Source organism: Mobula birostris, chromosome 11, assembly GCF_030028105.1.
Source record: "Mobula birostris isolate sMobBir1 chromosome 11, sMobBir1.hap1, whole genome shotgun sequence".
In the NCBI taxonomy this organism is placed as follows: domain Eukaryota; kingdom Metazoa; phylum Chordata; class Chondrichthyes; order Myliobatiformes; family Myliobatidae; genus Mobula; species Mobula birostris.
Window position 1 is genome coordinate 842,696 of NC_092380.1, and position 107,802 is coordinate 950,497.

Sequence of the window (107,802 nt, forward strand, 5' to 3'; positions counted from 1 at the left end):
TGTCAGCCTTCGCCGAAGAAGGCCGAGGAATGGCTCGACACAGATCGCATACAGTTGACCGGACATGGGGCACCCTTGACGCACTCCTCTTCGGAAGTGGATAGGTCCTGTCAATGATCCATTAATTTTAACTAGGCACTCTGCGGCAGAGTACAGGAGCCGAACTCGGGCCACAAAGTGTGGTCCGAGCCCAAAAGCCTGCAGGGTGCCCACCAGGAAACTGTGGTCCACCCGGTCAAAAGCCTTCTCCTGGTCAAGAGAAAGAAACGCTGCCGGGGTCCCAGTCTCCTGGAGTAGGTGGATCAGGTCCCGTACTAGGTGGACATTGTCCTGGATGGAGCGGCCCGGGACTGTATAAGATTGGTCAGGATGGACCACCTGTCCAATTACCGAACCCAGACGGTTGGCCATTGCCCGGGCGAAGATCTTGTAGTCCACGCACAAGAGGGAGACCGGCCGCCAGTTCTTTAGCAGGCGGAGGTCTCCCTTCTTGGGCAGTAGGACCACAACAGCTCTCCGCCATGAGAGGGGCATTTCTCCAGTGGCTAGGCTCTCCCCTAGGACAAGGCTGTAATCATCCCCCAGGACATCCCAAAAAGCCTGATAAAACTCAACACTCAGTCCATCCAAACCAGGGGACTTGCCCCTCCGGAGTTGCCGAAGGCCAGTGGACAGCTCCTCCCGAGTCAGGGGGGCATCCAGACGCACTGCGTCCTCTGGGCTGACCTTCGGCAAATCCTCCCAGACCTCATTACACGCCTCCGCATTTGACGGATCAGGCGAGAATAAGGACCGATAGAATGAACGGACCTCGTTGTTAATTCCATCAGGGTCCGTGATGGAGGAGCCATCGGCAGCCAGCAGCTCCACTAGCTGCTTTTGAACTCCCCGCCACCTTTCCAACGAGTAGAAGAAGGGTGAGCCACAGTCCAAATCCTGCAGCATTTGGATCCGTGACCTCACGTACGCACCTCGGGACTGCTGGAGCTGCAGGTTCCTTAGTGCGTCCTTCTTCTCCTGGTATTCCTGCCACAGCTGTTGGTCTCCAGCGGTCGGACCGAGGCGGGACTCCAGGTCAAGCAACGCTCTCTCAAGCCGCTCAACCTCAGAGCTCCGCCTCTTTGTCGACCCCCCAGTGTACTCCCGACATAAAAACCGGATGTGGGCTTTGCCCACATCCCACCATAGCCGTAGGGAGCAGAAATCTCTCCGCCTCTCCTTCCAGGAGACCCAGAAAGCTCGGAACGAATCCCGGAATCGGCTGTCCTCCAGCAGCCGGTTGTTAAAATGCCAATACCCGGATCCCACCCGCGGGTGTAGTGGAATAAATTCCATCCACACAAGGTGATGATCCGAGCACGACACCGGCCGCATGGAGGACGCCGACACGCGGGAGACGTAGGCCCGAGAGATGTAAATGCGGTCTATCCTGGAACCTCCTTCTCTAGACCTTCTCGAGAAGGCGCTAGAGTTGGGGTGAAGATTCCGCCAGCTGTCCACCAAGTCAAAGGAGCCGACTAGCTCCTTTAACTTTTTTGCTGATGCTGGGTCGCGTTGGAGGCCCGAACGGTCCTCCGCCTCGAGGGTGCAATTGAAATCTCCCCCGAGGATGACGCAATCCCCAGGATCGATGGAGCTCAGCAGGGTGGACAGCTGGCAGAATAGGCGCGTCTGCATCACACCGCGCCTGGGAGCATACACATTGATAAAATGCAATGGTACGCCATCCAGGCGCACAACCAGGTGGAGCAGACGGCCGGGCACAACGTCCTGGACTCTTTCAATTACTGGCTGGAAGGTCGGGGCCAACAGGATCGCCACCCCGCTAGAAATGGAGCTGAGGTGGCTCATGTAGACCCCGCCCCGCCACTCCAGGAGCCAAGCAGACTCGTCCCCAGGGATGGTATGGGTTTCCTGCAGGAAACTCACCGTATACCGCCCATCCCTGAGGGCTGAGAGATTGTTATGCCTGCGAAGAGGACCCCTGCTGCCGTTTACGTTGAGACTAGCTATGGTAAGCTTCATGGCGGGAGCACACTAGGGCTCAGCAGCTGTGCCCATTTCGGTGAGAGCGGAGGCGCCCTCCACCACACTGTCCGGAAAGAAAGCAAGGTTACTTTTTGCCTTCCAGGCTCGAGCGGTACCAGCGACACCCTGTGACCCATCATCCCCTGTAGGAGCGAGGCTGCTTCTCCCTCTAATGTCCCTTACTAGGTCATCTAGGAAGGATTTTAGTTGCCGTCTGTCGTTCCCCGCCACCGCATTCCTCTTTCCCTTTCCCTTTCGTCCGAGGATGACTCGCAGGGACCTCACCAGCCTCGGCATGCTGGGCCAGCGTAGCGAGGCTAGTTGAGGCCGGTGCTTGGCACCCTCAGAGGTAAGAATAAAATGCTTAATTTCCTCTACAGGTATCAATGGGGACTTCTCAGGAGGGGTGAGGATGTCCATTATTTCACTATCGAAAGAATCCCCCTCCAACCCGTCACTGCAGACAGAATCCCCATCGGCCTCCCCGCATGTTCCAAAAGATGGCTGCGCTTGTGACCCATACCGCGCAGCGGGCACCTCGCTCTTACCTGCCCGCTCCACCGTCGCATCAGCCTCATCCACATTTGCGACAGTGGAGGGACAATCCCCAGGGACTCCCTGCAAGTCATTAATTGCTGGGGTCGACGTGCACAGAAAAACGCCCTCCCCAGGGGGCAGGCATAGAGGGGAACCCGGCACCTTTGGTCCAAGGGATTCACAAGCAGCCTGGTGCTGAGAATGAGAGAGCTTTGTCTCGTCTCCTCTTACATTATTCGGTACACTGGCCTCCAGAGAGGCGCTGACTTGTGGGTCCTGGGTGGAGGCCTCCAGGGCTGCCTCATTTGTGCAAACAGGGCTATCACAAGCTATTTGCACAACCACACCATCTTCCCCAGGACTGGTGGCTACATCTGGGGACTCAGGTTTAGAACCAACCCCTACCCGGATTCCCACCCCTTCCTGGGACTCCTCCGCATCTACATCCCCTGCCCTCTTGCGGGAACGTTCCCTTCTCCTCTTCACACCGGAGGAGCACACAGGTGCAGGCTTCACCGATGGGGCGGCGCTCTCTGTTTCCATCGCCCCGTCTGCTAGCGCACCTCCCCGAGCCCCACGCTCCACGTCAGGCGAAATGGGCGTGAGCTCTGCAGCCTCAAAGGCCCGCTTCTTACTGTGTTTGGATTTCCCCTTTGCCTTCTTACTCCGCACAGACTCCACCCCGTCCCCCACCCGAACCACAGGGAGAGGAGCAGGGACCGACCCAACCGTAGGAGTAGGGGTAGGGGTAGGGGCAGGGGCAGGGTGAGGGACTGGGGCAGGATCACGGGCGGGGGCAGGGTCAGATGCAGGCGCAGACGCACGCGCAGGAGTAGGATCAGGGGCAGAGGTAGCTGGGGCACTGGTGCCCGAAATGGGCTCCCTCGGGTTCCGGCCGGCAGGACAGTCCCTCCGAAAGTGCCCCACCCCCCTGCACGCATGGCACCGCGGGCGCTCGGAGCTCCAGTACACCTGATAATCCACTCCCTCATGCCGGACAGTAAACCGGCCCTCAACATCGTCCTCCCTTTCCAGCTGCATGAATACCTGACGCCGGAAAGAGATTACGGTGCGGAGGGTGCGTCTCTTAAATTTGTGTCGGATGGCAGTGATCTCCGACCTTACTTGCCCTAAACGGGCCAGTGGGGGAAGCAAGTCCTCATTTGGAATGAAAGGCTTAACATGCCCAAGCACGATACGTTGCGTGGGGGCCGTCACCAGCTCCACAGGTAAAAAGATGTTGTCTACCGTGACTCCCCTGCTTAGGGCCCGGTGCACTAGCTCTTCATTCACCAGATAAAACACCGCCTTTCCAAACTCCTTCTCGGTGGCCAGAATACCACCTTTCCCAACAAGGTCCTCCATTGCCTCCGTACACTTTTCTAGTGTCATTCCAGGGCGCAAAATACATTGCACCCCACGTTCCACCTTCACCGACCGAAAAAGGGCGTTGTCCGAGGCCGGGGAGGCAGCCGCCCTTGCGTAACTCCCCGAAGGCCCGCGACTCCCCGGAGACCGGTCCGGCATGCTGGCGCTCTTTCCAGTCCGAGAATCCTACAGCGGTGCCGGTTAGAAGTCCTGGAACGAGTCGGATAACTGGCCGGGAAAGTTTGCAGTCGACAGTTCTTCGCTGGCTCGACGCCAGGAAAGGCTCCGTCGGACTTGCAGAGACCCAGGCCGGGAGAGGCCGAAACGTCCTTCCAGATGCTCCGGCACCGACACCGGACGAAAATCAGGAAAACAATGGAGGAGGAACGTTGCCCCGCTGTCAATGGGGGGGAACGACGGCGTTTGCCTCCGGTTTTGGAGCGAACCGGCTTCCTGGCGAGTTGCCAGCGGCCGCAGCTGGGAGCTACGCAGTTAGCAGCCGCCGACAAACCCAGCCCAAACCGGCAGTAAAACTGCACACCGAGTTTCCACACCAGCGCCGTCACTCACTCAGTTGTCCAAGAGACTTTTAGAGCCACCTCCAAAGTATTCCACGAACTTTATCCAGTAATTTTGCCTCGATTTCTCCCAGCTCAGTCAGCACAGCTCCTCTCTGTGTCTGACCCTTTTTTTTTTTTTTTTTTTTTTTTTTTTTTTAACAAAATTCTTTATTACAAATGTCGGTGCTATACAATATTTACAAACCCAGTGAATAACACATTTACTACACTACAAACAGACAATACATGTTAAACCAATATATTGCCATCCTCGTCAATGATGGCATTTACACCCCGCGGAGCCCAACGGTCCCGGAACATCTCGACGGTCGCCGTGGACTGCGCGTATTCCTTTTCAATGCTCACCCGGGCTCGAACATACCCCCTAAACATAGCCAGGCAGTCCGCCCGGGGAGAACCTCCTGCCACCCTTTTCCAGGAGCCACGGATGGCAATTTTCGCCAGCCCCAGGAGCAAGTTGACAAGGACATCCTCATCCCTCTGTGCCCCCCTCCTTACTGGATGACCATATATGAATAGGGTGGGACTGAAATGCAACCAGAAGGCGAGAAGCAGCCCACGCAAATACGCGAAAAGGGGCTGCAGCCTCACACACTCCACGTACATATGGTACACGGTCTCCTCCAGCCCGCAGAAGTGACACGCGGCTGGGAGATCCGTGTACAAACTAAAGAACTTATTGCAGGGCACCGCTTTATGCAGCACCCTCCAGCCGAGATCCCCAAGGTGCATGGGAAGGACTCCCTTGTAGAGGGACTTCCACTGGGGACCCCCCTCACCTCCAGGTGGAAAGACCGACCGCCATGGCGTGTCGGGACGGTGGACAAATGCTAGGAAGTGGAGGGTGTGGAGCAGCAGCCCATAAAGGTACCTCCTGCCTGCATCCCTAAATGGGATTGTGGGTGTTGATGAAAGACGGCTCAAGTTGTGTGGATTCGTCTCTCGGGTAAGGCTGCGGGGCCTGGGCCCGACGAGCAGCTCAGCCCGAGTCGTTCCACACACCTGAGCCGCACTGACATCCGTTGAGACAGGGCAAGGGTCGGCCAGGACCCCGCCCTCTGCCAGAGGAGGGGATTCCCGGCCTGAGGCAACCATGTTCCAGACTCTCAGTAGGTCCTGATAGAAGCCGGGCAGCCTCTGCAAAGCAGCACGGCTGACGCCCGCCGGTGGTAGCTGCATATCTTCGGCAAGACAGCAGCCCCTCCGGAGGAAGAAAGTCGCCAACACGTGCCACCTGGGAGGGTGCTCGGCGTACAGGAATCTCTGCAGCGTCCTGAGGCGGAGAGCCGCCAGTCGTGTGCGTACACACACCAGCGACTGTCCGCCCTCTCCTTCTGGGAGACTCAGAACCGCTGCAGAGACCCAGTGCTTCCTGTTTCCCCAGAAGAAGTCCACTAGCTTCCTCTGCATTCTTGCGACAAAAGGGGCAGGGGGGGCCAAGGTGACCATCCGGTACCACAACATGGAGGCCACCAGCTGGTTTATGACCACCACCCTGCCTCGATAGGAAAGCACCCTGAGAAGGCCTGACCAGCGCCCTAGCCGGGCCATGACCTTTGTCTCCAGGTCCTGCCAGTTCGCCAGCCAGGTCTCCCCAGAAGGACTCAGGTAGACTCCCAGATAGAGAAGACGTCTGGTGCTCCACTCAAAAGCTCTCATCTCCTCCGGCAGGGAGTCCACCTGCCACTGGCCTACTAAGAGTCCGGAACATTTCGCCCAGTTGATCCTGGCGGAGGATGCCGCCGAGAAAACATCTTGGCACTCGCGCATCCTCCGCAGGTCACAGGGGTCTGTCATCATGAGGAGTACGTCATCGGCGTAGGCCGAGAGGACGACCCCCATGTCCGGTTCGCGCAGAACCAGACCTGTCAGCCTTCGCCGAAGAAGGCCGAGGAATGGCTCGACACAGATCGCATACAGTTGACCGGACATGGGGCACCCTTGACGCACTCCTCTTCGGAAGTGGATAGGTCCTGTCAATGATCCATTAATTTTAACTAGGCACTCTGCGGCAGAGTACAGGAGCCGAACTCGGGCCACAAAGTGTGGTCCGAGCCCAAAAGCCTGCAGGGTGCCCACCAGGAAACTGTGGTCCACCCGGTCAAAAGCCTTCTCCTGGTCAAGAGAAAGAAACGCTGCCGGGGTCCCAGTCTCCTGGAGTAGGTGGATCAGGTCCCGTACTAGGTGGACATTGTCCTGGATGGAGCGGCCCGGGACTGTATAAGATTGGTCAGGATGGACCACCTGTCCAATTACCGAACCCAGACGGTTGGCCATTGCCCGGGCGAAGATCTTGTAGTCCACGCACAAGAGGGAGACCGGCCGCCAGTTCTTTAGCAGGCGGAGGTCTCCCTTCTTGGGCAGTAGGACCACAACAGCTCTCCGCCATGAGAGGGGCATTTCTCCAGTGGCTAGGCTCTCCCCTAGGACAAGGCTGTAATCATCCCCCAGGACATCCCAAAAAGCCTGATAAAACTCAACACTCAGTCCATCCAAACCAGGGGACTTGCCCCTCCGGAGTTGCCGAAGGCCAGTGGACAGCTCCTCCCGAGTCAGGGGGGCATCCAGACGCACTGCGTCCTCTGGGCTGACCTTCGGCAAATCCTCCCAGACCTCATTACACGCCTCCGCATTTGACGGATCAGGCGAGAATAAGGACCGATAGAATGAACGGACCTCGTTGTTAATTCCATCAGGGTCCGTGATGGAGGAGCCATCGGCAGCCAGCAGCTCCACTAGCTGCTTTTGAACTCCCCGCCACCTTTCCAACGAGTAGAAGAAGGGTGAGCCACGGTCCAAATCCTGCAGCATTTGGATCCGTGACCTCACGTACGCACCTCGGGACTGCTGAAGCTGCAGGTTCCTTAGTGCGTCCTTCTTCTCCTGGTATTCCTGCCACAGCTGTTGGTCTCCAGCGGTCGGACCGAGGCGGGACTCCAGGTCAAGCAACGCTCTCTCAAGCCGCTCAACCTCAGAGCTCCGCCTCTTTGTCGACCCCCTAGTGTACTCCCGACATAAAAACCGGATGTGGGCTTTGCCCACATCCCACCATAGCCGTAGGGAGCAGAAATCTCTTCGCCTCTCCTTCCAGGAGACCCAGAAAGCTCGGAACGAATCCCGGAATCGGCTGTCCTCCAGCAGCCGGTTGTTAAAATGCCAGTACCCGGATCCCACCCGAGGGTGTAGTGGAATAAATTCCATCCACACAAGGTGATGATCCGAGCACGACACCGGCCGCATGGAGGACGCCGACACGCGGGAGACGTAGGCCCGAGAGATGTAAATGCGGTCTATCCTGGAACCTCCTTCTCTAGACCTTCTCGAGAAGGCACTAGAGTTGGGGTGAAGATTCCGCCAGCTGTCCACCAAGTCAAAGGAGCCGACTAGCTCCTTTAACTTTTTTGCCGATGCTGGGTCGCGTTGGAGGCCCGAACGGTCCTCCGCCTCGAGGGTACAATTGAAATCTCCCCCGAGGATGACGCAATCCCCAGGATCGATGGAGCTCAGCAGGGTGGACAGCTGGCAGAATAGGCGCGTCTGCATCACACCGCGCCTGGGAGCATACACATTGATAAAATGCAATGGTACGCCATCCAGGCGCACAACCAGGTGGAGCAGACGGCCGGGCACAACGTCCTGGACTCTTTCAATTACTGGCTGGAAGGTCGGGGCCAACAGGATCGCCACCCCGCTAGAAATGGAGCTGAGGTGACTCATGTAGACCCCGCCCCGCCACTCCAGGAGCCAAGCAGACTCGTCCCCAGGGATGGTATGGGTTTCCTGCAGGAAACTCACCGTATACCGCCCATCCCTGAGGGCTGAGAGATTGTTATGCCTGCGAAGAGGACCCCTGCTGCCGTTTACGTTGAGACTAGCTATGGTAAGCTTCATGGCGGGAGCACACTAGGTCTCAGCAGCTGTGCCCATTTCGGTGAGAGCGGAGGCGCCCTCCACCACACTGTCCGGAAAGAAAGCAAGGTTACTTTTTGCCTTCCGGGCTCGAGCGGTACCAGCGACACCCTGTGACCCACCATCCCCCGTAGGAGCGAGGCTGCTTCTCCCTCTAATGTCCCTTACTAGGTCATCTAGGAAGGATTTTAGTTGCCGTCTGTCGTTCCCCGCCACCGCATTCCTCTTTCCCTTTCCCTTTCGTCCGAGGATGACTCGCAGGGACCTCACCAGCCTCGGCATGCTGGGCCAGCGTAGCGAGGCTAGTTGAGGCCGGTGCTTGGCACCCTCAGAGGTAAGAATAAAATGCTTAATTTCCTCTACAGGTATCAATGGGGACTTCTCAGGAGGGGTGAGGATGTCCATTATTTCACTATCGAAAGAGTCCCCCTCCAACCCGTCACTGCAGACAGAATCCCCATCGGCCTCCCCGCAAGTTCCAAAAGATGGCTGCGCTTGTGACCCATACCGCGCAGCGGGCACCTCGCTCTTACCTGCCCGCTCCACCGTCGCATCAGCCTCATCCACATTTGCGACAGTGGAGGGACAATCCCCAGGGACTCCCTGCAAGTCATTAATTGCTGGGGTCGACGTGCACAGAAAAACGCCCTCCCCAGGGGGCAGGCATAGAGGGGAACCCGGCACCTTTGGTCCAAGGGATTCACAAGCAGCCTGGTGCTGAGAATGAGAGCGCTTTGTCTCGTCTCCTCTTACATTATTCGGTACACTGGCCTCCAGAGAGGCGCTGACTTGTAGGTCCTGGGTGGAGGCCTCCAGGGCTGCCTCACTGGTGCAAACAGGGCTATCACAAGCTATTTGCACAACCACACCATCTTCCCCAGGACTGGTGGCTACATCTGGGGACTCAGGTTTAGAACCAACCCCTACCCGGATTCCCACCCCTTCCTGGGACTCCTCCGCATCTACATCCCCTGCCCTCTTGCGGGAACGTTCCCTTCTCCTCTTCACACCGGAGGAGCACACAGGTGCAGGCTTCACCGATGGGGCGGCGCTCTCTGTTTCCATCGCCCCGTCTGCTAGCGCACCTCCCCAAGCCCCACGCTCCACTTCAGGCGAAATGGGCGTGAGCTCTGCAGCCTCAAAGGCCCGCTTCTTACTGTGTTTGGATTTCCCCTTTGCCTTCTTACTCCGCACAGACTCCACCCCGTCCCCCACCCGAACCACAGGGAGAGGAGCAGGGACCGACCCAACCGTAGGAGTAGAGGTAGGGGTAGGGGCAGGGGCAGGGTGAGGGGCTGGGGCAGGATTACGGGCGGGGGCAGGGTCAGATGCAGGCGCAGATGCACGTGCAGGAGTAGGATCAGGGGCAGAGGTAGCTGGGGCACTGGTGCCCGAAATGGGCTCCCTCGGGTTCCGGCCGGCAGGACAGTCCCTCCGAAAGTGCCCCACCCCCCTGCACGCATGGCACCGCGGGCGCTCGGAGCTCCAGTACACCTGATAATCCACTCCCTCATGCCGGACAGTAAACCGGCCCTCAACATCGTCCTCCCTTTCCAGCTGCATGAATACCTGACGCCGGAAAGAGATTACGGTGCGGAGGGTGCGTCTCTTAAATTTGTGTCGGATGGCAGTGATCTCCGACCTTACTTGCCCTAAACGGGCCAGTGGGAGTAGCAAGTCCTCATTTGGAATGAAAGGCTTAACATGCCCAAGCACGATACGTTGCGTGGGGGCCGTCACCAGCTCCATAGGTAAAAAGATGTTGTCTACCGTGACTCCCCTGCTTAGGGCCCGGTGCACTAGCTCTTCATTCACCAGATAAAACACCGCCTTTCCAAACTCCTTCTCGGTGGCCAGAATACCACCTTTCCCAACAAGGTCCTCCATTGCCTCCGTACACTTTTCTAGTGTCATTCCAGGGCGCAAAATACATTGCACCCCACGTTCCACCTTCACCGACCGAAAAAGGGCGTTGTCCGAGGCCGGGGAGGCAGCCGCCCTTGCGTAACTCCCCGAAGGCCCGCGACTCCCTGGAGACCGGTCCGGCATGCTGGCGCTCTTTCCAGTCCGAGAATCCTACAGCGGTGCCGGTTAGAAGTCCTGGAACGAGTCGAATAACTGGCCGGGAAAGTTTGCAGTCGACAGTTCCTCGCTGGCTCGACGCCAGGAAAGGCTCCGTCGGACTTGCAGAGACCCAGGCCGGGAGAGGCCGAAACGTCCTTCCAGATGCTTCGGCACCAACACCGGACGAAAATCAGGAAAAACAATGGAGGAGGAACGTTACCCCGCTGTCAATGGGGGGGAACGACGGCGTTTGCCTCCGGTTTTGGAGCGAACCGGCTTCCTGGCGAGTTGCCAGCGGCCGCAGCTGGGAGCTATGCAGTTAGCAGCCGCCGACAAACCCAGCCCAAACCGGCAGTAAAACTGCACACCGAGTTTCTTCACCAGCGCCGTCACTCACTCGATTGTTCAAGAGACTTTTAGAGCCACCCCCAAAGTATTCCACGAACTTTATCCAGTAGTTTTGCCTCGATTTCTCCCAGCTCAGTCAGCACAGCTCCTCTCTGTGTCTGACCCTGGGAGTGTGTGACGGGACGGTGTGGAGGGAGATTCACTCTGTGTCTGACCCAGGAGTCTGTGATGGGACGGTGTGGAGGGAGTTTCACTCTGTGTCTGACCCAGGAGTGTGTGATGGGACGGTGTGGAGGGAGTTTCACTCTGTGTATGACCCAGGGGTGTGTGATGGGACGGTGTGGAGGGAGATTTCCTATTCCTGACCCCGGGAGTGTGTGATGGGACGGTCTGGAGGGAGTTTCACACTGTGTCTGACCCCGGGAGTGTGCGATGGGCGGTCTGGAGGGACATTCACTTTTTCTGACCCTGGGAGTGTGTGATGGGATGGTCTGGAGTGAGTTTCACTCTGTGTCTGACCCCGGGACTGTGTGATGGGACGGTGTGGAAGCAGTTTCACTCTTGTGTCTGACCCCGGGAGTGTGTGATGGGACGGTGTGGAGGGAGTTTCACTCTGCAACTGAACCAGGAGTCTGTGATGGGACGGTATGGAGGGAGTTTCACTCTATGTATGACCCAGGAGTGTGTGATGGGACGGTGTGGAGGGAGACTCACTCTGTGTCTGACCCCGCGACTGTGTGATGGGACGGTGTGGAGGGAGATTCACTCTGTGTCTGACCCAGGAGTGTGTGATGCGACGGTGTGGCGGGAGTTTCACTCTGTGCCTGACCCCGAGAGTGTGTGATGGGACGGAGTGGAGGGAGTTTCACTCTGTGTCTGACCCCGGCAGTGTGTGATGGGACGGTGTGGAGGGAGTTTCACTCTGTGTCTGACCCCAAAACTCTGTGATGGGACGGTGTGGAGGGAGATTCACTCAGTGTCTGACCCCGGTAGTGTGTGATGGAACGGTGTGGAGGGAGCTTCACTCTGTGTCTGACCCCTGGTGTGTTTGATGGGACGGTGTGGATGGAGATTCACTCCGGGTCTGACCCTGGGAGTGTGCGATTGGATGGTGTGGAGGGAGTTTCACTCTGAGTCTGACCCAGGAGTGTGTGATGGGACGGTGTGGATGGAGATTCACTCTGTGTCTGACCCCGAAAGTCTGTGATGGAACGGTGTGGAGGGAGCTTCACTCTGTGTCTGACCCCTGGTGTGTTTGATGGGACGGTGTGGATGGAGATTCACTCTGTGTCTGACCCCGGGTGTGTGTGATGGGACGGTGTGGAGGGAGTTTCACTCTGTGTCTGACCCCGGGAGTGTGTGATGGGGCGGTGTGGAGGGAGCTTCACTCTGTGTCTGACCCCGGGAGTGTGTGATGGGACGGTGTGGAGGGAGTTTCACTCTGAGTCTGACCCAGGAGTGTGTGATGGGACAGTGTGGATGGAGATTCACTCTGTGTCTGACCAAGAAATGTGTGATGGGACGGTGTGGATGGAGATTCACTCTGTGTCTGACCCAGGAGTGTGTGATGGGACGGTGTGGAGGGAGATTCACTCTGTGTCTGACCCCGGGAGTGTGTGATGGGACGGTGTGGAGGGAGCTTCACTCTGTGTCTGCCCCCGGGAGTGCGTCATGGGACGGTGCGGAGGGAGCTTCACTCTGTGTCTGGCCCCGGGAGTGCGTGATGGGACGGTGCGGAGGGAGCTTCACTCTCTGTCTGACTCCGGGAGTGTGTGATGGGATGGTGCGGAGGGAGTTTCACTCAATGTCTGTCCCCAGCAGTGTGTGATGGGACGGTGTGGAGGGAGTTTCACCCTGTGTCTGACCCCGGGAGTGTGTGATGGGACGGTCTGGAGGGAAATTCACTTTTTCTGACCCCGGGAGTGTGTGATAGGATGGTGTGGAGGGAGATTCACTTTTTCTGACCCCGGGAGTGTGTGATCGGACGGTCTGGAGGGAGTTTTACTCTGTGTCTGACCCAGGAGAGTGTGAAGCGACGGTGTGGAGGGAGTTTCACTCTGTGTCTGACCCCGGGAGTGTGTGATGGGACGGTCTGGAGGGAGTTTCACACTGTGTCTGACCCCGGGAGTGTGCGATGGGCGGTCTGGAGGGACATTCACTTTTTCTGACCCTGGGAGTGTGTGATGGGATGGTCTGGAGGGAGTTTCTCTCTGTGTCTGACCCCGGGAGTGTGTGATGGGACGGTGTGGAAGCAGTTTCACTCTTGTGTCTGACCCCGGGAGTGTGTGATGGGACGGTGTGGAGGGAGTTTCACTCTGCAACTGAACCAGGAGTCTGTGATGGGACGGTATGGAGGGAGTTTCACTCTGTGTATGACCCAGGAGTGTGTGATGGGACGGTGTGGAGGGAGACTCACTCTGTGTCTGACCCCGCGACTGTGTGATGGGACGGTGTGGAGGGAGATTCACTCTGTGTCTGACCCAGGAGTGTGTGATGCGACGGTGTGGCGGGAGTTTCACTCTGTGCCTGACCCCGAGAGTGTGTGATGGGACGGAGTGGAGGGAGTTTCACTCTGTGTCTGACCCCGGGAGTGTGTGATGGGACGGTCTGGAGGGAGATTCACTCTGTGTCTGACCCCGCGAGAGTGTGATGGGACGGTGTGGAAAGAGTTTCACTCTGTGTTTGACCCCCGGGGTATGTAATGGGACGGTGTGCAGGGAGCTTCACTCTGTGTCTGACCCAGGAGTGTGTGATGCGACGGTGTGGAGGGAGTTTCACTCTGTGTCTCACCTCAGGAGTGAGTGATGGGACAATGTGGAAGGAGTTTCACTCTGCGTCTGACCCAGGAGTGTGTGATGGGATGGTGTGAATTGAGTTTCACTCTGTGTATGACCCAGGAGTGTGTGATGGGACAGTGCGGAGGAAGATTCACTTCTTCTGACCTCGGGAGTGTGCGATGGGACGGTCTGGAGGGAGTTTCACTCTGCGTCTGACCCAGGAGTCTGTGATGGGACGGTGTGGAGGGAGATTCACTCTGTGTCTGACTATGGGAGTGTGTGATGGGACGGTGTGGAGTGAGATTCACTTTTTCTGACCCCGGGAGTGTGTGATAGGACGGTGTGGAGGGAGGTTCACTCTGTGTCTGACTATGGGAGTGTGTGATGGGATGGTGTGGAGGGAGATTCACTTTTTCTGACCCCGGGAGTGTGTGATGGGATGGTGTGGAGGGAGATTCACTCTGTGTCTGACCCCGGGAGTGTGTGAAGGGACGGTGTAGAGGGCGTTTCACTCTGTGTCTGACCCCGGCAGTGTGTGATGGGACGGTGTGGAGGCAGATTCACGCTGTGTCTGACTCCGGGAGTGTGTAATGGGACGGTGTGGAGGGAGCTTCACTCTGTGCCTGCCCCCGGAAGTATGTGATGGGACAGTATGGAGGGAGATTCACGCTGTGCCTGACCCCGAGAGTGTGTGATGGGACGGAGTGGAGGGAGTTTCACTCTGTGTCTGACCCCGGGAGTGTGTGATGGGACGGTGTGGAAAGAGTTTCACTGTGTGTTTGACCCCCGGATTCTGTAATGGGACGGTGTGGAGGGAGCTTCACTTTGTGTCTGCCCCCGGGAGTGTGTGATGGGACGGTGTGGAGGGAGATTCACTCTGTGTCTGACCCCGAGAGTGTGTGATGGGACGGCGTGGAAAGAGTTTCACTGTGTGTTTGACTCCCGGATTCTGTAATGGGACGGTGTGGAGGGAGCTTCACTCAGTGTCTGCCCCCGGGAGTGTGTGAAGGGACGGTGTGGAGGGAGATTCACTCTGTGTCTGACCCCGGGAGTGTGTGATGGGACGCTGTGGAGGAAGATTCAGTTTTTCTGACCCCGGGAGTGTGTGATGGGACGGTGTGGAGGGAGCTTCACTCTGTGTCTGACCCCGGGAGTGTGTGATGGGACGGTGTGGAGGGAGTTTCACTCTGTGTCTGATCCCGGGAGTGTGTGATGGGACGGTGTGGAGGGAGATTCACTCTGTGTCTGACTCCGAGAGTGTGTGATGGGACGGTGTGGAGGGAGATTCACTCCGTGTCTGACCCCTTTATTTTTTAACAAAATTCTTTATTACAAATATCGGTGCTATACAATATTTACAAAACCAGTGACTAACACATTTACTACACTACAAACAGACAATACATGTTAAACCAATATATTACCATCCTCATCAATGATGGCATTTACACCCCGCGGAGCCCAACGGTCCCGGAACACCTCTACGGTCGCCGTGGACTGTACGTATTCCTTTTCAATATTAACCCGGGCACGAACATACCCCCTAAACATAGCCAGGCAGTGCACCCGGGGAGAACCTCTTGCCACCCTTTTCCAGGAGCCACGGATGGCAATTTTCGCCAGCCCCAGGAGCAAGTTGAGAAGGACATCCTCATCCCTCTGTGCCCCCCTCCTTACTGGATGACCATATATGAATAGGGTGGGACTGAAATGCAACCAGAAGGCAAGAAGCAGCCCACGCAAATACGCGAAAAGGGGCTGCAGTCTCGCGCACTCCATGTACATATGGTACACGGTCTCCTCCAGCCCGCAGAAGTGACACGCAGTTGGGAGATCTGTGTACAGACTAAAGAACTTATTGCAGGGCACCGCTTTATGCAGCACCCTCCAGCCGAGATCCCCAAGGTGCATGGGGAGGACTCCCTTGTAAAGGGACTTCCATTGGGGACCCCCCTCACCTCCAGGTGGGAAGACCGACCGCCATGGCGTGTCGGGACGGTGGACAAGGGCTAGGAAGTGGAGGGTGTGGAGCAGCAGCCCATAAAGGTACCTCCTGCCTGCATCCCTGAATGGGATTGTGGGTGTCGATGAGAGACGGCTCAAGTTGTGTGGATTCGTCTCTCGGGTAAGGCTGCGGGGCCTGGGCCCGACGAGCAGCTCAGCTTGAGTCGATCCACACACCTGAGCCGCACTGACATCCGTTGAGGCAGGGCAATGGTCGGCCCGGACCCCTCCCTCTGCCAGAAGAGGGGATTCCCGGCCTGAGGCAACCATGTTCCAGACTCTCAGTAGGTCCTGATAGAAGCCGGCCAGCCTCTGCAAAGCAGCATGGCTGACGCCCGCCGGTGGTAGCTGCATATCTTCGTGAAGGCAGCAGCCCCTCCGGAGGAAGAAAGTCGCCAACACGTGCCACCTGGGAGGGTGCTCGGCATACAGGAATCTCTGCAGAGTCCTGAGGCAGAGAGCCGCCAGTCGTGTGCGTACACACACCAGCGACTGACCGCCTTCTCCTACTGGGAGACTCAGAACCGCTGCAGAGACCCAGTGTTTCCTGTTTCCCCAGAAGAAGTCCACTAGCTTCCTCTGCATTCTCGCGACAAAAGGGGCAGCGGGGGCCAAGGTGACCATCCGGTACCACAACATGGAGGCCACCAGCTGGTTTATGACCACCACCCTGCCTCGATAGGAAAGCACCCTGAGAAGACCTGACCAGCACCCTAGTCGGGCCATGACCTTTGTCTCCAGGTCCTGCCAGTTCGCCAGCCAGGCCTCCCCAGAAGGACTCAGGTAGACTCCCAGATAGAGAAGGCATCTGGTGCTCCACTCAAAAGCTCTCATCTCCTCCCACAGGGAGTCCACCTGCCACTGGCCTACTAAGAGTCCGGAACATTTCGCCCAGTTGGTCCTCGCGGAGGATGCCGCCGAGAAAACATCTTGGCACTCGCGCATCCTCCGCAGGTCACAGGGGTCTGTCATCATGAGGAGTACGTCATTGGCGTAGGCCGAGAGGACGACCCCCATGTCCGGTTCGCGCAGAACCAGACCTGTCAGCCTCGCCGAAGAAGGCTGAGGAATGGCTCGACACGGATCCCATACAGTTAACCAGACATGGGGCACCCTTGACGCACTCCTCTTCGGAAGGGAATAGGTCCTGTCAATGATCCGTTAATCTTAACTAGGCACTCTGCGGCAGAGTACAAGAGCCGAAATCGGGCCACAAAGTGTGGTCCGAGCCCAAAAGCCTGCAGGGTGCCCACCAGGAAACTGTGGTCCACCTGGTCAAATGCCTTCTCCTGGTCAAGAGAAAGAAATGCTGCCGGGGTCCCAGTCTCCTGGAGTAGGTAGATCAGGTCCCGTACTGAGTGGACATTGTCCTGGATGGAGCACCCTGGGACTGTGTGAGATTGGTCAGGATGGACCACCTGTCCAATTACCGAACCCAGACAGTTGGCCATTGCCCGGGCGAAGACCTTGTAGTCCGCGCACAAGAGGGAGACCGGCCGCCAGTTCTTTAGCAGGCGGAGGTCTCCCTTCTTGGGCAGTAGGACCACAACAGCTCTTCACCATGAGAGGGGCATTTCTCCGGTGGCTAGGCTCTCCCCTAGGACAAGGCTGTAATCATCCCCCAGGACATCCCAAAAAGCCTGATAAAACTCAACACTCAGTCCATCCAAACCAGGGGACTTGCCCCTCCGGAGTTGCCGAAGGGCAGTGGACAGCTCCTCCCGAGTCAGGGGGGTGTCCAGACGCACTGCGTCCTCTGGGCTGACCTTAGGCAAATCCTTCCAGACCTCACTATATGCCTCCGCATTTGACGGATCAGACGAGAATAAGGACCGATAGAATGAAGGGACTTCGTTGTTAATTCCATCAGGGTCCGTGATGGAGGAGACATCGGCAGCCAGCAGCTCCACTAGCTGCTTTTGAACTCCCCGCCACCTCTCCAACGAGTAGAAGGGTGAGCCACGGTCCAAATCCTGCAGCATTTGGATCCGTGACCTCACATACGCACCTCGGGACTGCTGAAGCTGCAGGTTCCTTAGTGCGTCCTTCTTCTCCTGGTATTCCTGCCACAGCTGCTGGTCTCCGGCGGTCGGACCAAGGCGGGACTCCAGGTCAAGCAACGCTCTCTCAAGCCGCTCAACCTCAGAGCTCCGCCTCTTTGTCGACCCCCTAGTGTACTCCCGACATAAAAACCGGATGTGGGCTTTGCCCACATCCCACCATAGCCGTAGGGAGCAGAACTCTCTCCACCTCTCCTTCCAGGAGACCCAGAACGCTCGGAACGAATCCCGGAATCGGCTGTCCTCCAGCAGCCAGTTGTTAAAATGCCAATACCCGGATCCCACCCGAGGGTGTAGTAGAATAAATTCCATCCACAAAAGGTGATGATCCGAGCACGACACTGGCCGCATGGAGGTCACCGACACGCGAGAGACGTAGGCCCGAGAGATGTACATGTGGTCTATCCTGGAACTTCCTTCTCTAGACCTTCTCGAGAAGGCGCTAGAGTTGGGGTGAAGATTCCGCCAGCTGTCCACCAAGTCAAAGGAGCCGACTAGCTCCTTTAACTTTTTTGCTGATGCTGGGTCGCGTTGGAGGCCCGAGCAGTCCTCCGCCTCGAGGGTACAATTGAAATCTCCCCCGAGGATGACACAATCCCCAGGATCGATGGAGCTCAGCAGGGTGGACAGCTGACAGAATAGGCGCGTCTGCATCACACTGCGCCTGGGAGCATACACATTGATAAAATGCAATGGTACGCCATCTTGGCGCACAACCAGGTGGAGCAGACGGCCGGGCACAACGTCTTGGACTCTTTCAATTACTGGCTGGAAGGTCGGGGCCAACAGGATCGCCACCCCGCCAGAATTGGAGCTGAGGTGGCTCATGTAGACCCCGCCCCGCCACTCCAGGAGCCAAGCAGACTCGTCCCCAGGGATGGTATGGGTTTCCTGCAGGAAACTCACCGTATACCGCCCATCCCTGAGGGCTGAGAGATTGTTATGCCTGCGAAGGGGACCCCTGCTGCCGTTTACGTTGAGACTAGCTATGGTAAGCTTCATGGCGGGAGCACACTAGGCTTCAGCAGCTGTGCCCATTCCGGTGAGAGCGGAGGCGCCCTCCATCACACTGTCCGGAAAAAAAGCAAGGATACTTTTTGCCTTCCGGGCTCGAGCGGTACCAGCGACACCCTGTGACCCGCCATCCCCCACTGGAGCGAGGCTGCTTCTCCCTCTGATGTCCCTTACTAGGTCATCTAGGAAAGATTTTAGTTGCCGTCTGTCGTTCGCCGACACCGCATTCCTCTTTCCCTTTCCCTTTCGTCTGAGGATGACTCGCAGGGACTTCACCAGCCTCGGCATGCTGGGCCAGCGAAGCGAGGCTAGTTGAGGCCGGTGCCTGGCACCCTCAGAGGTGAGAATGAAATGCTTAATTTCCTCTACAGGTATCAATGGGGATTTCTCAGGAGGGGTGAGGATGTCCATTATTTCACTATCGAAGGAGCCCCCCTCCAACCCGTCACTGCAGACAGAATCCCCATCGGCCTCCCGCATGTTCCAATAGATGGCTGCGCTTGTGACCCATACCGCGCAGCGGGCACCTCGCTCTTACCTGCCCGCTCCACCGTCGCATCAGCCTCATCCACATTTGCGACAGTGGAGGGACAATCCCCAGGGACTCCCTGCAAGTCATTTATTGCTGGGGTCGACGTGCATAGAATATCGTCCTCCCCAGGGGGCAGGTATAGAGGGGGAACCCGGCACCTTTGGTCCAAGGGATTCACAAGCAGCCTGGTGCTGAGAGTGAGAGAGCTTTGTCTCGTCTCCTCTTACACTATTCGGTTCACTTGCTCCAGAGAGGCGCTGACTTGTAAGTCCTGGGTGGAGGCCTCCAGGGCTGCCTCATTTGTGCAAAGAGGGCTGTCACAAGCTTTTTGCACAACCACACCATCTACCCCAGGACTGGTGGCTACATCTGGGGACTCAGGTTTCGAACTAACATCCGCTCGGACTCCCACCTCTTCCTGAGACTGCCCTGCATCTACATCCCCTGCCCCCTTGCGGGAACATTCCCTTCTCCTCTTCACGCCGGAGGAGCACACAGGTGCAGGCTTCACCGATGGGGCGGCGCTTTCTGTTTCCATCTGCTTGCGCACCTCCCCGAGCCCCACGCTCCACTTCAGGCGAAATGGGCGTGAGCTCTGCAGCCTCAAAGGCCGACTTCTTAGGGTGTTTGGATTTCTTCTTTGCCTTCTTACTCCGCACAGACTCCACCCCATCCCCCACCTGAACCACAGGGAGAGGAGCAGGGACCGACCCAACCGTAGGAGTAGGGACAGGGGTAGGGGCAGGGTGAGGGGCCGGGGCAGGATCAGGGGCAGGGGCAGGGTCAGATGCAGGCGCAGGAGTAGGATCAGGGGCAGAGGTAGCTGGGGCACTGGTGCTCGAAGTGGGCTCCCTCGGGTTCCGGGTGGTAGGACAGTCCCTCCGAAAGTGCCCCACCTCCCTGCACGTGGGCGCTCGGAGCTCCAGTACACCTGATAATCTACTCCCCCGTTCCGGACAGTAAATCGGCCCTCAACATCGTCCTCCCTCTCCAGCTGCATGATACTTGACGCCGGAAAGAGATTACGGTGCAGAGGGTGCGTCTCTTAAATCTGTGTCGGATGGCAGTGATCTCGGACCTTACTTGCCCTAAACGGGCCAGTGGGTGAAGCAGGTCCTCATTCGGAATGAAAGGCTTAACATGCCCAAGCACGATACGTTACGTGGGGGCCGTCACCAGCTCCATCGGTAAAAAGATGTTGTCTACCGTGACTCCCCTGCTTAGGGCCCGGTGCACTAGCTCTTCATTCGCCAAATAGAACACCGCCTTTCCGAACTCCTTTTCGGTGGCCAGAATACCACCTCTCCCCACAAGGTCCTCCACTGCCTCCACACACTTTTCTAGTGTCATTCCCGGGCACAAAATACATTGCACCCCACGTTCCACCTTCACCGACCGAAACAGGGCGTTGTCCGAGGCTGGGGAGGCAGCCGCCCTTGCGTAACTCCCCGAAGGCCCGCGACTCCCTGGAGACCGGTCCGGCATGCTGGCGCTCTTTCCAGTCCGAGAATCTTACAGCGGTGCCGGTTAGAAGTCCTGGAGCGAGTCGAATAACTGGCCAGGAAAGTTTGCAGTCGACAGTTCCTCGCTGGCTCGACGCCAGGAAAGGCTCCGTTGGACTTGCAGAAACCCAGGCCGGGAGAGGTCGAAACGTCCTTCCAGATGCTCCGGCTCCGACACCGGATGAAAATCAGGAAGATAAGGAGGAGGAACGTTGCCCCGATGTCAATGGGGGGGACCAACGGCGTTTGCCTCCGGTTTTGGAGCAAACCGGCTTCCTGACGAGTTGCCAGCGGCCGCAGCTGGGAGCTACGCAGTTAGCAGCCGCCAACAAACCCAGCCCAAACCGGCAGTAAAACTCCACACCGAGTTTCCACACCAGCGCCGTCACTCACTCAGTTGTCTAAGAGACTTTCAGAGCCACCTCCAAAGTATTCCACGAACTTTATCCAGTAGTTTTGCCTCGATTTCTCCCAGCTCAGTCAGCACAGCTCCTCTCTGTGTCTGACCCCAGGAGTGTGTGATGGGACGGTGTGGAGGGAATTTCAGTCTGTGTCTGACACAGGAGTGTGTGATGGGACGGTGTGGAGGGGGTTTCACTCAGTGTCTGACCCCGAGAGTGCGTGATGGGACGGTGCAGAGGGAGCTTCACTCTGTATCTGCCCCCGGGAGTGTGTGATACATAGAAACGTAGAAAATAGGTGCAGGAGTAGGCCATTCGGCCCTTCGAGTCTGCACCGCCATTTATTATGATCATGGCTGATTATCCAACTCAGAACCCCGCCCCAGCCTTCCCTCCATACCCCCTGATCCCCGTAGCCACAAGGGCCATATCTAACTCCCTCTTAAACATAGCCAATGAACTGGCCTCAACTGTTTCCTGTGGCAGAGAATTCCACAGATTCACCACTCTCTGTGTGAAGAAGTTTTTCCTAATCTCGGTCCTAAAAGGCTTCCCCTTTATCCTCAAACTGTGACCCCTCGTTCTGGACTTCCCCAACATCGGGAACAATCTTCCTGCATCTAGCCTGTCCAATCCCTTTAGGATTTTATACGTTTCAATCAGATCCCCCCTCAATCTTCTAAATTCCAACGAGTGCAAGCCCAGTTCATCCAGTCTTTCTTCATATGAAAGTCCTGCCATCCCAGGAATCAATCTGGTGAACCTTCTTTGTACTCCCTCTATGGCAAGGATGTCTTTCCTCAGATTAGGGGACCAAAACTGCACACAATACTCCAGGTGTGGTCTCACCAAGGCCTTGTACAACTGCAGGAGTACCTCCCTGCTCCTGTACTCAAATCCTCTCGCTATAAATGCCAGCATACCATTCGCCTTTTTCACCGCCTGCTGTACCTGCATGCCCACTTTCAATGACTGGTGTATAATGACACCCAGGTCTCGTTGCACCTCCCCTTTTCCTAATCGGCCACCATTCAGATAATAATCTGTTTCCCTATTTTTGCCACCAAAGTGGATAACTTCACATTTATCCACATTAAATTGCATCTGCCATGAATTTGCCCACTCACCCAACCTATCCAAGTCACTCTGCATCCTCTTAGCATCCTCCTCACAGCTAACACTGCCACCCAGCTTCGTGTCATCCGCAAACTTGGAGATGCTGCATTTAATTGCCTCATCCAAGTCATTAATATATATTGTAAACAACTGGGGTCCCAGCACTGAGCCTTGCGGTACCCCACTAGTCACCACCTGCCAATCTGAAAAGGTCCCGTTTATTCCCACTCTTTGCTTCCTGTCTGCTAACCAATTCTCCATCCACATCAATACCTTACCCCCAATACCACCGTGATGGGACGGTGTGGAAGGAGCTTCACTCTGTGTCTGACCCCGGGAGTGTGTGATGGGACGGTGCGGAGGGAGCTTCACTCTGTGTCTGATCCCGGGAGTGTGGGATGGTACGGTGTGGAATGACATTATCCTGCTGGATAATAATCATGACAATAGAGGGAAGGTATCTGATCGTTGGTTTATTGGTAGATCATTCAGCAGTAACAGCAATGGGAGAACAGGGTGATCACTACTCACTGGGACTGTGCCCTCCTGCCTCCCTGGTGGACAGCTCCCCGGCGCATGTCAGAGCGTCTTGGTGCAACCCCTCCTTGTAGCATCCGGTGTCTGCGCCTGGGGCTGGGGGTCAGGGTGACAGTGAGGTGTGGTGTCCAACCCACTCTCTTGCTGCTGGTCGTCCATTTGTGCTCCCGTTCTGCTCCCTTGTTTCCCCTGGATGGGCAGTGTGTCCCTGCCCTCTGTCTGCAACAAGAAGGGGAGACCCATCAGGCAGGTGGCCGCCTCCCTCCCCCCTGGGAACCAAAGAGCACAGGTTTTTTAAGGTGAGAAGGGAGAAAGAAGCTTAATAGGGACCAAATGGGCAACATTTTCAGGCAGAGGGTGGCCCACTGGGAGCACCTGTTATGTGAGAAATGGGAGGGTGGGTCCAGTGAAATATTCGGACACACAGACAGAAACAACCCCTCTGACCCACACTGATCCAGTCAGGATCAGTCCCCTCAGCCTGCAGTTGGACGACGTCCCACTGAACCTTTCCTCTGCATGTATCTGTCCCGGTGTTATACAATCCACCAACCTCCAGCACTTCCACTTCCCCGGCAGCTCATTCCAGTTATGGACCACCCTTACCTCTGCATGAAAAAGCTGCCCTCGGGTCACTCCTTCCTCACTCCCACCGTGAACACCAGTGCCCTTTGGTTCTAGATTCCCCAACCTGTCCAGTCTCTCCATGTAACAAAAGGCATTGGGTTCCGGGCGATCTTCTCTGCACCCTCCCAGCTTAAACACACACTTCCTGTAGCTGGGCGAGCAGAACTGCCCACAGCACTCAGACTCCGCTCCCACCAACACACTGACAGAACTCAGACTCCCGTCTCACCAACAGCCTGACAGCACTCAGACTCTCATCTCACCAACACCGTGACAGCACTCAGACTCTCGTCCCACCAACACCGTGACAGCACTCACACTCTCGTCCCACCAACACCGTGACAGCACTCAGACTCTCATCTCACCAACACCGTGACAGCACTCACACTCTCGTCCCACCAACACCGTGACAGCACTCACACTCTCGTCCCACCAACACCGTGACAGCACTCAGACTCTCGTCTCACCAACACCGTGACAGCACTCGGACTCTCGTCTCACCAACACCCTGACAGCACTCGGACTCCGGTCTCACCAACACTGTAACAGCACTCAGACTCTCGTCTCACCAACACCGTGACAGGACTCGGACTCAGGTCTCACCAACACCGTGACAGCACTCGGACTCCCGTCTCACCAACACCGTGACAGGACTCGGACTCCCGTCTCACCAACACCGTGACAGCACTCGGACTCTGGACTCACCAACACCGAGACAGCACTTGGACTCTCGTCTCACCAACAACGTGACAGCACTCGGACTCCCGTCTCACCAAAACCCTGACAGCACTCGGACTCCCGTCTCACCAACACCCTGACAGCACTCGGACTCTCGTCTCACCAACACCGTGACAGGACTCGGACTCAGGTCTCACCAACACCGTGACAGCACTCGGACTCCCGTCTCACCAACACCATGACAGGACTCGGACACCCGTCTCACCAACACCGTGACAGCACTCGGACTCTGGTCTCACCAACACCGAGACAGCACTTGGACTCTCGTCTCACCAACAACGTGACAGGACTCGGACTCTCGTCTCACCAACACCGTGACAGGACTCGGACTCCAGTCTCACCAACACCGTGACAGCACTCGGACTCTCGACCCACCAGCACCGTGACAGAACTCGGACTCCCGTCTCACCAACACCCTGACAGCACTTGGACTCTCGTCTCACTAACACCGTGACAGCACTCGGACTCTCCTCCCACCAACACCGTGACAGGACTCGGACTCTCATCCCACCAACACCGTGACAGCACTCGGACTCCCGTCTCACCAACACTGTGACAGCACTCGGACCCGGTCTCACCAACACACTGACAGCACTCGGACCCAGTCTCACCAACACCGTGACAGCACTCGGACTCTCGTCTCACCAACACTGTGACAGCACTCGGACCCGGTCTCACCAACACACTGACAGCACTCGGACCCAGTCTCACCAACACCGTGACAGCACTCGGACTCCCGTCTCACCAACACCGTGACAGCACTCGGACTCTCGTCTCACCAACACACTGACAGCACTCGGACTCCGGTCTCACCAACACCGTGACAGCACTCAGACTCTCGTCTCACCAACACCGTGACAGGACTCGGACTCTCCTCCCACCAACACCCTGACAGCACTCGGACTGCGGTTTCACCAACACCCTGACAGCACTTGGACTCTCGTCTCACTAACACCGTGACAGCACTCGGACTCTGCTCTCACCAACACCGTGACAGCACTCGGACCCCATCTCACCAACACCGTGACAGGACCCGGACGCTCGTCTTACTAACACCCTGACAGCACTCGGACTGCGGTTTCACCAACACCGTGACAGCACTCGGACTCTCATCCCACCAACACCGTGACAGCACTCGGACTCCCGTCCCACCAACACCTTGACAGCACTCGGACTCCCGTCTCACCAACACCATGACAGCACTCGGACTCCCGTCTCACCAACACCGCGACAGCACTCGGACTCTCATCTCACCAACACCCTGACAGCACTCGGACTCTGGTCTCACCAACACCGAGACAGCACTTGGACTCTCGTCTCACCAACAACGTGACAGCACTCAGACTCTCGACCCACCAGCACCGTGACAGAACTCGGACTCCCGTCTCAGCAACACCCTGACAGCACTCGGACTCCAGTCTCACCAACACCGTGACAGCACTCGGACTCCCGTCTCACCAACACAGTGACAGCACTCGGACTCTCGCCCCACCAACACCCTGACAGAACTCGGACTCCAGTCTCACCAACACCGTGACAGCACTCGGACTGCGGTTTCACCAACACCGTGACAGTGCTCGGACTCCGGTCTCTCCAACACCGTGACAGCACTCGGACTCCCGTCTCACCAACACCCTGACAGCACTCGGACTCTCGTCTCACCAACACCCTGACAGCACTCGGACTCCCGTCTCACCAACACCGTGACAGCATTCGGACTCCCGTCTCACCAACACCGTGACAGCACTTGGACTCCCGCCCCACCAACACCATGACAGCACTTGGACTCCCGTCCCACCAACACCGTGACACCATTCGGACTCCCGTCTCACCAACACCGTGACAGCACTTGGACTCCGGTCTCACCAACACCGTGACAGAACTCGGACTCCCGTCTCACCAACACCGTGACAGCACTCGGACTCCGGTCTCACCAACACCCTGACAGCACTCGGACTCTCGTCCCACCAACACCGTGACAGCACTCGGACTCCCGTCTCACAACACCCTGACAGCACTCGGACTCCCGTCCCACCAACACCATGACAGCACTCGGACTCTCGTCTCACCAACACCCTGACAGCACTCAGACTCCGGTCTCAGCAACACCCTGACAGCACTCGGACTCTCGTCTCACTAACGCCGTGACAGCACTCGGACTCTGCTCTCACCAACACCGTGACAGCACTCGGACCCCATCTCACCAACACCGTGACAGGACTCGGACTCTTGTCCTACTAACACCCTGACAGCACTCGGACTGCGGTTTCACCAACACCGTGACAGCACTCGGACTCTCCTCCCACCAACACCCTGACAGCACTCGGACTGCGGTTCCACCAACACCCTGACAGCACTTGGACTCTCGTCCCACCAACTCCGTGACAGCACTCGGACTCTCATCCCACCAACACCGTGACAACAATCGGACTCCCGTCTCACCAACACTGTGACAGCACTCGGACCCGGTCTCACTAACACCCTGACAGCACTCGGACCCAGTCTCACCAACACCGTGACAGCACTCGGATTCTCGTCTCACCAACACCGTGACTGCACTCGGACTCCCGTCTCACCAACACCGTGACAGCACTCAGACTCCAGTCTCACCAACAGCGTGACAACACTCGGACTCTCATCTCACCAACACCGTGACATAACTCAGACACTTGCCCCACCAACACCCTGACAGAACTCGGACTGCGGTTTCACCAACACCCTGACAGCACTCGGACTCCAGTCTCACAAACACCGTGACAGCACTCCGACTCTCGTCCCACCAACACCCTGACAGCACTCGGACTGCGGTTTCACCAACACCGTGACAGCACTCGGACTCCCGTCTCACCAACACTGTGACAGCACTCGGACTCTCGTCCCACCAACACCGTGACAGCACTCGGACTCCCGTCTCACCAACACCGTGACAGGACTCGGACTCGGATCTTACCAACACGTGACAGCACTCGGACTCCCGTCTCACCAACACCGTGACAGCACTCGGACTCCCGTCTCACCAACACCGTGACAGCACTCGGACTCCGGTCTCACCAACACCGTGACAGCACTCGGACTCCGGTCTCACCAACACCGTGACAGCACTCGGACTCCCGTCTCACCAAAACCCTGACAGCACTCGGACTCCCGTCTCACCAACACCCTGACAGCACTCGGACTCTCGTCCCACCAACACCGTGACAGCACTCGGACTCCCGTCTCACAACACCCTGACAGCACTCGGACTCCCGTCTCACCAACACCCTGACAGCACTCGGACTCTCGTCCCACCAACACCATGACAGCACTCGGACTCTCGTCTCACCAACACCCTGACAGCACTCAGACTCCGGTCTCAGCAACACCCTGACAGCACTCGGACTCTCGTCTCACTAACGCCGTGACAGCACTCGGACTCTGCTCTCACCAACACCGTGACAGCACTCGGACCCCATCTCACCAACACCGTGACAGGACTCGGACTCTCGTCCTACTAACACCCTGACAGCACTCGGACTGCGGTTTCACCAACACCGTGACAGCACTCGGACTCTCCTCCCACCAACACCCTGACAGCACTCGGACTGCGGTTTCACCAACACCCTGACAGCACTTGGACTCTCGTCCCACCAACACCGTGACAGCACTCGGACTCTCATCCCACCAACACCGTGACAGCACTCGGACTCCCGTCTCACCAACACTGTGACAGCACTCGGACCCGGTCTAACACCCTGACAGCACTCGGACCCAGTCTCACCAACACCGTGACAGCACTCGGACTCCCGTCTCACCAACACTGTGACAGCACTCGGACCCGGTCTCACTAACACCCTGACAGCACTCGGACCCAGTCTCACCAACACCGTGACAGCACTCGAACTCTCGTCTCACCAACACCGTGACTGCACTCGGACTCCCGTCTCACCAACACCGTGACAGCACTCAGACTCCAGTCTCACCAACAGCATGACAGCACTCGGACTCTCATCTCACCAACACCGTGACATAACTCGGACACTTGCCCCACCAACACCCTGACAGAACTCGGACTGCGGTTTCACCAACACCCTGACAGCACTCGGACTCTCGTCTCACCAACACCCTGACAGCACTCGGACTCCAGTCTCACAAACACCGTGACAGCACTCCGACTCTCGTCCCACCAACACCCTGACAGCACTCGGACTGCGGTTTCACCAACACCGTGACAGCACTCGGACTCCCGTCTCACCAACACTGTGACAGCACTCGGACTCTCGTCCCACCAACACCGTGACAGCACTCGGACTCCCGTCTCACCAACACCGTGACAGGACTCGGACTCGGATCTTACCAACACGTGACAGCACTCGGACTCCCGTCTCACCAACACCGTGACAGCACTCGGACTCCCGTCTCACCAACACCGTGACAGCACTCGGACTCCGGTCTCACCAACACCGTGACAGCACTCGGACTCCCATCTCACCAACACCGTGACAGGACTCGGACTCGGGTCTTACCAACACCATGACAGCACTCGGACTCCCGTCTCACCAACACCGTGACAGCACTCAGACTCCGGTCTCACCAACACCGTGACAGCACTCGGACTCCCGTCTCACCAACACCCTGACAGCACTCAGACTCCCGTCTCACCAACACCCTGACAGCACTCGGACTCTCGTCCCACCAACACCGTGACAGCACTCGGACTCTCGTCTCACCAACACCCTGACAGCACTCGGACTCTTGTCTCATCAACACCCTGACAGCACTCGGACTCCCGTCTCATCAACACCGTGACAGAACTCAGACTGCGTTTTCACCAACACTGTGACAGCACTCGGACTCCCGTCTCACCAACAGCGTGACAGCACTCGGACTCTCGTCCCACCAACACCGTGACAGCACTCAGCCTCTGCTCTCACCAAAACCGTGACAGCACTTGGACCCTCATCTCACCAACACCGTGACAGGACTCAGGCTCTCGTCCCACCAACATCCTGACAGCACTCGGACTGCGGTTTCACCAACACCGTGACAGCACTGGGACTCTCCTCCCACCAACACCCTGACAGCACTCGGACTCTCCTCCCACCAACACCCTGACAGCACTCGGACTCTCGTCCCACCAACTCCGTGACAGAACTCGGACTCTCGTCCCACCAACACCCTGACAGCACTCGGACTCTCGTCCCACCAACTCCGTGACAGAACTCGGACTCTCGTCCCACCAACACCGTGACAGGACTCGGACTCTCGTCCCACCAACACCCTGACAGCACTCGGACTCTCGTCCCACCAACTCCGTGACAGAACTCGGACTCTCGTCCCACCAACACCGTGACAGGACTCGGACTCAAGTCTCACCAACACCGTGACAGAACTCGGACTCCTTTCCCACCAACACTGTGACAGCACTCGGGCCCGGTCTCACCAACACCGTGACACCACTCGAACCCGGTCTCACCAACACCGTGACAGCAATCGGACTCTCGCTCCACCAACACCCTGACAGAACTCGGACTGCGGTTTCACCAACACCCTGACAGCACTCGGACTCTCGTCTCACCAACACCCTGACAGCACTCGGACTCCAGTCTCACAAACACCGTGACAGCACTCCGACTCTCGTCCCACCAACACCCTGACAGCACTCGGACTGCGGTTTCACCAACACCGTGACAGCACTCGGACTCCCATCTCACCAACACCGTGACAGGACTCAGACTCGGGTCTTACCAACACCATGACAGCACTCGGACTCCCGTCTCACCAACACCGTGACAGCACTCAGACTCCGGTCTCACCAACACCGTGACAGCACTCGGACTCCCGTCTCACCAACACCCTGACAGCACTCAGACTCCCGTCTCACCAACACCCTGACAGCACTCGGACTCTCGTCCCACCAACACCGTGACAGCACTCGGACTCTCGTCTCACCAACACCCTGACAGCACTCAGACTCTTGTCTCATCAACACCCTGACAGCACTCGGACTCCCGTCTCATCAACACCGTGACAGAACTCAGACTGCGTTTTCACCAACACCGTGACAGCACTCGGACTCCGGTCTCACTAACACCTTGACAGCACTCAGACTCTCGTCTCACCAACACCGTGACAGCACTCGGACTCCCGTCTCACCAACACCGTGACAGCACTCAGACTCCAGTCTCACCAACAGCGTGACAGCACTGGGACTCTCCTCCCACCAACACCCTGACAGCACTCGGACTCTCCTCCCACCAACACCCTGACAGCACTCGGACTGCGGTTTCACCAACACCCTGACAGCACTCGGACTCTCGTCCCACCAACACTGTGACAGAACTCGGACTCTCGTCCCACCAACACTGTGACAGGACTCGGACTCAAGTCTCACCAACACCGTGACAGAACTCGGACTCCTTTCCCACCAACACTGTGACAGCACTCGGGCCCGGTCTCACCAACACCGTGACAGCACTCGAACCCGGTCTCACCAACACCGTGACAGCAATCGGACTCTCGCTCCACCAACACCCTGACAGAACTCGGACTGCGGTTTCACCAACACCCTGACAGCACTCGGACTCTCGTCTCACCAACACCCTGACAGCACTCGGACTCCAGTCTCACAAACACCGTGACAGCACTCCGACTCTCGTCCCACCAACACCCTGACAGCACTCGGACTGCGGTTTCACCAACACCGTGACAGCACTCGGACTCCCATCTCACCAACACCGTGACAGGACTCAGACTCGGGTCTTACCAACACCATGACAGCACTCGGACTCCCGTCTCACCAACACCGTGACAGCACTCAGACTCCGGTCTCACCAACACCGTGACAGCACTCGGACTCCCGTCTCACCAACACCCTGACAGCACTCAGACTCCCGTCTCACCAACACCCTGACAGCACTCGGACTCTCGTCCCACCAACACCGTGACAGCACTCGGACTCTCGTCTCACCAACACCCTGACAGCACTCAGACTCTTGTCTCATCAACACCCTGACAGCACTCGGACTCCCGTCTCATCAACACCGTGACAGAACTCAGACTGCGTTTTCACCAACACCGTGACAGCACTCGGACTCCGGTCTCACTAACACCTTGACAGCACTCAGACTCTCGTCTCACCAACACCGTGACAGCACTCGGACTCCCGTCTCACCAACACCGTGACAGCACTCAGACTCCAGTCTCACCAACAGCGTGACAGCACTGGGACTCTCCTCCCACCAACACCCTGACAGCACTCGGACTCTCCTCCCACCAACACCCTGACAGCACTCGGACTGCGGTTTCACCAACACCCTGACAGCACTCGGACTCTCGTCCCACCAACACTGTGACAGAACTCGGACTCTCGTCCCACCAACACTGTGACAGGACTCGGACTCAAGTCTCACCAACACCGTGACAGAACTCGGACTCCTTTCCCACCAACACTGTGACAGCACTCGGACCCGGTCTCACCAACACCGTGACAGCACTCGAACCCGGTCTCACCAACACCGTGACAGCAATCGGACTCTCGCTCCACCAACACCCTGACAGAACTCGGACTGCGGTTTCACCAACACCCTGACAGCACTCGGACTCTCATCCCACCAACACCGTGACAGCACTCGGACTCCCGTCTCACCAACACCGTGACAGCACTTGGACTCACGTCTCACCAACACCGTGAATGCACTCAGAATCTCGTCCCACCAACACCGTGACAGGACTCGGACTCAAGTCTCACCAACACCATGACAGAACTCGGACTCTCGTCTCACCAACACCGTGACTGCACTCGGACTCCCGTCTCACCAACAGCGTGACAGCACTCGGACTCTCGCCTCACCAACACCCTGACAGAACTCGGACTGCGGTTTCACCAACACCCTGACAGCACTCGGACTCTCGTCTCATCAACACAGTGACAGCACTCAGACTCTCGTCCCACCAACACCGTGACTGCACTTGGACTCCCGTCCCACCAACACCGTGACAGCACTCAGACACTTGTCCCACCAACACCGTGACAGCACTCGGACTCCCGTCTCACCAACACCGTGACAGCACTCAGACTCCAGTCTCATCAACAGCGTGACAGCACTCGGACTCTCGCCTCACCAACACCGTGACATAACTCGGACTCTTGCCCCACCAACACCGTGACAGCACTCAGACACTTGTCCCACCAACACCGTGACAGCACTCGGACTCCCGTCTCACCAACACCTCGACAGCAGTCGGACTCTCGTCTCACCAACACCGTGACAGCACTCGGACTCAGGTCACACCAACACCATGACAGCATTCGGACTCCCGTCTCATCAACACCGTGACAGAACTCAGACTGTGTTTTCACCAACACCGTGACAGAACTCGGACTCTCGTCTCACAAACACCCTGACAGCACTCGGACTCCACACCATTACAGCACTCGGACTCCGGTCTCACTAACACCTTGACAGCACTCGGACTCTCGTCTCACCAACACCGTGACAGCATCAGACTCTGCTCTCACCAAAACCGTGACAGCACTTGGACCCCCATCTCACCAACACCATGACAGGACTCAGACTCTCGTCCCACCAACATCCTGACAGCACTCAGACTGCGGTTTCACCAACAACGTGACAGCACTGGGACTCTCCTCCCACCAACACCCTGACAGCACTCGGACTGCGGTTTCACCAACACCCTGACAGCACTCGGACTCTCGTCCCACCAACTCCGTGACAGCACTCGGACTCTCATCCCACCAACACCATGACAGCACTCGGACTCCCGTCTCACCAACACCGTGACAGCACTCAGAATCTCGTCCCACCAACACCGTGACAGCACTCGGACTCTCGTCCCACCAACACCGTGACAGGACTCGGACTCCTTTCTCACCAACACTGTGACAGCACTCGGACCCGGTCTCACCAACACCGTGACAGCACTCGGACCCGGTCTCACCAACACCGTGACAGCACTCGGACTCTCGCTCCACCAACACCCTGACAGAACTCGGACTGCGGTTTCACCAACACCCTGACAGCACTCGGACTCTCATCCCACCAACACCGTGACAGCACTTGGACTCCCGTCTCACCAACACCGTGACAGCACTCGGAATCTCGTCCCACCAACACCGTGACTGCACTCGGACTCCCGTCTCACCAACACCGTGACAGCACTCAGACTCCAGTCTCACCAACAGCGTGACAGCACTCGGACTCTCGTCTCACCAACACCGTGATATAACTCGGACTCTTGCCCCACCAACACCGTGACAGCACTTGGACTCTCACCCCACCAACACCCTGACAGAACTCGGACTGCGGTTTCACCAACACCTTGACAGCACTCGGACTCTCATCCCACCAACACCGTGACAGCACTCGGACTCTCGTCTCACCAACACCCTGACAGCACTCGGACTCCAGTCTCACCAACACCCTGACAGCACTCGGACTCCCGTATCACCAACACCGTGACAGCACTCGGACTCCCGTCTCACCAACACCGTGACAGGACTCGGACTCGGGTCTTACCAACACCGTGACAGCACTCGGACTCCGGTCTCACCAACACCGTGACAGCACTCGGACTCCCGTCTCACCAACACCGTGACAGGACTCGGACTCCCGTCTCACCAACACCGTGACAGCACTCAGACTCCGGTCTCACCAACACTGTGACAGCATTCGGACTCCCGTCTCACCAACACCGTGACAGCACTCAGAATCTCGTCCCACCAACACCGTGACAGCACTCGGACTCTCGTCCCACCAACACCGTGACAGGACTCGGACTCCTTTCTCACCAACACTGTGACAGCACTCGGACCCGGTCTCACCAACACCGTGACAGCACTCGGACCCGGTCTCACCAACACCGTGACAGCACTCGGACTCTCGCTCCACCAACACCCTGACAGAACTCGGACTGCGGTTTCACCAACACCCTGACAGCACTCGGACTCTCATCCCACCAACACCGTGACAGCACTTGGACTCCCGTCTCACCAACACCGTGACAGCACTCGGAATCTCGTCCCACCAACACCGTGACTGCACTCGGACTCCCGTCTCACCAACACCGTGACAGCACTCAGACTCCAGTCTCACCAACAGCGTGACAGCACTCGGACTCTCGTCTCACCAACACCGTGATATAACTCGGACTCTTGCCCCACCAACACCGTGACAGCACTTGGACTCTCACCCCACCAACACCCTGACAGAACTCGGACTGCGGTTTCACCAACACCTTGACAGCACTCGGACTCTCATCCCACCAACACCGTGACAGCACCCGGACTCTCGTCTCACCAACACCCTGACAGCACTCGGACTCCAGTCTCACCAACACCCTGACAGAACTCGGACTGCGGTTTCACCAACACCTTGACAGCACTCGGACTCTCATCCCACCAACACCGTGACAGCACTCGGACTCTCGTCTCACCAACACCCTGACAGCACTCGGACTCTCATCCCACCAACACCGTGACAGCACTTGGACTCCCGTCTCACCAACACCGTGACAGCACTCGGAATCTCGTCCCACCAACACCGTGACTGCACTCGGACTCCCGTCTCACCAACACCGTGACAGCACTCAGACTCCAGTCTCACCAACAGCGTGACAGCACTCGGACTCTCGTCTCACCAACACCGTGATATAACTCGGACTCTTGCCCCACCAACACCGTGACAGCACTTGGACTCTCACCCCACCAACACCCTGACAGAACTCGGACTGCGGTTTCACCAACACCTTGACAGCACTCGGACTCTCATCCCACCAACACCGTGACAGCACCCGGACTCTCGTCTCACCAACACCCTGACAGCACTCGGACTCCAGTCTCACCAACACCCTGACAGAACTCGGACTGCGGTTTCACCAACACCTTGACAGCACTCGGACTCTCATCCCACCAACACCGTGACAGCACTCGGACTCTCGTCTCACCAACACCCTGACAGCACTCGGACTCCAGTCTCACCAACACCCTGACAGCACTCGGACTCCCGTATCACCAACACCGTGACAGCACTCGGACTCCCGTCTCACCAACACCGTGACAGGACTCGGACTCGGGTCTTACCAACACCGTGACAGCACTCGGACTCCGGTCTCACCAACACCGTGACAGCACTCGGACTCCCGTCTCACCAACACCGTGACAGGACTCGGACTCCCGTCTCACCAACACCGTGACAGCACTCAGACTCCGGTCTCACCAACACCGTGACAGCATTCGGACTCTCGTCTCACCAACACCCTGACAGCACTCGGACTCTCGTCTCATCAACACCGTGACAGCACTCGGACTCTCGTCCCACCAACACCGTGACTGCACTCGGACTCCCGTCCCACCAACACCGTGACAGCACTCGGACTCTCGTCCCACCAACACCGTGACAGCACTCGGACTCTCGTCTCACCAACACCCTGACAGCACTCGGACTCTTGTCTCATCAACACCCTGACAGCACTCGGACACCCGTCTCATCAACACTGTGACAGAACTCAGACTGCGTTTTCACCAATACCGTGACAGCACTCGGACTCTCGTCTCACCAACACCCTGACAGCACTCGGACTCTGCTCTCACCAAAACCGTGACAGCACTTGAACCCCCATCTCACCAACACCGTGACAGGACTCGGACTCTCGTCCCACCAACACCCTGACAGCACTCGGACTGTGGTTTCACCAACACCGTGACAGCACTCGGACTCTCCTCCCACCAACACCCTGACAGCACTCGGACTGCGGTTTCACCAACACCCTGACAGCACTCGGACTCTCGTCCCACCAACTCCGTGACAGCACTCGGACTCCCGTCTCACCAACACCGTGACAGCACTTGGACTCCCGTCTCACCAACACCGTGACAGCACTCGGAATCTCGTCCCACCAACACCGTGACAAAACTCGGACTCCCGTCTCACCAACACCGTGACAGCACTTGGACTCCCGTCTCACCAACACCGTGACATAACTCAGACTCTTGCCCCACCAACACCGTGACAGAACTCGGACTCCCGTCTCACCAACACCATGACAGCACTCAGACTCCCGTCTCACCAACATCCTGACAGCACTCGGACTCCGGTCTCACCAACAGCGTGACAGCACTCGGACTCTCGCCCCACCAACACCGTGACAGAACTCGGACTCTCGCCCCACCAACACCGTGACAGAACTCGGACTGCAGTTTCACCAGCACCGTGTCAGCACTCGGACTCCGGTCTTACCAACACCGTGACAGCATTCGGATTCCCGTCTCACCAACACCCTGACAGCACTCAGACTCCGGTCTCAGCAACACCCTGACAGCACTCGGACTCCAATTTCACCAACACCGTGACAGCACTCGGACTCCCGTCTCACCAACACCGTGACAGAACTCGGACTCCCGTCTCACCAACACCGTGACAGGACTTGGACTCCCATCTCACCAACACCGTGACAGCACTCAGACTCTGCTCTCACCAACACCGTGACAGCACTCGGACCCCCATCTCACCAACACCGTGACAGGACTCGGGCTCTCGTCCCACCAACACCGTGACAGGACTCGGACTCTCGTCCCACCGACACCCTGACAGCACTCGGACTCTCATCCCACCAACACCGTGACAGCACTTGGACTCCCGTCTCACCAACACCGTGACAGCACTCGGAATCTCGTCCCACCAACACCGTGACAGGACTCGGACTCTCGTCCCACCAACACCGTGACAGGTCTCGGACCCAGTCTCACCAACACCGTGACAGCACTTGGACCCAGTCTCACCAACACCGTGACAGAACTCGGACTCCCGTCTCACCAACACCGTGACAGCACTCAGACTGCAGTCTCACCAACACCGTGTCAGCACTCGGACCCCTGTCCCACCAACACCCTGACAGCACTTGGACTCTCGTCTCACCAACACCGTGACAGCACTCGGACTCCAGTCTCACCAACACCGTGACAGCATTCGGACTCCTGTATCACCAACACCCTGACAGCACTCGGACTCCTGTCTCACCAACACCCTGACAGCACTCGGACTCCCGTCTCACCAACACCGTGACAGCACTCGGACTCTCGTCTCACCAACACCGTGACAGCACTCGGACTCTGGTCTCACCAACACCGTGACAGCACTCGGACTCCCGTATCACCAACACCGTGACAGCACTCGGACTCCTGTCCCACCAACACCCTGACAGCACTCGGACTCTCGTCCCACCAACATCATGACAGCACTCGAACTGCGCTCTTAGCAACACCATGCCACCACTTGGACTCTCGTCCCACCAACACCCTGACAGCACTCGAACTGCGCTCTTAGCAACACCATGCCAGCACTCAGACTCCCGTCTCACCAACACCGTGACAGCACTCGGACTCTCGTCCCACCAACACCGTGACTGCACTCGGACTCCCGTCCCACCAACACCGTGACAGCACTCGGACTCTCGTCCCACCAACACCGTGACAGCACTCGGACTCTCGTCTCACCAACACCCTGACAGCACTCGGACTCTTGTCTCATCAACACCCTGACAGCACTCGGACACCCGTCTCATCAACACTGTGACAGAACTCAGACTGCGTTTTCACCAATACCGTGACAGCACTCGGACTCTCGTCTCACCAACACCCTGACAGCACTCGGACTCTGCTCTCACCAAAACCGTGACAGCACTTGAACCCCCATCTCACCAACACCGTGACAGGACTCGGACTCTCGTCCCACCAACACCCTGACAGCACTCGGACTGTGGTTTCACCAACACCGTGACAGCACTCGGACTCTCCTCCCACCAACACCCTGACAGCACTCGGACTGCGGTTTCACCAACACCCTGACAGCACTCGGACTCTCGTCCCACCAACTCCGTGACAGCACTCGGACTCCCGTCTCACCAACACCGTGACAGCACTTGGACTCCCGTCTCACCAACACCGTGACAGCACTCGGAATCTCGTCCCACCAACACCGTGACAAAACTCGGACTCCCGTCTCACCAACACCGTGACAGCACTTGGACTCCCGTCTCACCAACACCGTGACATAACTCAGACTCTTGCCCCACCAACACCGTGACAGAACTCGGACTCCCGTCTCACCAACACCATGACAGCACTCAGACTCCCGTCTCACCAACATCCTGACAGCACTCGGACTCCGGTCTCACCAACAGCGTGACAGCACTCGGACTCTCGCCCCACCAACACCGTGACAGAACTCGGACTCTCGCCCCACCAACACCGTGACAGAACTCGGACTGCAGTTTCACCAGCACCGTGTCAGCACTCGGACTCCGGTCTTACCAACACCGTGACAGCATTCGGATTCCCGTCTCACCAACACCCTGACAGCACTCAGACTCCGGTCTCAGCAACACCCTGACAGCACTCGGACTCCAATTTCACCAACACCGTGACAGCACTCGGACTCCCGTCTCACCAACACCGTGACAGAACTCGGACTCCCGTCTCACCAACACCGTGACAGGACTTGGACTCCCATCTCACCAACACCGTGACAGCACTCAGACTCTGCTCTCACCAACACCGTGACAGCACTCGGACCCCCATCTCACCAACACCGTGACAGGACTCGGGCTCTCGTCCCACCAACACCGTGACAGGACTCGGACTCTCGTCCCACCGACACCCTGACAGCACTCGGACTCTCATCCCACCAACACCGTGACAGCACTTGGACTCCCGTCTCACCAACACCGTGACAGCACTCGGAATCTCGTCCCACCAACACCGTGACAGGACTCGGACTCTCGTCCCACCAACACCGTGACAGGTCTCGGACCCAGTCTCACCAACACCGTGACAGCACTTGGACCCAGTCTCACCAACACCGTGACAGAACTCGGACTCCCGTCTCACCAACACCGTGACAGCACTCAGACTGCAGTCTCACCAACACCGTGTCAGCACTCGGACCCCTGTCCCACCAACACCCTGACAGCACTTGGACTCTCGTCTCACCAACACCGTGACAGCACTCGGACTCCAGTCTCACCAACACCGTGACAGCATTCGGACTCCTGTATCACCAACACCCTGACAGCACTCGGACTCCTGTCTCACCAACACCCTGACAGCACTCGGACTCCCGTCTCACCAACACCGTGACAGCACTCGGACTCTCGTCTCACCAACACCGTGACAGCACTCGGACTCTGGTCTCACCAACACCGTGACAGCACTCGGACTCCCGTATCACCAACACCGTGACAGCACTCGGACTCCTGTCCCACCAACACCCTGACAGCACTCGGACTCTCGTCCCACCAACATCATGACAGCACTCGAACTGCGCTCTTAGCAACACCATGCCACCACTTGGACTCTCGTCCCACCAACACCCTGACAGCACTCGAACTGCGCTCTTAGCAACACCATGCCAGCACTCAGACTCCCGTCTCACCAACACCGTGACAGCACTCGGACTCCCGTCCCACCAACACCGTGACAGCACTCGGACCCGGTCTCACCAACACCGTGACAGCGCTCGGACTCCCGTCTCACCAACACCGTGACAGCGCTCGGACTCCCGTCTCACCAACACCCTGACAGCACTTGGACTCCAGTCTCACCAACACCGTGACAGGCCTCGGACTCCTGTCTCACCAACACCCTGACAGCACTCGGACTCCCGTCTTACCAACACCCTGACAGCACTCGGACTCCCGTCTCACCAACATCGTGACAGCACTCGGACTCTCGTTTCACCATCACCGTGACAGAACTCGGACTCTCGCCCCACCAACACCGTGACAGAACTCGGACTGCAGTTTCACCAACACCGTGACAGCACTCGGACTCAGGTCTTACTAACACCGTGACAGCACTCGGATTCCCGTCTCACCAGCACCGTGACAGCACTCGGACCCGGTCTGACCAACACCCTGACAGCACTCGGACTCCGGTCTCACCAACACCGTGACAGCACTCGGACACCCGTTTCATCAACACTGTGACAACACTCGGACTCTCGTCTCACCAACAGCGTGACAGCACTCGGACTCCCGTCTCACCAACAGCGTGACAGAACTCGGACTCTCGTCTCACCAACACTGTGACAGCACTCGGACTCCTGTCTCACCAACACCCTGACAGTACTCAGACTCCCATCTCACCAACAGCCTGACAGCACTCGGACTCTCGTCCCACCAACGCCGTGACAGCACTCGGACTCTCATCTCACCAACACCGTGACAGTACTCAGATTCCCATCTCACCAACAGCACTGCTGTCTGTCATAAATGGAAATGACCTGGCTGACAATGTAGGGAGGTGGATTTGTATGCTTGCACACAACACTGGTGTTGTAATGGGGACTGGTGGAGGTGTGGACAGTGTAGACTGTTGCCAAAGGACACAGCGGGATAGAGATCAGTTACAGATACAGGTGGAGAAAAGGTCGATGTGGTGTTTAATCCGAGCAAGTGTGAGGGGTTGCACTTTGAGAGATCAAAGGTAAAGGGACAGGACAGAGTTAACAGCAGGACCTTTAACAGTGTTGACCTGCAGAGGGATCCTGGGGTCCATGTCTACAGCTCCCTGAAGGTGACCACACAGGCTGACAAGGTGGTAAGGGAAGCGAACAGCATGTTTGCCTTTATCAGACGTGGCACTGAGTTCAAAAGTCAGGACGTTATGTTGCAGCTTCATAAACCTTTGGACCGGCTGCATCTGGGTATTACATTTAGTTCTGGGTGCCCCACGACAGGAAGCGTGTGGGGGCTTTGGAGAGGGTATGGGGGCTTTGGAGAGGGTGTGGGGGATTTGGAGAGGGTACGGTGCTTTGGAGAGGGTGTGGGGGATTTGGAGAGGGTGCAGAAGATGTTTACCAGGATGCTGCCTGGGCTTGAGGGCCAGAGCTGGAAGGAGAGGTGGGAGAAATTTGGGTTGTTTTTCTCTGGAGTGGCGGAGACGAGGGGAGATGTGATCAAGATTTATAAGATCATGAGGGGTATAGACATAGCAGACAGGGGGATAGCCGGTATCTTCATCCCCAGAGTGGAAATGTCAACAGCAGAGGGTTTGCATTTGAGGTGAGCGGGGAACAGTTCAGAGGAGATGTGCGCTGCAGATTTTGTTTTCACATGCAGTGCTCGGAATGTGCTGTCAGGGGTGGGGATGGAGGCAGATTCCATAGAGGCTGTAAGACAGACACATGAACGTTCAGGGAGTGGAGGGAGATGGAGATAGTGTAGGCAGAAATTAGTAGTTTACCTTGTCAACAGAGAAAGAGAGCTGGACAGTGTCCTTCATCTTCCACCTACCCTGCCACCCAGCTCCCCATCCCTTTACAGAGAGCCATGGGGGGGGGGGGTCACCACAACTCCCACCAATTCTGTTCCCCCTCCCACTCCCAGCACAGACAGCCGGGGTCAGCTGTCCTTCACTCTGAGTCCACCACCCACACAGAGACCTAGGTTGAGCTGGAGCTCCCTTGCTCAAAATGGCAGCCAAGAGTCCTGTCTCAGGGGAGGGGTGAGTTTGGGCAGACATAAAGAATGAGCCACAGTGGTGGGAGGGGAGCCAGAATGATCGAGTGGAACAGAGGGGGAGAGAGCAAGGGAGCGAGGCAAACAGGGAGGGAGAGAATGAGTTTGAGGCAGGGAAGGAGGTGGGAAGGGAGGGGATGGGAGAGGGAGGGCATGATGGAGGGAGGCAGGGGGCGGGGGGTAGAGTCAGAGCCGCAGGCTGAGTACCTGAATCAGGCTTCGTTCTGAGGTCCTGGCCATGGTGGGCTGCTGCTTGAGTTCGTCAATCATTTCCTGCATCAGGTCGAAGCTGTGGGGGAACAGGAGGCCGGAGAAGTGAGTTGAGGGGCAGGCAGGGTAGGTAAAGGGACAAGGCAGGGTGAGGGGGAAGGTCAGGATGAGGTAGAAGGGAAGGGCAGGGTGAGGCTGAGGGACAGGGAGAAGCGGGGGGTGCAGGGTGAGGCAGAATGAGGTAGAGAGGAAGGACAGGGTGAGGCTGAGGGACAGGGAGAAGCGGGGGGTGCAGGGTGAGGCAGAATGAGGTAGAGAGGAAGGGCAGGGTGAGGCTGAGGGCTAAGAGGAGGGAGGCAGAACTCAGCTGCTGCAGCAACCAGGGCACAATCCCAGTCAGAATCAACACTGGTAACCCTGGTCAAGAGGATGTGAGATTCTGCAGACGCTGGAATTCCTGAGCAACACATACAAAATGCTGGAGGAACTCAGCAAATCAGGCAGCATCTGTGCAGGAGGATAAAGCAGCTGATGATTCTGACCATCAGAGCTGAAAAGGTCGGTGTGGAGCAGAAGCCAGAGTAAAGGGTGTGGGGAGAGGATGTGACATTTTGTCGTGGCAGTTTGGTGCAAGGAGATAAATTTACTACATTGTACCACAAGGTTTTCTCACTCCTGTGCAACTCCTTGTAGCCACTGGAGATTCTGACGACAGCAGTTCATTGGTAAATTTATAGATGCTGTTTGAGCTGTGCTTAGCTGGACAGTCATGTGTGTAGAGGGAGACCAGCAGAGTAGAAATGCATTCTTGAGGTGCATTTGTGTCAATCATCAGCAACGAGGAGACTGCTTCTCCCTGAAGTTGGCCGCACCGGCTGACAGGGAGGTAAAGAAGGTGTTGCCTTTATTACTCGAGGCAGAGTTCAAGAGTCGGGAAGTTATGCTGAAGCTTTCTAAACCTCTGGTCAGGCTGCATCCGGAATATTTCACATAATCCTGGTTATCCCATCACAAGAAAGGGTGAGGGGCACTGGAGAGGATGCAGAAGAGGTTCACCAGGGTGTTGCCTGGATTAGAGGGCATGGGCTAAAATGAGAAGGTTGGACAAACTTGGGTTGTTTCCTCTGGAGCAGCGGAGGCTAACGGGAAATCTGATAGAGGTTTATAAGGTCCTTCAAGAACTTGTAGGGGATTGGAAGGTGGGATGCGGAGGACAGTGACAGGTGGCACAGACACGTCCTGTACCCCAGGTGGTAGGGCAGACTCACCCTGGCTGCCAACGATCACTGGAGGGTGAGGATGCAGTGGAGTGGCAGAGATTCCAGCGTTCCAGCAGGGCCAAGGCGCTCAGAGCCAAAGGGGTCGTCTGCAATGGGAAACAGAGCAGGGTGAGGAGGGATAGGGAGCTGCAGACACCAACACATCCACAGAGCCCCGACACTGAGACCAAGCAGGGGCGCGCATGGTTGAGAAACCATGAGGGGACAGGTGGTGGGAGAGAAGTGAGTGGATAGGGATGGAGAAGGCAGGGGGAGAGAGCCTACGCAGATGTGGGGGGGCGGGGAGGGGTAGGGAGAGAACCTATGGCACTCAGGCCCAGGGAATCGGTGTGGACACCGGGATGTGGCCCAGTACCTGGATGGTTTCTTTCTGGGAACTGCTCTGGGACTCGCCATCTCCTGCTGTCACCAGCGCCCCATCCTCAAGAATGCTCAACAAACCATCTGTATTGTCTGCACTTTGTTGAAATTCCACAGAGCTTGTTCTCTCGTGAGTTCCTGTGTGATCCAAACACAAGGGTAGCGCATGTCAGAAATCCATGTGGGAATAATGACAGGCTGGTGCCGACGGAACTTCACTGTGTCTGTCCCCGAGAGTGTGCGATGGGACGGTGTGGAGGGAGATTGACTCTGTGTCTGACCCCGGGAGTGCGTGATGGGACGGCGTGGAGGGAGATTCACTCTGTGTCTGACCCCGGGAGTGTGTGATGGGAAGGTGTGGAGTGAGTTTCACTCTGTGTCTGACCCTGGGAGTGTGTGACGGGACGGTGTGGAGGGAGTTTCACTCTGTGTCTGACCCCAGGAGTGTGTGATGGGACGGTGTGGAGGGAGCTTCACTCTGCGTCTGACCCCGGGAGTGTGTGATGGGACGGTGTGGAGGGAGTTTCACTCTGTGTCTGACCCCTTTTTTTTATACAAAATTCTTTTTTACAAATGTCGGTGCTATACAATATTTACAAAACCAGTGACTAACACATTTACTACACTACAAACAGACAATACATGATAAACCAATATATTGCCATCCTCATCAATGATGGCATTTACACCCCACGGAGCCCAACGGTCCCGGAACATCTCTACGGTCGCCGTGGACTGTGCGTATTCCTTTTCAATATTCACCCAGGCATGAACATACCCCCTAAACATAGCCAGGCAGTCCGCCCCTGTGTCTGACCCTGGGAGTGAGTGACAGGACGGTGTGGAGGGAGTTTCACTCTGTGCCTGACCCAGGGAGTGTGTGATGGGACGGTGTGGAGGGAGCTTCACTCTGTGTCTGACCCCGGGAGTGTGTGATGGGACGGTGTGGAGGGAGCTTCACTCTGTGTCTGACCCCGGGAGTGTGTGATGGGACAGTGTGGAGGGAGTTTCACTCTGTGTCTGACCCCGGGAGTGTGTGATGGGACGGTGTGGAGGGAGATTCTGTGTCTGACCCCAGGAGTGTGTGATGGGACGGTGTGGAGGGTGTTTCACTCTGTGTCTGACCCCGGGAGTGTGTGATGGGACGGTGTGGAGGGAGCTTCACTCTGTGTCTGACCCCGGGAGTGTGTGATGGGACGGTGTGGAGGGAGCTTCACTCTGTGTCTGACCCCGGGAGTGTGTGATGGGACGGGGTGGAGGGTGTTTCACTCTGTGTCTGACCCTGGGAGTGTGTGATGGGACGGTGTGGAGGGAGTTTCACTCTGTGTCTGACCCCGGGAGTGTGTGATGGGACGGTGTGGAGGGAGATTCTGTGTCTGACCCTGAGAGTGTGTGATGGGACGGTGTGGAGGGAGATTCTGCGTCTGACCCCAGGAGTGTGTGATGGGACGGTGTGGAGTGAGTGTCACTCTGTGTCTGACCCCGGGAGTGTGTGATGGGACGGTGTGGAGAGAGATTCACTCTGTGTCTGACCCCGGGAGTGTGTGATGGGACGGTGTGGAGGGAGATTCACTCTGTGTCTGACCCCGGGAGTGTGTGATTGGACGGGGTGGAGGGAGCTTCACTCTGTGTCTGACCCCGGGAGTGTGTGATGGGACGGTGTGGAGAGAGATTCACTCTGTGTCTGACCCTGGGAGTGTGTGATGGGACGGTGTGGAGGGAGATTCACTCTGTGTCTGACCCCGGGAGTGTGTGATGGGACGGTGTGGAGGGAGCTTCACTCTGTGTCTGACCCCGGGAGTGTGTGATGGGACGGGGTGGAGGGTGTTTCACTCTGTGTCTGACCCCGGGAGTGTGTGATGGGACGGTGTGGAGGGAGCTTCACTCTGTGTCTGACCCCGGGAGTGTGTGATGGGACGGTGTGGAGGGAGCTTCACTCTGTGTCTGACCCCGGGAGTGTGTGATGGGACGGGGTGGAGGGTGTTTCACTCTGTGTCTGACCCCGGGAGTGTGTGATGGGACGGTGTGGAGGGAGTTTCACTCTGTGTCTGACCCCGGGAGTGTGTGATGGGACGGTGTGGAGGGAGATTCTGTGTCTGACCCTGAGAGTGTGTGATGGGACGGTGTGGAGGGAGATTCTGCGTCTGACCCCAGGAGTGTGTGATGGGACGGTGTGGAGTGAGTGTCACTCTGTGTCTGACCCCGGGAGTGTGTGATGGGACGGTGTGGAGAGAGATTCACTCTGTGTCTGACCCCGGGAGTGTGTGATGGGACGGTGTGGAGGGAGATTCACTCTGTGTCTGACCCCGGGAGTGTGTGATGGGACGGTGTGGAGGGAGATTCACTCTGTGTCTGACCCCGGGAGTGTGTGATGGGATGGTGTGGATGGAGATTCACTCTGTGTCTGACCCCGGGAGTGTGTGATGGGACGGTGTGGAGGGAGATTCACTCTGTGTCTGACCCCGGGAGTGTGTGATGGGACGGTGTGGAGGGAGATTCACTCTGTGTCTGACCCCGGGAGTGTGTGATGGGACGGTGTGGAGGGAGATTCACTCTGTGTCTGACCCCGGGAGTGTGTGATGGGACGGTGTGGAGGGAGGTTGTGTGTCTGACCCCAGGAGTGTGTGATGGGGCGGTGTGGAGGGAACGTATTTTCAGCTGCATTACCTGTGCCGGGTTGGATATGATGTTCGTCCTCCCACTGCTGCCTGGAGACCTGCTCCAGCGCCTGGATCCCACTGAGGAACCGCTGCTCGAGACGCTCAAGGGATGAGTTGAAACAACCGAGCAGACCAGCCGACTCGCGGATGCTGCTAGCACAGCTGAGGAGCCTGATGTCCTGCAGGTGGATGGGTACAGGGTGAGGTGAGTCTTGACTGATGGGAGGCTGCGGGACGCGATGTACACCAGCTGGGTCAGTACTGAGGTCCGATCTGCAAACATCACCCCCACCATCCCCCTCCATCCCTCTCCCTCTCCACTCTCTCATCCCACAATCCCTCTCTCTCCCTCTCTGCACTACCTGATCACCTCCCTCCCTCCCACCTCACCTGCTGTGTGTATCCTGGAGGCGGGGATTCCTCAGGATGCGCTGTCTCCGTCTCTGACGGGGACGGAGAGCTCTCGCTATCCGGGAGGAGGGGCAGGCTGCCGTCGGTGTCTGGGTCCAGCTCCCGTCCCCAGCGCACACTGTACACCCTCATCCCAGACCACTGGCTCTGTGCAGGACGGGAGGGGCTGGGCCAGTGATCCAGATGCAGGTGGCCACGGCTGGCAGTGTCCTCCAACTGGAACTGGGGGGGTCGGGGAAGCAGAGATCAGTTTTATCTGTAGGGAAGACAGGGAGTCTGTCTAACTCACCCACCCCCCTTGATATCTGACAGACACCCACACTCCGCAAGCCCATCTCTCAGGGTCACTGACACCCTCCCACTCCCTCCTATCCATCCATCCCCTGTCTCTTTACCCCCTCCAGGATCCTTGCCTCATCACTCCCCCTCCCCTTCCCCGTCTCCACCCTCAACTCCCTCTCCTTCCCCCATCTCCACCCTCCTCGACTCCCTCTCCTTCCCCCGTCTCCACCCTCGGCTCCCTCTCCTTCCCCGTCTCCACCCTCGACTCCCTCTCCTTCCCCGTCTCCACCCTCCTCGACTCCCTCTCCTTCCCCCATCTCCACCCTCGACTCCCTCTCCTTCCCCCGTCTCCACCCTCGGCTCCCTCTCCTTCCCCGTCTCCACCCTCGACTCCCTCTCCTTCCCCGTCTCCACCCTCCTCGACTCCCTCTCCTTCCCCCATCTCCACCCTCGACTCCCTCTCCTTCCCCGTCTCCACCCTCCTCGACTCCCTCTCCTTCCCCGTCTCCACCCTCCTCGACTCCCTCTCCTTCCCCCGTCTCCACCCTCCCCGACTCCCTCTCCTTCCCCCGTCTCCACCCTCCTCGACTCCCTCTCCTTCCCCCGTCTCCACCCTCGGCTCCCTCTCCTTCCCCGTCTCCACCCTCCTTGACTCCCTCTCCTTCCCCGTCTCCACCTTCGACTCCCTCTCCTTTCCCATCTCAACCCTCGACTCCCTCTCCTTCCCCCGTCTCCACCCTCCTTGACTCCCTCTCCTTCCCCCGTCTCCACCCTCCTCGACTCCCTCTCCTTCCCCCGTCTCCACCCTCCTCGACTCCCTCTCCTTCCCGTCTCCACCCTCCTCGACTCCCTCTCCTTCCCCCGTCTCCACCCTCCTCGACTCCCTCTCCTTCCCGTCTCCACCCTCCTCGACTCCCTCTCCTTCCCCCGTCTCCACCCTTCTCGACTCCCTCTCCTTCCCCGTCTCCACCCTCCTCCACTCCTTCTCCTTCCCCGTCTCCACCCTCGAGTCCCTCTCCCTTTGCCCCCCCGTCTTCCTCCCCAATTCCACCCTCCCTCTTCCTCACAATCTCTCCTTCTCTCTCCCCTCCCTCCCCTCTCCCATTCCCCCTTCCCTGGTGTTCCCCAGCCTCCTCGGACTCTCTCTCTCACTGTCTCGCTCCTCTCCATGACGTGCATCATACAACTGCTCACCTTTAGTGATCCCTCCTCCCGCACTGTGCTTCCTCGCCCCTTCAGTGGGACGATTCCTTGGCCTGGCTCTCCACCCTCGGCTCCCAGTCCCCGGTTGTAGGGGCGGCTCTTGGTCTGGCCGCTGGTGTCTTGCTCCACCTTGTAATGGGACAGGCCTGGAGGGAGGGACAGCACTCATGTCCGAGGGCAAGTGGGGTTTGAGGAGGTAGGATCTGTGAGTGGGGAGGAATCCTTTCCTCCATCTCATCCCATCACTGGCCTTCCCCCTGCATCAGGTCTCTCCCCTCCCTGAGGGATGGCCCCCTCCCCCCATCGTGTCCCTGCTTCCCCTCTCTCATATTCCTCCCCCCTCTCTGAGGGAGGTTTCTCTCCGTCATATTAAGAAAGAGGATGTTGGAACCTCTGAAACCACTAGGATAGATAAGTTTTTGGGACCGGATGGGATATACCCCAGCTTATTACGGGAAGCGAGGTCAGAGATTGCTGCACCTTTGACAACGATTTTTGCATCTTCAGTGGACACAAGATGAGGAGCAGGTGACTGGGAGGTGACAAATGTTAGTGCTTTGTTGAGGGACGTCAGTAGGGATAACCTGGGAATTATAAACCAGCGAGAATACCTCAGTGGTGAGCAAATTACTGGAGAGGATTCTTGGAAACATGATTGATGGGAATGTGGAGAAGCATAGTCTGATTAGGGATCATCAGCATGGCTTTGTTATCAGCAGGTCATGGTCACGAAACTTGAATGAATTCTCTTGAGGATGTGACAAAGCACATTGACAAACTAGAGCAGTGGATGGGATGTACATGGATTTTAGTAAAGTGTTTGGTAAGGTTCCTCGTGGTGGGGGTGGGGGGTCTCATTCAGAACATCAGGAGGCTTGAGATCCAGGGAAACCTGGCTGTGTGGATTCAGATTGACCTGCCCACAGAAGCCAGAGGCTGGTAGTAGATGGAGAATGTTCTGCCTGGTGGTTACTGACCAGTGGTGGGCTACAGGGATCTGCTCTTTGTGATTTTTATCAATGGCTTGGATGAGGAAGGGCAGGGGTGAGTTAGGAAGTTTGCAGCCGACACAATTTTGGTGGTGTTGTGGAGAGAGACTGACAGGATGCAGAGCTGGGAATCAGAATCACGTTTATTATCACTGACATATCTCGTGAAAGTTGTTATTTTGCAGTAGATAATAGACAATAGGTGCAGGAGTAGGCCATTCAGCCCTTCGAGCCAGCACTGTCATTCACTGTGATCATGGCTGATCATCCACAATCAGTATCCAGTTCCTGTCTCCTCCCCATAACCCTTCACTCCGCTATCTTTAAGAGCTCATCTAACTCTTTCTTGAAAGAATCTAGAGAATTGCCTCCACTGCCTTCTGAGGCAGAGCATTCCACAGACCCACAACCCGCTGGGTGAAAAAGTTTTTCCTCAACTCCGTTCTAAATTGTCTACCCCTTATTCTTAAACTGTGGCCTCTGGTTCTGGAGTACAGAAGGTACAGTGCAATACATAAAATACTATACTATAAATTACACACACACACACAAACACACACACACACACACACACACACACACACACACACACACACACACACCCCCACCCACCGATAAACCCACACGTACATACACACACACACCCACCCCCACACAGATACAGATACACACACACACACACACACACACCGTTCCAGTTAATTGGGACGCATCAGGACCAGTACATTTTGCCCCATTTCAGTTCATGTCCCAATGACCTGAAGTTTAATGGATGCCATTTGAGCTGTGCCTAGCCACACAGTGTTGCGAGAGTAGAACAGAGGGCTAAGCACACATCCTTGAGGTGCACCAGACCAGTGTTGATCGTCAGTGAGGAGGAGATGTTATTTCCAACCCTCACAGACAGTGGTCTCCCGGTGAGGAAGTCAAAGATCCAGTTGCAGAGGGAGGTACAGAGGCTCAGGTTTTGGAGATTGATGATGAGTACTGAGGGGATGATGATCTGTAATCAATAAACAGCAGCCTGATGTAGTTATTGCTGTTGTCCAGGAGATCCAAGGCCAAGTGGAGAGCAAGTGAGATTGCATCCTCTGGAGACCTACTGTGGCCAGAGGCAAATTGCAGTGCATCCAGGTGATTGATCAGGAAGGAGTTGACTTTGGCCATGACTAATCTCTCAAAACACTTCATCACAGTAGATGTAAGTGCCACTGGGAGATAGTCACTGGGGCAGCTCGTCCTGCACTTCTTGGGCACTGGTATGACTGTCACCTTTTAGAAGCAGGTGGGAACGTCTGTCTGCATCAGTGAGAGGTTGAAGATGTCTATACACTCCCACCAGTTGGTTTTCAGTGCTCTGCCAGGTATACCACCAGGGCCTGACGCCTTGCAAGGGGTCACCCTCTGGAAAGATGTTCTGACTCGAGCCTCTGAGATAGATATTACAAGGTTGCTGGATGTTGCAGGGATTCGCTTGCAGTTTGTTTCTCCCTTCATGCACATGTAGAAGGGTTGAATTTGAAGGCCGGATTCTCAGCAGTGTGAATAAACAGGGATCTGGGTCCACATCCATAGATCCGTCAGTCGTTAAGATGGCGTATCACACGTTGGCCTTCATTAGTCAGTGGATTTAGCTGAAGAGCTGTGAGGCAACATCTGGGATCTGGACAGACTACGCCTGACGTAGAGTGCTCAGTTCTGGTCGCCGTCAAAAGAAGGATGTAGAAGCTTCGAAGTGGGTTATAGGAGCAGCTATCATTTTAAGGTGACTGGGGAAAGTACAGGGGGAATGTGAGAGATAAGTTTTGTTTTTACACAGAGAGTGGTGAGTGTGCAGAATACCCTGCCAGGGCTGGTAGAGGCAGATACATCAGAGACAATTAACAGACTCTGAGATAGGCTCATGGACGAAAGAAACTTGGAGTTATGTGGGCGGGAAGGGTTAGCTTGATCTGGGAATAGACCAAAAGGCTGGCACAACATTGTACCACCTGAACTGTGCCGTTGTGCTCTATGTTCTTTCTCCATCTCTGAGGGGAGTTTCCCTCCATCCATCCCATCCCTGCTCCTCCCCCTGTCCCGTCCCTCCTCACTCTGAGGACCTTTTAGGCAACCTGTCCTGCAGTAGTGAGGGGACTACACCTACACCCAGTACTGGGAATAGATTCTGGGCACCTCAGGTGAAGCAATACCAGGCCCTCCTGCCCTGACACTGGGTGCTGTGTCTGACGCTGACCAGTATCTTAGTCAGTACACTGGGATCCCACCACAACCTCCCCTTACCCCACTCCACCCCAGTTATCACCGAAGGCTCACCGTTCACATCCCTGCACAGACTGCCAGCAGTTACAGGTGGGCGTAGAGGGTGTGAGGAGGAGCACTGGGGAAAGGAGCTGTTAGGAGCGGTGGGGAGGAGAGGGGCGCGAGAGGGGGAGGATAGAGGTTGGGGCAAGAGAGAAGGACGGGTGGGGGAAGAGGGGAAGGAAGGACTGGGCCGGGCTATGGACCTGCCCCACTCACCTCCCTCGCTTTGCGCCCTCCGAGATCTCACCGGTTCCCACTCTGCTCCATCCTGGGCTTCCAGCTTCCCCCAAGCGTTCCTGCAGTCCCACCGCTCGCCCTGGCCTTTCTCAGCTTCAGGAGAGGCTCTTCCTTCCTGGCAGAGGAGGGAAGGAGGGAGGCGAGATGAAGCAGGGGGCGTATTCTGACAGCAGAGAGAAGGAAAGTGAGGGTGGGGTCCTACCTGGAGTTCCCGGTGCAGAGTATGGTGCACGTCCCGGAGGGTGAGGGTCCGATGTCGGGGCTTTGGCAAAGTGCCCAGACTCAGGGCAAAGCGGAGGGATGGGGAGAGGCGGGGGTCCAGGGAGAGGGAGCGACCGCTGGACATCATCTGCCTCACCGTCTCACCTCCCGCCCCGGCCCAGGGAACCACGCCTGCAAAAGAGTTCAGTCACTGACCGTCCCATGTCCTCACTCCCTCCTCATTGACTCTCTACCCTCCTCACCGTCTCATACCCATCCACATCAACCCTCCCACCTCCTCCCCCTCTTCTTCACCCTCCCTACTTTCCCCAAAACCCTCCCCTCCTCCTCCTCCCAACGACCCACCAACATTCCCAAGAACAAAATGATCACATTACAGCACTTTTCCCCACAATAACTTATTTCCCCCAATCAAAGACTCTCTCCCCACCCCACCCCACCGCACTCTCTCTCTGCACGCACCCCCCACCGGCCAGGAGACCTACACACCATCCGTTAGTTCACTGTTCTTGCCCTGTCAGAGGGTCCCAGACCAGAACCGTCACTCCCATCTCTCCCCGTACACTGAGGGGCTTGGTACCCACTTCCCTGGTTTTATTCCAGATCAGAACAACTGATCCTGTCTCCCATTCTCAGCCACTGCTCAACCTGGTGTGTCTTCCAGCCTCTCACTGCAGGTTTCACATCTCCCCAAACCCTGCGCCTAGAAACTCCAGTGTTGCATCATCAGTTCCAACACTCCCCTTTCTTTCCCTCTCCCTCACTCCCACACTCCCCTCCTCATCCCCTCCCCTCCGCTCCACTCCCAGACGGGGCCCCACCTGTGAACACCTCCTGGGTCAGGGCACAGAAGCTGTAGAGGTCAGAGCGCTCGGAACCCACCAGGCCACTGATGATCTCGGGGGGCAGCCAGTTGTACAGCTGGTGCGGTGCGGGGGGTGCTGTGGCACGCTGGCTCCCATCCCCATGCTCGCCCTCAGCCCTGCGTGGTGTTGCAGACAGTCAGAGTCAGAGCAGTCTCTCCCCAGCACGCAGATCACCCAGACCCACCCAGGGGAACCATCCCCCTCCCCCCAACCCCACTGAACATCACCGAGACCCACCCAAGGGAACCATCCCCCTTCCCCCAACCCCACTGAAGATCACCGAGACCCACCCAAGGGAACCATCCCTCTCCCCCTAACCCCACTGAAGATCACCGATCCCCCTCCCCCCAACCCCACTGAACATCACCGAGATCCACCCAAGGGAACCATCCCCCTCCCCCCAACCCCACTGAAGATCACCGAAACCCACCCAGGGGAACCATCCCCCTTCCCCCAACCCCACTGAAGATCACCGAGACCCACCCAGGGGAACCATCCCCCTTCCCCCAACCCCACTGAAGATCACCGAGACCCACCCAGGGGAAGTATCCCCTCCCCCCAACCCCACTGAAGATTACTGAGACCCCCCCCCCAGGAGAACCATCCCACTCCCCCAACCCCACAGAACATCACCCAGACCCACCCAGGGGAAGTATCCCCTCCCCCCAACCCCACTGAAGATTACCGAGACCCCCCCCAGGGGAACCATCCCCCTCCCCCCAACACCACTGAAGATCAACTGCAGATCGCTGAGACCCACGCAGGGAACTATCTCCATCCTCCTCAACCCCATTCCTGGCCTCCTCAATCTGAAGGTCATCCCCTCTGACCCCTATCCAACTTCTCCCCATTCTGACCCCACTGTCCTCCAACCCCCTCCCCCCCAGAATCCTCCCCTCCCAATCCCTCAACACTCTCCACCCTCATTCTGTCCTCTTCATCGTGCAACACCTCTGCCCCTCCAACCACTCTCACCCCTTCTAAGCCATCTGCCCTTATGACCCCTAACCTTCAATTCCTCTCCTCCACCTCTCACCCTCAACCCCCTCCACCCCCTCCCACACTCGGAGTATAGCGTTCAGCTCCGACTGCCTCATAATAGGAAGGATGTGGAAGCTTTAGAGAGGGTGTAGAGGAGATTTACTAGGATGCGGCCTGGATTAGACAGCATGTCCTATAGGCTGAGCGAGCTAGGCCTTTTCTCTTTGGAGTGAAGGAGGATGAGAGATGACTTGACAGAGGTGTACAAGATGATAAGAGGCATTGTCAGAGTGGATAGCCAGGGACTTGTTCCCAGGGTGACAGTGTTGTAACACACACAAAATGTTGGAGATACTCAGCAAGTCAGGCAGCATCTATGGAATAAACAGTCAATGTTTCAGGTCCAGACTCTTCTTCAGAACTGGAAAGGAAGGGGGAAGATGGCAGAGTAAAAAGGTGGGGAAGGGGAAAGCGGACAGCTGAGGGTTAGGTGAAGCCAGGTGAGTGGGAAAGGTGAGGAAGGAATCTGATAGGAGAGGAGAGAGGGAAGAAGGAGGGATCCCAGGGACAGGTGGTAGGCAGCTGAGAAGAGGTAAGAGGCCAGAGTGGAGAACAGAAGAGAGGAGGGAAAAATCTCTACTGGAAGGAGAAACTAATATTCACGCCATCAGGTTGGAGGCTACCCAGACGGAATATAAAGTGTTGCTCCTTCACCCTGAAGGTGGTCTCATTGTGGTACAAGAGGAGGCCGTGAACCCACGTGTCAGAATGGGAATGGGAATTAAAACGTTTGGCCACCGGGAGGTACTGCTTTGGTGGATGGAGCGGATGTGCTCGACAAAGCTGCTCCCCAGTTTACAACAGGCATCACCAATGTAAAGGCCACATCAGGAGCAACAGACACAACAGATGACTCAAACAGATTCACAGGTGAAGTGTTGCCTCACCTGGAAGGACTGTTTGAGACCCTGAACGGAGGTCAGAGGTGAGGGAGGAGGTGAATAGGCAGGTGTAACTCTTTGGTCACTTGCAGGGACAAGTCATAGTCATAGTCATACTCTATTGATCCCGGGGGAAATTGGCTTTCCTTACAGTCGCACCATAAATAATAAATAGTAATAAAACCATAAATAGTTAAATAGTAATATGTAAATTATGCCAGGAAATAAGTCCAAGACCAGCCTATCGGCTCAGGGTGTCTGGCCCTCCAAAGGAGGAGTTGTAAAGTTTGATGGCCACAGGCAGGAGTGACTTCCTATGACGCTCTGTGCTGCATCTCGGTGGAATGAGTCTCTGGCTGAATGTACTCCTGTGCCCACCCAGTACATTATGCAGTGGATGGGAGACATTGACCAAGATGGCATGCAACTTGGACAGCATCCTCTTTTCAGACACCACCGTCAGAGTCCAGTTCCATCTCCACAACATCACTGGCCTTACGAATGAGTTTGTTGATTCTGTTGGTGTCTGCTACCCTCAGCCTGCTGCCCCAGCACACAACAGCAAACATGATTGCACTGGCCACCACAGACTCGTAGAACATCCTCAGCATCGTCCAGCGGATGTTAACGGACCTCAGTCTCCTCAGGAAATAGAGACGGCTCTGACCCTTCTGGGAGGCAGCCTCAGTGTTCTTTGACATGTCCAGTTTATTGTCAATTCGTATCCCCAGGTATTTGTAATCCTCCACCGTGTCCACACTGACCCCCTGGATGGAAACAGGGGTCACCGGTACCTTAGCTCTCCTCAGGTCTACCACCAGCTCCTTAGTCTTGTGTGGGGAGGGACTAAGTACTTGGGGGAGGGGGAACAAATGGACAAGGGAATCACAGAGAGACCAATCTGTGTGGAGGGGTGGGGGGTGTGGTAGATATAAAGATATGTTTGGTGGTAGTATCACTGAATTTTAAGGTGACTGGAGGAAAGTATATGAATCAGAATCAGGTTTAACATCACTGTCATATGCCGTGAAATTTACTCTTTGTGGCAGCAGTACAAGTAATACGTAATAATAGAAGACAAAATATGTGAATTGCAGTAAAGATATTGATATTAAATAGTTAAGTTAAATAAATAGTGCAAAAATAAAAATTTAAAGAAGTATTGTTCATTCAGAAATCTGATGGTAGAGGGGAAGAAGCCGTTCCTGAATTGCTGAGTGTGCGGTTTCAGGCTTCTGTACGTCCTTCCTGATGGTAACAATGAGAAAAAGGCTTATCCTGGGTGATGGGGGGTTCTTCATGACGGATGCCACCTTTTTGAGGCATCGCTCCTTGAAGATGTCCTGGATACAAGACTACAGAATGCAGACCGTTCTATTTATCTCAGGAGTTCCCATCCATGATCCTGACCACAGTTTATAAAGTAGCCGTGGCCGAATATAAGCAAACACTCACAAATCTGCACAACGTCGTCTGTAGGAAAGAAACAGCCCATCCTAAGACTTTTGAAATTATAGTGGGTGACTTCAACCAGGCCTGTTTGAAGAAAGCCCTACCCAATTATCACCAGCATGTAGCCTGTTGCACCAGAGGTCCCAACACACTAGACTGCTACGCTGCAATCAGGAAAGCCTATTGTTCCTTTCCGAGACTGCATTTTGGCAAATCAGACCATTTGGCTGTACCCCTACTAACTGCATACAGACAGATAGATAGATCCATACTTTACTGATCCCAAAGGAAACTACAGTGTCACAGTAGCATTACAAGTGCACGGATATAAACATTAGAAGAGAAGTAGAAAGGATAAAAAATAAATTACCACTAACGGCGGGGGGGGGGGGGGGGCGGTATAGGTTATGGAGCCTAATGGCCGAGGGTAAGAATGACCTAATATAGCAGTCTTTGGAGCAGCACAATTGTCTTAGTCTATGACTAAAAGTGTTCGTCTGTTCAGCCACTGGTGCGCTGGGGAGGGGGGCAAACTCATTAGCCCATTCACAGCTGCATTCCAAGGCTCTACAGCTAGACTGACTGGTCTTCATGCCTCTCCACACCTCCCGTGTGCTACTCTACCCCAGCTTGTTCTTCAGCTCTCTCCTGTATTCCAGAGATGAAGCTCCAGAAATCAAGACGACTCAGAGGTGGTCACGGGAGGCAGAGGAACGGTTACAGGATTGCATTGAGTCGGTGGACTGGGTCGTGTTCAGGAACTCCTCTGAGGACCTGAATGACTGCACCAGGGTCATTATGGACCTTATTAAAACAGCTGTGCATGAGTGTGCCCCCACAAAATCGTTCAGGGGTTTCCCCATCATGGATGAGGATAAACGGTGAGATCTGGATCCTGGAGAGAGCCGGATCAGAGGCATTCAAGTCTGGAGATGGAGAATGCTGCCTGAAGTGCAGGTGTGATCTCTGGAAAGCCATCTCAGAGGACGAGACTGCAATCAGCCAGGGATGCACAGTAGCAGTGGCAGGGTTTCAATGCATAACCCCCTAGAAAGTTAAACCTTCCGAAATAGAGTTTCCTTTCCAGATGAGCCGAACGCCTTCTATGCTCACTTTAACCACCAGAACAGGGAGGAACCATCGCTCACCCAGTTGTCTCCAACTGATCTTTTGCTCATTATTAGAAGATGACGTGCGGGCTGCCTTCAAGACAGTGAACCTAAGGAAACATCCAGTCCAGGCGGAGTACTTGTGATGATCAGCTGGCTGGTGCATTCACAAATATCTCATCCCAGCAGTGTGTGGTACCCACCTCCTTCAAGCAGGCCTCAATCATACCAGTGCCTGAGAAGATGATGGCAACCTGTCTAAATGACTATCATCCAGAGGCATTTACATCCACAGTGAAGAAGTGTTTTGAGAGGCTGGTGTTGAGGCATATCAGCTCCTGTCTGGGTGGCAACTTGCAGTTGTTCCAATTTGTCTACCGGAGCAACAGGTCCACAGCAGTTGCCATTTCACTGGCTCTTCACTCAACCCTGGAACAGCTGGACAGCAAAGATGCATAGATCAGGATGCTCTTTATCAACTACAGCTCAGTCTTTAAAACCATCACCCCTCAAAACTAATGAGTAAACTCCAAGGAACAGACAAAATGCTGGTGGAACACAGCAGGCCAGGCAGCATCTATAGGAAGAAGCACAGTCAGCGTTTTGGGCCGAGACCCTTCATCAGAGGGATTTAGGGGTTGATGTGCCTGTTCCATTTTTGTTTGGTTTTTTTTACGGCTTTGGGTGATATGATTGTGCTACCTTCTTTTCTTTCTTGGTTTCATGGCTACCCAGGGAATTGAAGTATTGCAGGCTTGTATACTTTGATAATAAATGAATCTTTGAATGTTGATTTGTAAGAGCATCAAAGATTATCAGAATCAGAATTAGGTTTATTATCATCAGCATGTGATGTGAAATTTGAATACAGGGAGAAGGCAAGAGAAAAGAGTAGAGAGGGTTAATAAATCAGCCATAATGGAATGACAGAGCAAACTCAAAAGGCCAAATAGTCTGGTTCTGCTCCTGTGTCTTATGCGAATGGATTTGAGCTGGTAGGGAGAATGGTTCTCAAACAACAGAGAACATTGATGGTCGTGGTGTGCAGGCTGTGTTCCCAGGAGGGAGAAAGGTGAGGGGACTGACACTGGAATCAAAGATTAGAGGGCACAGGTCTTATATCAGGAGGAATATCTAAAGGGTATGTTTTTCACCTGACTGGTGTGCCACTGGTGGTGAGTCCTGTTGTGAATCAAAGGACCAAAAGTATTCTTATCTTACAACCACCAGCTCCCCAACTGTCTCCCGCCCTCCCTCTTCAATAGAGACTCCAGCTCCCGTACCCAATGTTCCCTCTAATTTGTAATGACCAGTGTGCACAAAAATCTTGTGCTGTGCAATTTTTTGCCAAGTGATATCAACATGCGCTCTCTGAATTTTAAACATAGAGGTATTCATTTTAACAGCCAGCAAAACACTGTCAATAAGAACTTTGGTCTCCTTTGGGTTTGATCATTTTTGTTCTCGCTCATCTGCACTCTCGCAAAACATATGCAGCAGGTAATGAAGGGTTTTGTCACCAGAGCTTTCACACGCCGTCGATTTGTGATTTGCTTACTAAATGACACTTTAAAAAGTAAATTTCCAAACATCACTCCATTCTTCCCACTTGCAAATTCTCCAGCAACTTTAGCATCATGACAATACACGCAGGTCACAGCAGTTTCTGTGTTGTACACAAATATTTCTTGAAGCAGCACATTCCTGAACTCATGAGCTTTCAGTGTAGCAATGTCTGCTGTTTCATTGAGCCATTCTGCTTCAAATGAACCGGCAGTTCTTCTGAACTTCATGCCCTTTGTTTCTTTGGAATTCGACATAGTGTATCAATAATTTCTTCAGTAAAAACTGTATCAATAAGCCAGTTCCAAAATCTGCAGACCTAAAATTGCAACCTCAAGCAAGGATGTAATGTTGAAACTGATGAGGCCTCACAGAGCATTGTGAGCAGTTTTGGGCCCCTTATCTCGGAAAGGATGTGCTGAAGCTGGAGAGGGTTCAAAGGAGGTTTGCGAAAATGACTGAATAGCTTGTCATATGAAGAGCATCTGATGGCTCTGGGCCTGTATTCATAAGAATGAGGGGTGACCTCATTGAAACCTATGGAAGGGTGAAAGGCCTTGACAGAGTGGATGTGGAGAGGACGTTTCCTATGGTGGGAGAGTCTAAGTTCAGAGGACACAGCCTCAGAATAGAGGGGTGTCCTTTTAGAACACAGATGAGGAGGAATTTCTTTAGCCAGAGCAGTGAATCTGTGGAGGCCAAGACTTTATGTATATTTAAGGCAGAGGTTGCACGATTCTTGAGTGGTCAGGGAATGAAGGGGAATGAGGAGAAGGCAGGAGACTGGGGCTGACAGGGAAACTGGATCTGCCATGATGAAGTGGGCAAATGGCCCAATTCTGCTACATCTTATGGACTTAACTCCACGTTGTCAACACAGTCTGCAGCAGAAACCAGGAAAGGAAATGTGATCGTGAAATATACTTATATACCAACGAGGTAGAGGGTGACAAGCTCCCATATCCAGTTTAAATTCCTCCATGCACCGACAAAAGATGTGTGTGCACGTGTGGAGGTAATATTGTCCCACCCTGTCTCTCCCCCTCTCCTGTATCTCCTCGCCAGGGACCCACTGTCCCACCCTGTCTCCCCTCCTTCCCCCCCATATCTTCTCCCCAGGGACCCACTGTCCCACCCTGTCTCCCCACTAGCCACCTCCCCCATTGTACCTTTCCTGCAGATACTCGAGGTTGCCCAGCTTGGCCTGGCCCAGTCCCACCAGCTGCACGGCGTGGGAGGTGAGAGATCGGTGAAGGTATCCTCGGGAGTGCAGGAAGAGCAAAGCTTCACATACCTGGGAGAGGAGGGGGACGGCCTCCCGCACAGCCAGCCCATCCGTCGCCGCCCACTGTACAGGACACAGAGCACAGGTCAGCGCAGTACAGGAACAGGCCCCTCAGCAAGCGTCTGTGCCCGACACAGCCGCAAATTAAACATCAGCTTTACTTGTCACATGCACGTCGAAACACTGAAAAGCCCCGTCTGCATCGACAAACAACACACCCGAGGGTGTGCTGGGGGCAGCCTGCAAGAGCTGCCATGCTTCTGGTGCCAACATGGCCTTCCCACAGCTCACTAACTCCAACCGCTACGTCCTTGGAATGTGGGAGGAAACCAGAGCCCCCAAAGAAAACCCACCCATCACGGGAGAACGTGCAGACTGCTTACAGACAGCAGCGGCAACTGAACCCCTATCAGCAACTGCTGGTGCAGTCTAATTATTCTACTCTTAAATCTGGACTCTATACCTGATCTTGCACAAAATAATCTGCAGATGCTGGGGTCAAAGCAACACTCACAACACACTGGAGGAACTCAGCAGGTCGGGCAGCATCCGTGGAAACGATCAGTCGATGTTTCAGGCCGGAACCCTTCGTCCTGACCTTGCACTCTACGTCAGTAAGAGTAACGAATTGATTGTGGGATCCCCTACAGAAGGGGGATGTCAAGGGAACAGAGACCAGTTCTCATCGAGGGGTCAGCGCCGGGAAGTCAAGTCACTTTTTATTGTCATTTCAACCATAACTGCTGGTACAGTACACAGTAAAAATGAGACAACAAACGTTTTTCAGGACCATGGTGCTACATGAAACGATACAGAAACTACACTGATCTACATAAAAAACAACACAAAACTACACTAGACTACAGACCTACCCAGGACTGCATAAAGTGCACAAAACAGTGCAGGCATTACAATAAATAATAAACAAGACAATAGGCACAGTAGAGGGCAGTAGGTTGGTGTCAGTCCAGGCTCTGGGTATTGTGGAATCTGATGGCTTGGGGGAAGAAACTGTTACACAGTCTGGTTGTGAGAGCCTGAATGCTTCGGTGCCTTTTGCCAGATGGCAGGAGGGAGAAGAGTTTGTATGAGGGGTGTGTGGGGTCCTTCATAATGTTGTTTGCTTTACGGATGCAGTGTGTGGTGTAAATGTCTGTAATGGCGGGAAGAGAGACCCCGATGATCTTCTCAGCTAACCTCACTCTCCGCTGCAGGGTCTTGTGATCCGAGATGGTGCAATTTCCGAACCAGGCCGTGATGCAGCTGCTCAGGATGTTCTCAATACAACCTCTGTAGAATGTGGTGAGGATGGGGGGTGGGAGATGGACTTTCCTCAGCCTTCGCAGAAAGTAGAGACGCTGCTGGGCTTTCTTTGCTATGGAGCTGGTGTTGAGGGACCAGGTGAGATTCTCCACCAGGTGAACACCAAGAAATTTGGTGCTCTTAATGATCTGTATGGAGGAGTCGTCGATGTTCAGTGGAGAGTGGTCGTTCCGTGTTCTCCTGAAGTCAACAACCATCTCTTTTGTTTTGTTCACATTCAGGGACAGGTTGTTGGCTCTGCACCAGTCCATTAGCCGCTGCACCTCCTCTCTGTATGCTGACTCATCGTTCTTGCTGATGAGACCCACCACAGTCGTGTCATCGGCGAACTTGATGATGTGGTTCGAGCTGTGTGTTGCAGCACAGTAGTGGGTCAGCAGAGTGAACAGCAGTGGACTGAGCACGCAGCCCTGGGGAGCCCCCGTGCTCAGTGTGTTGGATGTTGGAGGTGCTGCTTCCAATCCGGACTGACTGAGATCTCCCAGTCAGGAGGTCTAGGATCCAGTTGCAGAGGGAGGTATTCAGGCCCAGTAGGCTCAGCTTTCCAATCAGTTTCTGAGGAATGATTGTGTTGAATACTGAACTGAAGTCTATGAACAGCGTTCGAACGTACGTGTCTTTTTTGTCAAAGTGGGTTAGGGCCAGGTGGAGGGTGATGGCGATGGCGTCGTCTGTTGAGTGGTTGGGACGGTACGTGAACTGCAGGGGGTCCAGTGAGGGGGGCAGCAGGGTCTTGATGTGCCTCATGACGAGCCTCTCGAAACACTTCACGCTGATGGATGTGAGTGCAACAGGACGGTAGTCGTTGAGGCAGACACTGAAGACTTCTTCGGCACGGGGACAATGGTGGTGGCCTTGAAGCACGTTGGAATGACGGCGCTGCTCAGGGAGATGTTGAAGATGTCAGTGAAAATCTCAGCTAGCTGGTCTGCACATCCTCTGAGCACTCTGCCAGAATATTGTCTGGTCCAGCAGCCTTCCGTGGGTTGACCCTGCACAGGGTTCTCCTCACATCGGCCACAGTAAGGCACAGCACCTGGTCATTTGGAGGAGGGGTGGTCTTCCTCGCCGCCACATCACTTTCCGCCTCAAAACGAGCGTAGAAGTTATTCAACGCATCTGGGAGGGAGGCATCACCAGCACAGGCAAGTGATGTTGTCCTGTAGTTGCTGATGTCCTGAATGCCCTTCCACATGCACCGCGTGTCTCCACTGTCCTGGAAGTGGCTGTGGATTCGCTGGGTGTGTGCACGCTTTGCCTCTCTGATGGCCCGGAGCAATTTGGCCCTCGCTGTTGTTAGGGCTGCCTTGTCACCTGCTCTGAAGGCGGAGTCACGGGTCCTCAGCAGCGCATGCACCTCCGCGGTCATCCATGGCTTCTGGTTAGCGTGTGTAGTGATGGTCTTGGACACAGTGACGTCATCGATGCACTTGCTGATGTAGCTAGTCACCGATGCCGTTTACTCCTCTAAGTTGGTAGAGTTGCCATCGGTCCAGCCTCCCTGAACATGTGCCAGTCAGTGTGCTCAAAGCAGTCTTGCAGATCAGAGATGGCTCCTGCTGGCCAGGTTTTCACCTGCTTCTGAACTGGTCTGGAGCGTCTGACAAGCGGTCTGTATGCTGGGATTAGCATAACAGAGATGTGGTCCGAGTAGCCGAGTTGGGGGTGGGGCTCCACCCGGTACGTGTCAGGGATGTTTACGTAAATAAGGTCCAACGCATTCTCCCCTTTTGTTGCATAGTCCACATACTGATGGAATTCGGGGAGCACTGACTTAAGGTTTGCATGGTTAACATGAGGTTCACATGAGTCATCTGTTGTTGGCCCCCAACCAACTTATATTCCACTCTCCTCTCCTACCCCTCCTCACAGTCTCCCACCCTGCTCTCATGACTATACCCCTTCCCCACACGAAACCACCACTGTGGGCTTCACAGCTGAACAGGTGAGAAGACAGCTGAAACGTCTCAACCCAAGCAAGGCTGCAGGACCGGATGGTGTCAGTACCAGGGTGCTCAAAGCCTGTGCCCCTCAGCTATGTGGAGTACTTCGCCATGTCTTCAACCTGAGCCTGAGGCTCTGCAGGGTTCCTGTACTGTGGAAGACGTCCTGCCTCGTCCCTGTGCCGAAGACGCCGCGCCCCAGCGGCCTCAATGACTACAGACCGGTGGCATTGACCTCCCACATCATGAAGACCCTGGAGAGACTTGTTCTGGAGCTGCTCCAGCCTATGGTCAGGCCACACTTAGATCCCCTCCAGTTCGCCTACCAGCCCCGACTAGGAGTTGAGGATGCCATCGTCTACCTGCTGAACCGTGTCTACACCCACCTGGACAAGCCAGCGAGCACTGTGAGGGTCATGTTTTTTGACTTCTCCAGTGCGTTCAACACCATCCACCCTGCTCTGCTGGGGGAGAAGCTGACAGCGATGCAGGTGGATGCTTCCCTGGTATCATGGATTCTTGATTACCTGACTGGCAGACCACAGTACGTGTGCTTGCAAGACTGTGTGTCTGACAGAGTGATCAGCAGCACTGGGGCTCCACAGGGGACTGTCTTGTCTCCCTTTCTCTTCACCATTTACACCTCGGGTTTCAACTACTGCACAGAGTCTTGTCATCTTCAGAAGTTTTCGGATGACTCTGCCATAGTTGGATGCATCAGCAAGGGAGATGAGGCTGAGTACGGGGCTACGGTAGGAAACTTTGTCACGTGGTGTGAGCAGAATTATCTGCAGCTTAATGTGAAAAAGACTAAGGAGCTGGTGGTAGACCTGAGGAGAGCTAAGGTACCGGTGACCCCTGTTTCCATCCAGGGGGTCAGTGTGGACATGGTGGAGGATTACAAACACCTGGGGATACGAATGGACTGGTCAAAGAACACCGAGGCTGTCTACAAGAAGGGTCAGAGCCGTCTCTATTTCCTGAGGAGACTGAGGTCCTTTAACATCTGCTGGACGATGCTGAGGATGTTCTACGAGTCTGTGGTGGCCAGCGCTATCATGTTTGCTGTTGTGTGCTGGGGCAGCAGGCTGAGGGTAGCAGACACCAACAGAATCAACAAACTTATTCGTAAGGCCAGTGATGTTGTGGGGATGGAACTGGACTCTCTCATGGTGGTGTCTGAAAAGAGGATGCTGTCCAAGTTGCATGCCATCTTGGTCAATGTCTCCCATCCACTACATAATGTACTGGGTGGGCACAGGAGTACATTCAGCCAGAGACTCATTCCACCGAGATGCAGCACAGATTGTCATAGGAAGTCATTCCTGCCTGTGGCCATCAAACTTTACAACTCCTCCCTTGGAGGGTCAGACACCCTGAGCGAATAGGCTGGTCCTGGACTTATTTCATAATTTACTGGCATAATTTACATATTACTATTTAACTATTTATGGTTCTATTACTATTTATTATTTATGGTACAACTGTGACAAAAACCAATTTCCCCCGGGATCAATAAAGTATGACTATGACTATGACTATTGAATATGGCGGGGCCACTGGAGTTGATCGAAAAAGTTGCAGAACGTTGCAAATCCAACCAGCTCCATCATAGGTACTAGTATCTTCTTCCAAAGATGATGCTTCAAAAAAGTATCATTCATCACCCAGGATATGCCCTCTTCTCATTACTACCATCAGAAGACGTCCTGGTCATCCATTGTGCCTAGTCCCATCTCCAGCCGTCTAGACTCTGTCTTGCCACTGGATTCAGATGGGAATTGGGAAGACAGAGTGAGGCTGACTCTGCGCAACTCTCCCTCACTTAAATCCAAATCACGCGCTAGTCTCGACACCATCATAATGGTGTCGAGGTCTTCATCGATGTCAATGATGGACGAACAACAACCATCAGGGAGGAGATACAGGAGTCAAAAACCCCTCTTCTCTTTACTACCATCAGGGAGGAGGTACAGGAGCCTAAAGACTCACACTCAACGACTGAGAAACAGCTTCTTCCCCTCTTCCATCAGATTTCTGAACTGTCCATGAACCCATCAACACTACCTCATTATTTTACTCACTTTTGCACCATTTTTTAAAACTTTCTTTTTGTAACTTATAGTAATTCTTTTGTACATTGCTACCACAAAACAACAAATTTCACAACACATGCCAATTATTAAAAATCTGAATTTGATTCCAATTCTGATTCAAGGCTACGTTTGAATCAACATTGGCTAACGTCCAGACCAGCCCTCACCTGTGGCTAATGAGGGTACACAGATCTCAAACGCACATATCCCGGGAACACGCAGGGGAGGAAGTGCGGCACCCACCTGCTGATGAAGGACGGTGTGGAGGGAACCCAGCCCCACTCGCTGGTACACCAGCCGCACCTGGGTCAAACTCTCTGACAGACATACCGCCATCAGCAGCAGGAGGTTGGGGTGACGTAGGTGGCTGGAAAACAATAGCACACCTCAGCTCAGTGACCAGATGGGGTGTTGGGGGGTGGAGGTGATGGGATGAGGGGGAGGTTAGGGAGAGGAGGAGAGGTGTCAGGAAGGGGGAGAGGGGAGGGGTGGTCAGCGAGGTAAGGGGAGGGGAGTGGGGGAGGGGTCATTAGCAAGGTGAGGGCAGTGGGGGTAGGAGGAGAGGGAGAGGGGTCATTAGCAACGGGAGGGGAGGGAGTGGGGGGAAGGGTCATTAGCAAGGGAAGTAGAGTAGGAGGGGAGGGAGAGGGGTCATCAGCAAAGGGAGGGGAGTGGGGTAGGAGGGGAGAGAGCGGTCATTAGCAAGGGGAGGGGAGTGGGGGGAGGAGGGGAGAGAGAAGGGTCATCGGCAAGGCAATGAGAGGGGAGTGGGGGAGGAGGGGTCATTAGAAAGGGGAAGGGAGGGGAGTGGGAGGAGGAAGGTTGGGGGAGGGGTCATCGGCAAGGCAAGGGGAGGGGAAGGGGTAGGAGGAGAGGGAGAGGGGTCATTAGCAAGGGGAGGGGAGTGGAGTAGGAGGGGAGGGAGAGGGGTAATTGGCAAGGAGAAGAGAGTGGGGATAGGAGGGGAGGGAGAGGGGTTATTGGCAAGGGGAGGGGAGTGGGGTAGAAGGGGAGGGAGAGGGGTCATTAGCAAGGGGAGGGGAGTGGGGTAGGAGGGGAGGGAGAGGGGTCATTAGCAAGGGAGGGGAGTGGGGTAGGAGGAGAGGGAGAGGGGTCATTAGCAAGGGGAGAGGAGTGGGGTAGGAGGGGAGGGAGAGGGGTCATCGGCAAGGGGAGGGGAGTGGGGTAGGAGGGGAGGGAGAGGGGAGTGGGGTAGGAGGGGAGGGGAGGGGAGGGGTCATCAGCAAGGAGAGGGGAGTGGGGGTAGGAGGGGAGGGAGAGGGGTCATTAGCAAGGGGAGGGGAGTGGGGTGGGAGGGGAGGGGAGTGAGGTAGGAGGGGAGGGAGAGGGGTCATCGGCAAGGGGAGGGGACTGGGGTAGGAGGAGAGGGAGGGGTCATTAGCAAGGGTAGGGGAGTGGGTAGGAGGGGAGGGAGAGGGGTCATTAGCAAGGGGAGGGGAGGGAGAGGGGTCATTAGGAAAGGGGAGGGAAGTGGGGTAGGAGGAGAGGGGTCATTAGCAAGGGGAGGGGTGTGGGGTAGGAGGGGAGGGAGAGGGGTAATTGGCAAGGGCAGGGGAGTGGGGGTAGGAGGGGAGGGGTCATCAGCAAGGGAGGGGAGTGGGGTAGGAGCGGAGGGGAGGGGTCATCGGCAAGGGGAGGGGAGTGGGGTAGTAGGGGAGGGAGAGGGGTCATTAGCAAGGGGAGGGGAGTGGGGTAGGAAGGGAAGGAGAGGGGTAATTGGCAGGGGCAGGTGAGTGGGGGTAGGAGGGGAGGGGTCATTGGCAAGGGGAGGGGAGTAGGGTAGGAGGGGAGGGGCAGTGGGGTAGGAGGGGTGGAAGAGGGGTAATTGGCAAGGGCAGGGGAGTGGCGGTAGGAGGGGAGGGGTCATCGGCAAGGGGAGGGGAAGTGGGGGGAGGAGGGGAGGGAGAGGGGTCATTAGCAAGGGGAGGGGAGTGGGGTAGGAGGGAGGGAGAGGGGTCATTGGCAAGGGGGGGGGGGGGGGGGGGGGGGGGGGGGGGGGGGGGGGGGGGGGGGGGGGGGGGGGGGGGGGGGGGGGGGGGGGGGGGGGGGGAGGGGGGGGGGGGGGGGGGGGGGGGGGGGGGGGGGGGGGGGGGGGGGGGGGGGGGGGGGGGGGGGGGGGGGGGGGGGGGGGGGAGGGGGGGGGGGGGGGGGGGGGGGTGGGGGGGGAGGAGGGGGAGGGAGAGTGGTCATTGGCGAGGGGAGTGGGGTAGGGGGGAGGGAGAGGGGTCATTGGCAAAGGGAGGGGAGTGGGGTAGGAGGGGAGGGGAGGGGAGTGGGGTAGGAGGGGTAATTGGCAAGGGCAGGGGAGTGGGGGTAGGAGGGGAGGGGTCATTGGCAAGGAGGGAGGGGGGGGGGAGGAGATGGGTAATTGGCAATGGCAGGGGAGGGGAGGGAGATGGGTAATTGGCAATGGCAGGGGAGTGGGGTAGGAGGAGAGGGAGAGGGGTCATTAGCAAGGGAGGGGAGTGGGGTAGGAGGGGAGGGAGAGGGGTAATTAGCAAGGGCAGGGGAGTGGGGGTAGGAGGGGAGGGAGAAGGATCATTGGCAAGGGGAGGGGGAGGGGAGTGGGGTAGGAGGGGAGGGAGAGGGGTCATCGGAAGGGGAGTGGAGTGGGGTAGGAGGGGAGGGAGAGGGGTCATTAGCAAGGGGAGGGGAGTGGGGGTAGGAGGAGAGGGAGAGGGATCATTAGCAAGGGGAGGGGAGTGGGGTAGGAGGGGGAGGGTAGGGGAGTGAGGTAGGAGGGGAGGGAGAGGGGTCATTAGCAAGGGGAGGGGAGTGGGGTAGGAGGGGAGGGTAGGGGAGTGAGGTAGGAGGGGAGGGAGAGGGGTCATTAGCAAGGGGAGGGGAGTGAGGTAGAAGGGGAGGGAGAGGGGTCATTAGCAAGGGGAGGGGAGTGAGGTAGGAGGGGAGGGAGAGGGATTATTGCCAAGGGGAGGGGAGTGAGGTAGGAGGAGGGGGAGAGGGGTCATCGGAAGGGGAGGGGAGTGGGGTAGGAGGGGAGGGAGAGGGGTCATTAGCAAGGGGAGGGGAGTGGGGTAGGAGGAGAGGGAGAGGGGTCATCGGCAAGGGGAGGGGAGTGGGGTAGGAGGGGAGGGGAGTGGGGTAGGAGGGGAGGGAGAGGGGTCATTAGGAAGGGGAGGGGAGTGGGGTAGGAGGGGAGGGGAGGGGAGGGGTCATCGGCAAGGGGAGGGGAGTGGGGGTAGGAGGGCAGGGAGAGGGGTCATTAGCAAGGGGTGGGAGTGGGGTAGGAGGGGAGGGTAGGGTAGTGAGGTACGAGGGGAGGGAGAGGGGTCATTAGCAAGGGGAGGGGAGTGGGGTAGGAGGAGAGGGTAGGGGAGTGAGGTAGGAGGGGAGGGAGAGGGGTCATTAGCAAGGGGAGGGGAGTGAGGTAGGAGGGGAGGGAGAGGGATCACTGGCAAGGGGAGGGGGAAGGAGGTAGGAGGGGAGGGAGGAGGGGTCATTAGGAAGGGGAGGGAAGTGGGGTAGGAGGAGAGGGGAGGGGAGTGAGGTAGGAGGGGAGAAGAGGGGTCATCGGCAAGGGGAGGGGAGTGGGGTAGGAGGGGAGGGAGAGGGGTCATTAGCAAGGGGAGGGAGTGAGGTAGGAGGGGAGGGAGAGGGGGTCATTAGCAAGGGGGGGGAGTGAGGTAGGAAGGGAGGGAGAGGGATCACTGGCAAGGGGGAGGGGGAGTGAGGGGGGAGAGGGGGTCATTAGGAAGGGGAGGGGTGTGGGGTAGGAGGGGAGGGAGAGGGGTAATTGGCAAGGGCAGGGGGAGTGGGGGTAGGAGGGGGAGGGGTCATCAGCAAGGAGAGGAGAGTGGGGTAGGAGGTGAGGGAGAGGGGTCATCGGCAAGGGGAGGGGAGTGGGTAGGAAGGGAGGGAGAGGGGTCATTAGCAATGGGAGGGGAGTGGGGTAGGAGGGGAGGGAGAGGGGTCATTAGCAAGGGGAGGGGGAGTGGGGTAGGAGGTGAGGGAGAGGGGTCATTAGCAATGGGAGGAGAGTGGGGGTAGGAGGGGAGGGAGAGGGGTAATTGCCAAGGGCAGGGGAGTGGGGGTAGGAGGGGAGGGGGTCATTGGCAAGGGGAGGGGAGTTGGGTAGGAGGGGAGGGGAGGGGAGGGGAGTGGGGTAGGAGGGGTGGGGAGAGGGTAATTGGCAAGGGCAGGGGAGTGGGGGGTAGGAGGGGAGCGGGTCATCGGCAAGGGGAGGGGAGTAGGGTAGGAGGAGAGGGAGAGGGGTCATTAGCAAGGGGAGGGAGTGGGGTTAGGAGGGAGGGAGAGGGGTCATTAGCAAGGAGGGAGGGTAGTGGGGTAGGAGGAGAGGGTGAGGGGTCTCGCAAGGGGATGGGAGTGGGGTAGGGAGGGGAGGGAGAGGGGTAATAGCAAGGGGAGGGGAGTGAGGTAAGAGGGGAGGGAGAGGGGTCATCGGAAGGGGAGGGGAGTGGGGGAGGAGGGGAGGGAGAGGGTCATTAGCAAGGGGAGGGGAGTGGGGGGAGGAGGGGAGGGAGAGTGGTCATTGGCAAGGGGAGGGGAGTGAGGTAGGAGGGGAGGGAGAGGGGTCATTGGCAAGGGGAGGGGAGTGAGGTAGGAGGGGAGGGAGAGGGGTCATCGGAAGGGGAGGGGAGTGGGGAAGGGGGAGGGAGAGGGTCACTGGCAAGGGGAGGGGAGTGGGGTAGGAGGGGAGGGAGAGTGGTCACTGCAAGGGGAGGGGTGGGGTAGGAGGGGAGGGAGAGGGGTCATTGGCAAGGGGAGGGGAGTGGGGTAGGAGGGGAGGGAGAGGGGTCATTGGCAAGGGGAGGGGAGTGGGGTAGGAGGGGAGGGAGTGGGGTCATTGGCAAGGGGAGGGGGGGCAGACAAGGTCCTGGTTCCGTACCTGCAGTGCTCCAGTTCAGTGACGAGGAGGTCGGAGGTGCACAGCCCCTTCTGGAGTGGGAGTGGGAGAGTCGGGGAGGCTTCAACTCCCTCACCGTCACTCTCTGCCCCTCCCACATCTGGCTGTGGGGACAGTATAGTTTGTCCAGTACCACCTACACCACCCCTCCCGTAGGAGCTCCTCCACAAACCCTCCAGCTCCCACAGCCTGTATGCACTCTCACCCCCAGAGTCACCCTAGACCCTTTCCCTTCAACCCTCCCTCCTCCCCTCACTGCTCCCTCGTCTGATTTCCCCCTCCCCTCACACTCCGCTCCCTCATTTGATTTCCCCCTCCCCTCACACTCTGCTCCCTCATTGATTCCCCCTCCTCCCCTCACTGCTCCCTCGTCTGATTTCCCCCTCCCCTCACACTCTGCTCCCTCATTGATTTCCCCCTCCCCTCACACTCTGCTCCCTCATTTGTTCCCCCTCCTCCCCTCACTGCTCCCTCGTCTGATTCTCCTTCCTCCTCTCTTCCCTGCTTCCACTTCGCCCTCCCCATCCCTCACCCAGTCACCCCTCCCAGTTCCAGCTCCCCCCTCAGTGCCACCCCGCCCCGTCCCATCCCCGAAGACGGTGTGCTTTGCACACCAGCAGTACCCACTTGCATCATGCGGGTGAGGGGCCCATTGGGGTAGCTGGCATCAGGCTCGCTGTCTGTGTGGTGCAGGGTCCCTGTCGCCCAGAACTGCACCGATCCCAACAGCCCGACAGCTCGGCTACCACACTGGCACAGCTACAGACCAGGGAGGGAGGGGGAGAGAAACAGACAGATCGAAACACGTTCCAGAATCACACTGCGTGGCAGGGTCCCGCGGATGTGGGGACCACCGAGAGAGTGTGAGGGAAGTCCCAGGGTGGCAGGACCCTGTCAGGAGTCCGCAGGGCAGGGTGGGAGTGTGCAGGGAGGAGGGGGAAGTTCCCGGGAGTGTGGGACCCCACAGGGGTTGATCCTGCAGAGTGTGGGATCCCACGGGGGTGATCCTGCAGAGTGCAGGATCCCGGGGGGGATCCCCGGGAGTGTGGGACCCCACAGGGGTGATCCTGCAGAGTGTGGGATCCCACAGAGGTGATATTCGGGAGTGTGGGATCTCACAGGGGTGATCCCCAGGAGTGTGGAACCCCACAGGGGTGATCCTGCAGAGTGTGGGATCCCACGGAGGTGATCCCCGGGAGTGTGGGATATCACGGGGGTGATCCTGCAGAGTGTGGGATCCCACGGGGGTGATTCCCCGGAGTGTGGGATCTCACGGGGTGATCCTGCAGAGTGCGGGATCCACGGGGGGTGATCCCCGGGAGTGTGAGATCCCACGGGGGTGATCCTGCAGAGTGCGGGATCCCACGGGGGGGATCCCCGGGAGTGTGGGATCCCACGGGGGTGATCCTGCAGAGTGCAGGATCCCACGGGGGTGATCCCCGGGAGTGTGGGATCTCACGGGGGTGATCCTGCAGAGTGTGGGATCCCACAGGGGTGATCCCCGGGAGTGTGGGATCTCACGGGGGTGATCCTGCAGAGTGCGGGATCCCACAGGGGTGATCCCCGGGAGTGTGAGATCCCACGGGGGGTGATCCTGCAGAGTGTGAGATCGCACAGGGTTGATCCCCGGGAGTGTGAGATCCCACGGGGGTGATCCTACAGAGTGTGTGATCTCTTGGGGGTTATCCCCGGGAGTGTGGGATCTCACGGGGGTGATCACTGGGAGTGTGGGATCTCACAGGGGTGATCCTGCAGAGTGTGGGATCCCACGGGGGTGATCCTGCAGAGTGTGGGATCCCACGAGGGTGATCCCCGGGAGTGTGGGACCCCACAGGGGTGATCCTGCAGAGTGTGAGATCCCATGGGGGTGATCCCCGGGAGAGTGGGACCCCACAGGGGTGATCCTGCAGAGTGTGGGATCCCACGGGGGTGATCCCAGGCGTGTGAGATCCCACGGGGGTGATCCCCGGAGTGTGGGATCTCACGGGGGTGATCTCTGGGAGTGTGGGATCCTATGGGGGTGATCCTGCAGAGTGTGGGACCCCACAGGGGTGATCCTGCAGAGTGTGAGATCCCACGGGGGTGATCCTGGGAGTGTGGGATCTCACAGGGTGATCCTGCAGAGTGTGGGATCCCACGGGGGTGATCCCTGGGAGTGTGAGATCCCACAGGGGTGATCCCCGGGAGTGTGGGATCTCACGTGGGTGATCCTGCAGAGTGTGGGATCCCACGGGGGTGATCCCTGGGAGTGTGAGATCCCACAGGGGTGATCCTGCAGAGTGTGAGATCCCACAGGGGTGATCCCCGGGAGTGTGGGATCTCACGGGGGTGATCCTGCAGAGTGTGGGATCCCACGGGGGTGATCCCCGGGAGTGTGGGATCTCACGGGGGTGATCCTGCAGAGTGTGAGATCCCACGGGGGTGAACCCCGGGTGTGTTAGATCCCACGGGGGTGATCCCCAGGAGAGTGGGATCTCACAGGGGTGATCCTACAGAGTGTGGTATCCCACGGGGGTTGTTCCCCGGGATGGTTTGGAGACCATGGGGATCCACAACACACTTACCTTCCCAAAGCCGAAGCTGTGTGTCCCACCCAAACTGCCGACGTCAGACCGGGATGTCCTGAAGAGGAAGCAGTGGGTAGTGACTGTCTGACAGAGAATTCTCCCGACTGTTATCACCCAGCAGCCCCACTATCCAAAACTTCTCATCAATTCCGCCCCAACAGACAGGCGCGCGCGTGCGCACACACACACACACACACACACACACACACACACACACACACACACACACACTAAACCTCTGAGCTGTTTGACTGGGGTGGGGCCATCATGGTCTTGCAGAGAGTTGGGTCTGCACAAACCCCTTTCCTGGGGGGAGGTGAAGGGGGATCCCTCGCTGTCAGGTCAGCTGGGTTGAGAAATGGCAGGTGGAGTTCAAGCCAGAAATGTGTCAAATGATTCACTTTAGAAGGTCGAACTTCAAGGCAGAATACAGGATTAATGGCAGGATACAACAGTGCGGAGGAACAGAGGGACCCTGGGGTTCACAACCACAGACGCCTCAGGCAAATTGACAGGATTGTTGAGAAGGAGTACAGCGTGTTGGCCTTCTTTAGTCGGGGGATTGAGTTGAAAAGCTGCGAGGTAATGTTGCAGCTCTATAAAACCCTGGTCAGAACACACTCTGTCGTGTCACCACACAGGGGTGATTTGACAGAAGGGTATAAGATGATGAGAGGATAGATCGAGTGGACAGCCAGAGGTATTTTCCCAGGGTGACAAAAGCTAACACCACAGGATATCCTTTTAAGGTGATAGGAGAAAAGTTTGGGGGGGGGGGGAATTCAGAGGTAGATTTTTTTTGAAACAAGGAAGTGCTGGTTGTGTGGAATGCATTACCAGAGGTGGTAGTAGTGGCAGATAAATTACAGACATTTAAGACCCTGAGATAGGCAGAGGATGGACAGAAAAATGGAGGGTCATGTAGCAGGGAAGGGTCAGATTGCTGGGGGAGTACCTTATTAGTTCACAGTTCAAAGTACACAGACCATATAAAGTACAACTTTGAGATTCATCTTCTCGCAGAAAACCACAGAACAAAGAAACACAATGAATTCACAAAATAAAAGCACAAACCACAAAGACAGTCATACATCCACAGCCATGAAGCCAGGTTCAGTACCGAGGTGAGTAAACCCTCCTGAGTAGTGAGTTGAACACTGTTTGTCCTCCACCCTCAGTCTCAACGCCTTAATCTCTTTTAATCTGGCTCGGTGTTTAAATTGGTTAAACACCTGTTCGTTATCTGCTCTCAGGCTGAGCTCCACAAGTCAGTCCGGCCCCAAATCCACTCTAGCAGTGGCCACAGTGGCCATACCTGTACATTTCAGAGTCCAGCTCATCCAGTATTTCAGGATACCACAAAATCGCACGGTCACACAAAGTTCAAAAGTGGGAAATTACACGCCTTGCATTGCAGTGATCGTTATTCCAAAAGAATAGATTTAGCAGAATTCTTAGTAGTTATGTTTCCTACCTGCTGGTCTGGACAGGGAGGCCACACTAACTCTGCTGGTGTGGTGGACAGGGAGACCACACTAACTCTGCTGGTGCGGACAGGGAGCCCACACTAACTCTGCTGGTGTGGACGGGAGACCACACTAACTCTGCTAGTGCGGACAGGGAGACCACACTAACTCTGCTGGTGCGGACAGGGAGACCACACTAACTCTGCTGGTGCGGACGGGAGACCACAATAACTCTGCTGGTGTGCACAGGGAGACCACACTAACTCTGCTGGTGTGGACAGGGAGACCACAGTAACTCTGCTGGTGCAGACAGGGAGACCACACTAACTCTGCTGGTGCGGACAGGGAGACCACACTAACTCTGCTGGTGTGGTGGACAGGGAGCCCACGCTAACTCTGCTGGTGAGCAGAGGAAGACCACACTAACTCTGCTGGTGTGGAGAGGAAGACCACACTAACTCTGCTGGTGTGGAGAGGAAGACCACACTGACTCTGCTGGTGCAGACAGGGAGACCAAAGTAACTCTGCTGGTGTGTTGTACAGGGAGACCACACTAACTCTGCTGGTGTGCACAGGGAGACCACACTAACTCTGCTGGTGTGTTGTACAGGGTGACCACACTAACTCTGCTGGTGTGCACAGGGAGACCACACTAACTCTGCTGGTGCGGACAGGAGACCACACTAACTCTGCTGGTGTCATGGACAGGGAGACCACACTAACTCTGCTGGTGCGGAGAGGGAGACCACACTAACTCTGCTGGTGCGGACAGGGAGACCACACTAACTCTGCTGGTGTGGTGGACAGGGAGACCACATTAACTCTGCTGGTGCGGACAGGGAGACCACACTAACTCTGCTGGTGTGTTGTACAGGGAGACCACACTAACTCTGCTGGTGTGGAGAGGGAGACCACATTAACTCTGCTGGTGCAGACAGGGAGACCACACTAACTCTGCTGGTGTTTTGTACAGGGAGACCACACTAACTCTGCTGGTGCAGACAGGGAGACCACACTAACTCTGCTGGTGTATTGTACAGGGAGACCACACTAACTCTGCTGGTGCGGACGGGAGACCACACTAACTCTGCTGGTGTGGAGAGGGAGACCACACTAACTCTGCTGGTTTGGTGGACAGGGAGACCACACTGACTCTGCTGGTGTGGAGAGGGAGACCACACTAACTCTGCTGGTCGGACAGGGAGACCACACTAATCTGCTGGTGCGGAGAGGAAGACCACACTAACTCTGCTGGTGCGGACAGGGAGACCACACTAACTCTGCTGGTGTGGACAGGGAGACCACACTAACTCTGCTGGTGTGGAGAGGGAGACCACACTAACTCTGCTGGTGTGGTGGACAGGGAGCCCACGCTAACTCTGCTGGTGAGCAGAGGAAGACCACACTAACTCTGCTGGTGTGGAGAGGAAGATCACACTAACTCTGCTGGTGTGGAGAGGAAGACCACTCTGACTCTGCTGGTGCAGACAGGGAGACCAAAGTAACTCTGCTGGTGTGTTGTACAGGGAGACCACACTAACTCTGCTGGTGCACAGGGAGACCACACTAACTCTGCTGGTGTGTTGTACAGGGTGACCACACTAACTCTGCTGGTGTGCACAGAGAGACCACACTAACTCTGCTGGTGTGGACAGGAGACCACACTAACTCTGCTGGTGTGTTGTACAGGGAGACCACACTAAGTCTGCTGGTGCAGACAGGGAGACCACACTAACTCTGCTGGTGCGGAAGGGAGACCACACTAACTCTGCTGGTGCAGACAGGGAGACCACACTAACTCTGCTTGTGTGATGGACAGGGAGACCACACTAACTCTGCTGGTGCGGAGAGGGAGACCACACTAACTCTGCTGGTGCGGACAGGGAGACCACACTAACTCTGCTGGTGTGTTGTACAGGGAGACCACACTAACTCTGCTGGTGTGGAGAGGGAGACCACACTAACCCTGCTGGTGCGGACAGGGAGACCACACTAAGTCTGCTGGTGCGGACAGGGAGACCACACTAACTCTGCTGGTGCGGAAAGGAGAACACACTAACTCTGCTTGTGTGATGGACAGGGAGACCACACTAACTCTGCTGGTGCGGAGAGGGAGACCACACTAACTCTGCTGGTGTGGACAGGGAGCCCACACTAAATCTGCTGGTGCAGACAGGGAGACCACACTAACTCTGCTGGTGCGGACAGGAAGACCACACGAACTCTGCTGGTGTGTTGTACAGGGTGACCAACTAACTCTGCTGGTGTGGTGGACAGGGAGACCACACTAACTCTGCTGGTGCGGACAGGGAGACCACACTAACTCTGCTGCTGCGGACAGGGAGACCACACTAACTCTGCTGGTGTGGACGGGAGACCACACTAACTGTGCTTGTGTGGACGGGAGACAACACTAACTCTGCTGGTGTGGACGGGAGACCACACTAACTCTGCTGGTGTGGTGGACAGGGAGACCACACTAACTCTGCTGGTGCGGACGGGAGACCACACTAACTCTGCTGGTGTGGACGGGAGACCACACTAACTCTGTTTGTGTGGAGAGGGAGACCACACTAACTCTGCTGGTCTGGTGGACAGGGAGACCACACTAACTCTGCTGGTGTGGTGAGGGAGACCACACTAACTCTGCTGGTGTGGTGGACAGGGAGACCACACTAAATCTGCTGGTGTGGAGAGGGAGACCACACTAACTCTGCTGGTTGGACAGGGAGACCACATTAACTCTGCTGGTGTGGTGGACAGGGAGACCACACTAACTCTGCTGGTGTGTTGTACAGGGAGACCACACTAACTCTGCTGGTGCGGACAGGGAGACCACACTAACTCTGCTGGTGTGTTGTACAGGGAGACCACACTAAGTCTGCTGGTGCGGACAGGGAGACCACACTAACTCTGCTGGTGCGGAAGGGAGACCACACTAACTCTGCTGGTGCAGACAGGGAGACCACACTAACTCTGCTTGTGTGATGGACAGGGAGACCACACTAACTCTGCTGGTGTGGACAGGAGACCACACTAACTCTGCTGGTGTGGACAGGGCAGCACACTAACTCTGCTGGTGTGTTGTACAGGGAGACCACACTAAGTCTGCTGGTGCGGACAGGGAGACCACACTAACTCTGCTAGTGCGGAAGGGAGACCACACTAACTCTGCTGGTGCAGACAGGGAAACCACACTAACTCTGCTGGTGCGGAGAGGGAGACCACACTAACTCTGCTGGTGCGGACAGGGAGACCACACTAACTCTGCTGGTGTGTTGTACAGGGAGACCACACTAACTCTGCTGGTGTGGAGGGGAGACCACACTAACCCTGCTGGTGCGGACAGGGAGACCACACTAAGTCTGCTGGTGCGGACAGGGAGACCACACTAACTCTGCTGGTGCGGAAGAGAGAACACACTAACTCTGCTTGTGTGATGGACAGGGAGACCACACTAAATCTGCTGGTGCGGAGAGGGAGACCACACTAACTCTGCTGGTGCGGACAGGGAGACCAAACTAACTCTGCTGGTGTGGACAGGGAGACCACACTAAATCTGCTGGTGCAGACAGGGAGACCACACTAACTCTGCTGGTGCAGACAGGAAGACCACACGAACTCTGCTGGTGTGTTGTACAGGGTGACCAACTAACTCTGCTGGTGTGGTGGACAGGGAGACCACACTAACTCTGCTGGTGCGGACAGGGAGACCACACTAAGTCTGCTGGTGCGGACAGGGAGACCACACTAACTCTGCTGGTGCGGAAGGGAGACCACACTAACTCTGCTGGTGCAGACAGGGAGACCACACTAACTCTGCTGGTGCGGAGAGGGAGACCACACTAACTCTGCTGGTGCGGACAGGGAGACCACACTAACTCTGCTGGTGTGTTGTACAGGGAGACCACACTAACTCTGCTGGTGTGGAGAGGGAGACCACACTAACCCTGCTGGTGCGGACAGGGAGACCACACTAACTCTGCTGGTGCGGAGAGGGAGACCACACTAACTCTGCTGGTGCGGACGGGAGACCAAACTTACTCTGCTGGTGTGGACAGGGAGACCACACTAAATCTGCTGGTGCAGACAGGGAGACCACACTAACTCTGCTGGTGCGGACAGGAAGACCACACGAACTCTGCTGGTGTGTTGTACAGGGTGACCAACTAACTCTGCTGGTGTGGTGGACAGGGAGACCACACTAACTCTGCTGGTGCGGACAGGGAGACCACACTAACTCTGCTGCTGCGGACAGGGAGACCACACTAACTCTGCTGGTGTGGACGGGAGACCACACTAACTGTGCTTGTGTGGACGGGAGACCACACTAACTCTGCTGGTGTGGACGGGAGACCACACTAACTCTGCTGGTGTAGTGGACAGGGAGACCACACTAACTCTGCTGGTGCGGACGGGAGACCACACTAACTCTGCTGGTGTGGACGGGAGACCACACTAACTCTGCTTGTGTGGAGAGGGAGACCACACTAACTCTGCTGGTGTGGTGGACAGGGAGACCACACTAAATCTGCTGGTGTGGAGAGGGAGACCACACTAACTCTGCTGGTCGGACAGGGAGACCACACTAACTCTGCTGGTCGGACAGGGAGACCACACTAACTCTGCTGGTGTGGTGGACAGGGAGCCCACACTAACTCTGCTGGTGTGGAGAGGAAGACCACACTAACTCTGCTGGTGTGGAGAGGAAGACCACACTGACTCTGCTGGTGCAGACAGGGAGACCAAAGTAACTCTGCTGGTGTGTTGTACAGGGTGACCACACTAACTCTGCTGGTGTGCACAGGGAGACCACGCTAACTCTGCAGGTGTGGACGGGAGACCACACTAACTATGCTGGTGTGTTGTACAGGGAGACCACACTAACTCTGCTGGTGTGGAGAGGGAGACCACACTAACTCTGCTGGTGCGGACAGGGAGACCACACTAATTCTGCTGGTGTGTTGTACAGGGAGACCACACTAACTCTGCTGGTGTGGAGGGGAGACCACACTAACCCTGCTGGTGCGGACAGGGAGACCACACTAAGTCTGCTGGTGCGGACAGGGAGACCACACTAACTCTGCTGGTGCGGAAGAGAGAACACACTAACTCTGCTTGTGTGATGGACAGGGAGACCACACTAAATCTGCTGGTGCGGAGAGGGAGACCACACTAACTCTGCTGGTGCGGACAGGGAGACCAAACTAACTCTGCTGGTGTGGACAGGGAGACCACACTAAATCTGCTGGTGCAGACAGGGAGACCACACTAACTCTGCTGGTGCAGACAGGAAGACCACACGAACTCTGCTGGTGTGTTGTACAGGGTGACCAACTAACTCTGCTGGTGTGGTGGACAGGGAGACCACACTAACTCTGCTGGTGCGGACAGGGAGACCACACTAAGTCTGCTGGTGCGGACGGGAGACCACACTAACTCTGCTGGTGCGGAAGGGAGACCACACTAACTCTGCTGGTGCAGACAGGGAGACCACACTAACTCTGCTGGTGCGGAGAGGGAGACCACACTAACTCTGCTGGTGCGGACAGGGAGACCACACTAACTCTGCTGGTGTGTTGTACAGGGAGACCACACTAACTCTGCTGGTGTGGAGAGGGAGACCACACTAACCCTGCTGGTGCGGACAGGGAGACCACACTAACTCTGCTGGTGCGGAGAGGGAGACCACACTAACTCTGCTGGTGCGGACGGGAGACCAAACTTACTCTGCTGGTGTGGACAGGGAGACCACACTAAATCTGCTGGTGCAGACAGGGAGACCACACTAACTCTGCTGGTGCGGACAGGAAGACCACACGAACTCTGCTGGTGTGTTGTACAGGGTGACCAACTAACTCTGCTGGTGTGGTGGACAGGGAGACCACACTAACTCTGCTGGTGCGGACAGGGAGACCACACTAACTCTGCTGCTGCGGACAGGGAGACCACACTAACTCTGCTGGTGTGGACGGGAGACCACACTAACTGTGCTTGTGTGGACGGGAGACCACACTAACTCTGCTGGTGTGGACGGGAGACCACACTAACTCTGCTGGTGTAGTGGACAGGGAGACCACACTAACTCTGCTGGTGCGGACGGGAGACCACACTAACTCTGCTGGTGTGGACGGGAGACCACACTAACTCTGCTTGTGTGGAGAGGGAGACCACACTAACTCTGCTGGTGTGGTGGACAGGGAGACCACACTAAATCTGCTGGTGTGGAGAGGGAGACCACACTAACTCTGCTGGTCGGACAGGGAGACCACACTAACTCTGCTGGTCGGACAGGGAGACCACACTAACTCTGCTGGTGTGGTGGACAGGGAGCCCACACTAACTCTGCTGGTGTGGAGAGGAAGACCACACTAACTCTGCTGGTGTGGAGAGGAAGACCACACTGACTCTGCTGGTGCAGACAGGGAGACCAAAGTAACTCTGCTGGTGTGTTGTACAGGGTGACCACACTAACTCTGCTGGTGTGCACAGGGAGACCACGCTAACTCTGCAGGTGTGGACGGGAGACCACACTAACTATGCTGGTGTGTTGTACAGGGAGACCACACTAACTCTGCTGGTGTGGAGAGGGAGACCACACTAACTCTGCTGGTGCGGACAGGGAGACCACACTAATTCTGCTGGTGTGTTGTACAGGGAGACCACACTAACTCTGCTGGTGTGGAGAGGGAGACCACACTAAGTCTGCTGGTGCGGACAGGGAGACCACACTAACCCTGCTGGTGCGGAAGGGAGACCACACTAACTCTGCTGGTGCGGAAGGGAGACCACACTAACTCTGCTGGTGCAGACAGGGAGACCACACTAACTCTGCTTGTGTGATGGACAGGGAGACCACACTAACTCTGCTGGTGCGGAGAGGGAGACCACACTAACTCTGCTGGTGCGGACAGGAGACCACACTAACTCTGCTGGTGTGGACAGGGCAGCACACTAACTCTGCTGGTGTGTTGTACAGGGAGACCACACTAAGTCTGCTGGTGCGGACAGGGAGACCACACTAACTCTGCTAGTGCGGAAGGGAGACCACACTAACTCTGCTGGTGCAGACAGGGAAACCACACTAACTCTGCTGGTGCGGAGAGGGAGACCACACTAACTCTGCTGGTGCGGACAGGGAGACCACACTAACTCTGCTGGTGTGTTGTACAGGGAGACCACACTAACTCTGCTGGTGTGGAGGGGAGACCACACTAACCCTGCTGGTGCGGACAGGGAGACCACACTAAGTCTGCTGGTGCGGACAGGGAGACCACACTAACTCTGCTGGTGCGGAAGAGAGAACACACTAACTCTGCTTGTGTGATGGACAGGGAGACCACACTAAATCTGCTGGTGCGGAGAGGGAGACCACACTAACTCTGCTGGTGCGGACAGGGAGACCAAACTAACTCTGCTGGTGTGGACAGGGAGACCACACTAAATCTGCTGGTGCAGACAGGGAGACCACACTAACTCTGCTGGTGCAGACAGGAAGACCACACGAACTCTGCTGGTGTGTTGTACAGGGTGACCAACTAACTCTGCTGGTGTGGTGGACAGGGAGACCACACTAACTCTGCTGGTGCGGACAGGGAGACCACACTAAGTCTGCTGGTGCGGACGGGAGACCACACTAACTCTGCTGGTGCGGAAGGGAGACCACACTAACTCTGCTGGTGCAGACAGGGAGACCACACTAACTCTGCTGGTGCGGAGAGGGAGACCACACTAACTCTGCTGGTGCGGACAGGGAGACCACACTAACTCTGCTGGTGTGTTGTACAGGGAGACCACACTAACTCTGCTGGTGTGGAGAGGGAGACCACACTAACCCTGCTGGTGCGGACAGGGAGACCACACTAACTCTGCTGGTGCGGAGAGGGAGACCACACTAACTCTGCTGGTGCGGACGGGAGACCAAACTTACTCTGCTGGTGTGGACAGGGAGACCACACTAAATCTGCTGGTGCAGACAGGGAGACCACACTAACTCTGCTGGTGCGGACAGGAAGACCACACGAACTCTGCTGGTGTGTTGTACAGGGTGACCAACTAACTCTGCTGGTGTGGTGGACAGGGAGACCACACTAACTCTGCTGGTGCGGACAGGGAGACCACACTAACTCTGCTGCTGCGGACAGGGAGACCACACTAACTCTGCTGGTGTGGACGGGAGACCACACTAACTGTGCTTGTGTGGACGGGAGACCACACTAACTCTGCTGGTGTGGACGGGAGACCACACTAACTCTGCTGGTGTAGTGGACAGGGAGACCACACTAACTCTGCTGGTGCGGACGGGAGACCACACTAACTCTGCTGGTGTGGACGGGAGACCACACTAACTCTGCTTGTGTGGAGAGGGAGACCACACTAACTCTGCTGGTGTGGTGGACAGGGAGACCACACTAAATCTGCTGGTGTGGAGAGGGAGACCACACTAACTCTGCTGGTCGGACAGGGAGACCACACTAACTCTGCTGGTCGGACAGGGAGACCACACTAACTCTGCTGGTGTGGTGGACAGGGAGCCCACACTAACTCTGCTGGTGTGGAGAGGAAGACCACACTAACTCTGCTGGTGTGGAGAGGAAGACCACACTGACTCTGCTGGTGCAGACAGGGAGACCAAAGTAACTCTGCTGGTGTGTTGTACAGGGTGACCACACTAACTCTGCTGGTGTGCACAGGGAGACCACGCTAACTCTGCAGGTGTGGACGGGAGACCACACTAACTATGCTGGTGTGTTGTACAGGGAGACCACACTAACTCTGCTGGTGTGGAGAGGGAGACCACACTAACTCTGCTGGTGCGGACAGGGAGACCACACTAATTCTGCTGGTGTGTTGTACAGGGAGACCACACTAACTCTGCTGGTGTGGAGGGGAGACCACACTAACCCTGCTGGTGCGGACAGGGAGACCACACTAAGTCTGCTGGTGCGGACAGGGAGACCACACTAACTCTGCTGGTGCGGAAGAGAGAACACACTAACTCTGCTTGTGTGATGGACAGGGAGACCACACTAAATCTGCTGGTGCGGAGAGGGAGACCACACTAACTCTGCTGGTGCGGACAGGGAGACCAAACTAACTCTGCTGGTGTGGACAGGGAGACCACACTAAATCTGCTGGTGCAGACAGAGAGACCACACTAACTCTGCTGGTGCAGACAGGAAGACCACACGAACTCTGCTGGTGTGTTGTACAGGGTGACCAACTAACTCTGCTGGTGTGGTGGACAGGGAGACCACACTAACTCTGCTGGTGCGGACAGGGAGACCACACTAAGTCTGCTGGTGCGGACAGGGAGACCACACTAACTCTGCTGGTGCGGAAGGGAGACCACACTAACTCTGCTGGTGCAGACAGGGAGACCACACTAACTCTGCTGGTGCGGAGAGGGAGACCACACTAACTCTGCTGGTGCGGACAGGGAGACCACACTAACTCTGCTGGTGTGTTGTACAGGGAGACCACACTAACTCTGCTGGTGTGGAGAGGGAGACCACACTAACCCTGCTGGTGCGGACAGGGAGACCACACTAACTCTGCTGGTGCGGAGAGGGAGACCACACTAACTCTGCTGGTGCGGACGGGAGACCAAACTTACTCTGCTGGTGTGGACAGGGAGACCACACTAAATCTGCTGGTGCAGACAGGGAGACCACACTAACTCTGCTGGTGCGGACAGGAAGACCACACGAACTCTGCTGGTGTGTTGTACAGGGTGACCAACTAACTCTGCTGGTGTGGTGGACAGGGAGACCACACTAACTCTGCTGGTGCGGACAGGGAGACCACACTAACTCTGCTGCTGCGGACAGGGAGACCACACTAACTCTGCTGGTGTGGACGGGAGACCACACTAACTGTGCTTGTGTGGACGGGAGACCACACTAACTCTGCTGGTGCGGACGGGAGACCACACTAACTCTGCTGGTGTGGACGGGAGACCACACTAACTCTGCTTGTGTGGAGAGGGAGACCACACTAACTCTGCTGGTGTGGTGGACAGGGAGACCACACTAAATCTGCTGGTGTGGAGAGGGAGACCACACTAACTCTGCTGGTCGGACAGGGAGACCACATTAACTCTGCTGGTCGGACAGGGAGACCACACTAACTCTGCTGGTGTGGTGGACAGGGAGCCCACACTAACTCTGCTGGTGTGGAGAGGAAGACCACACTAACTCTGCTGGTGTGGAGAGGAAGACCACACTGACTCTGCTGGTGCAGACAGGGAGACCAAAGTAACTCTGCTGGTGTGTTGTACAGGGTGACCACACTAACTCTGCTGGTGTGCACAGGGAGACCACGCTAACTCTGCAGGTGTGGACGGGAGACCACACTAACTATGCTGGTGTGTTGTACAGGGAGACCACACTAACTCTGCTGGTGTGGAGAGGGAGACCACACTAACTCTGCTGGTGCGGACAGGGAGACCACACTAATTCTGCTGGTGTGTTGTATAGGGAGACCACACTAACTCTGCTGGTGTGGAGAGGGAGACCACACTAAGTCTGCTGGTGCGGACAGGGAGACCACACTAACCCTGCTGGTGCGGAAGGGAGACCACACTAACTCTGCTGGTGCGGAAGGGAGACCACACTAACTCTGCTGGTGCAGACAGGGAGACCACACTAACTCTGCTTGTGTGATGGACAGGGAGACCACACTAACTCTGCTGGTGCGGAGAGGGAGACCACACTAACTCTGCTGGTGCGGACAGGGAGACCACACTAACTCTGCTGGTGTGTTGTACAGGGAGACCACACTAACTCTGCTGGTGCAGACAGGGAGACCACAGTAACTCTGCTGGTGCGGACAGGAAGACCACACGAACTCTGCTGGTGTGTTGTATAGGGAGACCAACTAACTCTGCTGGTGTGGTGGACAGGGAGACCACACTAACTCTGCTGGTGCGGACAGGGAGACCACACTAACTCTGCTGCTGCGGACAGGGAGACCACACTAACTCTGCTGCTGCGGACAGGGAGACCACACTAACTCTGCTGGTGTGGACAGGAAGACCACACTAACTCTGCTGGTGTGGACGGGAGACCACACTAACTCTGCTGGTGTGGACGGGAGACCACACTAACTCTGCTGGTGTGGAGACGGAGACCACACTAACTCTGCTGGTGCGGAAGGGAGAACACACTAACTCTGCTGGTGTGGACAGGAGACCACACTAACTCTGCTGGTGTGGACGGGAGACCACACTAACTCTGCTGGTGTGGAGAGGAAGACCACACTAACTTTGCTGTTGCAGACGGGAGACCACACTAACTCTGCTGGTGTGGTGGACAGGGAGACCACACTAACTCTGCTGGTGTGGAGAGGGAGACCACACTAACTCTGCTGGTGTGGTGGACAGAGAGACCACACTAACTCTGCTGGTCGGACAGGGGGACCACACTAACTCTGCTGGTGTGGAGAGGGAGACCACACTAACTCTGCTGGTGCAGACAGGGAGACCACACTAACTCTGCTGGCGTGTTGTACAGGGAGACCACACTAACTCTGCTGGTGTGGACAGGGAGAGCACACTATCTCTGCTGGTGTGTTGTACAGGGAGACCACACTAATTCTGCTGGTGTGTTGTACAGGGGGACCACACTAACTCTGCTGGTGCGGACAGGGAGACCACACTAACTCTGCTGGCGTGTTGTACAGGGAGACCACACTAACTCTGCTAGTGTGGACAGGGAGACCACACTAACTATGCTGGTGTGGACGGGAGACCACACTAACTCTGCTGGTGGACGGAGACCACACTAACTCTGCTGGTGTGGTGGACAGGGAGATCACACTAACTTGGCTGGTACGGACAGGGAGACCACACTAACTCTGCTGTTGTGTTGTACAGGGAGACCACACTAACTCTGCTGGTGCAGACAGGGAGACCACACTAACTCTGCTGGTGTGGACAGGGAGACCACACTAACTCTGCTGGTGTGGTGGACAGGGAGACCACACTAACTCTGCTGGTGTGGAGAGGGAGACCGCACTAACTCTGCTGGTGCGGACAGGGAGACCACACTAACTCTGCTGGTGTGTTGTACAGGGAGACCACACTAACTCTGCTGGTACAGACAGGGAGACCACACTAACTCTGCTGGTGTGTTGTACAGGGAGACCACACTAACTCTGCTGGTGTGGACAGGAGCCCACACTAACTCTGCTGGTGTGGACAGGGAGAGCACACTAACTCTGCTGGTGTGGAGAGGGAGACCACACTAACTCTGTTGGTGTGGACGGGAGACCACACTAACTCTGCTGGTGTGGACAGGGAGACCACACTAACTCTGCTGGTGCAGACAGAGAGACCACACTAACTCTGCTGGTGCAGACAGGGAGATCACACTAACTCTGCTAGTGCGGACGGGGAGACCACACTATCTCTGCTGGTGTGGAGAGGAAGACCACACTAACTCTGCTGGTGCGGATGGGAGACCACACTAACTCTGCTGGTGCGGACCGGAGACCACACTAATTCTGCTGGCGCGGACAGGGAGATCACACTAACTCTGCTGGTGTGGTGGACAGGGAGACCACACTAACTCTGCTGGTGTGGAGAGGGAGTCCACACTAACTCTGCTGGTCAGACAGGGAGACCACACTAACTCTGCTGGTGTGGAGAGGAAGACCACTCTAACTCTGCTGGTGTGGTGGACAGGGAGACCACACTAACTCTGCTGGTGTGTTGTACAGGGAGACCACACTAACACTTCTGGTGTGGACGGGAGACCACACTAACTCTGCTGGTGTGGAAAGGGAGATCGCACTAACTCTGCTGGTGCGGACAGGGAGACCACACTAACTCTGCTGGTGTGTTGTACAGGGAGACCACACTAACTCTGCTGGTGTGGATGGGAGACCACACTAACTCTGCTGGTGTGGACGGGAGACCACACTAACTCTGCTGGTGTAGACAGGGAGATCACACTAACTCTGCTGGTGTAGACAGGGAGACCACACTAACTCTGCTGGTGTAGACGGGAGACCACACTAACTCTGCTGGTCGGACAGGGAAACCACATTAACTCTGTTGAGAAGGTTGAGAAGGGTATGGGCCGAATGTGAGTAATTGAGACTGGCTCAGATAGGAATCTAGCTGGCATGGACTGGATGAGGCGCAAGGGCTAATTTCTGAGTGGGTGGGGGGGAATGGAATTCTACAAGGGGAGGGGCTGGGAATGGATCTGACCTTGCAGGGAGAATGGTTCTCAAACAATAGATGGTGGTGTGCAGGCTGTGTTCCCAGGTGGGGGCACTAACACCAGAAGCAAGGACTAGAAGGCAGACTTTTACACGAGGAGAGATAGTTAGAGGCTGTTTTCCACCTGGAAAGTGGCCTATGTATGGAATGAATCATGGAGATCGTTGGGCAGGCTGGGACTTCATTCACTGCAGCGTAGAGACTGAGGGGTGACCTTACAGATGTCTATAAACCCACGAGGGGCACAGATAGGGTGAATGTACAGAGTCTTTTTCCCCAGGGGTGGGGAATCAAGACCCAGAGTGCACAGGGTTAAGTTGAGAGGGAAGAGATTTAAGAGGAACCCAAAAGAAAACGTTTTTTTTTCCCCAGAAGATAGTGCGTATATGAACGAGCTGCCAGAAGAAGGAATTGAAGCAGGTACATTAACAACATTTGAAGGACAGGGACATGGAAAGGAAAGCTATGGGCCAAAGGCAAACAGAGGGGCAGGCTCGGCTGGGAATAGAGGCCGGTGTGAACCTACCTGAGATGGGGCAGAGGCAGCCGTGGGCAGCTGGGGTACCGGGGGAGAGAGGCCGAACTGCAGGAGCGTAGCAGCCTCAGTCCCCTGACCGACTCGCTCTGCCGTATCAGCTGACTCATTCGCACCCGATAGTGGCTCAGTAGCTCCAGCACCTGGGGGGGAGAGGACAGTCAGTTCGAGTGGCAGCCTGCGCTGGCTATGGGAGGTAGAGGGAGGAGGAGAGGAAGAGTAAGGGGGGGGGGAAGAGGGAAGGAAGGTAGTACGCAAGGGAGGGATGGGGGTGGAGGACACAAGGAGGAGGATGGTTGAGTGGGGGCAGCATCCTTGTCTGAGAGACGGGGACGGCATGGGGGATGGGTAACGGACATGGTCAGCAAGCACAGGCGGGGGGAGGAGGATGGATGGGGGGATCTGGACGAGGGGGCTTTCTTGACGGGGAGGGGTAGGGCAGAGGTATGAGGGTGGGTGGTAGGGGTAGAGGAATTGGGTTTGGGGTGGAAAACAGGAAGGAGGAGGGGGGAAAGTACAGAGAGAGCCAGTGAGTGACAGAAATAGTAAAGGATAGAGAAGGTGGATTCAGAGAGATGGGATGAGAGTTAGACACAGATAGAACATTAGACAGAGCAGCAGGAGTCGGCCATCATTAAGACCATGGACTCAGCTCCACTCAGCTCTACCTTTTCCCCATAATCCTTAATTTCCCTACTATGCAAAAAGGGTGGGAATCAGTGAGGGGTTGGGGGTCAGGGAGAGGGGAGAGAGTGAGGAGAGTGGCAGAGAGAGTCGAGGAGTGCAGAGGGGAGAGAGGGAGTGAGGGGCTCAGACTGGTGTGAGCTGGAGAGGGGAGAGAGTGAGTGGCAGATGAGGGGAAGAGTCCATGGGGGCGGGAAGCAACCGGGGACACAGATGGGTCCGGTGTTCAGGGAGACGACAGACCGTTCCTTCCTCGCTCCCTCACCCTACCTTGTGGTTTTTCGGAGAGCCAGCAGCACGAGCCCAGTCCTCGGGTGATTGCCCCAGGCTGTCATGTAACCGGAGATCTCCCCCGGTGTCCAGGAGAGTGGCCAGCGCATCAGGGAGGCAGGAGAGGATGGCAGCGTGGACAGGCGTGCTCCCGCGGTGGCAGCGGCTAGAGGAGTGGTAGTGCGGAAGGGGGAGACGGATCAGCAAGACACAGTCGAGAGGACCACCCACCCCACCAAACACAAACCCAGCACGCTGTGCTAAGCTGCAGGTTTAAACCTGAGCATCAGTTTATCATAGCCTGTCCTGGTCCAACCACGGACACCAAAGCCTCTACTTCCTCATGTGGCTCAAAAAACCTGGCACATCCCTGGCGGCCTTCCTTCGTTTCTATCAATGCACCATAGAACGCATCACGGTTCGGTCCGGCAGCTGCCCCGTCCATGAACGCAAGAAACCGCAGAGTTGTGGACATGGCTCAGCCCAGCACAGAACCTACCTGACCCTCCATGTACCGTCTGCACTTCCCACTGCCTCAGTAAAGCAGCCTCACCCACCCGACATTCTCTCTTGTCCCCACTGCCATCCGGCAGAGAAGACAAAAGCCTGGAAGTACGTACCATCAGCTTTACCCCACTGTTCCCTACATCTCACAATCTCCCTCGTCATGGCCCTGGTACAGTACTGTCTGCCTGCACTGCCCTTTCTCTGTAAATGTAACACTTCATTCTGAATCCTGTTACTGTTTTACTCTGTTCTTCCTCAATGCAGTGTGTAACCATCTGTCTGCACAGTAAGTACCTTGGTACCTGTCACAACGATGAACCAACTGATATTCCACCTGAAGTAGTTCTTTCTGCCTACGCAATAGTCATAGAGTGCAGCAACAGGCCCTTCAGCCCATCTAGTCCATTCCAACCTGGTCTTCTGCCTACTCCCATCGACCTACACCTGGACCACAGCCTCCATACCCCTGCCATCCATGTCCCTATTCAAACTTCTCTTAATCGAGCTCACATCCACTATTTCTGCTGGCAGTTCGTTCCATACTCTCAGCACCCTCTGTCTGAAGAAGATTCCCCTCAAACATTATGTTCTAATCTCACCCAACGTCAATGGAAAGAGCCTTTATATATTTACCTACTCTATCTCTCTCATTATTTTGTTTACCTCTGTCAGTCTCCTGTGCCTCGGTGAATCGAGCTTTCACCTGTTAAACTTTTGCCGAGCTCAGGTTGTCAAGGTCCAGCACCGGCCTTGTACATTTTCTCTGCATTCTGTCAATCTGCCTCGAAGTCAGTAACCAGGACTGCACACAATCCTCCAAATGTGGTCCCACTCCTATACAACTTCAACATAACATCCCCTCTCCTGAGGCCATTGTGCCAAAGCCTTTCCTTACAACCCTGTCTACCTGTGATGCCACTTTCAATGAATTATGCGCCTGTATTCCCAGATCCCTTGGTTCCACCACACTCCTCAATGCCCCACTGTTCAGCCTGTAAGACCTATGCTGCCTGGTCCTACCAAGGTGCTAAACCTCGCACTTGTCTGTGTTAAATTCCATCTGCTGTTTTTCCAGCTGAAGCAGAGCCCTCTGCAAACCATGACAGTCTTCCTCGCTGTCCACTACACCCCCAGTCTTGGTGTCATCCGCAAATTTGCTGATCCCGTTCACCAGATTATCATCCAGATCGCTGATATAAATAACAAACAACAGATGCCCCCACCAACCCTGCGGCACTCCACTAGTCACAGGCCTCCAGTCAGAGGCAAACATCTACTACCACTCTCCGGCTTCTCCCACAGAGCCAATGTCTGATCCAATTTACCACCTCCTCCTGAACGCCGAGCGACTGAACCTTCTTGACCAACCTCCCTTGTCGAATGGCTTGCTGAAGTCCTGTAGAAGAGCATCCACTGCCTTGCTTTCGTCACCTCGCAGGGTAACTTCCTCACAGAACTCCGTAAGATAGGTTAGACACGATCTAGCACACACATCCCTAACCAGTCTGGGCCTACCCAACTATTTATAAACATATCCAGTCCTTTAGACGATCTCTGCCTTGTAGCTCACGATGATTTCAATCTCTCTGTTGGCACTCCTGCAATAGCACTTGCCTCCCACAGCAACAGGCCCTTCAGCCCATCTAGTCCATTCCAACCTGGTCTTCGCCTACTCCCATCGAACACCTCGTCAGGGGACTTATCCACCCTGATTTGCCTCAAGACAACACTCCACCCCAGCAGAGCGAGGCCACTCACAGGTTGGGATCGGCCCCGTTACTCAGCAGCAGATGGACCAGATCCAAGTGCCCCTGAGTGGCAGCGACGTAGAGGGGCGATTCGCCGGCGCTGTTCCTCACGTCTGGTGGACAACCTGCAACACCAGAGCAGCCAGTCACCAGGTGAGCAGACAGATCAGTGCCCAGGGTCAGGGGTCAGTGACAGGAGAGAGGTCAGTCCCTGGGGTCAGGGGTCAGGGGTACAGACCATGTCAATGACTGGGATCAGGGGGTGGGAAAAGGTCACTGTCCTGGGTCAAGGAGAGGGGTCAGGGGTCGGTGGAGGCAAGAGGTCGGTGCCCGTGATCAGGGATAGGTGGGGGTGAAGTCAGTGTGACAGTTCACGGATCAGGGGAGGGGAACAGTCAGTGCCTGGGCTCGGGGGTGGGGGAAGAGTTCAGAGGGCAAAGGGCAGGGTTCAGGGTAAGGAGGGATGCTAAAAGCCCATCAGGACCTTGGGCCAGCAGCCTCTCCATCTGCCGCCGCCTGCCCCGCCGGGCGCAGAGATGCAGGAGGGCTTCATCCACCTCCAGATCCTGGGTCCAACCTAACCGCTCCAGGCAGCCCTGTGACAGCGTCATGGCGGGTTGCACGGTTGCCGGGATGGGATGGGAAGAGAGGAGCACAGGGTGTGTGGGGGGGGGGGAGGGCTGTCAGCAGAGAGCACAGGAAGATTCCACAGTGGGGTGGGTAGCGGAGAGCACAGGAAGATCCCACAGTGAGGAATGGGTAGTCAGCAGAGAGCACGGGAAGATCCCACAGTGAGGAATGGTAGTCAGCAGAGAGCACGGGAAGATCCCACAGTGGGGAGTGGTAGTCAGCAGAGAGCACGGGAAGATCCCACAGTGAGGAATGGTAGTCAGCAGAGAGCACGGGAAGATCCCACAGTGAGGAATGGTAGTCAGCAGAGAGCACGGGAAGATCCCACAGTGAGGAATGGTAGTCAGCAGAGAGCACGGGAAGATCCCACAGTGGGGAGTGGTAGTCAGCAGAGAGCACGGGAAGATCCCACAGTGAGGAATGGTAGTCAGCAGAGAGCACGGGAAGATCCCACAGTGAGGAATGGTAGTCAGCAGAGAGCACGGGAAGATCCCACAGTGAGGAATGGTAGTCAGCAGAGAGCACGGGAAGATCCCACAGTGGGGAGTGGGTGAGTAGCCGGAGGGCGGTGCCACCCCCCACCCCGGGGCGCCGTTTGGCCGAGGTTTTTCCTCAGTGAGACGTCAGTCCCGTCGCGTTTCCACTCCGCTCCTGCCCGGATGACGTCGCCTGCCCCGCCCCCACCAAACGGCTCCCCTGATGACATCAGACCCACCAGCTCCCCGTGACGTCACGCCGACCCCTCCCTTCTCCGTGACCTCAGATATTGCTTCCTAGGTAACGATGATGTCATCGCGTCCAAATTACTCCGTGACACGTGACGTCTTCCACCTCAGCCCTGCCTACCCCAAATATATCCCCGTGACGGCATATCAGTCCCTAAACCGCTTTTGTGCCTTATTTTCGACAGACTCTCGGTTCTCTCGACGTCGTCGCCTTTTGCTGGCGCTCATTCTGGAGTGAGAGAAACCTTCTGGAGATTGGGGTGGGTGAGCGCGTCACCTCAGGGAGCAGGCGCAGTTAGAGCCAACCGGGGCGGGAAGGGAAGACGCATGCGCACTTGCTCGACAGCCGGCGTCGGAGCGAAAAGCGCGCGGAGACATCAGTCTGCATCGCTGATTGGTGGATATGGGAGGCGGCCAAGAATTATTTGCTGATTAGTGGACAGTGTGCCGCGTCTTCAGTGATTGGACGAGGCCACCCAGCCCTCTTCAGTGATTGGACAAACTCTCTCGTCGTCCGTCAGAGAGTACGCGGCCGCTGATCGGTAGAGACTATTAGTCCCCCGGATAGGTCAACTCGAGACCATTCAGCCCGTCCACTCTGCTAGCCCATTCCCACAAGCTCTTCGGCGCTCAGTATTCCGGAACCAAAGGATCTACTGTTTCTCTCCTAAAGGACACTGTCGAGACCCCCTGCGCGACACTCCAACCAGGTTGCACAGAAACAAATATTCGGCCCATCCATTCAATGCCAGCCCAGATTTCCACCTGAGCCAGTCCCATTTGCCCTCATATGTACCTTCATAAGTGTCACTTATATTTTGATGAGGAGGCATACAGGATTGAGATAACTCAACAACCTTGCACTCGACGCCTGTGAGACCAAGGAACTGATTGTGGCCTTCAGGAAGGGAAGTCAGAGGAGAACACACACCAGTCGTCATCAAGGGGTCAGCAGCCTGAAGTTCCTTCAGAGAGAGAGCTTCTCACAGGTCGGAAAGAAGAGATTAAAAAAGGAGCGTTTCACGGGGCTAGGCGCATTCCCAGCGGGCCAGCCGATTGGGAGAGAGAGTGAGCTTCGCACAGGTCGGGAAGAAATGCGCAGACGCAGTATCTTGTCATCGTGCAAGGACGCTGAGAAAACTCCGAAGTAAAAGAGAGGCACTGTCTAGCGGTGCAGTCGTCGAAGGAGCCGTCGTCGGAGTAGTGTAAGTCAGAGAAGTAAGGCCTTGGCACATCAGGACTTCGGCATGGATGGGCCGAGGCGAGGTAAGTTACTTTGCCCTCACCCCCACCCCTAACAAGAATAGTGGGTATGACTGTGAGGCCAGTTTTCTGTTCTGGGTGCCAGATGTGGAATGTCCAGGAGACTTCCAGCCTCCCTGATGGCCACATCTGCACCAGGTGCATCAAGTTAAGGAACTGGAGCTGCAGCTCGATGACCTTTGGGATAGTGAGAATGTGATAGACAGAAACTACAGTCACCCCGTGTCTGTGAATATCGTGTCACTGACCCTCTGTGTCTGTGAATATTGTGTCACTCACACTCTGTACACACAGACTTATACATCTGACAAGAAACTTCACTTTGACTTTGAGTTTTCTCTTTCCTTCCCTCTCTCCTCACCTTGTCTCCCTTTGCCTCTCCCTCCCACTCCCCCCTCACTCTTCATATTTGATGTGTTTCCTGTCAATGTTATCATGTCGGATGATCTGTACTGGAACCAGCTTGCAAGTTCCATCGTAAAGAAAGCGTCTCTACTTTCTCAGAAGTTTATATAAATTCAGCAAGTCACCACAAGCTTTGACAAACTTCTGCAGATGCACAGGGGAGCATATCCTGAGTGGTTGCTGCACAGCCTGGTGTGCAAATACCCAGCAATGGAAAAGCCGACAGAAAGTGGTTGCCTGAGCAGATATATAGTGGCATGCAAAAGTTTGGGCACCCCTGGTCAAAATTTCTGTCACTGTGAATAGTTAAGTGGGTAGAAGATGAACTGATCTCCAAAAGTCATAAACTTAAAGATCAAACATTCTTTTCAACATTTTAAACAAGATTACATAGAACATAGAACATGGAATAGTACAGCACAGTACAGGCCCTTTGGCCCACAATGTTCTGCTGACCCTCAAACCCTGCCTCCCATATAAGACCCCACCTTAAATTCCTCCATATACCTGTCTTGTAGTCTCTTAAACTTCACTAGTGTATCTGCCTCCACCACTGACTCAGGCAGTGCATTCCACGCACTAACCACTCTCTGAGTAAAAAACCTTCCTCTAATATCCCCCTCGAACTTCCCACCCCTTACCTTAAAGCCATGTCCTCTTGTATTGAGCAGTGGTGCCCTGGGGAAGAGGTGCTGGCCATCCACTCTATCTATTCCTCTTATTATCTTGTACACCTCTATCATGTCTCCTCTCATCCTCCTTCTCTCCAAAGAGTAAAGCCCTAGCTCCCTTAATCACTGATCATAATGCATACTTTCTAAACCAGGCAGCATCCTGATAAATCTCCTCTGTACCCTTTCCAACGCTTCCACATCCTTCCTATAGTGAAGTGACCAGAACTGGACACAGTACTCCAAGTGTGGCCTAACCAGAGTTTTATAGAGCTGCATCATTACATTGCGACTCTTAAACTTTATCCCTGGACTTATGAAAGCTAACACCCCATAAGCTTTCTTAACTACCCTATCTACCTGTGAGGCAACTTTCAGGGATCTGTGGACATGTACCCCCAGATCCCTCTGCTCCTCCGCACTTCCAAGTTTCCTGCCATTTACTTTGTACTCTGCCTTGGAGTTTGTCCTTCCAAAGTGTACCACCTCACACTTCTCCAGGTTAAACTCCATCTGCCACTTCTCAGCCCACTTCTGCATCCTATCATTGTCTCTCTGCAATCTTCAACAATCCTCTACACTATCTACAACACCACCAACCTTTGTGTCATCTGCAAACTTGCCAACCCACCCTTCTATCCCCACATCCAGGTTGTTAATAAAAATCATGAAAAGTGGAGGTCCCAGAACAGATCCTTGTGGGACACCACTAGTCACAATTCTCCAGTCTGAATGTACTCCCTCCACCACGACCTTCCGCCTTCTGCAGGCAAGCCGATTCTGAATCCACCTGGCCAAACTTCCCTGGATCCCATGCCTTCTGATTTTAGTGTGGAACCTTGTCAAATGCCTTACTAAAATCCATATAGATCACATCCACTGCACTACCCTCATCTATATGCCTGGTCACCTCCTCAAAGAACTCTATCAGGCTTGTTAGACACGATCTGCCCTTCACAAAGCCATGCTGACTGTCCCTAATCAGACCATGTTTCTCTAAATGCCCATAGATCCGATCTCTAAGAATCTTTTCCAACAGCTTTCCCACCACAGACGTAAGGCTCACTGGTCTATAACTATCCCGGACTATCCCTACTACCTTTTTTGAAAATGGGGACAACATTTGCCTCCCTCCAATCCTCCGGTACCATTCCCGTGGACAATGAGGACATAAAGATCCTAGCCAGAGGCTCAGCAATCTCTTCCCTCGCCTCATGGAGCAGCCTGGGGAATATTCCGTCAGGCCCCGGGGACTTATCTGTCCTAATGTATTTTAACAACTCCAACACCTCCTCTCCCTTAATATCAACATGCTCCAGAACATCAACCTCACTCATATTGTCCTGACCATCATCAAGTTCCCTCTCATTGGTGAATACCGAAGAGAAGTATTCATTGAGGACGTCGCTCACTTCCACAGCCTCCAGGCACATCTTCCCACCTTTATCTCTAATCAGTCCTACCTTCACTCCTGTCATCCTTTTTTTCTTTACATAATTGAGGAATGCCTTGGGGTTTTCCTTTACCCTACTTGCCAAGGCCTTCTCATGCCCCCTTCTTGCTCTCCTCAGCCCCTTCTTAAGCTCCTTTCTTGCTTCCCTATATTCCTCAATAGACCCATCTGATCCTTGCTTCCTCAACCCCATGTATGCTGCCTTCTTCCTCCTGACTAGATTTTCCACCTCACTTGTCCCCCATGGTTCCTTCACCCTACCATTCTTTATCTTCCTCACCGGGACAAATTTATCCCTAACATCCTGCAAGAGATCTCTAAACATCGACCATATGTCCATAGTACATTTCCCTGCAGAAACATCATCTCAATTCACACCCGCAAGTTCTAGCCTTATAGCCTCATAATTTGCTCTTCCCCAATTAAAAATTTCCTGTCCTCTCTGATTCTATCCTTTTCCATGATAATGCTAAAGGCCAGGGAGCGGTGGTCACTGTCCCCCAGATGCTCACCCACTGAGAGATCTGTGACCTGACCCAGTTCGTTACCTAATACTAGATCTAGTATGACATTCCCCCTAGTCGGCCTGTCAGCATACTGTGACAGGAATCCGTCCTGGACACACTTAACAAACTCTGCCCCGTCTAAACCGTTGGAACTAATCAGGTGCCAATCAATATTAGGGAAGTTAAAGTCACCCATGATAACAACCCTGTTATTTTTGCACCTTTCCAAAATCTGCCTCCCAATCTGCTCCTCTGTATCTCTGCTGCTACCAGGGGGCCTATAGAATACCACCAATAAAGTAACTGCTCCCTTCCTGTTCCTGACTTCCACCCATACTGACTCAAAAGAGGATCCTGCTACATTACCCACCCTTTCTGTAGCTGTAATAGTATCCCTGACCAGTAATGCCACCCCTCCTCCCCTTTTGCCCCCTCTCTATCCCTTTTAAAGCACTGAAATCCAGGAATATTGAGAATCCATTCCTGCCCTGGTGCCAGCCAAGTCTCTGTAATGGCCACTACATCATAATTCCACGTATGTATCCAAGCTCTCAGTTCATCACCTTTGTTCCTGATGCTTCTTGCATTGAGGTACACACATTTCAGCCCTTCTACCTTACTGTCTTTACACCGTTTATTCTGCTTCTCTTTCCTCAAAGCCTCTCTATATGTTAGATCTGGCTTTACTCCGTGCATTTCTTTCACTGCTCTATCACTCTGGGTCCCATCCCCCTTGCAAATTAGCTTAAACCCTCCCGAACCATGCTAGCAAACCTACCTGCAAGGATATTGCTCCCTCTCGAGTTCAGGTGCAACCCATCCAATCTGTACAGGTCCCACCTTCCCCAGAAGAGATCCCAGTGATCCAAAAATCTAAAACCCTGCTCCCTGCACCAACTCCTCAGCCACGCATTCAACTGCCATCTCCTCCAATTCTTACCCTCACTGTCACGTAGCACTGGCAGCAATCCTGAGAACGTCACCCTTGAGGTCCTGTTCTTCAGCCTTCTGCCTAGTTCCCAAAACTCACACTTCAGGACCTCATCCCTCTTCCTGCCTATGTCGTTGGTACCAACATGTATCACAACTTCTGGTTGCTTTCCCTCTCGTACCAGGATGTCATGCACCCGGTCAGAGACATCCCGGCCCCTGGCACCTGGGAGGCAACAAACCATGCGGGTGTCCTTCTCATGTCCACAAAATCTCCTGTCTGCTCCCCTGACTATAGAGTCTCCAATGACGACAGCTCTCCTCTTCTCCATCCCACCCTTCTGCACCACAGGGTCAGACTCAGTGCCAGAGGCCCTGCCACCGTGGCTCACCCCTGGTTGGTTGTCCCCGCCAACAGTATCCAGGACAGTAAACTGGATTCAGGGCAATGGCTACGGGGGTGCTCTGCACTGAATAATTGTCCCAACAATCAGCAACCATGGGCTCCTCTAAGCAGCTGCCTAGCACTCTGAAAATTAAAAGAAATGATGTCCACAAAGCAGGAGAAGGCTATAAGAAGATAGCAAAGCGTTTACAGGTAGCCGTTTCCTCAGTTCATAACGTAATTAGGAAATGGCAGTTAACAGGAACAGTGGAGGTCAAGTTGAGGTCTGGAAGATCAAGAAAACTTTCTGTGAGAACTGCTCGTAGGATTGCTAGAAAGGCAAATCAAAACCCCCGTTTGACTGCAAAAGACCTTCAAGAAGATTTAGCAGACTTTGGAGTGGTGGTGCACTGTTCTACTGTGCAACGACACTTGCACAAATATGATCTTCATGGAAGAGTCATCAGAAGAAAACCTTTCCTGCGTCCTCACCACAAAATTCAGCATCAGAAGTTTGCAAAGGAACATCTAACCAAGCCTGATGCATTTTGGAAACAAGTCCTGGGGACTGATGAAGTTAAAATAGAACTTTTTGGCCACAATGAGCAAAGGTATGTTTGGAGAAAAAAGGGTGCAGAATTTCATGAAAAGAACACCTTTCCAACCATTAAGCACGGGGGTGAATCGATCATGCTTTGGGCTTGTGTTGAAGCCAGTGGCACGGGGAACGTTTCACTGGTAGAAGGAAGAATGAATTCAATTAAATACCAGCAAATTCTGGAAACAATCCGGGTCATTTTACGATCAAGGAACGTGTTTGTAGACCGGATATTGAACTTTTTACTGTTGGACTTCAGCTATATTCTACCGAGATACAACACTCGGCGGCACAGGAGGTTGTTCCTGCCTGTGGCCATCGAACGTGCAGCTCCTCCCGTGGAGGGTCAGACGCCCTGAGCCAAAAGACTGGTCCTGGACTTATTTTCCATCTGGCATAGTTTGCATATTGTTGTTTGATTGTTTGTGGTTTTTGTATTGCTATATTTACGCTCTATTCTTGGTTGGTGCAGCTGTAACGAAACCCAATTTCCCTCCGGATTAATAAAGTATATCTATCTATCAAACTTCACACCGTCTGTAAAAAAGCTGAAGATGAAAAGAGGATGGCTTCTACAACAGGATAATGATCCTAAACACACCTCAAAATCCACAATGGATTACCTCAAGAGACGTAAGTTGAAGGTTTTGCCATGGCCCTCACAGTCCCCCGACCTAAACATCATTGAATATCTGTTGTTACATATCCCGTAACTGGGTTGCCAAACCAGCAGAAATGGACCACTCAGTTGGAGTCTGGATTACTGGAACTAAGAAAGTTTTATTAAAGAAATAAGCAACACAGTACTCTAATAGTAAGGATATAAATGCAACAGGTTAGCAATGAATAAACACACATGTACACAGAACTAGGATAATAGGGTCAATCAAGCTCTATCGCAGTCTAGGGGTAAGATGATCAATCACAAGTGACAGAGTTCAGTCTAGTTCAGTTCGCAGTAATCGCCGTCGTGCCGTTGGAGAGAGAAAGAACGAATGAATATGCAAATCGGATTCCAAACAGACCTTCGACATTCCTCGCAGTTAGCTTTCGGGCGAGCCCTTTGTAATGTCTTCTGAGGTCACCAACTGTGACCCCTCCGTTCCAGACACGATCGTTCTTCCGCGGTGAACCCGGCACCCAGGCAAGGGCGGACACACACCAGGCTCCCGCCGACCGTATCTTTCCACCCTGTGCGTCTATGGCTGGTCCCGCGGTCAGACCTCCAAAACTCCCACCGACTTGTGGGGGCGCACCGCTTCCAGGGTCTTGTTACCTCGTGGTGTCGTGTGTGGTGTCTGTTGCCTTAGCGAACCTGCCCCTTTTTATCCCCCTGCTGGGGTATCACCTGTCCATCACACTTCAAACAGTTCAGGGTTCAAAAGGAGCCGGTCTTGACAATACTCAGACCGGTGTCTCCTTCCGTTAAACTCTCTCATCTCTTCATTAACATTTCCAAATGCTGCTCCATTGTCTTACTTATCTCTCTCTCCTGAAGACAGGTGGCAGATCAACTGCTGATCCCACTGGTGCCAGCACAGGACAGTTAACATCTTAGTCTACGTGTACTTTTGTAACCCTCTTTCGTCACACCCCTCCCCTTTAAGGATTTTTACCGGGGTAAAAATTATAAGCATGAATACATTATTAGATACACACAAATATACATCTTCATCAGCTATTTGGCTAATACAGAGAATTTTAAGTTGTCAACACCTTGACAGACAGTCAGCAATCACATTTTCTGTTCCTTTTATATGTGTTATTTTAATAATCCTCTAAACCAGGCTCCAACTTAGCAAACTTCATAGTGGCCGAAAACACTGATGAATTGTGATCAGTGTAACCTCTCATTGGGTTTCGTCCCGGACCACGATAACAAGGGTCGTCCCATCCCGACTTAGTTTTCTTTCGCAAGGGCTCAGTAGGAGGGGGAGGGGTAGTACCTGCAAAGTTATTGCAAAACTTCCTACAGTACCCCACCATCTCCAAGAGCCTTCTGAGGGCCCTCTTGTCTGTCGGTGTTGGGATGTCAGAGATAGCCTGCACCTTAGCTTACATCGCTGCCAGCTGCCCCTGTGTTACCACAATTCCCAGATAAGTGACCTTCGTGTGGCCAAACTCATTTTTTTCAAGGTTCCCTATCAAGCTGACTTCAGACAGCCGTATTACATCGCCAATATACACTTCTGTGTTCTTTAGCCCTTTTGTCACTGAATTACTCATTCTATAGGGGTGTTGCTCACTAGGCTGACAAGCACCACCCAACGTCCCAGTTCTTTGCATCGCCTCGGGACAATCAAACACACGTGTGCGAGCCGTTTAATTAGCTCTCCTAAAGGGTCGCTTTGTTCGGGGATTAAGGGAGAGACCTTATCAGCAGAGCTGGCCAAAACAATAGCCTTCTCCCATCTGGTCGGTACCATACTCATCTTTTCAAAATGGTTTTTCCCCTTATCGGGGGACCCTAGCTTCATTGATTTCCGCGCTAACACCGACTAGGTTTGTTAGCATATCAAAAGCCTGTGACCGTCTCAGTTCGCGTCTGCAATAATCAATAACATCCTTCCTCCTGTGCAGAGTAAAACTCTTTCATGATTCCACCGACTGTTTCCCTCCCCCCAAAATGTCCACCAAGAGGTATCTTGTGGGCCAGGTTAAAAATCTCACCCCCATAACGCTTTTGCACCACCCCCTATTCCTCATCGGCGGTACTTGGTCTCCCTTCCTTCCTTAGCACCTCCCCCTTCACACCATAATTCACTGGCTCCCTTCCTAATTCTGTTTCACAGAGAGCTGTTTCCTCGTCTCGCTCCTGTGCCTGTATAAAGTCTTTCTTTTCTAATGATAAATCTACCTTAATTTCCCCACTTCCTCCTGTTTCGCTACACTCCTTCTTTTCACTTTCTACCCCCTCCTCGTACAAGGCTGGTAGAAACGTCTCAGCAGTCTCTCTGGACATACAGTGAGTCACTGCGCAAACAGGATGAACCCGTGAGTCCATGGGCGGGGCCTTAATGCTGACAGGCTGACCTATCAATCTCACTGCCGAGAACACAATTCTCCGGCGAGGTCATTACCGAGCAAGACTTCCACGCCTTTCATCGGTAATTCGGGCCTCACCCCGATCGTGACTAGTCCAGAGACCAAGTTGCTTTGTAGGTGTATCTGGTGCAAAGGGACTGCCTCAGTCCCTTTTCCAATGCCTTTTATGATCCTGACTTTCCCAGTCTCGGTCTCTGAACTAAACTCTAACACACCCTTTAATATCAATGACTGACATGCTCCCGTGTCTCTCCAGATCCATACTGGAACTGGGTTTAACCCCCCCCCTTCACTGACACTAATCCGGCCGAGATAAACCTCTCGCGCCCTTCCTGAACTTTGGCAGACCTCTCCTCTCCTAGCGGTTTGTTTACCAGCTCAATAAAGCCAGTCAAAATGGTTGTTTTTCCTTTTCCCGTCTCCTTCTTTGGGGCAAAGCACCTGGATGCAAACTGTCCGGTTTTCCCACAATTGTAACATACGACCCCAGGAGACTTCCTACCAAACTGCTCCCGGTCTACCTTATCCTTCTCACTAGTCCCCGGCTTATTTTCTGACTTTTCTGGCGGACTCTCCCCGCCGTCCTGACTACCCTTCTGGTAGCCTTTACTCGGGGCAAACTTCATTTTATGCGTCAAAGCGTACTTATCTGCTAACTTAGCAGTTGCGGCTAACTTTTTCTCATTTAGGTAGGGTCTCATACCTTCAGAGACACAACCTTTAAACTGCTCAATCAGAATCAGCTGCAGTAGTCTGTCATAATCCCCATTTACCCCTTTCGAGGCACACCAACGCTCACAATATGTCTGCATCTCACGGGGAAACTCTAAATACGTGCGGTCCCACTGCTTCCTTGCATTCCGGAACCTCTGCCGGTATGCCTCCGGGACCAACTCATAAATCCTGAGGATGGCCTCTTTCACCACCTCATACCTCTGGGCATCTTCCGCAGACAAAGCCGAGTAAGCTTGCTGAGCTTTCCCTTTCAGTACACTCTGAAGCAAAACAGCCCACTTATCCCTCGGCCAGTCCTGACTTGCAGCAACTTTTTCGAAATGGGGAAAGTACCGATCCACGTCGGTATCGTCAAATGGGGGAACCAGCCTAACCTCCTGGGTCGCCCGGAGCCCTCCACCTTGGTTCGGCACGGGTCCCTGCTCTGACCTTATCTTTAACTTCTCCAGCTCGAATTCCCTTTCCCTCTGTTTCTCCTCTCGCTCCAACTGTCTCTCTCTCTCTCTCTCCTGCCTTTCTAACTCTTTCTCTTTCTCCCGCCTTTCTAGCTCTCTCTCCTGCCTTTCTAACTGCTTCTCTTCGTGTTCTAGCTGCCGTACCCGGAACTCGTGCTCGAGTCTCAGTTTTTCAAGCTGTGCCTGAACTGCGTCTCCACCAGGTTTTCCAATAGATACCACCTCCAGCTCCCCTTGGGGAAACACACCTTTAGATACATAGTGCTCCACAATAGCTCTGTGTATCTCCTCTCTCCTCATTGTCAGCTTCCCCTTAACAAGATTCAACCGTTTGGCCACAGCTGCCAATTCCACTTTCCTGGCATCCTCTAATGCCTCCGAGGTCGGCGCCTTTAGAAATTCCTCAATCTCCATTTCTGCTGTTTGCCCTTTCTTTCTTTTGGGAATTTTAACCCAATCAATTTACCCAGTCCCAAATTTAGCGTTCAAAATCGTGGACGAGAACCCCACTTATGTTACGTACCCCGTAACTGGGTTGCCAAACTAGCAGAAATGGACCACTCAGTTGGAGTCTGGATTACTGGAACTAAGAAAGTTTTATTAAAGAAATAAGCAACACAGTACTCTAATAGTAAGGATATAAATGCAACAGTTTAGCAATGAATAAACACACATGTACACAGAACTAGGATAATAGGGTCAATCAAGCTCTATCGCAGTCTAGGGGTAAGATGATCAATCACAAGTGACAGAGTTCAGTCTAGTTCAGTTCGCAGTAATCGCCGTCGTGCTGTTGGAGAGAGGGAGAGAGACGAATGAATATGCAAATCGGATTCCAAACAGACCTTCGATATTCCTCGCAGTTAGCTTTCGGGCGAGCCCTTTGTAATGTCTTCTGAGGTCACCAACTGTGACCCCTCCGTTCCAGACACGATCGTTCTTCCGCGGTGAACCCGGCACCCAGGCAAGGGCGGACACACACCAGGTTCCCGCCGACCGTATCTGTCCACCCTGTGCGTCTATGGCTGGTCCCGCGGTCAGACCTCCAAAACTCCCACCGACTTGTGGGGGCGCACCGCTTCCAGGGTCTTGTTACCTCGTGGTGTCATGTGTGGTGTCTGGTGTCTCAGCGAACCTGCCCCTTTTTATCCCCCTGCTGGGGTATCGCCTGTCCATCACACTTCAAACAGTTCAGGGTTCAAAAGGAGCCGGTCTTGACAATACTCAGACCGGTGTCTCCTTCCGTTAAACTCTCTCGTCTCTTCATTAACATTTCCAAATGCTGCTCCATTGTCTTACTTATCTCTCTCTCCTGAAGACAGGTGGCAGATCAACTGTTGATCCCATTGGTGCCAGCACAGGACAGTTAACATCTTAGTCTATGTGTACTTTTGTAACCCTCTTTCGTCACACTGTGGATAGACCCAAGAATCTCACAGAACTAGAAGAATGGGCAAAAATCCCCCAAACAAGAATTGAAAGACTCTTAGCTGGCTACAGAAAACGTTTACAAGCTGTGATACTTGCCAAAGGGGGTGTTACTAAGCAGGGTGCCCAAACTTTTGTTTTGGGCCCTTTTCCTTTTTTTATTATTTTGAAACTGTAAAAGATGGAAATAAAAAAGTAATCTTGCTTAAAATATTAAAGAAATGTGCCATCTTTAACTTTATGCCTTTTGGAAATCAGGTGATCTTTAACTCACTTAGCTATTCACAGTAACAGAAATTTTGACCGGGGTGCCCAAACTTTTGCATGCCACTGTATGTCCAAAACTATAATTCATAATCCATAAGTTCTACATCCACTGCAGTTTGCCTACAGATGATACACTTAACAATAATCTGGACTTCATACCACAACACCTCAGGGTATTTTTTAAGAGCAAAAAGAATTGCAAGGGACAAAATTGGGCCTCTGGAAGGTCGGAGTGGTAATCCATGTGTGGAGCTGAAAGAGCTGGGAAGATCTTTAATGGACTTTTTACATCTGTATTTCCTCAGGAGACGGACACAGTGTCTATAGAAGTGAGGCAAAGCAGCACAAGGTCATGGGCCCTGTACAGATCACAGAGGAGGAGGTGTTTGCTGTCCTGAGGCAAATCAGGGTGGACAAATCTCCAGGGCCTGACAAGCTGTTCCCTCGGACCCCGCGGGAGACAAGTGTAGTAATTGCCAGGGTTCTAGCAGAGATATTTAAACTTCCTTAGCGACAGGAGATGTACTGGAGGATTGGAGGATAGACAACGTTGTTCCACGGTTTAAAAAAAAAGGCTGCAGACATAAACCAGGAAACTATAGGCTGGTCAGTGTGACACCAGTTGTGGGAAAGCAGAAAGTGTTGGAAGGGTCTGAATATAGAACATAGAATAGTACAGCACAGTACAGGCCCTTCGGCCCACAATGTTGTGCCAACCCTCAAACCCTGCTTCCCATATAAGCCCCCACCTTAAATTCCTCCATATACCTGTCTAGTAGTCTCTAAACTTCACTAGTGTATCTGCCTCCACCACTGACTCAGGCAGTGCATTCCACGCACCAACCATTCTCTGAGTAAAAAACCTTCCTCTAATATCCCCCTTGAACTTCCCACCCCTTACCTTAAAGCCATGTCCTCTTGTATTGAGCAGTGGTGCCCTGGGGAAGAGGCGCTGGCTATCCACTCTATCTATTCCTCTTATTATCTTGTACACCTCTATCATGTCTCCTCTCATCCTCCTTCACTTCAAAGAGTAAAGCCCTAGCTCCCTTAATCTCTGATCATAATGCATACTCTCTGAACCAGGCAGCATCCTGGTAAATCTCCTCTGTACCCTTTCCAATGCTTCCACATCCTTCCTATAGTGAGGTGACCAGAAATGGACACAGTACTCCAAGTGTGGCCTAACCATAGTTTTATAGAGCTGCATCATTACATCGCGACTCTTAAACTCTATCCATCGATTTATGAAAGCTAACACCCCATAAGCTTTCTTAACTACCCTATCCACCTGTCAGGCAACTTTCAGGGATCTGTGGACATGTACCCCAAGATCCCTCTGCTCCTCCACACTATATAATTATTTGGATGGATATGGACTGATTAAGGATAGTCAGCATGCTTTGTGGTGGTAGATCATGTCTCTGGAAGCCTGTGACTAGTGGTGTGCCGCAGGGATCAGTGCTGGGTCCTTTGTTGTTTGTCATCTCTATCACTAATCTGGATGATAATGTGGATAACTGGATCAGCAAATTTGTGGATGACACCAAGATTGGGGGTGTAGTGGACAATGAGGAAGATTATCACAGCTTGTAGTGGGATATGGACCAGTTGGAAAAACGGGCTAAAAAATGGCAGATGAAATTTAATGCAGACAAGTGTGAGGTTTTGCACTTCAGTAGGACCTACCAGGGTAGGTTTTGAACAGTGAATGGTAGGGCACTGAGGAGTGTGGTAGAGCAGAGGGATCTGGGAATAGAGGTCCGTAAGTGACATCACAGGTAGGTAGGGTCGTAAAGAAAGGTTTTGGCACATTGGCCTTCATAAATCAAAGTATTGAGTACAGGAGATGGGATGTTATGTAGAAGTTGTATAAGACATTGGTGAGGCCTAATTTGGAGTGTTGTGTGGAGTTTTGGCATTTACCTACAGGAAAGATGTAAACAATCAGAATCAGGTTTATTATCACCGGCATGTGACATGAAATTTATTACTTAGCAGCAGCAGTTCAATGCAATACATAATCTAGCAGAGAAAAAATAATTTAAAAAGTAAATCAATTTCAGTGTATACGTATAATGAATATATTAAAAATTATGCAGAAACAGAAATTATATATATTAAAAAGTGAGGTAGTGTCCAAAGATTCAAAGTCCATTTAGGAATCGGATGGCAGAGGGGTAGAAGCTGTTCCTGAATCGCTGAGTGTGTGCCTTCAGGCTTCTGTACCTCCTACCTGATGGTAACAGTGAGAAAAGGACATGTCCTGGGTGCTGAAGGTCGTTAATAATGGACGCTGCCTTTCTGAGACACCGCTCCCTAAAGATGTCCTGGGTACTTTGTAGGCTAGTGCCCAAGATGGAGCTGATTAGATCTACAACCTTCTGCAGCTTCTTTCGGTCCTGTGCAGTAACTCCCCCCATTCCAGACAGTGATGCAGCCTGTCAGAATGCTCTCCACGGTAAATCTATAGAAGTTTTTGAGTGTATTTGTTGACATGCCAAATCTCTTCAAACTCCTAATGAAGTATAGACACTGTCTTGCCTTCTTTATAACCAACCAGGTTAGGTCCTCAGAGATCATCTCACGCAGGAACTTGAAGCTGCTCACTATCTCCACTTCTGATCCCTCTATGAGGATTGGTATGTGTTCCTTCATCTTAATCTTACCCTTCCTGAAGTCCACAATCAGCTCTTTCATCTTACTAACATTGAGTGCCAGATTGTTGCTACGGCACCATTCCACTAGTTGGCATATCTCACTCCTGTACGCCCTCTCATCACCACCTGAGATTCTACCAACAATGGTTGTGTCATCAGCAAATGTATAGATGATGTTTGAGCTATGCCTATCCACACAGTCATGGGTATAGAGAGAGTAGAGCAGTGGGCTAAGCACACACCCATGAGGTGCACCAGTGTTGATTGTCAGCAAGGAGGAGATGTTATCACCAATCCACACAGATTGTGGTCTTCCGGCTAGGAAGTCGAGGATCCAATTGCAGAGGGAGGTACAGAGGCCCAG

The 107,802-nt window shown here is 55.1% G+C and overlaps 1 protein-coding gene across 1 annotated transcript; it reads right to left on the bottom strand.

The window, feature by feature from the left end:
* Nucleotides 1-22,632: 22,632 nt before the first annotated feature.
* On the bottom strand, nucleotides 22,633-92,575 carry tex14 (testis expressed 14, intercellular bridge forming factor). Its single transcript, XM_072272945.1, has 19 exons — nucleotides 91,767-92,575; nucleotides 91,293-91,407; nucleotides 89,028-89,193; nucleotides 88,065-88,216; nucleotides 72,842-72,899; nucleotides 70,905-71,036; nucleotides 70,260-70,381; nucleotides 65,615-65,738; nucleotides 59,894-60,072; nucleotides 52,634-52,794; nucleotides 51,793-51,983; nucleotides 51,570-51,705; nucleotides 48,052-48,206; nucleotides 46,555-46,797; nucleotides 46,172-46,343; nucleotides 43,500-43,642; nucleotides 43,133-43,230; nucleotides 41,862-41,943; nucleotides 22,633-22,997 (listed from the first exon to the last, which is right to left on the bottom strand). The coding sequence occupies exons 1-19, from the start codon at nucleotides 91,891-91,893 to the stop codon at nucleotides 22,821-22,823; spliced, it is 2,733 nt and encodes a 910-aa protein (XP_072129046.1). The 5' UTR covers nucleotides 91,894-92,575; the 3' UTR covers nucleotides 22,633-22,820.
* Between the last annotated feature and the right edge of the window lie 15,227 nt (nucleotides 92,576-107,802).

What these genes read in the sequence shown, in the direction of transcription:
- tex14 (XM_072272945.1), bottom strand. Translation starts at nt 91,893, where the DNA reads ATGACGCTGTCACAGGGCTGCCTGGAGCGGTTAGGTTGGACCCAGGAT. An exon ending in CTCCAGGATACACACAGCAG is followed by an intron (nt 46,344 to 46,554) that starts GTGAGGTGGGAG and finishes ATCCACCTGCAG; the next exon opens with GACATCAGGCTCCTCAGCTG. An exon ending in CCCAGAAAGAAACCATCCAG is followed by an intron (nt 43,231 to 43,499) that starts GTACTGGGCCAC and finishes TTCCCATTGCAG; the next exon opens with ACGACCCCTTTGGCTCTGAG.